The 128,316-nt window shown below is 45.2% G+C and overlaps 4 protein-coding genes across 4 annotated transcripts; 2 read left to right on the top strand and 2 right to left on the bottom strand.

The window, feature by feature from the left end:
* Positions 1 to 12,185: 12,185 nt before the first annotated feature.
* Positions 12,186 to 26,451, bottom strand: FGF17 (fibroblast growth factor 17). The gene is made up of 5 exons (XM_056860524.1): positions 26,307 to 26,451; positions 26,104 to 26,140; positions 16,300 to 16,477; positions 15,002 to 15,108; positions 12,186 to 12,482 (listed from the first exon to the last, which is right to left on the bottom strand). Exons 1-5 carry the CDS (start codon positions 26,336 to 26,338, stop codon positions 12,186 to 12,188), a joined length of 651 nt encoding a protein of 216 aa, XP_056716502.1. The 5' UTR covers positions 26,339 to 26,451.
* Positions 26,452 to 28,302: 1,851 nt separating this feature from the next.
* Positions 28,303 to 30,165, top strand: PBDC1 (polysaccharide biosynthesis domain containing 1). The gene is made up of 6 exons (XM_056860734.1): positions 28,303 to 28,356; positions 28,459 to 28,515; positions 28,638 to 28,697; positions 29,359 to 29,499; positions 29,583 to 29,694; positions 29,963 to 30,165. Exons 1-6 carry the CDS (start codon positions 28,321 to 28,323, stop codon positions 30,079 to 30,081), a joined length of 525 nt encoding a protein of 174 aa, XP_056716712.1. The 5' UTR covers positions 28,303 to 28,320; the 3' UTR covers positions 30,082 to 30,165.
* A 2,102-nt stretch (positions 30,166 to 32,267) lies between these two features.
* Positions 32,268 to 95,177, bottom strand: XPO7 (exportin 7). The gene is made up of 28 exons (XM_056860303.1): positions 95,119 to 95,177; positions 76,364 to 76,510; positions 68,510 to 68,603; positions 67,479 to 67,645; positions 65,864 to 65,929; positions 63,139 to 63,243; positions 60,798 to 60,963; positions 57,324 to 57,397; positions 55,943 to 56,062; positions 55,002 to 55,148; positions 53,627 to 53,799; positions 53,070 to 53,263; positions 52,273 to 52,378; positions 50,614 to 50,749; positions 50,010 to 50,083; positions 49,130 to 49,210; positions 47,468 to 47,531; positions 42,784 to 42,892; positions 42,105 to 42,211; positions 41,552 to 41,640; positions 40,547 to 40,654; positions 39,462 to 39,544; positions 38,721 to 38,935; positions 37,387 to 37,525; positions 35,866 to 36,026; positions 35,180 to 35,278; positions 34,669 to 34,796; positions 32,268 to 32,959 (listed from the first exon to the last, which is right to left on the bottom strand). The coding sequence occupies exons 1-28, from the start codon at positions 95,134 to 95,136 to the stop codon at positions 32,866 to 32,868; spliced, it is 3,264 nt and encodes a 1,087-aa protein (XP_056716281.1). The 5' UTR covers positions 95,137 to 95,177; the 3' UTR covers positions 32,268 to 32,865.
* A 16,967-nt stretch (positions 95,178 to 112,144) lies between these two features.
* On the top strand, positions 112,145 to 119,995 carry DOK2 (docking protein 2). The gene is made up of 5 exons (XM_056860800.1): positions 112,145 to 112,267; positions 113,341 to 113,637; positions 114,961 to 115,066; positions 116,897 to 117,078; positions 119,087 to 119,995. Exons 1-5 carry the CDS (start codon positions 112,205 to 112,207, stop codon positions 119,993 to 119,995), a joined length of 1,557 nt encoding a protein of 518 aa, XP_056716778.1. The 5' UTR covers positions 112,145 to 112,204.
* Positions 119,996 to 128,316: the final 8,321 nt, after the last annotated feature.

Genomic DNA, 128,316 nt, shown 5'->3' with positions numbered 1-128,316 from the left:
GCAGGTTAGGCTGAGAGAGTAGTGACTGACCCAAGGCCATCTAGGCAGCTTCCATGCCAGGATTCAGAATTTGAACTTGGGTCTCTCAGTTCGTAGTCTGATATTCGAATGATTACACCACGCTGGCTCTCTATGAGGCATTCTCAGATTCATTTAATGGGGAGTATTCACCATGGAAACTGCTACCCTTTCCCATGTCCAGTTTGGGTGGTGAAAGAATAACCAAAGGTTGGCAGTCGCCCCTCTTTCTGGGCACGGTACAGTTTGCATTCTCATGACGCGCATCTTTGAGTTCACAGCATGTGGGCTGAACTGCCCCTTAACTTGCACCAGCCACCTTTGTGTAACACAGACAAGGTGATTAGGTCTGTTAGACACTTTAGGTATTCTTTTTTTAACAGAAAGGTGGGATATGAATAAATAAAAGTAACTGAATAAGGAAAAGGATTTCTCCCCACCTCTGATGCTTATTTCTAGGCAGTACACATCCCATCCGAAGGCAAGATTTTGGATGCCATGTAGGGCAGCAAAGCAAGAATAATATCTTGCTAAGCTGCATGGAGAAGCCCCGTGGCGCAGAGTGGTAAGCTGCAGAGCTGCAGTCCAAGCTCTGCTCATGACCTGAGTTCAATCCTGACGGAAGTTGGTTTCAGGTAGCCGGCTCAAGGTTGACTCAGCCTTCCATCCTTCCGAGGTCGGCAAAATGAGTACCCAGCTTGCTGGGGGTAAAAGGAAGATGACTGGGGAAGGCACTGGCAAACCACCCCATAAACAAAGTCTGCCTAGTAAACGTCGGGATGAGACGTCACCCCATGGGTCAGGAATGACCTGGTGCTTGCACAGGGGACCTTTACCATTAAGCTGCATGGATCCATTGGGATTTTCTCCTCTTTGTCCCCTCCTCAATAGCCCTGGATTTGATGCATCATTGGCACAATTCATTGGGAAAGTCTCTTGCACAAGCCCCAATGATCCAGAACATTTCAGCAAGAGAATGCATGAGTGCCATTCATTTCAGCTGCATTCACCACTTTAATTAAGTTCAATAGTTTTTTTTTTTAAAAGAATATACCAGTGGTTTGTGCCTCACATTAATAGTTGTCTATGTGTGCCATTTGGTTTTCTAGCCTCAAGCACTAAAATGTTTGGAGCCAGCTCTGCACCCACCTTCTTCACTAAATGACAGACATAACATGCAAAGTACTTTGAGCATAATCCACCTTCATTACTGGTAGATGCATGGCCACCCCACTCAACCCCTAAAACAATGTGCACAGACAAGAACACCACATCTATGCCACCATACACAGAACAACTTGCCAGGTGCGCTCAGTTGGTGTGTACAAAATGCTCTGGTGCCCTCTGCTGTGTGCAAGTGGTAGGAGACGCACAGATCCCATGCCCGGGTCTAGTCTTGATGTTTTCCTGTTTGCAGGTTAATTCCAAGTTCAGTTTCCTTAAACGCCATTATTTTTAATGTTAATTTATCTGGCCTTTTTGTATTTCATTCACAACCAATATGCTTAGGGAGGCTGGATTAAATATTTTGTATGCATGTGTAAAGGGCTGTCAAGTCGCAGCCGCTTTATGGCAACCCCTTATGGGGTTTTCAAGGCAAGAGACTAACAGAGACGTTTTGCCATTGCCTTCCTCTGCATAGCGACCCTGGAATTCCTTGGAGGTTTCCCATCAAAATACTAACCAGGGCTGACCCTGCTTAGCTTGTGAGATCTGACAAGATCAAGCTAGGCTGAGCCATTAGAGATTTTCCCTCACCAAAATAGGTTGTGAATCTATTGCAAGATGATGTATTTGGTGTTTTGGGGGGCAGATTCCTTCAGAACTGGAACATCTGCAAAAATGCAAACACCTTTCCTCCTGTTCATCCATTCATATCATGGCTCCACAACATAGCAATAGATTCAGGGCTGACTTAAAACACACACACCCTAGTTTGCATTTATCTGTGGTTCATCAGGGTGATTGTCTATCCAATCACATATGGGAATTGTACATACGCAGGCTAACAGTGGAGAGCTTTGGAACATGAGATACTCCAATGTTTTCCCCTGCTTTTGGGTTACTTGAGGTGGAGAGGGGATGCACGTTATCCCCCTGAACCTCTGCAAGACTCACCAGTTATTCTGGGCCTCCCAGCAGGGTCCGAGAAAGATTTCTGACTGCATGGATAACCACCCAAAGAACAACAGTTACATATATGGATAACTTAGTTTTCATCCCTGCGGTCTCTATGCTGTCCTAAATGGGAGACTAACCAGCTAACTTATTGAGAAAAAATGGTGAGTGTGAGGCTCCCAGTTGAAAATGCTTTGGACTATTTGTGCTTCCTTCCTAGTGCTGACAACCAGCAAGTAATGGAAAAAGAGGACCATGTTGCGCTTTGCAGATATTCTCTACCTGCAGCAGTTGTGGGGACCTTCAGGTGGAAGGAGAGCTGCAAGTAGGGCTGCCAACTCTGGCCTGGGAACTCCCTGGGGATTTGGGGGGTTGTGCCTGTGGAGAGGGGAATTTTACCTGCCATCCATGGTATACCATAGGCCGGATTGCTCTTCAAAGCAGTCATTTTCTTTAAGGGCACTGATCTCTGTAGTCTGGAGTTGGAATTCTAGGAGAATGTCAGCCCCGACCTAAGATGCTGACAACCCTAGTTGCGAGCCCCTCTAAAGCTGCACCAGGACAGGGAGAAAAGTTACTCACTGGTGGTGAGGCCTCTATGGCTCTGACCCTTGTCGCCGCCTTCTCTATGGTGTACTTCCTGGTGCTTGGTTTGTGTTACCTGTAACCAGCTTTTTTGGTCTGCTGCTCCTGATCCTGGCCTTGACACTGGTGATCTCATAACTCTAACTCTCCCACTTCTCGTCTTATGAAACTAGTATTACATGACTTCCTGTCATATCTGGAAGCTCACTGGAAGATCAGCTCTCTACAGCAATTTCTTTCAGAAAAGCAGAATGTGCCTGTGCTCTGGTTAAGGAAACTGAACTGGGAAGGGGCTGTGACTCAGTGGTAGAGCATCTGCTTGCCATGCAGAAGGTCCCAGGTTCTAATCCCTAGCATCTCCAGTTAAAGGGACTAGGCAAGTAGGTTATGTGAAAGACTTCTGCCTGAGACCCTGGAGAGCTGCTGCTGGTCTGAGTAGACAATACTGATTTGATGGACCAAGGGTCTGATTCAGTATAAGGCAGCTTCATGTGTTCAAGTAAGTATGGATTCCCAGTATGTAGTCTACTCTTTCCACTTCATGGCATATTTTTATGTGGGAAACTATCTAGTGGGAGACAGTTCGAGCAGATGATTTCTGCCCCTTTATCATGAGATTTGTTTTTATACCTGGAAGTTCTTTGTGAGTAAAACAATAAAGATCTCTCAATATCTAAAGTGCGCAATATGATTTCTAGCATCAGGAGTAAACTGTTTGCAGACTGAGCATCTAGAGAAATCATGCCATTCTCTCAAGCAAAAATACCACTATGCAACTGAATGGGACAAATTATATACTTTCAAAAATTGCTATTTACAGGAGAATCTTGAGCGCTTCTATTAGTCTCTCTGATTCTAATCCTGTTGCCAAGCAGATTACTCTGAATTGGCAGACCACGCTGTTTGGGCATCAGCCTCTCTTTCTCCAAGGTCTCCTGTAAATAGCAAGATAAAAAGCAACAGACCTCTGATGAAGCTGATGTGAAACAAGGAAAAAATCGTGAAACCTTGTTATTATAAGTCCATATGTAGAATTATAAATCACCTTTTTGAAATTATATAATTTGTATCATTCAATTGCATAGTGGTATTTTTTCTGTATACCTGTGCTTTGGGTACCACTCCCCTTTTGGTATTTTGCATTGTTCTCTCAAGCAAAGCAGAGACTGAGTGGTCATGAAATTGTTGCATTGGTAAGTGTGGTCAAGTTGCCTGCCTCTATGCAGAGACCCTGGAACTCCTTAGCGGTCTCCCATTTAAAGACTAACCAAAGCTGACCCTGCTTAGCTTCTGAAATCTGACAAGATCAGGCCATCCTGGGCCTTTTCTGCACTATAGATGCAAAATTAGTGTAGCAAGTCTAGTGACATGGTGTTATCACCTGCTGGGCTGCTATGAATGGTAGTCTATTCATGTTGCATAATCTGGAATCCTGCATAAAAATGTTATGGGTGGGATCTCTTGTATTCATGGACTTCTGGCCCCACATCACCATGTTGTATCTCAGGGCAGGGGCTGTGGCTCAGCGGCAGAGCATCTGCTTGGCATGCAGAAGGTCCCAGGTTCAACCCCCGGCATCTCCAGTTCAAGGGACTAGGTGAGTAGGTGATATGAAAGACCTCTGCCCGAGACCCTGGAGAACGGCTGCCCGTCTGACTTTGATGGACCCAGGGTCTGATTCAGTAGAAGGCAGCTTCATGTGTTCTGTCGCCAGCAGAAGGCACACAAGTGGGATCTGGCTCACTGAAGTCTCTGCCATGAGCGAAGAGGCGAGGTCCCTCTTCGCCACCAGTGGGAGGCTATTGGGGCGGAGCCTGAGGAGGGCAGAGTTTGGGGAGGGTCTTCAATGCCATAGAGTCCAATGGCCAAAGCGGCCATTTTCTCCAGGTGAACTGATCTCTATCAGCTGGAAATCAGTTGTAATAGAAGATCTCCAGCTAGTACCTGGAGGTTGAAGACGACAAAAACAGCACAAATTTCCAATGCAATTAAATATATTAAGTGCAAAAAGGTGTACAGTGAAAACACATACAACAAATAATACACAAAATACAAAGGATCACAAAGATAAGGTAAGAACTAAATGTTGTTGCTTATCAATGACCTGACAATTTCTTTTAGAGTTCAAACTTCTAGGTAAGTGCAATTGTCCAAACGTTTTGAGGACATATGAACAACTAGAACAGCTGCAACTAGAACAACTAGAACAGCTGTTCTAGTTGTTCATATGTCCTCAAAACTTTTGGACAGTTGCACTTACCTGGAAGTTTGAACTCTGTAAAAGAAATTGTCAAGTCATTGATAAGCAACAACATTTAGTTGTGATCCTTTGTATTTTGTGTATTGTTCGTTGTATGTGTTTTCACTGTACACCTTTTTGGACTTAATATATTTAATTGCATTGGAAATCTGTGCTGTTTGTGTCTTCTTCATACTATATAGCACAGAGCCTTCTTTTTCTGGTAGTACCTGGAAGTTGGCAACCCTACAGGTTCTGTGGATCTCTCCCCCCCCCCCCCCCCGCATTGGCCAGCCCCTTCCTTCTTGGGAGCGCCCAGCATGGCTGGCTCGGGCTCGCAACTCCGGCGGTCGCAACCAGGGCCTCTCCGCCTACCTAGCCTGGCCTCCCGAAGCCGCCGGTCCCTTTGTCCCAAGGAGTCCCCCGACGGCCCCCGAGCGAGGAGGCCGCCGGCTCGCTCTGCGCACCTGCGCGCCTCCGGGTGGGTGGCCTAATCCGCGCGGCCCAGGAGCGCCTCGCCTTGCAGGGCGGCGGCCGTCGGGGCGGAGGAGAATCCGGCTGGGCGACACCCTCGGCTGCACTTTTCGCCCCCGGCAAGAAAGGAAAGGGGGCGCCTGGGGGGGGGGTGTCCCTGGGCCGGCCGGAATGCAAGGAGGGGGCCGGCGGGCGCGAAGAATGGCCGGGGAGGGGCCGGCGCAAAGCCGCCCGGACACAAAAGCCGTCCGGCCCGCCCCTCCAGCACCTTTGAAGCTTGCAAAGCTCCGCAGGCTTTTTAAATTTTAATTATTATTATTTTCTTCATTTAATACAACAACATATAAATCAACATCTGTTACTAAAAATTGATAAAAGTAATAAAAAACAAACAATAATAGTAATTTAAACTTAAAACGACTTCCCTCTCACTCTCTTCCATCTAAAAATAAATTGTATGTACTTTTGCTAACTCAAAGCTCCGCAGGCTTTTTAAAAAATTATTATTTTCTTCATTTAACATAACAACATATAAATCAACATCTGTTACTAAAAATTGATAAAAGTAATAAAAAACCATAATAGTAATTTAAACTTAAGATGACTTCCCTCTCGCTCTCTTCCATCTAAAAATAAATTGTATATACTTTTGCTAACTCAAAGCTCCGCAGGCTTGAAAGGGCGGCGGGCGTTCCGGAGGCGGCCCGAAGCTGCTGCTGCTGCTGCGGCCGGCGAGGCCGAGAGACCGGTGCTAATTCCCCGCCGACGGCACACCTGGGAGCGGCCCATTGTCCGCGGCGATTGCTGGGTGTCCCGTTTCCCTCCCGGCCTTAAAGCTTCATTGCACTCAAACTGTTATAATTCCCCCCCCCTCCACCTCGCCCCGCCCGCGTTGTTTTTTTGTGCCGCTTTTGTGAATGGCTTTTGGAGGCCCGGTTACAGGATTAAAATTCTTCCTCGCCGGTATTGTGAGCAGGGGAAAAGCAATTAGAGGGGAGGCTGGGTGGGGGAGGGGGAGACGGCCCAGTGACTTTGCGATGTCTGCAGCTGATCTGCCTTAAAAACTAGGGTTGCCAACCTCCAGGTGCTAGCTGGCAATCTCCTGCGCTTACAACTGAACTCCAGCCGCTAAGAGAGCAGTTCCCCTGGAGAAAATGGCCGTTTGGGCTATTGGACTCTATGGCATTGAAGTCCCTCCCTTCCCCAAACTCCACCCTCAGGCTCCACCCCAAAAACCTCCCACCAGTTGCAAAGAGGGACCTGGCAACCCTACTTAAACAAACAAAACTATTCACGAAAAGCAAGATATATGTGAGTTTGTGCTCAGGTATGTGGGCACTTAACACCCCATTTGTTGTTTTCATGGATTTTTCTGATCTGAGCTGCTGTCACCTTGAACTTGCTGTCACCTTGAACTAAGGAGGTTATACCCACAGCATAAGTAAAATTGTATTTTTTAAATGCACCATCTGCGGGTGTATGCATACCTATGGGTTTCACTGGAGCAGAGTGATGGGATCTGAATTTATTTGGTAATTTTTCTTGTAATAGATTAACATGGCTGCTGCTCGAGAAATTGGTTAGACATTGCCATGTTGGTCCAAAGCAAAATAAAAGTTACACAATACCTTTGATCAGGAAAACCAAATTGACACAAAACTGTGCAAGCTTTCAAGTTCTCCAGAACGGTTCATCAGACTGGATGTTAAAAGGCCGACCGAGGGTGGGGGGCATCTTTCAGGTCATGGTGTTAAGGCCTCTTTGTCTGCATCCCATAGGATGTCTGTAGGTTGCTTAGCTACCTTCAGAGGGCACAGACCACCTGGTATCAGACTGTGTCCTCAGCATGCTAGGAAGAAAAAAATTGTTACCTGGTACCATATGTACCTCTTTATGCCTTTATCAGCAATACAAGGGTTTTTCAGACATTGATAATCTGGCTGCTCAACATTTGCCAGAGATTTTGCTCCATTGCCTGATGAAGAATTCTTGGGTCTCAAAGCATGCTCATTCCTCCCACCAACCTCAGCTGGCCCGGCAAAAGACTTCTCTCTTTAGCTCTTTGGGACCCAACAAGATGGACACAGTCTGCTGGAGTCAGGTGGATGACCCAGTTTGCTTCTGTCAGGAGGTTTCTGATCTCAATTGCAGCTGATTGGAAACAGAGGAACCACACTAGCTGATGTAAATGACAGAGCCCCCCTCCCCAAGTGGCAGGCCAAGTCCCCTTTCGCACAACCAGCTTAGTGCCTCATTGAAAGAAGCTGCTGTAAAGGCCAAAAACATAACTAGTTGTAAAGGTAAAGACAGTCCCCTGTGCAAGCACAGGGTCATTACTGACCCGTGGGGTGACGTCACATCCCAACATTACGAGGCAGATTATGTTTAAGGGGTGGTTTGCCATTGCCTTCCCCAGTCATCTACACTTTACCCCCAGCAGGCTGGGTATTCATTTTACCGACCCTGGAAGGATGGAAGGCTGAGTCAACCTGAAACTGACTTCCGGGGGATCGAACAGAGCATTTGACTGCAGTTGATCACTCTGTGCCACTGGGCTCTTCAACTAGTTTTGGGTAATGATTAAAATGTCAGAGAAAAGATCCATCAACAACCACTAGCCCACTGGATTACAACACCATGTGTCTGCTTTCTTCCTGTTGGCAGGCAAGGAGACTTTGGGGGGGGGGAAGGCTGATAACTGACCAAGCTAAATCAAACACACACTGAAAGAAACCACAGCAAAGGGGCAGTTAGCGCACTTCATGTGGAACTGTTATGGCAGTTTGTCCAAATAATATCTCTTTCCCCCATTCTTGCATTAGCCCAGACACAGTACACTTTGCTGATTTCTCTGGGTACTCTCACCTTCATCTTTAGGGCACTACAAACAGATTGCCAAAAAAGGCCTTTAATAAATATGGGATGCCTATCACAACCAGCCCTCTCATCCATCAACAGGGTCCCAGGCAGGATGGACAAAGGGTTGGATCCCCTCTAAATGCTGTGCACAGAAGCGTGACTCCACCCTCATTCCTGCTGCAGGTTGAAATGCAGCTGGGAGGAGGGGAAGGAGGTAACCCCCAAGGGCAGCACTGGGTGGTGGTGGAACGGATGCCGCAGCGGGGAAACAATAAGTGAAAATGACCTCTCCCCCTGCACCCAAGGAACTTTCCCACAGGATCCAACCTCAAAAGCCCAGAATGGTACTTCAGTAGCATAACAATTCTAGGTGTTTCTGGAAAGAAAAAAGCACAATCCGGTGCGATGTTTTCATGCAACTGAAATGCATGGAGGCATCAGAAGGGCAACTGCATCCAGGCGGGGGCACCTGGTCACTTCCACCGAGGACAAATTAATCCTCATTGACTGGAATAACTGCAGAACAGAAGACTCTGCTTCCAGTATGCAAAGCCCCTATTAACAGCTCCCCATCCTCGCCACCTGGCTGAGCCCAGGTTGTGGCTTACCTCAGCTCTCTGCCTGCATGTGCACAAAAGCCTGAACCCCTCCAGCTCTGAAACGTGAGGCCAATTGAGGGGGGGACTGACTTCTTTTTCTCTTCCCTGGACCGTCTTTTCGCTACTTTCCAGGGGGCTCCAAACAAAGAACCTTGTTGCTGGCACAGCCGCAGTGCAGCCCGGCAGCCTTTATTTCCATCAGGCCTTTGATCTCAGCAAAACGCCAGCGGCTCTCAAAAGGTTAGCGGCTAAGCTTTCCTCATTTCCGTGCCTTAAGGAGTTTTCCGGCAGGTAACACCCCACTAAGACCTAGTAAAAGGCTGCCAGATTCCAAGGACGGTGCCTCTTGCCCTGGCTATTGTGGCTGGAGTTTGCAAATAAAAGGTGATTCAACAGAGGAAAGAGGGGCCCAGACTTTTGTCTGACAAGACTGGTACAATTGACGAGATCCACAGACATATGGCTGACTGTTTTCTTTTGCTGTTTAGACTGGGGGGATTTAGACAGCCTTGTCCTCCCAAGGTTCTTCAACTTTCACAAGCACCAAGCAATGGGACTCAAAAAGAACTAGGTTTCTGAAAGGGCCCCAGTGCACATTCTACAGCCACAGCTCACCAGCAAGCTATTTTCTTCCACTAAGAAAGGTTCCAATATCTCATCCTGCCTCAGGCCCCTTTGCGGCTGCACTTGATCAAGTGGAAGTCTGTTCTGGGAGCGCTTTCTGCAAAATATGCCATCTATCAAATCGCGTGGTGGTGGTGGGGGCAACCCCATTTTTATTTCTGCTTTTGGCTATTTCCAGTCACACTGCCTAAAAAGTCACTTTTTTTACCCGTTAAAAGGGTGGTCTTACCTAATCAGGATACCGGCCTGTTGAGAGCTACTGCAAGGGTTTAGTGAACACCATTTCCAGGGTGCAAAATCCCAGTATGAACAATGTACATGTAAGTTCCAGAAGGCAAAGTAGGATCCGGGCCCAGTAACCTATGCTCTTTATCATCCTATCTTGTTTAGTTTGCTGCAGTACTATTTATGTGTTTCTGAAGTTGGTGCTCTTAATGCTTAATCCATGTCTATACATTACACCTGGCTTGGCTGCCCTGCTATCTTCTCAGGCCACACAGCGATCAGAATAGAGTGGCAAAAGCAGGGGAAAGCTTAGGATCTCTTAACAAGGAACCCTCAGCACCTCACCAATCTCTGACCACCTGGCTTTTGAGAGAGCCACAGATGTGTACCTGAGTTCTAGCTGTAGGGCTCATTCTCTCGACGTTTTGCTGAGAGGTCCTCTCTTAACCAAAGTATCCTCATCCCTGTGGCTGCCGCATACTCTGCAAATCTGGAAGTTGGCGCATAAGGAGGTGGTCAGAACACAATGAAAACTGGTGCACCAGGGCTGATATAAACATGACTCTGGTGTGTGCATTGTGTGGGCAGAAGCCCAGGTAAACAAGATGCTGTAAATTAACCAGAGACCCTGGAGGGCTGCTACCACTCAGAATAGACGTTACTGACCATGACAGAGCAACAGCCTGATTCTGTATAAGGCAGCTTGCTGTGTTCGAGGTGGGGATATCAAAAAGTAAACCGCTCCCCAAATAAATGTTCAGTAAAATGTTAAGAAACTATTTTTATTTGAATGAAATTCGAATGTTAAGGTCTAAAACAGCTGCAATCACCACTTAAAGGAAGCAACTGTGGCCAGAAGACACAATCTGAGGAACAGCCTCTTTCTCTCTAAAACACAGGTCATCTGAGCTGGCTCTTCACAAGATCAGATCTTCGGGTAGGTGTTTCCCAAGGAGGTAATTTGCAAGCAGGCCAACACTCCAGGGGTAGCATAAAACACAGTGGTGCTAAAAGTGGAAAACCCAATCTCGCCACTCCTACAAATACTTGCGAACATAATCTATTCCATGTGCAAGCGCCACTGACCGTGAGGTTCATTCAAATGGGGCTTGTCCAAGAGAACTTTCCAACGGACTGTGCCCACAATGGGTCAGAGTCTTCTGCTCTGCTATCCTTGAATGACTTCCAGAATCCGTTTGCCTTTCCTTTTGATGGGGCTGCTTTTACCTACACCCTCAAGAAATAGGCACTGGAAGCATCAGACTTAAGAGTTTTTCCTGAATGTTTTGCTGCCCTTTATTTTGTCAACAATCTGCCACCTGAAGCAGCTGCTTCATGGCCGGCCCACCTGGGATTCTACTGGAAAAAATCAGGCGCAAGGCAATGTGTCAACATCAAATAAATAACCCCAGAAGGCCCATCACAACAGTCCAGCTACTATGAGAACAAGTGCTGAGGACCTCCCTTCCAAAACAAGGGGACAAGCTTTCCCCACACTGTGACTCAATTTCAGTGCAGGACGCCTTATGTAGAAAAAAAAAACAGGGCAAATGTGATTCTTCCCTGTCCTCCCCCTTGAAACCTGGGCCAGACGAGCCCCTCTTCTTTCCCCACCAAGTCCAGCCTGTTTGCAAGAGCAGGGAGCTATTCATCATTCAATGTAGCTATTACTCTAACTCCACCGTCTTCTCTCCAAGGCTTTGCCAGCAGCCTTCTCTCTATCCTTACAGTAGAAGAAGAGTTGGTTTTTACATGCCAACTTTCTCCACCACTTAAGGCAGAATCAAACCGGCTTACAATCACCTTCCCCTCCCCTCCCCACAACAGACACCCTGTGAGGTAGGTGGGGCCGAGAGAGATGTGACTAGCCCAAGGTCACCCAGCCGGCTTCAAGTGCAGGAGTGGGGAAACAAATCCAGTTCACCAGATTAGCCTCTGCCGCTCACGTGGAGGAGTGGGGAATCAAACCCGGTTTTCCAGATCAGAGTCCACTGCTCCAAACCACTGCACCACACTAGCTCTCTTTGCAAAGACAAGATCTATAGCTGGTCTCACAATGGACAACTAGTGTTCAGTCTGCGTAGCAAACCACTGCTGGGCCATTAGCATACAGTAAGCAGTGGCAACAATCTCTTTTTTGTGAATGGCCACCACTAGTCGTGTGTCGTCATCCCCCAAAGTCACAAACACCAAGGATAGGGAAATGTAACCTGGGCTTCTTTGGGGGCATCAGGTATCCTGGACCTGATGTTTTCTTTGTGCCAACTAGAACCAAAGTTTAAAAGTGTTTTTTAAAAAACATGGAGACAGAGGTCAGTCAGTTGTGACAGGGAACCAGGCAGCTTGTACACGGCAGTATGGTCCGACATGCAGCACCTGGCGCTCAACCACGGACAGAAAGCCAACTCATGAGCGACAGGAGGGGCCAGCAAAGCTTTGTGCCTTTAAGCTCGAGCCTGGGGTCCGCGGGTGCGCTTCGTCCTGCGAGTCGGGGAGGAAGAACTTACAAACTCGAACTGCTTCTGGCGTTGGGGATTGTTGGGGAACGGCAGCTGGCCCTGGTAGAGGCGCTTGATGAAGTGCGCTTCGCGCTGGTTCTGCCGGCTCCGGGAGGCCTTGCGGGGCCGGCCCTTGCGAGTGAAGGCCATGCACCAGCCCTCGTGGCGGGCGTTCTGGAAAGCGGTGTAGTTGTTCTCCAGAACGATCTCGGTGAAGATGCAGTCCTTGCTCTCACCGTTCATCTGGGGAGGTGGGGAAAAAAAGGAGACGTGACATTGTCGCAGGCTGGGCTTCGGAAGGCGCTTGCAGCCGCGCCGCCAGAGAAGGCAATTTTTGGGACTTGCATTGGAGCAGAACTGTGAGCCACCTTCACCTTAGGCTGGTGACCAGCAGCACCTTCTGCAGCTGCTCTGCACAGACTGTAGTCTGGGTACCCAAGGTTGGGTGGAAGAGACAAAATAATATGGTAGAGAAATTGTAGTTGATACTTGCACACACATTCTGAATGGGAGACCAGTACGGCCCAGAACAAATTGCAGGCGCTCCATCTAGAGCATTGGTTCTCAACCTATTTTGCTGCATTCCCCCCTTTCACCATTGTTCAGAATATAATTCCCCCCATTCCAAGACAGTCATAAACTGTACTGAATGTCGCAGATTAAATTAAAAACAAACTACAATTTTACATATTGTGCATAATCTACAGGACATCACACTTTGCTGAATAGTGGTCCCAATTCCCCCGCCCCCGGAACCCTAAAATTCCCCCCCCTTGTTGAGAACCCATGATCTAGAGGGCTTTAGAATTTGAAATTTATGATACACCCTACACTCATGCCTGGGCTAGTATCTAGTTGTCTGTGTATATTGATATATTTGTGAACACTTGTGTGTGCATTATATGGGTTTTAATTGACCACTGAAGGAGGCCTGTGGGACAAAACGCATATGGCGTGTGCTTCAAGTCTACCAACCTTATGAGATGCCATTGTTCCATGTTTAATTATTTTTAATTCTGATTTAGCGCCTTAAAATAACAAAAATATATTTCTCTACTATATTATTTTATCTCTTCCACCCAACCTTGGGTACCCAGCTTTTGGTTTTTAGGTTGGGTTTCCCTTTCCCCCGTTTTTTGCAGACTGTAGTCTACACTATAGACTGGACAGTAATCCTCTTCTCAGGGAGCTTGGGGAATTGTAGCTTCGTGAAGGTAATTTCCAGCACTCCCAAACTACAAGTCCCAAGATAATTTGAACAATAACAGAGCGGTATAAATGTAATATAAGGTCTTCCACATGCACACACAGTCATGTGGAGTGGTCCCATTCTGCAGTGTGTGACTGTGACCCTGTGAGTGGGGCCCTTCTTGGAGAACCAGCAGGCATCAGCCAGAAGCAGCTCCTGCAGAACACTGGTGGGCACGAAAGTGGAAGCTCTGCCCTGCATCCTATTAATCTTAGGAGCTAGGGCCAATTCAGATTCCCTATCCATGCCATGGCTGCTACTGGCATGGTTATAAAACCACTTCCTAAGCCTCCTCTGACCTAGTCTCATCTGAAAAAGAAGAGTTGGTTTTTATATGCCGACTTTCTCTACCACTTAAGGAAGAATCAAACCGGCTTACAATCATCTTCCCTTCCCCTCCCCACAACAGAAACCCTGTGAGGTGGGGGAGGCTGAGAGAGCATGACTTGCCCAAGGTCACCCAGCTGCCTTCGGGTGTAGGAGTGGGGAAACAAATCTAGTTCACCAGATTAGCCTCCTCCACTCATGTGTAGGAGTGGAGAATCAAACCCGGTTCTCCAGATCAGACTCCACTGCTCCAAACCACCGCTGTTAACCACCACACCACGCTGGCTCTCAACTTCCCCTGTCTGCTGGCACTTCTCTTCCTTACCCCCTCGCTATTACTATATAACATTTTCCTTGACCGCCCTCTTACTTTGTCTTGGGGTAAAACTTTCTCTGCATTATGTAGCTACTAACAAAAAGGAGTGCAGTTGGAATGTCAACAAGGGCTGCCAGCCGGCATTAGAATTGAGTTTCAGGTTATAACTGATCATTCTAAGCCCCCCTCCCCACCATCCTGCTTACTTAAGACTTACATGAACCTTGCTCATGAGCCCTCATCATCACCTTTATTAGGCATTTACATTGGTATACCATAAACAGAAACTCATGAGCCCTCCCGCCCAGTATAATCTTAATGCAGCAATGCCCAAAAGATACCCCTGGCTGTGGTGATGCTGGGGGGGGGGGCATCAACATATCTGCACCAAGGCCAGTAGAGCTGGGGTTTATTGCTTTTATGGAAGCACCAGATTGAGTATGGCAGTGTGCCAGGTGGTGGTTGTAGCACTGAACTTCTTAAAGCACCGCATAAATACATGGCGCTTGTAAAATTTGTGATAATTAGGGCTTGCAAGTTTTAATTGGTGGCTTATCAACCAAAAATGCTAGTATAATCAGTGGGGCTGTGAGTTAAGGTCACACTGACTAATATGGGCTCTCATTTATTACTGTAGCAAGGAAACAGAATGATTATAAGATGTTCGTGACTTCTAACAATGAGATTGTGTTCACTAGGTGGAGTTCGCTTTATGCTTCCTTCAAGACCTCCAAAACCCCAGCCTTTATTAACCAGTCAATTAATCAGTTAGAATACAGATGATTAACAAACTAAAATGACTGAAGCAGCCAACAGCCATAGAAACAGTGACATTCTTGATGGGAGAGGGGGTGGCATCACGTTGCTCACTTTGCCAATGAGCTTCCCTTTCTTGTTCATGCAGATGTATGTCTCACTCTCCGCTCCTTTGATGCGCACTCGGCTCCCAAAGGTGTCTGTTTCAACAATCAGCTTTGCTGCAAGCAGAACAAGCAAGAGAAATTATCACTTTACATTGGCTTTGGAATTAATGCACATGGGGAAGCACCAACTATCAGCTTAGACGGCCACGCTCCTGTATTACTGTAGCCAACCTACCCTCCCCAATGCAGACTTTAAAATTCACAGTATGTTTAGGAAACAGCAGTGTACAGAAGGATGAAGAAGGACTAGCAGACATTGGCCAGCTTCTCCCCTGAAACAAATGAGAGCTGAAAGGAACCAGCTGAGATGGTAAGACAGTGGAGACTGGATACGAATGCCAGAGAAGTGGAAAAGCTGGTAAGTATGCTCCTGGGTTGTTAGGGAAAGGTGTATGTCAGAGGAGCTGAGGATGCTGTAGGCCTAGAAACCCTGGCTGAGGGCAGGCAGAGAGGGAGCAGGACATTGGGAAAGGAAGACATGGAATAATTTTTCAAAACCAGAGCAGGTGCTTCTTCAGAGGTACTCCAAAGGCGAAGAGTTTTCCAAGCAATATTGGCTGACAGGCCAGAAATACTAAAGAGGACATTAGACGGAGGGGTGAAAAGTGGTTGAAACTATAACACAGCACATCTCACTACCATCCTCTTGTGTGGTGTTGGGTGAGGTCAGGGCTCTACTTCGGAACTTAAAGCTCCACGTGCTGCTGCCCCATGGGGAGGGGAGATCTACAGGTTGGAGTGTTCATTTGGAAGTGAAATCTCCCTAGGCTTTTGAGTGGCTCCATAGTCCCAGGCAGGCCATTGTCTGGAAGGACTATAAAAAACTTTGGTTGGGCAAAAAAGTCTCCATATGACTTTTGCACCACAGTTACCTATGGAGCAAGAATGCATCTGCCGTTGCTTTCAGATCAGACGACACCCCTTGGAACATATTTGTTTTCTACATGGCCATCCCTTCATGGTAACCAGCATCCACCCCCTCAAGGTGACTATCTCACCTTACCTCTAGGTAGGGCCATCCCTGGACTGTTCCCAACACCCACAATTTTCCATCCAAGTTGCAAAGGAGATGGAAAGGAGTGGGGTCTCCTCCAAAGTCATGTGAAAGTCTCCTTGGCTAAGAACTTTTATGGGACTTAGCGTGCGCTTTCCCAACATCAAGACCCACATTCCCCCAAAGAGGTATTTTTGACTTTCAGAATCTCCCTCCAAAGGTGCACTCAAGGGTCGCCACCAGCTCCTTACCGAACTTGTTGCCGTCTTCAGCTGTGGCAATGATCCTTTTGCCGTTCACCTGGACATGCTTCCCACTGGTCCGGCTGTACAGCTGGTACTCCCTGATCTGCCTCCGACTCAGCTGGTCTGTCATGGCGCCCTGGTCCCTCACGTACTGGTTAAAATTAGGAGACGATTGATTCTCCCCCTTTGTTTACAAAGGGAAAAATAAAATCAATTTGCTTGGGACAGCCCTACAGACATGGCCAGGAGATGGGTCTGGGAGCCGGCCAAGGCAGACAGACAGGCACCCCATCCGAGCAGGAGACCTCATGGGCACAGATGCGCAGCACAAATGTCAGATCACATGAACATATTGAGTTGCATTATAATAAGGCAGACCACTACGCCAGCCGTCCGCAGTGACTGGGAGAGGCTCTGCAGGGCTGTGGTTTTTCCTGGTCTTGTTGCCCAAGATTCTTTTTTTCACTAGAGATGCCAAGGACAGAAGCGGGGATCTTCTGCATGCTCTCAGACCACACCACAAACGCATTACCCTTTAACAAAATGTAACTATCTTGTATTCACACACTGCTCCAGAAAAGAAGTGCACTGGTGACATTTTCTTGCGGCTGGTAATTGAGAGAATGTTTTTACGAGAACACGAAGAACCCAACAGGGCTGGACAAGAACATTACAGTGTGTGGGACAGGCAATCCACATGACACCAACTTTCTCATCAATGAAAGTGAGGAAGTTCTCCTGGTGCAAACCCCTCTGAAATGAACTGGACCTATTTCAGAGCACAAGGGTGATTTTAAGAAGCCTTTACTACACGGGGTGAAACAGTACTCAGGTCAGCATGCTAGGCCCTCCTAGTGTAGTGTCTGAATTTTAACACGCAAGTCCAGCTCCTGTTCCCGTAAGTCTGCAGCTGTCCAACGAGGACCATAAACCACAAAGTGGCACCAGCGATAATGGCCACAACCATTTGCCCATTTACAATAAATTATTAAGGTAAGGGAACTCTTGAACAATCCACCAAGGGCATCCTGAAATGGCACAGTCCAGTCTATCACTTCCACGCTTTGCTACCTCATTTTGTTGAACGTACAGACTAGGTCTGAGTCAATGGCCATCACCACATCTTGAGAATGTATAGTTATATGTAGTTACAAAGAAAGGCTGCCTATCCTGAACCTATCACAACTCAATTTAACTGCAGATCCCCAATTCAAGTATTATGAGGAATGTGTATTCTCTTCATACTGTTCATTACTTTGCAAACTTCAATCATGTCTTTCTGCAATCCTCCTCCTTCTAGTCAAGAAAGTCCCAAATGGGTTAGCCTTATAGAGAGAAAGTGGACCAGCCCCTTGATCATCTTAGCCGACTGTATATTTCCTAGCGCTATGATACTTGTTTTCAGGTGGAACGGGCACACTTGTACACAATATTTCAAATGCAGCCACATCCTAGACAAGGTCTGCTTCACAAGTGTGATCAACCTGTCAGAATCTACTCCACGTAATCATGGGAGCACTCAAGAAGCAGGTTCCCATCATTTCCTGGTCAAACACTTTGTGAAAAGACACCATGGCAGCAGTTGCAAGAGAGATTTAGCATTCTGTCCGGTCACTGACCTTGGGATTTCATGTCCTGAGACCTAAAGCAGTGTTGCAGAATCCTAGAGATGATCACATGTAGCGCTGAAATGAAATTTCACAGACATTCAAAAACTGGCTGAATTTACAAAAACTCAAATTTGGATTTTTTTTCTTCTTCAAATTTTGCTTGTAAAATTTGACTTAAGATGAAGCAACTGGATCTTAAGCACTGTTGAGCATTTTTTCAAGGCACTAATGTTATGGATCAACTTGCCCAGCTCGAGTCCCGTCAAAGCCTTCTACTCTCCTCCTTATCCTTCTCCTGAAACTATGCCAGACGCACCATTCCATCAATTCTTCCTTCTGCCGCTCTATTGCTCTGAAAATTAGAATCTTCTTTAACGTAAGCCTGCCCCACAGCGTCAGACCACTGCTTCTATTCTTGAAGGACACAGCAAACAATCGTCTCTACAAAGGAGACTGGCAGCATAAACCTAAGGCCAGATTGCAAACTGCTTAGGATAGCACCTAAGTCCCATGCTGGTGTAACCTGGAGATATGCCAGCATAAATCACAGCAATCACAGATCTCCTAAGTACTATATGCACTGCAAACCAGAGCACCTGAATCATGGATGAAATGGGGCTACGTTTCTAGCCTCATGTCATGCATACTTAGAAAACCTAGAGAAACAGCACTGTCCTACAAAAAGGGATCCCCTTGTACAAACAGTTATAGATGAAAAAAAATGTTGCAGCATATTGCTGTCTCAAAGCCCTTTCAGGAATTCCACTGCCTAACACAAACACCAACCTGGATCCTCTACTTCTCCAACTGGGGGTGCAAGGGCAATGCGTTCTACACAGATAAGCAGGGCAGGGGGAATCCTCTGCCTCAAACTCTGACAGCTGTAAAGGTCTTCCCACACAGGCAACATGTACCTACTATGTACTGGCTGAACGACCCTCCCTCCCACAACCGTAGCTAGCAATATCTCAGCAGCATCTAGTTGCTCTGCTGTGTGGTTACTAACCCCCTTGCTTTAGTGTGGTTCCTGCACCAACGTAAGCAGCTTCACAGCCAGCTTTCTGATCACAACAGTTGAACCTATAATGGGCATGCAGTGACGGGGCGGCTCTACCTGTGATTCTCCTGTCAGTGCAGCTTTCAAGGGCCAGGACAGTTGCCAACCCCCATTCATCTGACTGGCAATTGGAACTCAATTCCTGATGCTATTCAATAAATGTTTGGATTGTTTCTTTGTTTTAATGGTTTTGGTAGGTAGGAATCTATGGCCTCTTCCTGCTCACTAGTGTCTTCAATTGTCCAGTGTTGGACTCACACAGGCAGTCAGGGGAGCAGTGAGGGCTCCGACCAATGTGGCTACAGCTACAGCAGGAAAAGAGGTGGGGGAGCCAACCCTCTCCCCAGTGTGGGCCCAGGGGAACAAGAGCCAGCAGCTAGGCTGAGCCCAACTGAGAGACAGGGAATTGACCACCTCCCTTTATCAGTTCCAGAGGGAGGTAGAGCCAGGGCCAGATTGGACACAGGGAAAGAGGGCGGGGCCCAGAGTCAAATAAAAGGGAGGCTTCCAGACCAAGCCAGGGAGGAAACAGGTTGAGCACACATGAGCAAGGGCAAGTGAGCTAGTCAAGGGAAGGAAGAGGGTCAGGGTGCTGTCACTCCTTCCCATTCTGAGGCTGGTTGGGAAACCTGCCTTACCCTAATTAGAATGGCAGAGCGCTGGCGCATCAGGGCGGGCCTCACAGGCTCCCCAAGGTTCAAACCCGCCCGGTATTACACTCCACACAGGTGATAAATCATGCAGGCTACATGACAAAAAGGAGGGCTGGAGAACAACGTTTGCTGGGATGAAAAGCAACAGGCAGAAGTAATCAGTCTTCTGACTGCAGCAGTGGGGATGACTACATGGGAGGGTGCAAAGCAAAAAAGGCTGGATTCTGGGACAGTCCATAACCACAAGCAGGGATTCCCAGTTATCGGATGCGACAGTGCAAAACCTCAGCCGTGCCTGGCATGTCTTGCAGGACTATTTTGTAGCTAGCCACATGAAAGCCTGATCTAATTCTAAAGGACTCTATGCATGCTAAAGCCTGTGCTGTTCCACAGAACTATGCTTGCCTGTGCACTCTTTCCTGCCAGGATAAATATGGCAAGTTTCAATGCCAGGGCCAATGGAGAATTCTAAATGCCCCATTGTGTGTGTGTGCGCGTCTCTTTCTTGTGTTGCCAGTTTGATGTGTGGTTAGGGGACATCTAAGCAGTGTGAGAGTTCTAGTCCTGATTCTTCCCTCAGTTGGGTTGCTGATCAGCTTGTTGGCAGCCAAAAGATTACCCCCTCCCCGCTTTATTCTTCCCACCACCCTGGTTGGTGGAATTTCAACTCCTCCCTCTCATGGTGGTGTAGTGGTTAAGAGCGGTGGTTTGGAGCGGTGGACTCTAATCTGGAGAACCGGGTTTGATTCCCCACTCCTCCACGTGAGTGGCAGAGGCTAATCTGGTGAACTGGATTTGTTTCCCCACTCCTACACATGAAGCCAGCTGGGTGACCTCAGCCCTACCTACCTCATCTCTTAGAGCTCTCTCAGCCCCACCTACCTCACAGGGGGTCTGTTGTGGGGAGGGGAAGGGAAGCCGGTTTGATTCTTCCTTAAGTGGTAGAGAAAGTTGGCATATAAAAACCAACTGTTCTTCTTCATTTTCCAGTGAGCTCTTGGGGCGGTGACAGAAATGTTTTCTGCGAACAGGCTCTCTCGTTCCTTGTCCTAATCTCTGTCACCCTTGCCTCGCACAAAGCTCCTCCTGTGGATATCATCTCCCCCGCCCTTACTTCAGAGAAATGTTTTCCGGGGGGGCTTCCTCTGCTAAGCGAGCTGTGAAGCAGCCTGGGTGATATGGTCACCCAGTGGATTTCCCTCTGAGTCTGCCTGTCAAAAGATTATGGGTTTGCAGGACTGGATTTGAAACCCCCCCCCCCCCATACACCGCACCTTCGGGAGAATGATAGTTTCAGGGCTGCTACTGGGCACACGTCAGTTCCTCCTGTAGAGGAAAGTGCTGTATTGCCATCCCTCTCCACGTTCTGTGTGGTGGGTGGGGGCAGGGTGACCTCAGAGAGGCATGCCGGCATTTCTACGTGTTGGATGGCTGCTTTCATGAATGGCTGACACAAGGGCATTGCCGGCATGCCTCTCTTTGGTGGGCGTGGGCAGCATCCTTATGAGCTCCAGTGCAGTCGCTCTGCCCTGCTGTTGCTTTTGGCATTTTTCTCCTCTGATGAGAAAGCAAAGGACACATGACTATCTACACCGGTGTCAGTGATATGCTGTCAGTGTCTCAGGACTGAGCCGTTAGTTACCACTTCAATCTGTGTGGTGGGAAGTTATGTTACTCTGGAATGACTGCAAAGCCCTACACCAACACATACATATGGCCTCTGGGGCTCTAATTTGCTGCAATCAATAACTTTCTATAACCACTCAACTCTCTCTCTCTGATGTCATTAGGTGTTACCAAATACCAGCTGTGCAGAAAAATATCTAATTCCCAAAGGGGTTTCTCACCTGAGCATTTCTAAAATGGGGGAGAGGGCAACAATGGGACAAATGACCTTGAACTTAGGTAAGTGTAAAGTGATGCACAAAAAAATCCTATCCTGAAATATATACTTATGGGTGTGAACTTGCAGAAATTGAGAGGGAAAGCATCTTGAGGTTATAGTGGATAACTTGAGGAAAAGGATGACCCTGTGTGTGACAGCGGTGAAAAAGGACTACTGCATGGGAGAGAGTACCTGGAATACTGCATACAGTTCTGGTTGCTTATCTCAAATAAATAAATAAATAAATAAATAAATAGAACAGAACAGATAAACACATGCAACTACCTTATACTGAATCAGACCATTGGTCCATCAAAGTCAGTATTGTCTAATCAGGCTGGCAGCAGCTCTCCAGGTTCACAGGCAGAGGTCTTTCACATCACCTACTACCTGGCCCTTTTAACTGGCGATGCCAGGGATTGAGCCCATGACCTTCTGCATGCAAAGCCAATACTATGCCACTGAGCCACAGGAGAACAGGGCTGAGTGCTTGACAAGTTAGAGCACTTTTCCTATGAAGAAAGGCTAAAGAATCTTTTCAGTTTAGAAAATAGATGCCTATACATGATAGACGTATATAAAATTATCTATTGCAGTGATATTCACTCAGTGGCTCAGGAGCCACATGCGGCTCTGTGATATGTCACCTGTGGCTCTTCTGAGCACAGTTCTCCATTTTGACGCCTGCCCCTAGTTTCAGGAAAGTGGGCAAGGCTCTTGCCCAGTGCAGTTGTGGTTGGCAAATGTTTCTCACCTTGAAACAGCTGCTGCCAGAGGAACATGTAAGCTACAAGCCTACCTGAGATATGCCAGGGATTATACTAAATGTGGCTTTGTTGGTTGATGGGAACTGTGGATGTGGCTCTCCATGGACCGTGGAGTGAACACCACTGATCTATGGGGATGGAGAAAGGGAAGAGATAACCTTTTCAAACTTCCTCATAATATTGGACCTCTGGGGCACCCTATCAAGTTGATATGAAGTAGATTCAGAATGGACAAAAGGAAGTGCCTCTTTAATCAATCAGTAATTAGAGTGTAATTAGAGTATAGGAGCCCCGTGGCGCAGAGTGGTAAGCTGCAGTACTGCAGTCCAAGCTCTGCTCACAACCTGAGTTAGATCCCAACGGAAGTTGGTTTCAGGTAGCCGGCTCGAGGTTGACTCAGCCTTCCATCCTTCCAAGGTCGGTAAAATGAGTACCCAGCTTGCTGGGGGTAAAGGGAAGATTACTGGGGAAGGCACTGGGGGCAAACCACCCTGTAAAACAAAGTCTGCCTAGGAAACGTCGGGATGTGACATCACCCCATGGGCCAGGAATGACCCGGTGCTTGCACAGGGGTCCTTTACCTTTTTTTAATCAGAGTGTGGCATTCACTGCCAGTGGATGTAGTGATGGCTACTAGCACAGCTAGTGTTAAGATATTAGACAGATTCAGTGGCTGTAGTCATAATAACTAAAGCAAACCCTCCACATACAGTGGAAGCAAACCAATGCTAGGAGGCAACATCAGAGAAAGGCCTGGGCCTCTATGCCCTGTCTGTTGGTCCTCCAGGACAACTGGTGGGTCACTGTGTCACACAACTGGACTAGACAGACCACTATCTGATTCGGCAGGGCACTTGTTACGTTCCAGGTAGAAAGCACACTTGAGAAAGGGATTAGTAAGGCCAAAGCCACGCCTGCTGTTGTCTCAACACATTCAGCCCCAAGGGAACAAAGCCATACTCAGAAAGAATAGTTGCATTTTGCATTGGTGCTCTTAACAGAAGCAGTTCTGTTGCAATTCACAACAGAACAGATTCACAGCATTTTAAGCCTCGCATACACATTTTGCCAAAGGTTGTCCCTCTCCCCCAAATCACTTGGAAGATAACATTATTCTCAAGCAATTTCTCCTGCCTCAAAATCTGCAAGATAAAACACTTCAACATTATTGCCTTAAAATCGACCCGCTTCAGGTAAATCATCTTCACTTACTCGCTTAAAATCAAATTCTAAAAACAAATTCTGAAAATGAGAAAAGAGGCAAGTCTGAGAAAAATTTCATTTCAGCCCCAAAATAGACTCCAGCAGAACAATGGCTTCTCTCAAGCATGTTAGCTGGGCTATTCCATGCTCTATAGGCTCGAGACACAGAAAGAGCCCCGGTGCTAAGCAAAGGTTTTCAAGCTGGGGGGATCATTGTGGGTGGCCAAATCAACAATGCTGAAAAGACATGTGTGTGTATGTCTCGTTTTGTATGCAGGCAGACCCATTTCTTGGCAGTGGTGTAGGCTACTGCACCAAGCAGCCGTGTAAGCGCTTCAGTTATCTTGGGTGCAGAGCGCTTCCTCTGTCATACTGCCTTTAGCAGTAGCAAAGAAGCTCAGTTCTGCACAGAGATGCAGGACTCCTGGTTTACTCAGTAGTTGAACAACTCTTCGACACCCTTTGGAAGCAAACGCTCTCAGGCATATGTTTCCGTGCTCCACTTGCCTCAAGCTACTGCTGGCTGCCGCTGCACTATGGCCAATGCAGCTTGTGTACATCCATTCATACTGACACAAGCACTCTGAAAGGATCCAAGCAGCGCCACCGACAGGAATGGCCCAAGAATACTGGCACTGCAGGCGGAAAAGCGAACTCACAGTAATCATTAGGCACAATCTAGAAGGGGAAGTCCCTTGTGCAAGAACTCTTGTGCAAGAACTTGAGATTCTCCCCGGCTCGTGCCCTGTGGATCAGATCTGCCTGTCTCTTCAGTGGCATTCACAAACTCCTGTCTGCGGTCACTTCAGTGTGCTTCCTACACGAGCCATCTCTGAGGGTTAACCTGCCTCTTGCTGCTTTCTGGCAAGCATTCACTTCATTCATAATCTCAGGTCTAGTCCTAGGTTTCCCTATTCAGCTCTGCAGCATTCTTGAGAAGCATCCTCTTGTTCCAGCACACACACGGAGAAAGCATCCCCTCAACCTTTCCTAACAAAGGGGACGAGGGGTCTAGCCAAGAAGGGGGCAGAATTCTTTCTCTGCAGTCTTTCCAGGCCGCCAGTGTGTCAGCGGGGGAAGAACGGCTGCTCAGTGGTCCCAGAGACAGCTGCCTGTCACGCAGCAGCTCAAGCATGGCTCAAGCCCTTGCCAGGTTGCCCACCATCAATGTGGAGGGGACGGTCCACAGCTTCCCTGGAGAAGGAGATGAGGGGAGCAGGCCGTGACACCATTGTGCTACTTCCAACTTCACTCTAGACTGCATTGCAGACCTTTTTGTGTCTGTCAGGGACTTTTGAAGGGTTCACTTTAGAGTGATGTGTGTGTGTGTGTGTGTGTGTGAAAGGCCATTTCCCTTTTGCTTTCAAAGTACAAACACATTTACCTTAGAAAGGTCCCAGATGCTTGTGAAAAAACCAGTAGTGTCTACCTTGCTGGCAAAGACTACTTCCTCTCTCTTTTAAATATTACTTGATGGAAGTGAATTTTCATACTACCCTCTTTCAGCAGCATGCTAGTTAAAAGGGGCTTGCCGCTTTAAAAATTATGGGGAGGGTGGAGTTGGTTAAAGATTGGGTTCTCCTTTTTTGGCTGGGTAACATTCCCAGCTTTGAGAAGTGGGGACATTAATTACTCCGTTCCAAAGCTAGCATGAGCAAAGGAATCTCTGAGTCCCATGAACACAGAGGCCCCAATCCTGCACATGTTCCCTGTTGAACTCCTCTGACAGGGTGCACAAGGTGCTGGCCTGCCAGCTTTAAGGACTGCAGGATGCTTATGAAATGCTTTGAGCATCTGAACCATGCCAATCACATGCAATTAATATTTACTAGTTGCAGTATTACAAAGAATCTTTGCCATACTGCACAATATATGGGCCATCCTACAAATCCATGCAACTCCACACACATATACCTGTCTCAAACTTATCACTATTATACATACGTAAAGCAAAATCAAAGCCTTCACTGTAGATTACCTCACTTACTTTCTGAACACTAAATGCATAAAGTTGTCCTAACATTTCTCCCTTCTGAAATTTAAAGCATGCTACTAATAACTTGTACAGAAATATTATCTGGCTGAAGCCTGACAACTCTTACATCAAAGGTGGCACACCGTGAACAGATATTAGTCTCAAATCTCAAGTAGTGAGCTCAGAGATTTTGCTGCACCAGAAGGGCTGATCTGCATGGACTGAATCAGGTCTATTTACCAGGTGTCTATAAATGCTATACTCCTGGGCTATTTCGCATAATAGTTAGCAGCGAAACAGGGGCCACTTCTAATATTTGCAGACTTCTTTTCAAATAATACACAAACACAAACAGTGCCCTTCGTTTCACCGGCTTTAGAGTAGAAAGAGGTGGGGTTAACCATTGCTTTACAGTGCAATCCTAAACTGAATTACGCCCTTCTAAATCCATTGAAGGCAATGGAGTCAGAAGGGTGTAATGCTGCTTAGGACTGCATGGTTAGTTTCCAAAACAGATCATAGTTTTTCACTCTGCATATGAACTGCGAGACTTTATACAATTGAGACTTTATATTCATATTTTCAAAACGAGAAGAGTAGCAACCCCAAGACATGTAATTATCTATTAACATTATTAATGACAGCATATGATTAACATACCTGGGTTTGACAGGAAAGGATTAGCAGCTGTAAACATCTGCATGTGGAAACAAAAAGAAAAAAACATACAGAGTTTTTTGGTTGGAGCACTGCTTCTTTCTGATGAACTAAACATAACTGAATAATGGCGAAAATAACAACTGAACCTCTTTGCAAAAGATTGGCACATGCCTATCTGAGTGGCAGGCAGGGGCAACGCTTACATGGAAAACATTTGAAGGCTTAAAGGCAGCATGCTGGAAGGTACCGCTTGTCAAAAAGGAAAGAAGAGAAATTCATACAAGTAAAGCACTCAGCTTTTCTTCAGTCATCTCACTGGCAGGGTGATGAGCTTGTATGCCTGCCCATTTCCAGTGGAATAGCTGTGTCCCAGCAAAAAAAGCTTTAAAAGATTCTTAAAAACCTCCCACTTCTTGGACAGACCAGGTATGATTTATAAAGGCCTCGAAACAAAACCAATAGCACAGCTTTGATGAGATCCAGTCTGTATATCTTTTCATCTCCTTCCTGCGTGTGAGGATTTGTCTTCGGTAGCTTTGTCACCTCTCACCCCCACCTCCATGCAAAAACATGATCCTTTCCTCTCTCTCTCTCTAGTTTTCTTCTGCAGCCTGGTAGCAACTCCCTTCACCAGAGCAGGAGGGTTCAGGGCACCAGGAGATTTCAAAAACAGCCAGGATCCCCCAAGCTAAAAAGACAGCCACCGCTGGAAGAACGTGGCCAAGGTCAGCTTTGGAGAGCTCGATGCTCGGAGGGGCAGAACCTTCTTTGCTGTTTCCCTACAAGCCATTCAGCAGCTGGAGAAAAAGGGAAGGAGGAACCTTCACCTAGCAGGGAGGGAGGAGGGGAAGAGGGAGGGAACAGCCGGGCCTGGGAGAGGTGGGCTGCAGGACTTAGAATCATAGAGTTGGAAGGGACCACCAGGGTCATCTAGTCCAACCCCCTGCACAATGCAGAAAATTCACAACTACCTCCCTCCCCCAACCCCCAGTGACCCCTACTCCATGCCCAGAAGATGGCCAAGAGGCCCTCCCTATCATGAACTGCCTAGGTTAATAGAATCAGCATTGCTGACAGATGGCCATCTAGCCTCTGCTTCCCCACAGGTAGACGGTCATCCCCCACCCGCGCAGAGAGAACCCGCGGCTCGATTGAAAGGTGGCGCTGGTGACCCGCACTTTGTCGACGCGCAGTGTCTGGTTCGTATCAGGTTGCTACACGTCCAAATTCCCCGGGGGCGGGGGAAGTGCTTTTGCCTCTGCCAGCTTAAACCAAACCTATGAGAAGTAGAAAAGGGCAAGAGTCCAGTAGCACCATAAAGACTAACAAAAATATTTTCTGGTAGGGTATGAGCTTTCGTGAGCCAGCTTAAACCAAACCTATGAGAAGAAGAAGTAGAAAAGGGCAAGAGTCCAGTAGCACCATAAAGACTAACAAAAATATTTTTTGGCAGGGTATGAGCTTTCGTGAGCCAGGCTCACGAAAGCTCATACCTTGCCAGAAAATATTTTTGTTAGTCTTTATGGTGCTCCTGGACTCTTGCCCTTTTCTACTACTGCAGACAGACCAACTCGGCTACCCACTGTGAATTATCTTATGATAAGAAGGCGGCGGTGCATTTGGAGCGGAGGGGCCAGCGCTGAAACCGACTTAGGGGACCTTACCTCGGGCTACCGGGCAGCATCGCCCCTCCCTCCCCGGGTCCACAAACGGGACCCCAGGAAGCGCCCCCCAAATCTCTCGGCGCAGCTTCCCCGTCGATGAGCGTCTAGGGGTGGGGGTGGGGCTGGGGGGGGGAGACGGCAGGAGGCGCCGGCTCCCCGGCCGCTGCCTCAGCCCCCTCCCGGGCCTAGGAGGGATCCACTGACAGGCCGCCCGCTCTAGTCCGGCGCCCTAGTCCGGCCCCGCGGCACGTCCCGGCCCCTCCGTCGAGGGCTCCTCGCGGGCTTCGCCCGGCCACAGGTCGCCGCGTTTCGGAGGCCGCTCCCTCACACAGACCGACCGGCTGGACGACGACGGCCGCCTGAGGCCCAGCCACAACCAGACGCACGCACGTACGTACGTCCGTCTCCGGACTCTCCCCTGCGTCGACGGCGCCGAGAGCGCCGGCCACGTGCTCGCCCCGCGGCCACCGTTTTCCGGCCCCGCCCACCAGCGGGAGGCGCGCCTGCCCGAGCGGCGCATGCGCCCAGGACGCGCCGGAAGCGGCGAGGCAGCATGGCGGCTCGCGCGGGAGGCGGCCTGAGCGCCGTGGTGAGTGGCCGCCACTGCCCGCCCGCCCTCGCGGTCTCTCTCTCCCTCCCCACGTGCTCTTCCGCTCACGTTCGTCTCTGCTTCTCTTCCCCCCCCTCGCAGGATGTCCGGGAAGCCGCCGCGGCGCTTTCGCTGCCGGCCGAGGCCTTCGGCAACGATGTGAGTAGGGATGTGGGCAGGGAACCGGACGGGTTACCGGTCTGCTGTGGGGGGTGGGGGTGGTGGTGGTGGTGGGTAGTGGGTGGACATGGCTTGACTTGTCCCTCCGCGTGTACTTGCAGCCCGCCGTGGAGATGCTGTGGGCCATGAAGGCGCACCAGCATGCTGAAGTCTACGGTAACGTAAGTAGCCGCTGGAGGAGGAGACGGGGGGTGAAGGGTTGGTCCCTATTGGGCGCCGCGGCCCGGGCTGTGGGCGGTTTGCTCGCGTCTCTTCATGCGCGAGCCGTGGAGAGTCACGGGCCCGGAATGCTGCCCGCCGCCGATGGGGTCCTTACCTCGAAAGTAGGCCACGCTGCAGGCAGTCACCCTCAAATGTTCTAGGAATCCCCCCCTTTTTCCCCTGTGCTTGCGATCCCCCCCCCCCCCATCCTAGATTAACGCAGCCAGCCACTTTAGGCTGCAAAACCCCTTCATGTTCCTGGAGTGTGCGGGTATACCTCATAATTGCAGAACTTAATTTCTGAACAAGGAGACACAAGTTTTGCAGAGAGTTGCCTCGTCGCTCACAGCATCCAAAGACAACTTCTCCTCTAAGCTGTCACCTCTGACAAGAATGCAACCTCAATTTTTCTTTTGTTAGTATCATTACCTCACCTTCAACTTTCCTTTCCAGGACCAAATGGGGCTAGTCTTTTTGTAGTTTAACGCCCTAGTAGACTTTTGCTGACTGTAGACCCTCAGTTCACAAAACTATGTTTCTTCCATCATGAGGCAGCTAGTGTGTTATTTACAAGTTTCATTTCATCTCTTACCTCTGCTTGGCCTATGTATTCTGCTGTAGCTCATTTCTGCAGTTGATCCCAAGTTCCTGAAACTTACCAAAGCTGATGACCAGATTTATACTGAATTCAGGAAGAACTTTAAAGACCTTAAAATTGATGTCCTTGATCCTGAGGATCTGAAATCTGAACCTGCTAAAGAGGTGGGTGCTGGAGGGGGTAGGACGTCTGTGGCTGGGGAAGTTCTCCCTTGGAGCTGAAAGCTAATCCCTGCTCCTCTGTTCAGAAATGGCGCCCCTTCTGCTTACAGTTTGATGGGATAGTTGAAGACTTTAACTATGGCACTCTCCTACGGCTGGACTGCAGCAAAGGTTACACGGAAGAGAACACTGTATTTGGTAAGAGGTTATTGCTGGGGGAGTTATTCTGCTAGGAAAGGTGAAGGGTGGCTAGAAAAGCTCAAATCACCAGTCTGATGAATTCATTCTGGGTTTGCTACTGTTCCCCCTATAAGGAGTCACTGCTCCAGAACTGCCTTTTCCCATGTAGTAGCACTGCTCATCTTTAGTGTGTGTAAGGGAGGGAACAATGTAAAGGGATTTAATTTGTTGGAACCTGGCATGAGAACCAAACTCACATCTGTCCTAAGGAAACTTTTCTTTTCAGCCACCAGAATCCAGTTCTTCGCCATCGAAATTGCCCGTAATCGAGAGGGCTACAACAATGTTATTTACAGCAGGGCCAAGGAAGCTAGTTCATCCCAAGAAGAAGTTAGCTCTGGGTGACACCGTCAGATCTCAGACACAGGCCAATAAATAAACTCAAAGGGATCATGGTTTTGTTTCGGTTGAGCAAGTGACTGTCCCTGCAACTGGTGCTGGACATCTTAAGATGCCAAAATAAACTACATCTTGGCTCTGCTGGGAATGGGCTAAGAGAGAATGCGGTTGATTCTTCTGGAGTCTGAATATTTTGGAAATGAATTCAACATTAAACATCCTGAATGAAAGTCACAAGCAAGCATGTTTCTAGCTGGGCTGGATCGCGCACCCTTTCAGACATACACAGAATAGTTAAATAGCAGAGCTTTTAAACAGCTGTGCACTGATCATAGCCGCTCTAATACAAAGAGACTGAGGTCTAACAAGACCACCATGCTACATGTACCCAAAACTACAGAGTTGTTGCTAGCCCTATGTGTAATGCTGTATCTGCCATCCAGTATAGAACAAGGGAGCACTGGTTCACAGAGAACGCGGTGAGATCTGTTTCCAAGTAAACTGGCATACGATCAGAAATAAATACAAACATAATTCAATCTAAAAGTTATTGTAGGGTTGAAGCAGAGAACTCATCTATGTGGACTTACTGAGTTGAGGTTTGTGACCAAGTGTTTTATAATATCAGAATACTAGTCAAGTTCTTATGTCATACACCCAAAGAAATTAACACGTATTAAGAGTATTGACTTCTTAGACCAGTGGTTCCCAAACTGTGCTCCAAGGAGCACTTGGTGCTCCGCAAAACATCTCCTAGTGCTCTGTGAAGAGACTGGAAAGAAAAATACTACTGTCATTCGGTTTAGTATGTAGGTGTTAGGTGAAAATTACTGCTCCATGATGAATTTCTCTCCTGAAAAGTGCTCCATGACTCAAAAAGTTTGGGAACCACTGTCTTAGACTAAAGGATGAACTGTTAGCATTTCCAGAAACCTGCTGTAAATGGATGGGGGTGGGGGAGAGAAGCAGCATTCCTGTTTCATCTACTGTCAAAGTAATAAACCTCAAGAAAGCTATACACCCCTACCCAAGATGGCTGTCTCCATGCCTGTTCTTGAGTTAGCAACTGCATGGTAGCAGCTCAAGTTTGGACATCAGCCACTGTTTCAAGATCTGTACCTTACTCTATTAAGCGTCCTGCTTTGTGATTCATATTATGGTCTATGAAAAGGGGGGAACATCTGCCATTCTAAAATATAAGGGAAGAGACCTAGAACTCCAACTCAAGTTGAATTCTCCTTTTATGTCAAAATAGGTGCATAAAAGCATGGGAAACAGTTGTTCTCTGAAGACCTAAAATGTATTTTACAGGGCTTTCCCTCCAGCATTCCACCTAAATGAGCAGGACTGAACAAGCATATACAAGAGTTCTGTACAGCTGAGACTGCAATAGGCTTGCTGGAAGGTAGTCACTGTGTGTGCAGCCGTAAATGCATCTAGATCATGGCCCTGGTGCCATGGGTTCATATCACACAAGCATGGCTCCACACAGCTCAGTAGAAACCACTGAAGTTTATTTGCAGCCACAATGCTTACACTGTATGCAGCAAACACCCTTACAAGTCATCCAGCAATCTGCTCACGCAAAAAGGACCCAACACACAATCGCCAGAGGAAAGAACAAAAAAATAAAATTGAGGTGGCGCTATCTGGAACGAGAAACCAGACAGAAGGTTAAGAGCTGGGCTAGGGGGTGCACAGAACTAGCAGCAAGAAGAGTGGGAAAAGTACAAGGCAAACAGATTCCCCCCTCCCCCAATCATTTCCTCTAAGAAAATTTAAATATCCAAAATGAAGTTGCAGTACTGATTTTTAAAAAGTGGGCTTATCTTAAGGGGTTTTGTTACACATCATGCTAGGCTGACTTGTTAGTAAGAACCCTTCCTGGAAGCAGCCTACATCAAGCCCCACTGTTCTCAATGCAGACACACACGTGGATCAGTATAGATAGTGCACAGAGAGCCTCTGAAGAAATCTGTGGCTGGGGATGCAAGACAAGCAGTTCCATTGGGGCGGAGAGAAACTAGCTCAGCCCCCCAGCCTGTTCTCCACGCATTTCCCAGCTGCTGAGAAACAAGGGAAGTTCACATGAACTGAAAGGAGAAAGGCTGGTGCAATGGGCCAAAGAAGAGGCTGAGACATACCAGCTCAGCCTTCCTATGGCTGGCGAGGCAGGAATAGGATTTGGGTGGGGGGGAGAAGGAACACACACTTAGGAGTAGCATGGAGCATGGCATGGCTTTGAGTTCCTAACAACAAGGGGGAGAGAGGAAGGACAGGTGGATGTATGTTAAAGGGATGTATAAGAAAAATATACATTTGGAATTTTACACTTTGCCTCTCTACACTTGTCACTAAATAGAACTCTGCACTTTCATACCCCCTCGTCCAGTAACACTGCAGGCGACCAGGAGACACAGCTTCCTCACTCACATACAACCCTCACTTCAGCATTGGTGCACTAAACTCTGTAAAAATTTCAATCACACTTTTTTTTAAACTCAATATAAACCTTGTTCAAAATGTTATGAAAAAATGTACATGTTTATACAAGGCAGGCTGCGGCAGGACGCTGGGATTCCTCTCCGACATTCACACAGGGAGACACTAATCTCCCATCTCTCCTCCCCAAGGAAACACAAGCCCCCATTGCCCTGGTGAACTTTTTTACACCCCCTCCTCCTGCAGCCTAGCCCCAGGGACCAGAAGGGATCAGAAATGCCCTTTTGTCTTTCCATCGGAAAAGTTAACCTCCCTGGCCCATGCCAGAGAGAGCCTTCTCACGAGACGTCAGCTCATCATGTCGTTGCTGTTTACCCCATAGGTGGAGTTCTTCATAGAGTCATTTACCTCCCGACGGAATGCAGACAAGTTCTGCGTAAACCTGCCAAGGAGTCAAGCCAGAGCTGTGTTAGGAAGACCCAGTGTAGGCAAGAAACCACTCCTTAATCACAGATTGCAGGTAGTTGCGGTGGTTCAGAGGAAAACCCAAAAGCCACGTAATGCCTTTTATAAGATTAAGCAAAATGGTGTACACAACTTGCATGCAGGTTTGTGTTATTTTGGCTGCTCCTAATAAAAGGTATTAGACTTTGCTTTTGTTCTTGGATTCTTAACCAGTCTGTCCACAACAGATGGGCTACCACAAACCCTTCTAGGATTTATGAAGTAAGCCCTTGAGATACAAAATGACAGACTGATCTTGCACTGTCACAAGTTTCCCTATGGAATTACTCAAAAGAGATCTGATTGTTGCCTGGGTTCTTACGTCTGCAATTCTGGGAGTTTCTCTGTTTCTAGCCTTTATGATTAAGAAGTTAAGTTCCAAAACCGATTTTTAATGGTTATGAGATTGTGGTTTTGATTACAATGCCCAGGGTGTTTTTGGCCCTGCCCAAAATTACTGTTACCTGCTTCTGTTCATACTATTTCTATCCCATTTCATATTCTTTTTTCCCTTAAGCTTTTCTGAAAGACTCCCGATTCTTTGTAAATCTGTTTTGGACATATAATCATGCCAACTATAAACAGTTGGTAAATTACGTAGGTGTCAAGGAATTGCTTCAAAGAGTGTCCATGCATTAGGGCCTCTTATTGGAGTTTGGAGCATTTGGAGCATTTAGATTGTGGGTTCAAGATTGCCTCTGGCCCTGACACCTCTGCAAATTTAGGGGAGGGGACATGGCTCAATGACAGATCACATGCTTTGCATGTAAAAAGTCCCAGGTTGAATACCTGGCATCTCCAATTTATAAAGGATCCTTCTCAGTCTGAAACTTGAGAGTGGCTGTCAGTCAGAATACAAAGTACTCAGACAGACAAACCAAGGGTCTGATTTAGTACAAAGTGGCTCCCAATGATACCTGTTCTTGCAGGCCTTTTTGGAATGGGTGTCTTCTACCATCTCCCTAGGCAGATTCTCCCATTGCTGAATTGCTCTTAGAATTGGGAAAATATCTCTAGCTTTGGACATATCTTTCCGTCGGTTGACATGCAGGTGTAAAACTCCAGGCTGCTGCTCTGTACAATGGGGATGTCTAAATCTGCTCATTACCTTTTGCCTTGTGAAAAGTTGATAGTATCAATAATTGTTTCTCCTTCTAAGATCAGAAAACTTGATATTTCCTCATCTCCTTCATTTTTCAGAATAATTTTGCTAGGGTATGCATTTTCAGTTCCATTAGACTGCACTGTGGAATTTGCTGTTAGATCCTTTAGCATCATGATAAATTCCTCTGCTCAGGGCATTGCCTGCTAGGAAATGCTTGTCTATTTCAATGAAATGGGTTTGTACGACAAAAAGAGGAACAATGCTTTAAATACTGTGTGCAAACATTTGTAAGGTGGAGTACATGCAGAACACCTTGCTCCGTCCTCAAATAAGAATTCCAGACATGTCAAATCCTTGTCCAGGAAATTCTACACAGCTCACCACCTCAAATGATTTCTAAGCACAACTGCTTCTACGAGAGAGGCTCTGGGAGAACAGACTCTCCAATGTTGCTGTGGCTCCTGCAAAGCATTCTGGAGAGGTGTTAACTCTTGTGCTTTGCAGTGATGCAGGCTGCTCTGAGGCATAAGGGAGATACTGACCTATCACGATTCTTGGTGAGCAAATTGCGTTCAATACCCTCCATGAGGTTCTCAAAGCAGAGATGCATGGCTTGCTGTTTCTCAGGGGGCTGGCTGTTCACTATACTGTTCCTTAGGTCTGAAAAATACTGGAAAACAGAATGGGGGGGAGGAAAAAGAGAAAGGCATATGAAGTTAGCCATCGAAGGACTGAGTGCTGAAAGGAAACATTACCTCCAGAACACTCAGTATGGCATAGCTACAGCTTAGATTCTAAGCCTTGTTTCTGCCACTCTCTGGCTGTAGCAGGGGTGGTCCTTCACTGGGCAGCATGTATCGCTGGCACCAGGTGATTTTCAGCTCACCAAGACACACTGGTCTCACCTGAATGGAAGCTCCTAGTACAAGAGGCATGCATTCTGCAGTGCACCACCACCTCTGTCACAGAGGAGGGTGCTGCGTGAGTGGAAGCAAGGCTTAGGATTCAAGCCTAGGTCAGAAATGTACGGGGGAGGCACAGGGGAAGATTTACCTTTTCATTGAGCAGTATCAAACCAAGCAGAGGCCGAGACATGGACCACTGGTTCCTGCAGTCCTCAAAAATGATGATATTCAACACGGTTGACAGCATCTGGAATGCACAGGCAAGATCAAGTCAGTTACTATATCACAGCTCATTTATAAGAAAGAATTCTGTTTTATGAAGAAAAAGCCTCCAGTCATTGGTAGCTAGTCATGCTTAGCAACTGGTAGCTGTGAAGGGGATGTGCATCCCTGAACATATAAAAAAACATTTGAATGAGCACTGTGAGAGGGTTGTACATGAAAGCTTGAACGCTGCTTCCACACACCTATTCCCTTGCTGAGGATATCACACTTAAGAGTTTTCCTTGGTGCTCTTATGATTTATTGATGCCTTATAGAGGGTTTGTTTGTATACAGCATTGCAAATCTATTTATATGCCAATTACAATACCTTCCACATTCAAGCATGCACTGAACAAGAATGGGAAAAAAACCCATATAAGTAGGCAGGTAAGTGTATGAAGGGTGGGTATTAATGTTATTTTGTGATGCTCTCAGACAAGACTTCTGGCTCCTAGTAAGACTGATCCGCTATGGCCTTGGACAGCCACATGGCCGCACCTATACTATGGGGGTCCCCCAAAAGATCACCATTCCTCGGCAGCCAGCCAGCGTTACTTGCCTGGCCCTTACCTGCTGGATCATCTCTGGGTGCTGCTGCATGATGTGCAGAAATCGATCACTCTCCTGGGTCAGTGGGGCAGTCCTCTTCTTGGTGCTGCGCGAGAGCTGCTTGAAGAGATAGGTGACAATGTGGTCCAAGCAGGAGCAGCAGCCTGTGCAAACCATGGTGTCTACAAGGACAGGAAAGAGGGGCAGAGTGGGATAACTCCAGGATTACAAAGGACCGGGAATGCTTAGGACCCACCACATCCTCCTGGACCCTTGCTAAAAGATGCAGTGAAGGCAACCAAATACCTCACTGCAGCTTCATCTAAAGTGAGGCCCGCACCAGCACACCTCTGCTGCAATCCACCTCTGTGCATGCCCGCTTCTCACAACTGTGATTCTTTGAATTCTGAGGTGGGTTTTGTGGTTTAAGAAGGAACAAGTCTGAAAGAGGGGTCTGTTAGGGAATGCTGCAGAACAAAGCCATCTTTTCTAAAATGTTAATCCTTTGGGTAGATGGAGAGGGATGGTGATGAAGAAATGGTAGCAAATGAAGGACCTGCAAGAAGATTGGGTTAAGGGGTATGACACTTAGGTACTGATATTTTAGCACTAAATCTCAAAACAGCTGCACACCAGGGAGCTCACAGTATTAGGTGCTGGCTGCACAAGCATTATGAAGTATATACTAGACCAGGTTACAGAAAGCCAGTGTGAATATATCCATGGGAAACAGCAGCCTTTCAACGTAAGTCACGTGTCAGCCAGCAAAGGTGGCTGGTTGAGGAAAAAGCTGGCTTGCGGGGGGATAATACCAATCCATGGTGCTGCCTGTGCCACCCACCATACATGGAGAAGTTTCAAAGCAATGGAGAACTTCTTCCAGAAACCAAATCCACAGCAGCCTGCCCAACAGTTGCAATCATCATCTGGAGCCCTACTCCATTTTCTGTGGACTTCCTTGTTTGTGGAATTCCCTGCAGCAAATTTGTTGAACTTTCAGTGCCAGATTAAACTTACTTCTGCTCGGGCATCTGCAGACTGCTCGGGTTGTTCTGTTGCTGTATAAGTACATTTTTTCCTCCCCCAAATTTGCTGCTTTTTGTTTGGGTTCTTGCTGCTGACAACGTGTTACTATTACTGCTGCTTTTTAAAAAGTCTTGTTTTAAGCTTTCTTGCAATGGGTTTTATTGTCTTTTCTAATGTTGCTGGATTTTAGTGTTTAGTACCTTGAGAAGGCAATATATGAAATGTATTTTTAAATGTTTCAGATCACTGTGTGCCACAAATAGCCAGGATCTGGGTGCCACTGGCAGGCTTGAGCTTCTGCAGCACAGCCACATGGTGTTAATGCTTCTAAACTGGGAAAGCTAGAGAGAGGCCCACATACAGCAAGATTCCATTACTCTGGTGCTGTTGCCCTTCCTATACTTCTCCAGCTGTCCCACCTCAACACTGCTGTTTGAGTTTTCAGGGTTCCCTGGAGCCTTTGCTGTGCTCAGACACACTGAGGGAAAAGAAAAAAAAAAGAATACAAACACTCACCTAGTGCCGTGAGACCTTCCGAAATGGAAGAAAGAATATACATGATTACGTGAGGCTCCAGGCTAGCTATAAAGTTCATGTGATCTTGGGTGAGAACTTCCAGTAAGGAATAGTAGGACTGGCTGAGCTTAGGATAGTCCTGCAAAGAGAAAGAAGGGATGGAAAGGGGTGGCCTTGAGTGGCTATCCCAGCAGGGAGCAGTCTGACATACGAGAACTGCTTGCTGACTGCAGACAGGTACTAAACAAACAACTGTGTAGTATGTCTACAGTCAAGTCTTAATGCAAGCCAGAGCTTCCGGAGTCTCCTCCCCCCCCCCACTTTCTCCCAGGTAACTGGACGCAGCTTTGTGTTTGTTTAGGAGTCTCAGCAAGGTCAGCTATTGCACTGCGACTCACCAACATCTGATATATTCCTTAAAGTTCTCAATTTTGGGCTGTCATTTTTTTTTAAGTTGCTATCTTTCACTGGCTATGCAGGGAGTTTTTAAAGATGAAGGCGGCATCTGCCACTGCAGACCTGGGTGAAACTCCAGCAGATAGAGAGAGGCATTTGGAGCCTCACTCTTTTACAAATCTCTTGGTAAGCAGGTGTTTATGAACTGAGAAATGTGAAGGGGGAAAGATGAGCAATGGCAAAGCACTTCTGCCAGGCATATGGCTCCCTTTCTGCACACACAGCACAGAATTTGCTGATCTGTTCAAAGGTGACTTTCCCCCTTGCTGCCCAGGTATCTTTCTCAGGGCAAGCTTAAGCTGCCATCATTCTGGCAGCCTTCATCTATCATCAGCCAAAAAGCAGCTCACAGCAGGCACAAGCGGCAGCCCTCTGCCGTACTGCTCTGCCTAGGAAGGCTGGCTTCCTAGGAGCCCTAGGAAGTCTCTTAGAGGATTTCACATAAAAACACGTAAAAGGTCCCCTAGGCCAAGATTCATTTGGACCTTCGAATAAAGACAGCCCTGCTGTGGATATGGAAATGCACAGTGTGACACTCAAAAGCATTGGAGAGCCACCCCAGAAGGAAAATACTGACAGAGGCCTTTTCCAGGCTTCCTATGATAGAACAAACTTGGCGTGCTCCATTGCATAACTGCATATCAACCGAAAGGGCTCACTGATCCAGAGCAATGGTTATCAAAAGCTCCCTGCAAAAGGGGTCTCTCCTTGAGTCTGGAAAGGTCTAAGTTGAAAAACCATGATGTTTGTGCATATCCACAGTATTATAAAAATATCGTGGCTGGCAGCCACTTAATAAAAAGCGGGTGGGCTCAGAGGGCCTGAGCTGAGACACTGGAGGGCTAGCCTGAGATTGGATGGCTGTTGCGCTAGCTTACCAAAAGATCACTGTGTGGGATGGACAGCAGGAGCTTGATGAAAGTTTGCAAGGCGTTATCAAGTGCATCATCCCCGTACAGACGGAAGACACCGAAGTTGACGTAGCTGCCACTTAGTGCGGCCTTCAGCATTGAGAAGCAGATGGAGATCCCTTTAAGCTTCAAGGCATACACTTGGTCCTTTGGAACCTCCCCAAGCGTTAGGATTCGATTTCCTGCAAAAGCATTTCAAGAGGGCTGATACATCAGGTTATGTTGAAGGTGTTTCACTTGCTATTAAGATGTAGTCTTAGTAGGGAAATTAAAGATAAATCATTAGGATCTTTACTGAGTACGCTGGTACATCTCAGAACCAAAAACGTAATACTGCTGCTTCAGATCACTGTGAGATCCTCACTGGATTGCAGTCAAAGTCCATATAATTCACCATCCAGTTTTCTAGAGTGGCCAACCAGTTGCCTCTAGACGGCCCACAAGCAGGGCATTGAGGCTAAAACCTCCCCTTGCTTTTGTCCCCCAGTAACTCTCAAATTCAGTGGTGCTTCCCAATTCACTCCTTACTGAATGCCAGTGTTTATGGGAGGGAAGATATTGACTTCACTCCCATAAACACCAGCTGATATTTTTTTGGCAAGGCCTTTCCCCCTCCCTTTCTGCTTGTTCTGCTTGTCAGTCAGTGAGTTTAGAAACTAGCCCAGCAGATGCCAGGAAGAAAAGGGCATTCCTTTTCTCTGTACTCACCATAGGTTGTTATCATTTTACTTGTCTCCCGGAAGAGAAGGATGCCATTTGGTGAGGAAACATCGAACTGTAACCTCTGGGATCTGAAAGGAAAGAGGAGAAAGTTGGGGCTTGGCAGAGGCATGAGGGGTGGAGAAAACAGGAGTTGGAGCCCTCAAAAAGCACAATGGTGGAGTGTCACCGCAGCTGGGAGATCCCCCCCCCCGTCTCATTTTGCATGCTTTGCATGCAGGGGGCCCAGCTGCAACCAGAATAGCCCACTTTCTCAAAAACACATGAAGAGTTCCAGGAAAGGTATCAGTGGGCACCACATTGGGGACCCCTGATCTACAGAGCAGGAAATATAAAATGTTCCAACGTATCACAATATAAAATACCATTCCCAGCAGATGCTTGGGAATTTTTCTCTTGAACCCATTCAAGGAAAGAGATCTCAATGAATTGTTAAGATTAATGATTAAGACCCAGCTGTACTGTGCGAGATATCCCTTGCTTTCTACCTATTAGGGCTAATTCAAATAAAATACTTCTGAATTAGGGCTAATTCAAATAAAATACTTCTGAATGGTCAAAAAGAAAGATTGTAAAAATTGCCTTAGGAAGTTGACTACAAATCTTTCTACTCTGGTTAGCTACCTCAGGAACGTCACAGAGATAATCTTGCCCTGCATTACTTGCCTCTAACATTTTGTTCTAAGAGAGATACTATGGACTTTTCATTAAGCTCACATGGCTGACAACCATTAGCAGGAATCATGCTCTACAAATCTGTCCAATTCAAGAAAAGCATCTAGGCTTGGTAACAATCACCATACCTTATGAAATTCTGTACGATAACTATATACTGTGTGAAGAAATATTCCTTTTGGTTTTGTCCTGAACTTACTGCTGATAATTTTATTGGATGTGCTGTGATACACAAACAAATTATCTGTCTATTCACACTTTCTACACTGACATTTTAAAAGCTCTCTCATGTCTCCTTACCTTCCACTGACCTGGCAGTGACTGATACAGGAATGGCCAATTTACATTCCTGTTGAGGAACTGGGCACTACAGCAAGGAAAAAAATTCACACTCTTACCTGTTGTGCACCAGTTCAGCCATCAACTTCAGCACAGGTGTGGTGCAGGCAGGGTCGTGGTACCACAGTTCGACTGCCCGCTGTAGGATTGGCATGTAGGAGGGGTAGCTGTGAGGCAGAAGCTAAGGAGTCATGTTGATTCCAAGATCCCAGATGAAAACAATTTTTCAAGGTTCTCACCCTCAAGGCACAGACAGGCTTTGTTCTTTGGACACCTCCGTGTAAGCTGCACACAGCCAAGATCTCTGCATGGCTGTCCACTATGGAAGTGGGCTTCTTGAGATCTCTGATATTGCCAGCTCAGGTTGCAGATAATAAAGCTAAAAAGGGGAATCTTCCACCTCCAATAATAAAGCTAAAAAGGGGAATCTTCCACCTCCAATGAAGATTCTACAGTGATATCACTGGCATTTCAATGCCTAAACAGATCTGAGCTTTCTTGTTTCAGCTGCTTGTTCTCTGCTGCAGCTATGCAGTCCTCACACAAGTCAGAATTAGTGAGGACAGTGTGGGGAAGTGGTTAGAATGTTGGACTACGCCTGGAGACACCCACGTTCAAAGCCCAGCTTGCCATGAAACAAACAGGGTAACCTTGGACCAGTTACTCTCTCGGTCTAACCTACATAAAGGGTTGTTGTGAAGATAAAATGGAGGAGAGGAGAACCATGGATATCATTCTTGGAGGATGGGGGGGGGGGACACACAAAAATGCACTAAACAAAATAAATTCTATAGCTGACTTTTCAGACACATGTAGGGCTTCTGGACCAGCATTAGGAAGATCAGATAGGTTACCAATCAAGGGAATAAGGGATTAATCCAAAGCTCTGGAAGGGACTCTGTTTGCAGGAAGGGACCCATCACCTGAGCTGAAGCATTAACAGGAGGTTCCAGGAGCGGAGATGACAACAGGGTGAAGTCCACAGTTCCAAGGCAGCCTCAAGAGCCATCTCCACCGTTTTGGTGGTTGGAGTAGGATGAAATATACACGAGGGTTAAGGATACATCCACTCAAAGAGCATCATAAAGCTGGTCTTGGCATTGAAGGCAAAGGCTATCCCCCTCAGGTCTCTCACTAGGCCAACCAACGTTCTCTGTGTAAAAGGGGAGATGTGATTTAGACAAAAGACAGACTACTATTTCCTCCACTAGAAGCAGCATGGTCTTGCACAGGAAGATAATCCCTATTGTTTTGAGAAATGTAGGGGAACACTTTAGCCCAGTGTCTGTAGCAACTAACAGCCTCTCTCCAACCTCTAACCTTAAAGAGCCCTAGAGCTTTACCTCATATCAAGAGACTGTCCCATCAGCCTAATGCAACATACACTTTGTTCCCAAGGGTTTACATACCCAATTTATACCTCCCCTCCACCCAGAATAGCCACTCGGGTTTTTAGGAGCTTATCTTCACTACGCAGCTGTCTATGTGTGTGTGGAAGAATTCTCCAGGCGACCTACATAGTGAACTGCGGAGACTGGCTTAAAAGATTCCTAGCCATATAAAGATTTGCGAGATTTCAACTGCAAACCTTTGGGGAAAAGCTGAAACCTTTCTTACTTTTGCTTCTTGCTCATTGAAAGTGTTGGTGCTGAACATCTGTGCCACAGTCTCAAAGGCAGCCGTGAGAGGCAGCATGAACTGCTCATATTGATCCTCATCCTCCCCTGGAAGAGAAGCACAAAGGATCATTATCATCTACAGGCCCATAGAACGCTCTATAAAATTTGGGACCGTTGTCAGTCACAACTCCACCACCTAACAGGCCAGTCTATTGATTCCTGGGGTACTAATTTACACAAAAAGGTAACAGCAAAGCAAAACTCCCAGTGACCAGAATTCAGAGGAAAACAACTGGACAGATCCTCTTTCCTACTTCCACCTTCTCTTCCTCTACTCTGGTACATATACTAAACAGCAGCATACCAAATCATTTTGGCTGGCATGGCAGCTCTCTTGCTCTACCCCCCCCCTTCCCAAAAGGAAGGGTGTAGTTGAGCTCAGATAGGCTGGGGCAGATGATCACTGCTGGGAGGCTGAAGAACAGGCTGAAGCTAGCAGGACTCCGAGGATGGGTTCAAATAATTCAAAATTAGAATGTGGAATGTGGCAATTCTGACATTGAAAATTTAGCTGAAAGTTCACCAGTTAAGCTGCACCCATCCCTATTTGACTATATATGACTAAAACGTTGAGAGTTCTGTAACTGGTTTTGGTATATAAGAATGGCATGTAATACCTAGGTCCACCATGAGGAGGCGCCCCAGTGCAGTATAGAAAGTTGTCCGACATCTCATATCACTCAGGTTGGACTGATTGTTAATACCCAAGAAAGAAAAGTGCTCGCTCTGTCAAAAGAACAACAATCATTACAAAAGAAACCAATGTGTTTGGGTGGGTTGGTAAGCCTAGTACATGGGTACAGTGATAAGTCAAAAGCACATCTTGCTTATCTCAGTGCTGGCTTGGGAACAACCACAAATGCAAAATACAGGCTGATGCGCTCATGCTTTTCACATGCGAGTTATCTATCTTTCACAAATTTTAGCACTGGGAACCAACAAAATTCGGAGATCCCTAGCTTTCAAGTTTTTTTGGGGGGAGGGGGCTGTTTGTCGTTAATAAAATGCAAGCACTGTACTTCTACTATATAATACAGTGTTCACAATGCTCAGAGTAGCATCTTTTTATCTAAGGGTAATATTTCAGGCATGGTTTAAAATTCTTTAGATCTAAAAATGACAACAGCCTGCTTACTTCTAGCTGATGTTTCTCCAAGTGGTTATCTGTGTGGTCAGGAAACTGGGATTTTGCACATGAACAAAACAATGAACAAAATTTTTGGGGCCAGCTCCACCCAGTTTAAGGGAGAGGGCACTACTGTGCAAGCCTGTTCAGCATCTATGGATAGATTTCGGAAAGACAGGTAAATCAGGCCTTGGTTCAGTTGAAATTTGGAAACCATTTTCAGTAGGAATGTAATATCAGAACAAAGAACAGCTCTGTATGCAGGTAAAGATATGGGGGGACTGGGTCAAAGTGCTGAGAGGTTGCTAGCTAGTCTCAATGAAGTTATAGGGACCAGAAGAGCAGTCGTGAAATAAAACAGGTGAAGGTTAGATGTTGCGAATGGTTTGAGGGGGCGCTTCATGAACTGATGGCAAGAGAGAGGGTTTGTGAGCTTGCTCCTCTATTTGTTCATGTTATGTTCCATGGCCACATGGTCTGTGGCCACCTGGACAACCCTGTCTCATATCATTGGCAGGACAGTCCTGTGGACCACAAGAAACTCCAGTGTATTGATGATGACACCTGACTGCTGCCATGACTGGGCTTCACCAGCTCCAAAGAGAAGCACTGGTAGCAAGAGTGGACCAACATTGTTGCACAGTAAGACCTGCGTGCTGAAGACTGGTCATTTGGGGAATGGTAGGGTTGGCGCCAACTAGAGCCACACAAACACTGTGGAAAGGGTCCCCATGGAGTGACCGCCAGATTTCTATTTCTGGACATACTGTAGGTATTGTCAGTTGGTGCTGAATAGATCCTCAAATGGCAGTTTCTAGATTCTGGTTTTAACTTAGAAGGTGAGAGCAGCAGAGCGAAGACAGGCATGGCTTTGTAGGTATGCAATGGAACCAGCCATGGACTTTGAGCCATAGTGCACCATGTATCTGGATGCACTTATTTACTGCTTAGTAAGGTGAAGAGCTTCATTCTGGAAGACAAAGGCTGTGTTATTGTAGCATCAGAATCTACTAACCGAAAGACAGTGGTTTAATTCTGGTAATAATGGAAAGTGCCGTCAACTCACAGCTGACTTATGGCAACCCTGTAGGTTTTTCAAGGCAAGAGACGTTTGGTGGTGGTTAGCCATTGCCTGCCTCCATGTGGGCCAAGAGGTTCTGAGAGAATTGTGACTGGCCCAAAGTCACCCAGCAGACTTTATGTGGACGAGTGGGGAATCAAACCCAGTTCTCCAGATTACAGTCCGCTGTTCTTAACTACTATGCCACGCTGGCTCTGTTTAATTCTAGGCACTACGCCACATTGGATGTTTAATTCTAGGCACAATAAAATGACCAACTGGCTGAGATGCTCTACAAAGAGCTTGAGATCCTCTTTGGATCCCTATTAAAGAGATCTAGGGGAAAATGTGAAGCTCTATTTGCAGACGCAGACTCAGCAGAACAGGTTTCCATCTCGTATGGATAAGGAAAAGCTATGAAAAATAAGTAGTGCTCCCAAATCAAAAGGCAGGCTATGCTGCCTTTCCAACCTGAAGGAAAGTACCACTGAGGATAGTGTGGTGTGGAAGTTGGGCGTAATGGTCATCCTATGGGTATAATTTTCGGCCACAGAATCAAAAATCTTGGTACTCATTTGGGTAGTAGTCACAAGTACAAAGTACAAGAGAAAGATTGCAGAGAGGACTTCAGATACATTCAAAAGCAAGGGGCGAGCTGTGATTTACCCTGAGGTCGGTAGCCCCACTGGACAGGTTTAAGTCTGTGCTGCAAAATTAGGTGTATCTCTTGAGAAGTGCATCTGAGCTATCCTTCTGAACCCCAAAAGCTCGACGCCCAGCCAGATACTAATCCATCAAGGATGGCCTGGGAGTGGGAGGGTATCTCCTCCATAACCAGCCACCAAGAAGATCCAAAAGATGAAGCACTAGCTAGTCCTTGAAGCTGTAATCCGTGTCAGGGTTACAGAGGTATGTGGTGTCTAGGGCTCCTGTCTATGATCCTGGTGATGAGCAGTAGTAAGAATGAGTGGCTGCAGAGGAGGGAGCAGCTATACCTCTCTGGAGCTCAGATGGCCGGTGCTTTGTCATGTTCTCTAGTTCCAAAGAAGAGAACTAGAGAACATGACAATGCCTAGATTTTGAAGGCTCAAAACCAAAACTGTTGTAATAGTCAAGGTACTGGAGCTGAAGTGATGGAAGGCCTGGGTATGAGGAGCAAGACTTAAGACTGAACAGATTGGTCTGTTCAATACAAAGGCCACTAGGGACCCGAGCCATGGAGCCTGAAACCGATTAACACCCACTCCTATAAATCACTCTGAGGTGGGTGGACCAATTGCACAAGTCTGTTCTGTAAACCAAAGTATGCCCAAAGGTGGCAGCGCTCACGTCCATCTGAGTCTGCTGCCACAATGAACGCACTTTTTAAAAGGTGGAAAGCATCTAACCAGCAGCTCCTGTAGTAGTTTTAAGAAGAACTGTGTGGGATGTTGTACTTCTCCCCGTTAAGGCATGCACATTAGGGTCCTCTCCCTCCACATGAATGGGGCTGGCTGTCAAAGGCCTTTCATCTTAGCTCTAGAAGCTTGCTCTGCACAGGTGCATAATCCTGCTGGTGCACCAGCATAGAGACCACAAAGAATAAAAATGAACACATCTGAAAATGTAAGAAAATACTCATTATTTAATATCTGCATAATGGCATTTACATGATCTGTAGTATTTCAGGAAGCTGTACATCCTTCCCACACTGAAAGTGATGGGCATCAATACTTGGGAGTCAGCACCTCCAAGGAACTCCTTGAACTGTGCCTGCAAGAGGCACAGCTGCAACAAGCTGGCAGCATGTAGCAGACCGGAGTGCTGGGTATTGAATATGACTGAGTCAGATCCAAATCCCCACTGAGCCATGAAGGCTTATGCTCTTAGTTTAGTATTCCACGGAGGTTATAAAAGGAGGCAAATGAAATAACCACAAATCAGCTTGTATCCTGGAAAAGGCTACTGGCTGATTATCTACAACAGGCACCATTGTGAAGCCTGGTCTGTTCTCTTAAATACTGTTGTGAAACAGGCCTCTTCAGCCCTTACAACAGACCGTTCTTAGAGACAACCTAAGTATAAGAACCAGAACTTCCATACCCAGACTGTCTCCTAAGTTCTGAGAAGAGATACGTTCTTCTTCAGAAGGATAATTTACTTAAAAGGTCTTCACATACACACTTAAGCATTTAGAGCAGTCATGTAAATCACCTGTGGCATGAAAGCATCAAGTGCAGGTAACCACACCCATTTTTCTAAACTGGAACAAAGTTGATTCTCTCTCTTAGGCTATCATCATCCCTAAATGGGCAGGGTATAAAACTAATAATTAAATAAATAAATGCCTAACATAGGGATGAAGAGGCAGGTCAACAGCAACTTTTGTAGGTCAGCAACTCTTGTGAGCTCATCCACAAGGCTAATTTAGAAGCTCAGGCCATTTAAAAAAACCTCACAGGTCAAAAAGCAGTACTTTATGATAAGCAAAGCAGATATGCTTTGGTGTCACATGGCTTTGGAGGCAAACCCTGCCTGATAGAGGATGCCATGTTCTGCCCAAGATAAAACAAAAACCCTGAAAATCTTCTAGAAATCTTGAAAAGCAGTTCCATGCAGAAAACAACATGGTAGTCTACTCTCGGGAGTAACAAGTTACACATGGTAACTTTAGAAAGACTGGAGAAGTTTGCCATGACTTGAGACAAACGGAGCCTGGGATCTTTTGGAAGGGCAAGAGAAAGGGTTCAAAAGTTCAACAGGTCCCAAGTGCTGACAGAGGCGCTTGGTTTCTGCAGACCTCCCACTCTCCACACTAAGCTGTGGCAGTCCTCATTTCCAACCAGCCCCTGATCCTTTCACTGCTAGCAAGACTATACAGAAGTCTCCTGTCACCATCAGGCTTGGGTATAGAAAAATCCTCAAGACCTAGGAAGAACATCATATAGACAAAACAGCAACACAAAAACAAGGGAACAATACAGCACAAACAAGAAGCCTTCCGAGAAAACCCACAAGCTTATCAGGATTCAAAGCAAGCACTGAAAATGAAAACCCTTTAACAAAGAACCATTGACTGTTTAGGGACACTGCTCTTGCTGGGAGAATGTGCCGAAGGATTGCGGAAACCACTTACTGTGTGATTGTTCAGCATGAACTGCACAGCGCTCAGCTTCACCAGTTTCCTCACGCTGCTGTATGTGGAAAGGGGTTAAGGAAACAGCAAGATAGCCCAGTAAGTTATCAGCCTTTTAGAATACTTTGGAGGCATGGTGGGGGTGAGAGGTCACAAGAGGCAGGCTTCTTTATATGAAAATAATGGCCTCAGTCGTTGGGAAGGAATCTTCACAGGCATCGGGGACTGCCTAGATCTGCATGCTTCTGTCCCCAGGTGCTGTCACATGACACGGTTGATGGCTAGACCCTGAACCTAAGCAGATCCTTTGCCATGCAAGTGCTTAGGGGCCCAATGAATAATATATGTACTTTCAGAATTGCAAAGATTATTAATATTCATAATATGCAAACACATATTACTACTTTTGTTTTTTATATTAATGTGAAGAAATAAACTGGCTTGACTTTCATTTACACAAATCAGGCTGATTAGGCACCCAGCAAGGGATTTTTTCTCTTCTTCTGTTGTGTGAAGCCTCAGGCCCCTGTTTTGAGTTATTTCAAATTATTTTTCTTTTCAGATACTTTTCTATTGTTTATTCATGCCCCTTCTTTATTTGTGGTCAGGATTGCCCAGACTCATCTGTGCTACACTGTACCATCCAGACTTTTGGGCAGCGTGCTGGAATAGAAGGCCTTTGGGCTGCTTTCCAAACCTGTAGTTCTTTCCTTTAAAAAAAATCATATTGCAACCTCCACTAGTCTATGCTTCTTCCTCCCATTACTCACCTAATAAAGGAATAAAAAACAAAATGAACAGTCTTTTGTGCCTGTTGTGTGTGTGGTCTTCAATATCCTTAAGAACTCGCTTAGGAAACTTCCGGCTATTGCAGCAGGTTTTAAGTCTTGTTACTGTGAATGGGTCTATCCTATGAGCTTTGCCTAAAGTGCCATGCTGAGAAGTCAGTGCATATGATAAAAGATCGGCTGTTTCTTAATGACTGGTGAGATTATCTCAATGAGCACCAATTACTAGGAGATTGTCCTGTGACGGCTTTGCTGACAATCCCATCAGGAGTTGGAGGTGGGAATTACCTCCCCAGTGAAGTGAGGGGTAAGATGTGTCTCCAGTGTGAAGAAACAGCTTGAGTTTGGAAGAAAGAGACAAATACCATGCTGAATTGACTAGGGTTCTCTCTTTCTCTTGGGAGAGGTCCAAAGTGACCGCTTGCTGCCTTGTAAAATGTCCTTGACTCCTTGAGTTCTACTGGCAGTACTTGCTTTACTTATAAACATACACAAATGCCACACATCTGCAATGGCCTCTCCTCCAAAGGGAGCCAAATCAGGTTAGGTGCTGCTCCTGGAACTTCTTGTTGCCCAGAGAAATGTGTAACTATAAAGGTAACCGTGGAATAGTCTGGAATGTGCAGCCGCAAACTGGAAAGTGCCAACTTTTCTTGGCTGATTATGGTGTAGAGAAAGGTAATTTTGACACAGATCAAGGAAACAAGTTCAAAATGGGACAGTGGGCATTAATGGGCAGGGAAGGGGCTTGTCAATTTTAGTGAAACATCATGAATCTGTGATGGCAACACAGGATGTGTGTCTGTGATGTGATGGAACAGCTTAGAGTTCTTATGTTAACATTGCTCCCTGTGAGGTTTGCTAAAAAGGATATCCAATGGAGAGGTCGTTGAGAAGCTGCAGTGTCTTGGAGGTGATAGGTTCACACCGTCCCCAGTATTTTAAGTTGGTGATGCTACAAGGAGAAAAAAAAAAGACACTTGGGAGAGGCTACTTTCTTAGTACCCTTCTCCATCCTCCCCCAAAGTCGCAGACAACCGAAGCCACAAAATACTAGCATAAAGCCACTGTACTTACATTTGGATGACTAGAAAATTATCCTTCAGATAATCTTCACTACTTGGGTCCCAAAGCTACACTGGCCCAAACTGAGGCCTTTGGAATTCTGTGGCACTGCAGGGCTGATTTCTGCAGCAAGGGCAAGAGAATTCTGTGGCAGTGACAACACAAACCTCGGCAGTTCAGCACTTTCCACCATCGGCTGCAGAATTCTAATAGCCCTTGCGTAGTCATGCCTACGGCCATGAACTTCACGACACACAGCTATGGGTTTCAGCTGGAGGGGGGAAGGGGGTAGTGAAGTGCTTAAAAGACTGAGAGCGCACCTGGTGTGTACAACCCAGGCCAAGTTTCCAAGAAGGTAGCCTTTAACTATCTAATACTAAGCAATGTTACTGAGGAAAAGGATTTTGCCAGCAGTTCCCCCTTCCTTTAGTACTACTCTTAGCATATGAGCAGCATTCATAATGAAGCTAGCCCTAAACTTCTCCCCTATCAGGAAATATAACCACTGGAAGGAGAAATCTTGGTGTTTTTATTTTTACAATGGGGTAGCTAGTTGAGCTCTACGTGTGCCTGTCTCCAGAGCACATTAACCAAGCTACAGCCTGTGAACTCTGGGCTCTGTTGAGAGGCACCCACTTTGGAGGTGGAGGCTTTCAGGTACACTCCGGAGGAGCTGCAGTGGCACTTACATTTTCCCTATGAAGACACTCAGGACCATGGTCTCGTCATTCAGCCCCAGGACCTCCGAGAGACGGCGGTACAGCTAGAAGTGGAAGATTTAAAAAGCAAGCGGAAAAGAAATTAATGGAATGTGCAACATCTCCTGTAAAATCCTAGCATTTGTGCCACTTTCCTTGCAGTAACAGACACTAACGTGCTCTGCTCAAAATTATAACAAGGAACTACCTGCCAGCTGAACAGGGCCCTTTCACCTCCATTTTATCTGTTAGTCTTTGGCTGCTGCCTTGACATTTCAGGTAGAGAAAGCGACCTTCATTTCAGCTGTAACTAATGGTGCTCTTCAAGTGGTTGCTGCAAAGGAGGGAATTTTAAACTCTTCAGATGCAAAATTGGTAGGTTCTGAATTCTGGGGTTGGAATGGCAGGACCAGCAGCGTCCAAATCCTGCACTGGCAGTAGCTACCGTCAATCATCAAAGGTCACAAAATTACAAAGCAACAGTAGGCAACTGAGGATTTTATTGCCTACAAGCAACTAGGACATAATACAAGAAAATGTGATAATATTTCAGTGATGAAAAGGAGTAACATATGTGTGTAACAAGAGGATTTACCTTTGAGGATTTCTGCACCTGGTCTCCAATGTATATCTTCCGAAACTGCTCAAAGAAGCTCAGCATGGCAAGCTCCAGCTTCTCGTTGCCTGCCTGAGCCAGACGTGAGTCAGTCAGGTTCATGAGCTGAAGAACCCTGGGAAGGGAGAAGGACAAGGCAACAAGTCCAAAGACTAAAGCTGAAGCCGTTGCAAAGAGAGGTCAACAGAGCAAGAAAGTGAAGGGTTGGTAGCAAGTACCAGACACAAGGCCAGGCTATCTATGAATATGAAAGAGGCTCGATTTTGGGGATGGTTGGAGCCGAGACAGGCTTTGCTCTGGCTCACTAGTGCCTAACTACCAGCCCTTCAGCTCAGCTGCCACAGTTTACAGTACATAATAGTAAGGTTCAATGATGCACAGAGGGAACCCTTAGGGGGGCTTCCAGACTTCTGAACTCTTTGCAGGCTCAAAACTTATCAATGAACATTACTCTGCTCCAACTTTTATGTCTGATGGAGGAGGAAGGGAAGGAAGGAAGGCTTAGAAGGCTCATTTATAGATACTGGCCTATGTGCAATGTTAAATAGTCATAATGAATTAAAGGATGCTTTTTACCCAATGTATTAGGAAAAAACCGGGGAAATTCTGTTCCAGTTGATTTTTCTCTTGGAATACAAAATGGGTTGGATCCAGTAGAAGAGTAGATGGAGTGGATCGTTGCCCTTCTTCCTGAAATAACCTGCTGTTTGTCCTGAAACTGCTCTCCTAGGATCTTCTAACAAAATGTGCTGCAGGATAAGGTGCTGTAGGAACAAGGAGGAAACACTCTTCCACTTGTGGCTTGCATCGGCAAAGGAAGGAGAGCAAGGTACTGTAATTTTGCTTGATTTCCCCTTGTTCCTGCAGTGTCCCATCCTGTGCTACATTTTACTTGTAGGGCTCTCCTGGTCCTCAGAGAGGAATTTCAGGACAAATGGAAAGAAAGGGAAGGCTGGGGAAGACCAGCTCTGCCAACTCCTCCCATTCTTCCGCTGGATCCAACCCAGTGTAGTTGGCAAAATAAACCTCCACATGAAAAGCTGACATGAAACACCTGTGAAGGATCAGAAAGTGGCTTAACACTGCAATACCTCCAGGTTGGGTTTGGTTGGAAGAGGGTTGAATGCATGCTACACATTAATGGGTACAAAATTTTTTGCCAAGGAAAATGGAATTCTGCATCCTGCATAAATTATGCAAATCTCCTTCTTCTGTGCAAGTTATTCTAGCTTTGCTAGTCACGGGAGTGGGGCATCGAGCTATTTCCAGCTTCCCCCAGCTCTAAGGTTACCCATGCATTGGCCATGTACTTTCAAGGATCATCTTCACCACTATTGAAGGCATTCAAAGACATGCTTTTAACTGAAAGGAGATTCTCAGGATGTTGGATTCTAAACCCAATCATTACTTACGACCTTGTGCAGAATGCAGAAGGTAGGAGTGTCCACAACAAACTTTGGATTTCTTATCCAATCACCACAGACATTAGTGTCACTATTATGTCAACTTTTCCTTATGGTTCTTCCCAAGCCAGGAGCTTTCAGCTTGGGGAGAAAGAATGCATGGTTCAAGGGGAGTGTGTGAGGGCTATCCTTCTAGAAATACTCATGAGAAGTTCAGGAATACAGTGGCTCCTACCGACAAACCAGCTCGCCATCCATTGCATCCTGCTCATCTGTGCTGGCAAATGATACCCGGCCACCGATCACGGCCCCAATGATGTAGACAAGCCACGTCAAACGTCCTGAAATCAGAAGAGTCCAGATCCAAAGAAGTGATTCAATGAAAACTAAGATGAAGGCCTAGAAGACTTCACATCAGCGATGAAAAAGATAAGGTAGACCATCTACTGAGGAGGGCTGGATTTAAGGGGAAGGAGATCCATTTGCTGCTTCTTTTCCCCTCCCACAGTTGCCTTTCAATTAATATCCAAATAGGTTCAAATTTCCTATTCTCCCTTGACCTCTGCGCTAAACTGTAGCCGCCAGTTCCTCCAATTTCTAACACTCTAAAAGTCTTTGACCGTTTCTGTTGCCCTTCTCAACAAGCCTGTAAGAAACTACACAAAATGGGGTAGCAGACAAAACTGGTCACCCTATCCCTACTGAAGTACTACCATGCTTGCCTCGTAGGCAACACTCCTAGTATCTGGAAGAAACAATTTAACAGTTTTGTTTAAGATACTTGTACTTCACCTCTCTTTAGCTTGCACGAAGGCAAATTTATATCTTGTTTTCCAGTAAGTTTGATTAAAACAGTTACGAGTCAAACAGAACAAGAACTGAGCTCCCAGATTCACTACACATTAATACAGAACCGTGAAAAGCCCTTGGTCCTGGCTGCTGGTCCAAAAGCAATACCCATGACTCATCCCAATCTAGCAGCTTTCTGTTCTGATAGTAGAGCTCTGCTGTTGCAGCTCTTTAGGCACACACCTTCCTGCACTGCTACATCCACAGGGATGGCTGTTGCACTCTGTAAGAGCTCCTGGTAGGTCTGGGCTGACTGGTCAAACAGCTGCACGAGGAGAGCACAGGTCTTCTCATATTCACAACGTCCAATGGTGGACAGCTGGTCGAGCTGCTGCTGCACTAGACCCGTGTCATCCAGTGGATCTTCCAAGCCGTCTCTGTATATGGAAGAAGCAGCAAGGCGCAAGATTAAAAAATGCTTTGCAGCAGACTGAACAATCCCATTCCCCACCAAAAGGAGATAAGTAGGCTCTTCTCTCCTGTCCCCCCCCCCCCAGTTTCACCACAGGTCCTCAAGTCATGTGCTCTCTGCTTGAGAGTTCTGTGGATTTTCGGTTATAACCGACGAGTTCATCACTGGGATGTTGGGAGCGCTGGCAGCATTTGGGAAATATCAGGAACTCTCATAAGAGTTCCTTCTGGTACTACCTTGTTACTTTCCGAAATTCTGGGCCAAAGGAAAGAGGTAAGGTCTATAAGTACTAATGCTCTCCTTTTATGGTTGGTTTCTTAGCTTTTACCTCAATATGATGTGCACAGACTCCAGCCTAGAGGTGATGTAAGCTTTGGTGACTTCAGGTGTGTATGTCTCCAGCATGTGGGGCTCTGTTGCTTTAACATAAGGAACGGATGCTGCTAACCGCTGCCACAGACTTAGGAGATAGTGTACGCTGTTTGGAGCAAATTCCCAGTGCTGCAAAAACACAAAGAAAGAAGCTGCTCAACTCAGCTGAACGCCTCCTTCATGCTTGCCACGGCTTCTGCCGTGCTAGTCTGCTCCTCACTCTATTTCAAACACACAAGGCGAATTGCAAAGAACATAAAATAATTAACATTACTAGCATCGAAATATTCACTATTCCAAAACAGCAGCAATAAAATGACTAAGTTCTTAGCAACATAAAAAGAATATTTCTAGCAGTGAAAGAAATAGGTTTAGACAGGGACCAAATAAAAAGTAAAAAAAAACCCCACCCTCTGAAATTTTATTTATGTCATTTATAGTCCACCTTTCTCACTGAGACTAAGTGGATTACACAGTGTAAGTCAATGCAATCAACAGGATTGGACATCCAATAAACAATATATTAGGATTGGTACAAAAACATTAGCAATGGTAAATAATAAAACAGTAATACCTAAACAGTAAAATCTAGAGAATAAAAACTCACACACATTAAAAATCATCAGGAACCCACAGCTTAAGTAAAACACAACAAACAGAAGACCTGGGTACCCAAAACATAGTAAAATCTGTGTCAGATGAATACCAGTGGAGAGGGTATTCCATGGTCGAGATGCCACCCCAGAGAGAGCTTGGTCTCATGTGGCCACCCACCTTATTTCAGATAAAGGGGACACATGGAGCAAAGCTTCTGCAGAAGAGAGCAATCACTGAGCTGGTTCACATGGAGGCAGGAGGTCCTTTGGGGAGTAACTTTTGCATAGCATGTGTGACTAACAAGATGAGTACTACTGAAGAGATGAGCAGACGACATCGGATTACCCTTGTGCTTCTAAAGTAAAACACACGCTCAACATTTTAGGCTTTGTCTGTCCTCCTCCCCACAATTATAGAATCTGACTGTTGCAAAGTTCCCCCATTTGACCTCCATTTGGTGAAATGAAGTGCAAATCTTCTGTTACTGAAGAAAAGTTTTATATACCCACAGAAATCTTGAATGAACAGGACTACTGCTTTGAAATGTGATTATAGATTGCATAATCTCCCTCCCAGTTCCAAAATGATCAGGTGAAAGTTAGCAGTGTAATGGGTGCTGCCCCACACTGCAAGGTCTCTCTATCCCCCCCTCCCGCTTGTCCTTCTCAGCTCTATCCCCCCCTCCCCCTTGTCCTTCTCAGCAGCAAAGTGAAACGAACAGCTCAGCTTCCCACCTGTAGGCTGGTCACTGTAAAATTGGCGATGAGGCGGATGACCTCAGGGTAGTTTTCCACTTTCACCAGCTCCCCCAGCTGGTAATTGCTTTTAAGTCGAGCCAGAAGCCGACAGAACTCATGGTAGTTGTTTGGGTCTGATAAGCTCTGAGAAACAAATAGAAGACGATATTGTAAGGCCACCAAGCCTGAATGACTTTCAGCAATGGAATCAGAAATCTTCCCGACTTTAGACTGAAGAAATCTCTGAACAAGGGTATTATCTGAGATATACTGTAAAGTGCTTGGTAAATCTCTGCATGAAAACACTACAGGAACATCTGCTCATGTACATCTGGGATACTGGCTAAAACTCATCTTATTGTTTGTAGTGTCTGATGTCACAGCCTTTTGAAGTTCTGTGCAACTACATTTACACCCGAGGTTTCAGCTCTCTGACAGGCCCTACCAAGTACTGCATAATTCTAATTCATCAGCATTATGGGATTGTGGGATCCTGTATGGCAGGGGGTTGGACTGGATGGCCCTTGTGGTCTCTTCCAACCTTGAGTGATTTTGTATGAGCAAACAAAGAAAGCAGACAACTCAAACCTTTGACCTGTTCTACTGTATCAGTGTTGCCCCAAGCATCATGAACCAACCCATACACATGATAGGGGTGCGTCAGATGCATCGTAGCAATGTCACTCAAAGTTACTGTGCACCAGGAATACAACAGAAATACTAGCATTTAGTAAGGTAGCATTTGGCAAGTATGCAGACAATGCCTGCTGAGATTTCTGAAGGGGAGGCAAACAGAACTTCCAGCAGTCCAACTGTAGGGCTACACTGTCAATGTCATCCACCTCCTTAACGTCTAGCAGAACACTTATGTTACGTATCATTTAACAAATTAGAAAGCACACAAGCCAATTACCACTACAAATTTTTGACAGACTCACTTGGGGGTTTTCCAGTATTCGCTTAACACCATCAACGAGATGAGACAGGAACTTTGCTCTTTCTGCATTGTTAAACAGGGACCTACGGACAGAAGCGATTTGCACTAGACATGATAAGACCTAAAAAGAAACAAAATAAAGTGAAGAAGCAGATGTCACATGGTATGAAAAAGCCTGTGACAAGACTAGACATGTAACATTCCCAGATATTTTGAAGCGATGGAAGAACTTTCTGGGGGTAATGTGGAGGAGGGGAAAATACAGGCAGTATTTATTCATCGTCAGACCTAAACTGTACCACTTTAGGAACTTCAAATGCATTATGCATGACTCAGTTAACATACACTGTATCGCTTTGTATATTTATAAATTTAAAAATCAAGACAACCTTGGTTTTATTAAATCAACCATTCTCAAAAATGTCCAGTCTGAGACAGAGCAGCAAACTGTGCGCCATAACCATATGTTAGATTTGTTCCAGTTTGGAAAATAGCAAAACAAACAAACAAAAACAAACAAACACTCTTCTGGTGAGTATCTCAAAATACTACCACATCTCCATTTTTTACTAATCAGAAACCTAATACCTGCATTTTTATTTTTATCACAATGGACTTCAAAAAAGAAAAGGTTTTCATGGTTTCTCTGATCTTTCATACACTGAGGTTGTTTGCTGATTTGGTGAATCTATTTCTTCAATGATGAGATATAGTTCAAAATGCTCCATCATTACTATAGCGACATTGGATCAACTGATATTACATTAGGGTTGAAAAGCCACAAATATTCTAAAAATCTAAACAGCTTCCTTCACATGCAGCTAAACATGGAGGAATCTGAAACAGGGCAACAGGATTTGAAATTCTACATATCTCAAATATACAGGAATTGAAATCACCTAATACTTCAGATTATTATACAGCTTTACAAGAGAATAAAGGACAATTGAAGCAAAAAATTTAACACTGTTGTGTAAGGCACTTCTCCCAGCATTCTAAGACAGAATATTTCATAAGAGACTTTCACACACCCAATTTTGTGACTAGACAAACTGCTGAGTTTTTCCAAATTTTTAATTGATAGCTCACAGTTGTGACCTCTAAGCGTTCTTGTTAAACACTGTAAGGTATTTTATGGTTTGCATTAATAGAATGACTTCTGGTTAACAGAAAAAATACATATGGAAGTGGCAGACTGCTATGACAGCATAAAGGTTGTGGGAATAAAAGGGAAATACACAGCCGGCCAATCGTATGGTGTATGCATGCAAGTGACATCCTGATACTAATATGGTGCCCAATTATACCACCAGCCAAGCCCACCAAAGCAGAATTTTGGGAGGATGCACATCTGTGCCCAATATTAGAAATGCCACACTCACCAATGGTGAAAACGTAGGAGGGATGGAATGGTAGAGGTCAAAAAACAGTTGTAGGGTTGAGGAATCTAAAAATGCTGGAAGAGAAAAGTAATACATCCTTATAAATTCCATCACATGCCAAAGAAGTCTGGAAACATGGTTCATGCCAACATTTGTCACTAACTCATGCCCGAAATTCTGCTTGGTATAGAAAAGCAAGGAATGAAGTACTGCTCCAAACTGTCTACCTGATGCTGATAACCAATGTCTTCTGCTATGATCAGCCAATGTGAAAAAGCTCTGTTAAAATGCAATATTCAATTTCATTTGCTGACTTCATTTATAACTGACCTTTCTCGCTAAGACTCAAAATATTTTAAAAATTAATCAAATGGCATATGATATCCAATAAATAATGTGGTAGGACTAGAATCACAGAATTGGAAAACAATGCAAACAAGCAAAAATCAAGTCCTGTCTAAGGCATGACATACCATGATGCAGAGAGTGGGTTCAAGCATGAAGACCCACTGAAATGGAAATGCAAAGCTGAGCCAGCCCTACCATCAGTGGCCAGCATGTTTACTGTATGCTGCAGCAGCACATAAGCAGCTGTAATCCCATACAAACCAAGTATTAGAATCATAGAGTTGGAAGGGGTACCAGGGTCATCAAGTCCAACCCCCTGCTCAGTGCAGGAAATTCACAACTACCTCCCCCCCACACACCCAGTGACCCCCTACTCCATGCCCAGAAAATGGCAACCCCCCCTCCAGGGGTATTAACTAGACAACATAAGTCCACAAACATTAAAAGGAGTCATGGCCTTAAAATACTGGCTTGTATCAACAAAGCTTGCAGAATGGGACTTTCCTGCCTCCTGCTGCAACCCAATGAGTCCTGCAAAACACTGCTCCTGGGGTCTGGAGGTTTTCATGAATGGGATACAGGAACAAAATGGGTGGGTCTGCAATAGGGGGGTGAACGGAGAAAAATAATTCCTCCTCCTTTGCCAACTGGATAATGCAAGTCCTTAATGTTCAGACTCCTCGTACTCTTTACAAATCATTAATAGCATGGATTTTAGCTGATGGTATGCCTAGTTCACATTTTCATATTTCTCATGATTGTTACTTTGTTACTGATGGTATGCCTAGTTCACATTTTCATATTTCTCATGATTGTTACTTTAAAAAAAGAATCTACCGTTTCTTAAAATTTGGGAGCTCTTGATCATGGGCAAAAATTCTTCTCAAAATTACTGACAGTCCATCCTACACACCCAACTTCACAAACAGATGGTTAACTTTCTTTGAACGTACTGAAAAAATCGACACAACAAATCCACAAAAGACCTTTGAAATACAGCTCTATTCTGGTGTATTAAGTAAGCAAATCTTCATTGTTTTAAATACTTTAATAGTTCAAATTCTATATGATACTATGACATAAAACTTGTCCATTGAATTAATTATGCCCCACCTATGAAACACCACCAGCTCTTTGTTTATTGTTAAAATGTTGCTCTATTGATAGTTTTTCCAGTATCTGAACACCTTCCAGGATATTTCCTTCCCAAGTTACATGCCTACTTAAAAAAAAAACCTTCTTTGTAATTATCCTTCACAAAGGAAATCTCCTTTCCCTAACCTGTTATCCTTTTTAAGCTCACTGTGACAGAATAATGGCCCTTAAGAAAAACAGAACATTGGAAAATAATGTAATCCATCAATTCAACTGGAACAAGTAAAACAAAGCAAAGCCAGTCATTACATTTTTGGTTATTTGCAGTTCCTTATTTAAACTGGGGATACTGGATGGCACAGAATTTAAACATATGGAAGGCCTTAAATATTCAGTAGCTGCTGAAGAATAAAAGTAAGGGGCAAGCCAGAAGAAAACAATTGCCTTTAGAATGACAGAAAGATGACATACAAGCAGTAGTCAGTCAACAAGAATTGTGGTGGGTTTCTGGTCAAGGCCCCATTCTACTCTACCCCAGGCAGCCATTAAGAGGTAAGTCACTCTCGCAAAGCATCTGTATCTTGTACAGGCTGAGCAGCAGCCTAAACATCCTAGCCTTGTAACATATTTTATTGTTTATTTGATGTATTTATACTCCGTTTTTCAGCCAGATGGGCCCCCAAAGTGGTTTATAATTCAAATCTATTACACATTTTAAACTGAAACCAATTTCTGAGATGTGCAGTTTTTTCTTTGTTGTTGTTTTACATAATAAAATAAGCTTCACCAAATGCTGCACCATCTGTTAGGAGCTGATGGAACACTGAGAAGCTGTGACTATCAGTTGGCAGAGATGATTGTTCCAGATGTCAGCCACTACACTCCCACCTTCCAGCTGCTGGGCCCAACAGTGTTCCTGCATCACAATAAAGTCTTCCCTCCTCAAAGTTCAGCCTAATGGAAGTCCCCTGGGCTGCACAGATAACCTTTCTCATGAGACCCAACAGCTACCACATTACATCACTACTTAGAATTTATTGTATTTACCTGAAAGGAAGACAACCCTGAAAGTAAAGTGACCCCTTAAAAGAAGGTTATACATAAAAAAGACTTTTATTACTTTACATACTTGTAACTTGTAAATATGTTTAAGACAACCCCTTGCTTACCTCTTGGGGAAAGATACCTGGTCTCCCTTTTCAGTTAAATATGTATATAAACATTGCTGAATACTCACCTGCTTCACAAGTACTGTCACAGTAATTGTTACAACCACCATGTAAGACAAGCCCACATTATGTCCATACTGCACATGGATAAGAGAATAATGGCTTGCCTAAGACCATCTAATGAATATGTGGATGAAGCAATATCTCAGCTTCCCAGCTTACTCCTTGTGAGGGTCTGTATGCCTTTGCCTGGTGTGGTTTCTCCCCCCCACCCCCCTGGACTCGTAAAAGCAGTCCAGGCCTTTTGCCTTTCCTTGGTTCAGGCGCTGGGTCTGACAGGCCCAGGTTGGAATGTCTCTTCCCACGTCCACCTCCCTTGCTCTCTCTGACTCCCTCCCGCCAGCTGTGGCCTTGGTGGGTAGATAGCCTAACGAGTTCCCTGAGGTCTTTGATGTTCTTGTACCATGCACAATTATCTCGTAGATTCCCATAACATACGTTTGACATCTGCTTTCCTGTAGGGGTTATAATTCTGTCTTTGTGAAACTGTATTCACTTGCAACTTTACCAGTGTAAGGCCTGTACTACCTGAAGCTTCCAATAAAGTTCCTTGTTTCTGCATGACAGTCTGAGCAAGTGATTTTATGGAGCTTGCACAGGAAGGTTGGGAACCCTCACACGCCTCCTACTATTAGCCACAGGCTGCAGAAAGGGAATGTGGCATAAAAGAGTACCCATGGCTTGTATGAGGCTTACACAAAAATGAAGCCTGTACCTAAGAGAACAAATCAGTTGGAATCCCAACCACTTGATGTCACTTATTTTAGCAAGTCCAAAAGCTACATAAAGCTAATAACATTACCTGATCGCCAGCTGGTTGGGATCTGCACCGTGCAGAGATCATCCGAGGATTCATCTGTTGACGTACCAATGAAATCAAAGTTCAGGCAATTGTGTGTGAGCTTCAGGAGCTGCATGAGGAGGCCATGCTGGCTTTCATCATTCAAGTTCAGGTTCTTCCCTGAAGCCTACCAAAAGAAACAATAGACCCAAAGGTAACAGGGTGGGAAGACATCAGCAGAGTCTTAACAGGACTGGACTCTGTATTGGCATGACTCTGTCTTAAGGTTCCCCTACCCAGCAGCCTAACACAATGAATCTGATCTGAGTGAATAAATTAAATAATTACACAAAAGATTAGGAAAGTCTGGAAGCCTTACCGGCTCTCTCATACACTAGCTCCTCACATTTGTTGTTCCAATCATTCTCTCTCAGAACAGGAGCACACTTTGGGTGCTGGTCTTAACCTCTGAAGCCCTTCATGAACTGGGACTCATATCAAAAATAGATCTAAAAATAGATTGAGGAGAAACCTCCACATCCAGAGGCAGTAAACCAAGATACTTCCAAATACTTTTGGAAGTATCCTCCTTCTGGAAGGTAATTTGGCTTCCATTTGATTTTTGGTTTTTTTTTGTGATGGAACCCATCCTCTGGAATGGCCTATCAGAGGTGGTAAACAGAGTGCTTTCTCTAGTTAGGTTTAAAAAAACAACAACACTGCAAGGCTGTTTTATTTTAACAAGATTTTTTTTGGGGGTGCTGAGTTTTACCTGCTTTGGCCTGCACTGAAAATTTGGGCAAAACTGGACCAGTCTTTTCAGACCACTGGAAGAAGCGAGCAAAATGTTTAAAATTTCAACACAGCCTGTTGTTTTGGGCTGCACATAAGAACATAAGAAGAGCCCTGCTGGATCAGACCAGTGGTCCATCTAGTCCAGCATCCTGTTTCACATAGTGACCAACTAGTTGTCCTGGACGGCCAACAGACAGGGCACAGGGACTTCAGTGTTGCCCTTATCACTAGTATTCACAGGTTTACTGCCTCTGAATGTGGAGGTTTCTCCTCAGTCTATTTTTAGATCTATTTCTGTGTCTTCTGATGTTATTTTAATATTTTTATTACTGTGTTCCATAAATATATTGGAAGCCATTTCAAGTATAGCTACAAGTAGTATAGCAATGTTAAACAAATATACACATATATATGGGGGAGAGGAGTTGCTTACCCCCATCTAGGTAATTGTTTTATCTCTCATATGCATTTCTTTGACATATGAAGCTTCAGATACACAATATGAGGGTGTTAAATCCAGTGACTTCTCCTTAGTTCACTGAAGCTCAGTCCAGAGAAGACTGAAGTGCTGTTGGTCAAAGACAAAGTCGCTCAAGTATTAAGGAGTCAGTCTATCCTGAAGGGGGTTACTCTGCTCTTAAAGGAGCTGGTACTTTGTAGCTTGTGGTTGCTGCCAGATCCTAGCCTATGGCTAGACACTCAGGCCTCCTATATGACATGCACCTTTTATCAGTTCTAGCTGCTACGACAGCTAAATCCATTCTTCAAAAGGCATAATCCAGCCACAGTGCTCAAAGCTCTGATCGCATCCAGGTTGGATTATTGTAATGTGCTTTAATTGAGGCTGCCTCTGAAAACTCTCTGGAAACTTCAAATGGGCTAAAATGTAGCAGCCTGGCTACTTGTCAGGGACTAGATACAGATTACTCTTGTGCTGAAAGATCTGCATTAGCTGCTTGTTTGTTTCCAGACCCAATTCAAGGTGCTATTTGTTCCCTTTAAAGCCCTAACAATTTGGGGCTGGGGTAGGACCCTCCCTCTTCCCATAATGTCCACTTCCCATAATGTCCAGCCCTCCAGAACTACTCACTGTGCTCCTGCCTGCAGAGATGAGATAGGTGGCAACCACAGACAGGGTGGTTGCCTTTTTCAGTGATGGTACCTCACTGCTGAATGCCCTTGCAGCTCTCCGGGCAGCTGCTTAACTGCCCTTTAGGTGCAAGGCCAAAAGATCACTCTTTACTCAGGTTATTAACTGAAGGATGTGCCTTTTAGCAGTTGTTTTTACAGCCTGCTTCTAGCATGAGGGCTGTTTTATGGAGCGCTGAATATTGCTTTATACTGTTTTTATGCCCATAGCAGGCTCTTGGCTTGTTATAATTTTTTATGGTTTTTGTTTTTATGATTGTATTGTTGGGCTATTTTTACTTTGTGAGCCACCTCAAGGAAGTTTCTGGGGCAATGGCATATACATTTTCTAAATAAATAACATGAGAGAATTAAGCATGAGGTTAGTCCAAGGTTCTGGAAGCCAACTATGCCGCAGCTACTCTCACATCCTCCTTACCTGTTTTAGTAAATTGCACGAGAGTGTGAAAATATCGAACAATGAAGAATCTCGGAATGAAGAAGCTATTTTCCTGTGCTTGGTCAGAGGGTGTGTAGTGTCTGCCTAGAAAGAGAGAGAGGGGGGTGATGGTTACAAGTTAAGTGTCTGTAGAGACTTAAGTGCAGGGTGTTACAGGAATCCTGCCAATAGAGCTCATAAATAACGAGCAGAGTACTCCACATACTGCTTTCTGCTTCTGAATTAAACTGAGAGGCTGCTGGCCCACTGCATGGCTCTACAAAAGTGGTCTCCATGCTGTAGTTAGCTTGTTACTAAACTGCTGATAAAACTATACTAACTGCCTAGGGGACTAAAAGGTGAAGAAACAGTTATGATCCAATCAAATATTCAGCCACATTCCAGCAAAACTATACTAACTGCTTAGGAGACAAAAGGGTGGCTGATCTACCCTGGACCTATCTACAAAGACATTTCTTTTGCATGGGATGTGGACAAGCCAGTGTGCTGTAGTGGGTTAATGTCTTGGACTAGGCCTGGGGAGACTCACTTTCAAATCCCTGCTTATCATGAAATTCATAGCATTATTTCAGGCCAGCCATTCTCTCTGTCTCTTAGGATCGTTGTGAGGGGAATCCCATGTATGAGGCCCTGAGCTCATGAAGGAAAGGATGGGATAAAAAAAAGCAATAAACTAATAAACTAATTGCCTAAGGCAATGGACACCCCCCAACACACACACCCTGCCAAATACAAGGAGTCAGTGGTTTGGTTGGTCTTTATGTTAAAGATTTTTATTCTTCCTTTCCATTATTTTTTGTTGATGCCTAAGGTATTTTACTTGAAGAAATGAAGGTATAAACAATGCATTAACAATGCAGCCAACTTACAGGATAATATTCTTTTGAATAGAATAATAAAAGATTTGAATATGAGGTGGCAATAAAACAAAAGATTGCTTGGTACTGTAAGGATGGCAGCCACTTTAGAAATTGAAGACAAGTAAGTGTTATGCAGGAAGCAGTAACACACATTAAGTAGAAAGCACAAAAGAGCATGTTGACCTTTACGAAGATATTAACATGATCACAGCAGAATAGGTCAAAAACAGATTGCTGCATAGAGCAGAAACCATTCCTCACGCTATTTACATGGGACACAATCTAAGGAAAAATTCTACGAAAGCAGGAGCTATGCAAGAGCTGTACTGAAGCTTATGCAGGAATTCTCCTCCCTGGATAGGTACTTTGTTGATCCGATTTGCCTACGTCCCATTTTGCTGCCCTTCATAACATCCACAACTCATTGCCTGAACATGAAATCACATGGTGGCTGCTAAGAGCTGAGCAACTCACTTGTGAATGATCTTAAACAAAATAGTTTCCTTTTCAGATATGATAGTGCTCACGTTTTGGGAAAACAGGTGCTGCTTTAGACCAAAGATCCTCATTGGTCTGATCTGGTGGCAGGGAGTGGCACAGAACAAGCATGTACTATTAGCAAAATTGTCCAAGAGTGAAAAAACACCAGCCTTTCCAGGGATACTTCTTTGGCTTTTGACTACACCCTACGCTACCCTGTTAGCATGTATATTTGCAGTTGCTCACCTTCAAGTAAATATTAAGTTCTTATAATCTTTCCAGGCTATAGCATGAAAGATCTGGTTTATATTTTCCCATCTAATACATGATATATTAAGTTGGATCACACCTGTGTCTGGTTTACACCTGTACTAAACTTTATGGGCCTACCGTAATGATTTGTGGCTCAGAAATACACATAGCAGTTACCAATCAAGAATGGATGCTTCAGTGTTTAATTGTGGTATTTAGTTGCAGCTTTGTATATATGATCCCAGAGAACACTGGAAACATTCATTTTTTTAGCTGTCAAGTCACAGGTGACTTATGGATACCCCATAGGGATTTCAAGGCAAGAGATGTTCAGAGGTGGTTTGCCATTGCCTGCCTCCACGTCACGACCCTGGTATTCCTTGGAGGTCTCCCATCCAAATACTAGTCGGGGCCTACCCTGCTTAGCTTCTGAGATCTGACTAAATCAGACTAGCAAGCCGAAACTTAAACCTGTGCTCCCACCTTTAGCCACTGATTCACTCTTAACTATTAGCCAGTTACTTTGGTGCCTCTCCAAATGCAGTCCCACAGGTACCACACAGGAAAGCTAGGATTACTGAAACAACAAGAGGTATGTGTCAGACTAATCAAAAGTAGATCAGTGAGCAATGGAATCATCTTAGCCCCACAAAACTAGAGATGCAGAGGAAGAATGATCTCTTTTTTTATTGGGGTATGTGCTAGCTTTCAAGTTCCACAAAATTCTTTATCGTCACTAGGCACATAATGCCCAGGATGAAAATTAGTGCATTTCCCCAAAACTACAGCCACAGGAAACCAAAGGCTCTTTACAGTTTTGTGCACCTCACCTCCTCACTGAAGAAGTAGCTCTTAATTGTGGAAATACTTTAGATCACCATCACTCCAGTTCCTTTCCTCTAAAAGCACTATATTTTTGAGTACCCGGAATATGAGAGGTACAAAAAATGCCAGGAATGAAAAAGACTAAAATTCCAGAAGGAGGGCCAATTTCTTACCGCCAAAGTGCATGACTGCACAGACAAAATCAGTGCACAGACACACAGCAGCACACAGCAATATGAATGAGAAAAGTTGACACTTACTTCACTGAAGAAGGCTGTAGCACTTACTTGATTAATTTCATTTGTTAGCTGGGACAGGATTGTCACTCCTATGATGCAGTGCTCTACACTGTCCTAGAGAAGGGAAGGGCAATGTCAAACTGCATTACAAAGGACAGCATACATTGGCATAGAGATGACAAATGTCATAATGCGATAAAGCATACCCTTCTGGCACAAATGTATATTGTACATTGATGGTTTTTACTGTGTACAATATTAAGTATTCACTTTCATAGTTTTCATTTACTGTTGCCAGGCATCTTGAGACTTGATGTAGTGGGATAAAAGATATTAAATAAAAACATTAAACAAACAGAAGAGGACATGGCCAGAAATGGTGCCTAGCAACCAAAAAGAGCTTAAATACATGGATGCATGCAAATATGAATCCAAGTCTTTCATTCTTTTAGACTGGAAAAAGTAGCCTAGCACTGGAGGCCTAGAACCATCAGTTCAGTCCAGTGGTACCTCGGCAGGCAAAAGGTTGACCCACAACTCTGGTACATTTTGCCATTAAGTGGCATGATTAATATGTTGGCATGGGTTTTTCTGAGACCAGAGACCTCATCCAATGTATCTAATGCAGCAAGTCAGAATCACTTTGACATAAGCCTGGGCTGACTGTTTGCCCATCTACCTGGTAGATGAAGCCCAAGTATGTCCAGTCCACATAACCCAAGATCTACATCAGTGCAGGTTTTCCTTTGCCACATGCCTCCTGCCTTTTGGGGTCTGTACTAAAATGCTGGATCACAAATGACATTCCCAATTGTACAGACATGCCTTTCCACTACCGATGTAAATCAGTTTAAAGGTCACTGTTTCTGCCCAAGGATTCCTGACAATTGTAGTTCTATAAGGCAGCTAAAGATCTGCATAACAGAACTCACAGCTCCTTCACAAACCAAAAATGCCCAGGATTCCCAGGAAAGCTACAGCAGTGAAAACCAGCTTAAGTTTGTACAATAATAATCATTCTGATTGTAGTTACAAAAACTCTCGAGCAATTTGTCTCTGTACGCTCTCTTCCTCAGAGTACTTAAAATGAACAGGGGTGGAGGGCAACATCGGTCAGATAGTTCTTAAAGGTGAAGAAAAAAACCAACCTTCAATTAATTGTTGACACTGATGCAAAAATAAGAAAACTTGTGTATTTAAACAAGGATCTTCCCCTATCATGAAGAAAGTAGTCAGTTAAATTTTGTGCTGCATGGGGTGCATGGGTGAGGAGATCCATGCTTAAATCCCAGTAATTTGATCCAGGACAGCTCCACTGATGGAAGAATGAGGATAGGGCATTCCCCCCTTCCCTACTACAGCCTTCCTGACCCCACATGGCTATTCATTCATTATGTAGGGCCCATGATCCCAGGAATAAACATTCCCAGGGTTGGAAAGTACTGCTAGAAGGAGGAGAAAACAATAAAGATCCACGATCCTTGTGTCCATTGGTTGCTGGATCCAACTCCAGATCTGCCACCACCAAGATCATAAAACACATGGATGTGTAGCAGCAACGGATATGGAAGACCAGACTGTGACTAAGGGCATCACAAAAAATTCTTCCTGATGAAAACTTTACATAAGCAAAACAGGAAGTAGAAGAGAGGACGCCACCAACCTGTAAAAACCTTGTGACATCAGTGATGACATTTCTGAAAACATATTCATCCTTCTGACAGTCAAACCAGCCCAACTTTGTGATCCTGGCATAGAGTTGGATTAGTGCTTGTGTAACAAAAGTTGCCAGCTTGGGCCTGGTAGCAAGGTAGTTGAGCACGTAGTTTCCTGAAAAAAACATAATAGACACAACCAGATGAGGTTACAATGGAAGCTACAAAGTAGGAAAAATGGTCTTTGAAAAGTAGAAGAAGCAGCAGACACTGAAGCCACTTGCAACTGAGCAAGTTCAGATACACAGATAACAGTAAGCTTGTTTTGGTGGGGTGTCTCCGTATTTTTAAGTGCATACCACACTTTCCCACCTAGAGTTAAACAGTTTTTGTTCCTGACCATTGCACAGCATTAACCTGGCAACTGGAAAGGCATTACAGGATGGGGGTGTGGAGGAAAGAGAAGTAATTATTACACAGACATATATGTTACTTGCATGGAAGATTTGATTCAGTGTTTTATTTGAAATGCCTTAAAGAAACTCATAAGGGGAAATCAAGTGACACTGGAAAATCAGAACCCTTCACCTTCTTTGTCATTAGACAGGACGGTTCATGGCCCATATAAATTAAGAGCACAACTAGAGATTTTAAGGGAGCCAGGTGAACTTGATGCCACCCCCTCAAACTTCTATAAGCAACTTTTACAGAGCGTTCTCTTACAGCTCTTAGTTGTTTTTGAGGCAACAAGCTAAAATGGTTACCCCTTTGGAATATGTCTGAATGCGACCATAGATCCTCCACAAGTATCATATGAAGTATTTCTATCCTGAAGGGCAGAAATGGAAAAATCCAAAGAATCTTACTTTAGTAATGTAAAATAGCACTTAAACACCTTGCCAACAAATGATGGGAAATTTTTGAATAGCTGCTAAAGGTAACATTAGTCTAAAGCAAGACAGTCATTCACCTATGTGAATCTCAGGCAACTGATCTGGATCCTGGGCCTGAACCACCAGGGCTCTTGTTTCCTACTTACGTATATCTATCCGCTGTTCCAAGGGTAAAGGGTTGTTTGTGCGCGAGACCAGTTTCGTAAGGCATGTAGCTGCCAATAATTGGGAGTAAGAAGACTGCAAAACAAGACAGACATAGAAGGCAAAGGGTTAAGCTGCAGGCAAAAAGTAGAAAATGTGTAACTTTCCAAGTGACAAGTTTATTATTGTATTCACAACTCTTTTTGAGATTACTAGGTCTGATTTCTTTAAATATATCAAGAGCAGGAAACCAGCCAGAGAAGCAGTTAGGCCTTTGGATGACCAATGAATAAAGGTCATAAAGGAATAAAGGTGACTAAAGAAATATAGGGATTGCTAAAGGAAGATGGGGAGATGTCAGAGAAGCTCAATAAATTTTTTGCTTCTGTATTCACTGTGGAAAGTGCCACACCCACTATTTTCAGAAAGGGAGTCTGAAGAACTGAGTCAAATTGAGGTGACAAGAGATGTTCTAGATCTGCTGGGCAAATTAAAAACCCACAAGTCTCTAGGTCCTGATAGCATACACTCAAGAGTTCTTAAGGAACTCAAATGTGAGCTTGTTAATCTACTAACCCATATATATAAAACTTATAATTAAATTCAGCGGCTGTACCAAAAGACTGGAGAGTAGCAAATGTTACACTCATTTTTAAAAAGGGGTCCAGAGGGGAACCAGGAAATGGCAGGCCAATTAGCCTAATGGCTGTCCCAGACAAATTAACTGTAATCAAACATTATTAGGCACATGAGGAACAAAGCCTGCTGAGGGAAAATCAGCATGGCTTCTACAAAGGGAAGTCCTGCTTCACAAACCTTTTGGAGTTCTTTGAGAAAACAAACAAGCATGTAGACGATGGTGACCCAGTAGACAACGTATACTTGGACTTTCAAAAGACTTTTGACAAGGTACCTCACTAAAGGTGAGTAAACTTAGCAGTCATGGGAGAAGAAGACAGGTTCTCTTATGGATTAAAAATTGGTTAAATGACAGGAAGCAAAGAGTAGGAATAAATGTATAATTCTCACAATGGAGGGAAGTCAGCAGTGGGGTCCTACAAGGATTGGTATTCGGGCTGGCACCAACTAACTTGTTCATAAATGATCTGGAACTAGGGGTGAATAGTGTAGTGGCTGAGTTTGCAGACAACACAAAATTATTCAGGATGGTGAAAATCAAGAATGACTGTGAAGAGGGTTCCTTTTATCATATGTGGTGGACTTGTGACAAGGCAAAAGATTTTTGGGATATGATTTACAATGAAATAAGACTGATTATACAGAAAAATATTCCAAAAACACCGGAAATGATGCTACTTAGTATGATTCCAAATGACATTTCAACTCAAAGAACATTTTTAATTTACGCTACAACGGCTGCAAGATTGCTTTATGCAGCCAAATGGAAAGGGACAGAGGTTCCAGAAAAAAAGGACTGGATTATTAAAATGCTAGAACTGGTGGAGATGGCGAAACTAACAGCTACCGTATATACTCGCGTATAAGCCGAGTTTTTCAGCCCAAAAAAAGGGCTGAAAAAGCCGGCCTCGGCTTATACGCGGGTCAATACGGTAGGGGAGGGGGGAGGGAGGGAGAGAGGAGGGAGGAGGGAGGGGGGAACTTACCGCCGCCGCCATCGCCGCCTCCGCTGCCATTGCTGCCGTGCCCGCGTGGCTTCCCCCGGCCAGGAGCGCCCTGGAAGGGCCTCCAGAGGCCTCTGGAGGCCCCGTCGCCGCCCCTGCCGGGCGCAGCGAGGCTGCTGCCGGCCGGCCTGGAAGGGCCTCCAGAGGCCTCTGGAGGCCCCGTCGCCGCCCCTGCCGGGCGCAGCGAGGCTGCTGCCGGCCGGCGCCGGCCTGGAAGGGCCTCCAGAGGCCTCTGGAGGCCCCGTCGCCGCCCCTGCCGGGCGCAGCGAGGCTGCTGCCGGCCGGCGCCGGCCTGGAAGGGCCTCCAGAGGCCTCTGGAGGCCCCGTCGCCGCCCCTGCCGGGCGCAGCGAGGCTGCTGCCGGCCGGCGCCGGCCTGGAAGGGCCTCCAGAGGCCTCTGGAGGCCCCGTCGCCGCCCCTGCCGGGCGCAGCGAGGCTGCTGCCGGCCGGCGCCGGCCTGGAAGGGCCTCCAGAGGCCTCTGGAGGCCCCGTCGCCGCCCCTGCCGGGCGCAGCGAGGCTGCTGCCGGCCGGCGCCGGCCTGGAAGGGCCTCCAGAGGCCTCTGGAGGCCCCGTCGCCGCCCCTGCTGGGCACAGCGAGGACCCTGCCGGCCGGCGCCGGCCTGCGCACCTGGATTGAGGTAAGCCTGCGGGGGGGGGGGGAGGGGTTATAAGCCGATCCTCGGCTTATACGCGGGTGCCTAATTTTTCCCCATTTTGGGGGAGAAATTAGGCACCTCGGCTTATACGCGGGTCGGCTTATACACGGGTATATACAGTACTTTAAATCAAAGAGACAATGAACAATTTATGGGAGAATGGGAGGCTTGGATGAATTACTGTGAATACAATTTAGGTTTGGGGAAGATGAAAGGTTACTCTTTACTCTGATCCAGAATGTAAAATTATAAAAGGATTGAAATTTTAGTATGAGAATAATTTTAGGATCAGAACATATTAACGATGGAATGTAATACTTTATTAAGAGGTAGACGGAGGTGGTGGGGAAGTCATTCTATTTCTTATATTCACTTATAATTAAGACAACATTTGATATATTTGTGAGTTTGATATAAACTTTTTATCATTTTAACAACAATTTAAAAGTAATATCTTAAAAAAAACCCAATAATTATTTTTTTTTTAAAAGAATGACTGTGAAGAGCTCCAACAGGATCTCCACAAATTGGTTAAGTGGGCAAGAATGTGGCAGATGAAGTTCAATGTTAGTAAGTATAAGGTGATGCACACTGGAACAAAGAAATCAAACGTCAAGTTTAGGCTAACGGGTTCTGAGTTCACTGAGACTGCAATGGGAAAAGTTCTTGGGGTCATAGTAGGTAGCAGTAAAAGTTTCAACTCAGTCTGCTGCAGCTGTGAAAAAGGCAAACTATGTTGGGGATTATTAGGAAAGGGACTGAAAATAAAACAGCTGATATTATAATGCCCCTGTATAGATCTATGGTGCGGTCTCATTTGGAATACAGTGTGCAGTTCTGGTCACTATATCTCAAAAGTGACATCGCTGAGCTGGAAAAAGTAAAGAAGATGGCAACCAAGATGATTGGGGGTTGGAGCACCTAGATTCAAGATGGACAAAAGTGTATCTAGAAAATTAAAATATGGAATTTGCTGCCAGAGGATTAGTGATGGACCACAGGCACTGATACTTTTAAAAGGGGATTGGACAGATTCATGGAGGATACGTCTATCAGTGGCTACTAGCCATGGTGACCAAAGGGAACCTCCACGTTCAGAGGTAGTAAACCTCTGAATCCCAGTGCCAGAGGCAACATCAGGGTAAGGCTTCAGCCTCTATGCCCTGTTCTTGGACCTCCAGAGGAACTGGCTGACCACAGTGTGAGACAGGATGCTGGACTATATGGACAACTGGTCTCATCCAGCAGAGTTCTTCTTATATTCTTATCTAACCAAACATTCACATCCAACAAAAATCAGAGCTTGAAGACTTGGTTCAAGAACAATTCCAGAATACTTGACTGAAGAACAAGGATCAGTTCTGGAATACTTAAGGCTGGGCACAGACAGTGATATTCAAGGTGTCTGTATTTTCTTATAGGCACCAATATACACAGTGTTAAACAGGGGTACACAGAAGAAGGAAGACTGTTTAGACTATTCTTTTTGAGCCTAGAGTCTTACTGGAATTTTCTGTCTTAAAACATGTGAACACACAAGCTTTCTGGCATCAGCAGAATGAGGGTTGTCACACTGCTGCTTCAGGTATATGCATTCTGAAAGCTTGCAGGATCATGGCCACAATGATCTTTGTTCGGATGTGGACAGAAATATACACATCATGTTACTGATGTCGATGCTTTTGCAGGACCAGATTCCACCACCACCTATATCTACCTTGAATGGCTTCTTTTACCATGCAACATGCAGTTTCAGATCCAGAAGCTCATTTCCCCCTTATTTTAAATATTTTTGCTCCATTCTAGATGCACTTGAAGTGGCTTCAATAGCAACAAACACAACAACAAGCACAGTAACAAATCACAAAATAATAATCACAAAGATTCAACCCAATCAGGAACTGTATGAACATGCAGGCCCAAAAATCATAGCAGCAGAAACCAGAGTCATCTACAGATTATCTTCAAGTGGCCAACACTCCCAGAGTCAGCAAGATGTTTGAGCAGAACTCAAACAATCTGCGGACTCTAAACATAGAAGGTTCTTTAAGCATCTCCTTCTGGTCAACCATTCCATAGGGTGGGGTTCATCACCAAAAAAGCAGTTGCTCTGAAGCCAAAGCCCCTAGAAGGACAAAACTTCCAACAACATTTACAAGGCTGAGTGGAGTACGTGAGCAGGTATATTTATTTTATTACATTTTTTACCCCACCCTCCCCAGCCCAAAGGCTGGGCTCAGGGCCTTTAGGGAGAGATGGTCCTGCAATTATGAAAGTCCTAGTTTGTGAAGAACTTTAAAGGTCATAATTAGGCCTTTGAACTGAGCCCAGGAACAATTCCGGTATGCAATGTGCTCTGTCTATCATGTCAATCTTTCCTCTCTGCCCCCTCGTATAGGAAGGTGAGAATAGTGGCACCCCTTTCCAGGACTTTTTCCAATGGTTGCTCAAGAGCTTCATAACAGACTTCTGGTAGAGGCACATATTACTCCTTCCTTCCATGTCTTCCAATGAATGTACAAAATTATTCTGTTTAGAAGAGCTTTTAAACTTCTACTGTTAATATCAGCCAGTTTTTGTAGAAGATAACTGGTATTATTACATTATGACTACTGTATTGTTTCAGTGTGCTTTCACTGGGTTTTGTAGAGCTGTTGTTATGGTCTATGTTTATACAGAGTAGGGATGTGTGTTCAGGTATAAGAGCTGAAAATATATCTGAAAATACCTTACTGGTATTTTTCAGATATTTGGCTCCCTCAAATATATCCAGGGTTTTTCAGGATACTGAAAAAATGGGTCTTGAAAAATCCTGGAAATACTCAGGATTAACTGGGAATATCAGGACCCAGTATTTGCAGGCTCCCAGGACTGTTTTCCCCCCTCCCCCAGTGTTTCCATGTCTCCTGGGGCATGGTAGCAGCTTGCTAGGCTGCTTTAGGTAAGATTCTGTCACTTTCCAGTGATCTTAATGGTTTTTAAAGTATGCTCTTTGCTGGAGTTGGTTTGTCAGGTTTGCAATTTTTTGGGTGAATTCTCACATTTGATTTTGAGATTCTTGTGTTGAGATGTGCACATTTTACATGGGTTCAGATTCTTGAGTGTTACATAGTTTCAGATTCTCAGGTGTTAAATTGGTTGAGTTTGGCAACTGCTTCAACAGTGTTCCTATGGGGGATGATTCTCAGGTTTTACCTTTTTTGTGACTCTTCCCCCCCCCCCATAGGAAACAATGGAGGGGCTCACAGAATAGGAGCCCTTAGTCCAATTTATTTGAAATTTGCGGTTTATTTAAAAGACAGGCACCAGCAGCTCCCCAATTTTGGTGCCAGTACCTTTAAGAACAACCCCCAGCCCCATGAACAATTCCTGTAAGGGATAATGGAACTGAAAAAATATGGGAAACATGAAAAAAACCCAGCTCCAAATATCATTTCAGTATTTGGAACCTGGGAAACCATAAATACCAATATTTTTGTTTCCAATATGCAGATTTGAAAAATACAATTTTTCTGCACACCCTAATACAGAGGGTGACTGTAAATTGACGTCAGTCCGCATTTCATGGGGAAAGGCTGATGAGCAGAATTTTAATAAATAATCAGCTGCCAATGTAATTGGCTACATGGATAAGACAGTCAATTCCAACAAAAATGCAGTTGCTGCATTTTGCACAAATTGAAGTTTCTAACAATGCCATCCTAAGCAGAGTTACATCCTTCTAAGCTCACTGACTTCAATAGAGTAAGAATGATGTAAACTCTGCTTAGGTTGGTACTGTCAGTTACCTTTAAGGGCAACCCCAGGGAGAGTATATAACTGTAGCCAATCTGGAGGTTACTAAGGCATGAATCACCAGGTCAGAAGAATCAAGAAGGGAGTAAAGCTCCCTAATCAGATTGTTAATGATTGGAGGCATTTTTAGCAACTACACCAACCTGCTCCTGAAAAGTAACTTCACCTGACAAGATGGATGCAATATGACCCCATCTAAAACAAGTTAATACCTCCATTCAAAAATATTTGCTCTCCCAACTAACATAATCTGTTTGTTTCTGTTCAGCTTCTCCTTGTTTACCCTCATCCATCTGTCCACTGCATCCAAACAGAGGCAAGCATTTGGAGGCTTAAATACAGACCTGGATGCCATCAGCATACTTTATAAGATTTCATTCAGTAATTTCAATATTAAAAAGCACAGGCACATGCTGAGATTCTTAAGGGTCCCCACCCGGAATTTCCCACAAAATTCAATCAGCCTCAAAGGAAAATCTCTGCAAGATCTGACAGGAACACCCCCCCACCCCGGGAAACCAATGGAGGACAACACCAGACATGCCAGAAACATGGACTAAAAGGTTCAGCAGAATGAAAAAATAAACCGTGACAGATCAAACAGGATCAAAAGGGAAGAATTACCCATATCGCAAAACTAAGGCAGTATCTGTCACTTAACTCTGAACCAAAGAAGTATTTATTACCCCGGTTGCAGGAGCTCTCATTTTTTTCCTGGCAAGATCTGCCTAGTCATGAAGGGCAAAGTATAGAAGTGGTAACTTTCATAACCCCAAGAACATTGTCAAGATCAGTCAGTGTGTCCAATTTGAAATAATCAAAGAGAACTGACAGGTGGATGACTCCAATATTGCTAGTCCAATATCTACAACAAATTAGTGTCCAAGTCAGAACAGATCCAAGAGGTTTTATTGGCTATGAAATGTGCAAAAATCTTGCAACAGACAAATGCTCATTTAATAAAGTTGTTCTCGATGCCAGCAGACCTTAACTGATTTTAAAAGTGCCTCAATTTTTTAAAACTCAGTAATGATTCTGAGAATGCCTTATGACCTTGACTGAATGAATGTAAGAACTTACTCAAAAATAAGAGCATCTGTTTCAGAAACAGTTATGGGAAGAAATTCAGCATTCAGATGGATCCAAGGATAGTATGATTTGCTAGAAACCGGCTAACACTGGGTAACGGCAACAGTATCAAATGTATTGGATTCATATATTCCATTAAGATATGGGACTCATTTGAACTCATTCTTTAACAACACTGCAGATTCCGTTGAGAATCTGTGTTTGATGGAATGATGGGGGAAGGCATGCTTGACCTTTCCTTGCCATCTGCTTTTCTACTCTTTGCCCCCCCCAACAGTTGTTCTTTGAACAACATTCTCATCTTCTTGACCTATGATTACACTGCAGCCATGTGTACTGCTGTGTAGATGGGGTCAAGCAATATCTAGCTCATCCTTTACTCACAGAAATAATTTTCAAGGGAAGTAAATGCAGGGCCACGTGTGCCTAATTACTACTTTAGATTAAAAAGACTATGGTGCTCCACATAATATTCCTCTAGAAAAGAATCAACCCTTAGAAGCAAAACCGTGATGAGCTCTCGGTTCAAAGCATTAAACAAACATATATTGATGCCTACTGAGTACTCGGTACACCTGGTGGACCCCGGAGCATCCTTGTACCAAGTCAGAACATAAGCCCCCCCCAACAGTATACTCAGGTGTTTTGAAAGTGGGCTTGTTAGCATACGTACACTCCCTCTTTCAAGGAGCAGCTGGCACTTGTTCAAGCAGTCTGGACTGTTGGTGAACTCAACCAAGGCTTTCTCTGCCTGGAGCCGTGTTGCTGTGTCAGTTGTCTCATACAGTTGCTTGCACAGGTTCTCTAGCTGGGCTAGACTCTAGAACAAATCAAAGAGAAGAGCTGCGTTAATTTTGTGAGATGGTGACTTTTATGCTTTCCTATCAGATAAACCTGCAAGAAAAAGCAGTCATCCAGTCACCAGGAATTCTGCTGCAATTGGATCTGGATAATCTAAATAGCCTAATAAAATCACCTACAAATCCAACAGTAATCAGAAATGCTTCATTACTACAAAGGATTTCAACCACATCTACAAAGTGAATATTAAAACATGGTCATTTCCAGCATTTAAATGTGTTTGCTTTGTATTATTTTATGAAAGGGTATGAAGTGTTACTGGTAGATAATTTTGTCGTGAGTGCCTTGCCGGTTCAGAAAAGAATGAAGGCAGGCATAATCGAAGTTTCCTCCAGATATATAGCTGCATACATCCACCAACTCATTTTTCAAAATTTGCAAGGTTGCATTGCACCCACTAACAGACAGACAAGAAATAGCCCAGGCCTGTACTGGTTAGAGGCATTACGATAGTCAGTCAGTCTTGGTTCCAAGGCTGTTCAGCATCTTCATTACTAGAATAAAGGTGTTAAAACAAACTTTGTTTACTAAAAATATTTTTACCCCAATGTTCAGCCCTCAAGTAGTTAACAAAACACAAACACCCAAATTTATGTCAGCAGAACTACCGTAAATACAAAATGAACCAAGAATTGGCCACTTAAAAAGAGTAATGCCCACCAGAGAATTAAATGAAATAACAGCAGTTAGTTTATTTAACTCACCAGAAAAGCTGAACATCACTTTAACTCAAGAGCCCTCTGGATTTCAACCCTTTCAGCAAAACATCTGTAGGCTAGGACGGACAGAGCAGAGCAAATCTCTCTGGGAAGGCAATTCAGTAATTCTGGTGCTATCACAGAGATTGCCTCTCCCCCCAATGCAGCAGAGGAACTCAAAGCACGACTTCTCTAGAAGGCTATAAATCTTGGACAGGTTCATCTGGCAGCAAATGGCCTACATATCCCAGTCCCAAAGAGTTTAAAAATTTAAAAATCAAAACAAGAATTATGAAATAGGCCTGAAAACCAACAGGTAGCCAGTGTAGTTGCTTCCAAATAAATCTTCAAAATTTTATCAGCCTCCCCTGTTAACAGCCTGACAGCTAAGCTATGATTTCTGAGGACTTTTCAAAGGCAGTTCCACATAGAAATGCTACAGTATTCCAATCAGGAAGTTATGATCATGGAAATACCCTATTCACCAGGAAATGGTACAAGTGGCATATCAACCCCAGTTGATTAAAAGCACTTCTGGTCACAGTCACCATTTAGTTACCAAGATGCAAGGATGGGTCCCACAAAACAGCAACCCTGAATTTTTGAGGGGAGTCCAACTCTAACCAACACAGGCCATATACCTACTCTCCCAAGCACCCAGTACTTAACATTTGATTATAGAAATGCTTCTAGCCAGCAGAGAACAATCAAAGGGCTATTTCACATCCTGGCAGGAATGTGACACCTATGAGAGGACAGAGTCTAGAGGATGCCAAATACTAGACTGTTATCTCTTCCTGGCTATAGCAGGAAGAGAAGGACCGATTCAAAGGGCAAGCCGAGGAGACACAAGGGGAACAGGGTTCATTTTGATTGATTTCATCTGGGAATAACTTGCAGGAAGCCGCTCTCACACCTGAGGGCCACCATTATCACATGCAGCTAACAAAGGGCAGGCAGCCTAGACAAAGACTCAAGGTAATGGATGACTGACAGAATGCAGTAACTGTAAAAGTTAATAGCCTACACTAGAATATTTTGGGTATGTATAAAGGAGGGACAGAGGACTGCGTGCATGCACATTTACTTTGAATCCATGCTTCATCTGTTGCTGTGTGGATTATGTGTGTAGTCATTTTCTTTTTAATAAATTTCTTATTACTTTGAATGTGGGAAGTTTGTTCTTGGAATCGTAACCACATCAACCGCACTCAAAAACATCACTAAAAGGATGCCAGAGGAAGGGAGATGGTTGGTCAATAGATCATTAGATTTTCAGAGTGCACAACTGCAGCAAGCCATTCCTGAGGTAGTTAACTGGAGTGGGAGATGAGGGAACTAGGCAGAGCTTGTTAACAGTGACATGTACAGTGTGCCAAGGATGCTGGCCCTAAATGGGAGTTACTCTAAATGACCACCTGGGGTCAGAATAGATACCCATAGAGTTGGATGGGCTTAGGAGATTGTTGTGCTGCCAGGCTGAGACCCAGGACAGCCTCTGAGTGTCTCAACGTCTCAGTGAAAGGGCACTTGTGGGTCAGCAGGGCTGTTCTGCAATATTAAACTTCAGCTTACTCAGCTTATTCAGTCCATCAGTGGTTCTAGGCATTGATTTAGCATTTCCATCATCTCCCTAAGAGTAGATGGAGAGTATGCTGGCTGTCATCGGCATAGTGATGGCACCACACTCCAGATCTCTAGTCTCCTAGCACTATCTTCTCAAAATTGAAAATGGTTGTCTATCATCAAACCCAGGCAGGGCTGTCTTGATACCATGGCTGATGGTCTCAAAATAACTGAGAAAATCTGACAGCAATGTACTCCCTTGTCCATTTCTTGGCAAAGATAACTCACTAAGGCAAACGAAGTCATTTTAACAGCAAAGCCAGGATGGAAGTTAAAACTAGACCAAAAAGGACCTAGACCAGGGGTTTCCAACTGTTTTGAGCCTGTAGGCACCTTTGGAATTCTGACACAGCATGGTGGGTATAGCCACAAAATGGCTAATGCAGGAAGCGGAGATAGCCACAAAATGACTGCTGCAGTTTACCTTCAGCCACACAATGAAGATCTTTCTGTGGTAGCAGCTGCTGCCAAAGAAACGTTTTTTAAAATCTGCACCATTCACCAAATCTCCAACAATCACAAGCCTTGCTGGGCAAAAGTCCCACCTGGACCCACCTACTTTCTAAAACACTTGGTGGGCACAAGGAAAGGAATCAGTGGGTGCCATGGTGCCCACAGGTACCACTTAGGGAACCACTAGACAATAAATATAATCCAAGAATCTCCAGAGCTAGAACTCACCCATCCACTTAAGCACCATGCCTAAATATAACATGTTGGAGCCAACCAGAAAGTTGTCCCAAGCTGGACAGGTACATCTGCAGAGGAAACTATCCAATTAGGACAGGGGTGGGGAACGTCAGGCCTGGGGGCCGTTTAAGGCCCACGAAATCATTTGGTCTGGCCCTTCGTGGGTCCTGGCAGACCTCTAGCTCAGAAGGATCTAAGACTGGCGATCCGCCCTCTCCTGCAGACAGGAATAGCCTCTATTCAAGGATGATGTGAGTTTGTTTTGCTGAGAAAAGGAAGCTTCCCCCCCCCTTGCAGAAGAGTCATTAGCTATGGAGCTGCTAGGACTGCCCAAGAAACTGTGTTAACCCTTTCCCACTTGGGCCGTGGAGAAACGTATTCCCTCTGTACTACAAGGGGGCTGGGGGTGGAAGTGGCAATAATGGAGGGGTTAAAGGGGGCAGGGCCAGAATGCGCGCGGGCGGGGGGGGGGAGTTCTTAGCCAGTGTGTTCTCATTTCACCCCTGCAGGCGAAGGTAGCAGGAGCCGGCTGTACAATCCGGCCCCGACCATGTGGAGCAGGAGCAACTACAGTGTGTGGCTAGACGGCTACGCCCGGCTGGTGCAACAGACCATCCCTTGCCACCAGGTGGTTGAGTGCGCCACTGGTTGGATGCCTGCCTGCTTGCCTGCGCTGGGGGGGGGGGTCATCTGGGACAGCTGCCTGCTTTGGGCTTGGTCAGCTAATTTTTAAGTTGATAATTTTGTATGGCCCGCAAATGATATTATAAATATCTAAATGACCCTTGGCGGAAAAAAGGTTCCCCACCCCTGAATTAGGACAAACACTTTCGATAACCCCATGTGCCCCATCACCTACAAATTTTGTATCAATACCCCCATCATGACATATTTGACAGATCTATAATATCTGGAACCAAAGGCTACTAAACAGCCAGCTCTGGCAATTTTTTCTTTACCGGTCAAGCTAAAAAACAACAAAATCCACTTGCAGGTAATGAAGTATCTGAGGCTGAAGCTCACTTGAGAATGAAGAGAATACATGTCTGAAATTCCACGAGGTTGTGTCAGTGACTAATAATATTTTAAAAAATTAAACATTTTCTAAGACTTCTTTTCAATTATAGATTTACCTGCCTGGTACATCACTCTAGATCTTCCTCTCAGCAACACAAAACACTGGAGTACATCCTGCTCAGACCAGTCAAGATCAGATTAGCTTTACGTTCCATTTTCTGTCATTCAGTAAAGGCTTATGGTTGGGGAAAACAAGGGGTGGGGATTATTTCTTGCAGAAGCTGGACAATATCAGCTCTCTGAACCAAGATAAAAGAAGCATTGAACGAAGTGACTATGCAGCATGGGAGCCCTGCACATATTAGATAAGGACTAAGCACAAGGCTGCAAGCACTTAAACATAAGTCAAAGTTATTAAGCACAAGAAAAACCCAAGACAAAGCACCCTCCTACTCTTACATTATTCAGCCCACTGTGTTACAGTACCTACCTTCATTCAGTACTCTTTTCACAGGTAGCACTATATCCATCTAACCTGAGAAAGGCAGCAACCAAGAACAGATCTCTGTGTTCTTGTCAATAAGGAACTCTTAGCTGTAAGTATCCTCAAGGTGGTCTCATTGATTGGGCAGTTTAGACTCTACCAAGAAAATTCAAATTCTAGGCTCAAAATTTATCTGCAATCAGAGGTGTATAGATATTTGCCTTTTATTTTCATATCAGTTATCTTTACATTAGATGTGATCATACAAATGTTGAGTGTGGAGACTGTAATACAGTACAGAAGAGTGGACTGGACCACCTTCAGAGACCTTCCAACTCAATTATAGGGTACTGTGAAAATACAGCCAACCCAAAGTGACTTATGTGGTTCCAGATGGATGTTAAGTTGGGATGTAAGTTGTATGGGATATAAGTTGCGCTCCCCTTTAGGAACAACAGAAAGGCATAAATATTAGGAACTGAGGTTGGTTTCCAAAGGTCAACAGTGTTTCTAATTCTCTCAAAATATTGCGACGCTGATAATTACCACAATGCATTATGACAAACTGGAATTGCTCCCCTTCTGTTGTCATAGGAACTTTTTAACATTCATTCTATAGCTACAGCCTACAATTAGTCAGTCCTGCAGGCACAAGAGATGCCCCATACTGTGTAAGGGCAAACTCTTAATAAATTTCAAAAGTTCTGCTACAGTACTGATAGAGAAGAAAGCTAGTGAGCAAATGTAAAGCAAGATAAATATGGCTTTTACAGTCTACTTCATGTATGTGACGTTCTGCCTAAAAAAGCTCATCATAATCAGTGACTAATTTTTAAGGGAGTCAGGCAGATCCTAGGCTTGCATGGAACAAGTACGGTACCAGCTGTTATTTTGTGTAAAATACCATTTTCTTGCATCTTCAACAGAAACACTGATGGAAGACAACTGTCTTGCCTAAGGTAGTACCCTCATCTTCCATTGCAATATAAATTCTCTGCTATATTAAATTAAAGGTAAAGGTCCCGTGCAAGCACCAGGTCATTCCTGACCCATGTGGTGATGTCACATCCCGACATTTACTAGGCAGACAATGTTTACGGGGTGGTTTGCCAGAGCCTTCCCCAGTCATCTTCCCTTTACCCCCAGCAAGCAATTTTACTGACCTCGGAAGGATGGAAGGCTGAGTCAACCTCGAGCCGGCTACCTGAAACCGACTTCCATCGGGATCGAACTCAGGTCGTGAGCAGAGCTTTTGACTGCAGTACTGCAGCTTACCACTCTGCACCACAGGGCTCTTATAATATTAAATTAGCAGGAACTATTTAATTGCCTATATTTTATCCGATGCTGTAAAAGTTTAAGTTTGTACATATGTCAGCCATCAACTACTTTTCTTATTTTCTATGATTTGATTTCACTTTCATTTAAGTTCTCTGTAGTATTTATGTTATACCTTCTATGTTGTTTTGCTAACTTCCTTCCTTTCTTCAATATGACGTGAAGGAACAGTAATCCCATGTTTGAGTGTATTCATTACTTTGCACTATAAAAATCTTTTCAATTAAAACATTTGTGGAATCAACTTTCCCAGAGTCAGAAGGGACTGCTGCAGAAAGGAAAAGGCAGGGCAGATCTGCAGTCTTTGCATGAAGTTCTATGGTGATCCTTGTGCAAGTGGATCACTGGACCAGATCCCATATTTCTACAAATACATCAGTACACTATAAAATTCCCTGCACTGTAAATCTGTGTCCTTACAAAAAAAAAAATAAAAAAAAAAATCAGGCAACCAAGGAGTCCCAACTTCCTTTTAAAAATGCTTAATTTTGCAACCTCATGTGAATGTTAAGACAGAGAGTCTTTCTCAGACTTTTAAGCAGGTTATTTCAAAGTACAGGGGCTGCAGCGATTTAAAAAAATGCAAATATGATGCAACTTCACAGCTGGCTTCAGGAAGGGATGGAGAGAATATACTATTCAGAAGAACTGAGTCGTCCTATAATTTCACATGGGGAATAGAAGTCCTTCAAGTATAAAAGATTTTGTTTCATACTTTGCATACAGGTTTAATTTAAATGCATTAAAATTTCTGCAACCCCAGCAACAAGACAACTTCCTTGGAAGTTCCTTTGCTTCCCCATTCCCCAATAAAAAAGGCAGAGATCTATAAAACTGTCTTCAGTTAAACTATCAGGACCACTGACTGGAGAGAAGATTTAATAACACATCATTATCCCCTAGATAATGGGACGGCCCAGGCTAGCCTGATCTCGTCAGATCTCAGAAGCTAAGCAGGGTCAGCCCTGGTTAGTATTTGGATGGGGGACCACCAAGGAATACCAGGGTTGCTGTGCAGAGGAAGGCACTGGCAAACCACCTCTGTTAGTCTCTTGCCATGAAAACCCCCCAAAGGGGTCGCCATAAGTCGGCTGCGACTTGAAGGCACTTTACACACACACACACACCCCCTTGAGTAATGAAGAAAGGTGTATGATAAATGCTGTAAATTAAACAAATTAATATTGATAGTGAGAATACAGAATAAGCCAACAGTATTTCTAACCTTCAATAACCAAGTTGACTTTCAAGTTCCAGATCTCCCCTTCCACCAATCAGAGTCACAGATTTTGTGTTGGAAGTCCCGTCCGTTTTCAGGTGAAACAATTAGACACATAAGGAATTATTCAAAGTTAAGCATTTTTAATTCCAATTTATCTCATTGGGAGAAATTTAGATGTGATTACCCTACTGAAATCACCAGGGCTTACAAAGTCCACCATGATCATGCCCATGCTGTGCATTTCATGGCTCTATGTATATCTTTCTTGCTAATCATCATGTTTTTGTTAACAGGGAAGACACACAGCAGCATTTTCCCCTGCATGCAATATGCAGCGGCTTTGAAGACATAGTGTGTTCAACTTCTCTCTCTCCAAAAAAGTGTGAGCTGTTGTGAAACTTTTCGACCAGTGAACAAACTGAACCTATTTGGGCTATAGCAAATACAATACAGATTCTCAGCCATAAAAGTGTAACAGCACAGCAAGGTTTGCAAACACTGCTTTGGATTAAGAGTGCTTTACCTAAAATGCTGCTTCCACCTCTTCTCTGGCTCCATGAAAATAGGAGGATGGGTGTTACTAACTGTATGACAGCAATTATGATTTTAATGAACAGGATACTGTGATGTATCTACTATACTCATGCTTGGTTAAAACCACAAAAGCATGTTGTTACTAAAAGCAAGTTGCCACTCGGTAAGCAGATATCTTATTTACTCACAAGTTAACACCCAGTATTGACTGTACAAAGAAAGCACTACATAATTTAACACAACAGATATTAAAAAGATGGGCTAGTGAACAGCACACTTTGGGATTGCTATGCTGGGCATAGCGAATGAAGACATAAGACAGCATGCAGCTGCCAGAAGACTTGTAAACAGATTTGCAAAGTCTTAAAAGGAAGTTTATGGGAAGGATGACAAAGGTATAGGCCAGTGATCCCCGACAGAGCACCCACGGGTGCCACAGCACCCACCAATGTTTTCTGATGTCCACTTGCTTCCCAGCTCATGTGCTTCCACACTTCCGCCTTATCCCTTTTCAAGTTCCTTTGTCCTACTCTATTTCCTTCTATTCTTTATTGTGTCACAGTTCACATTCCCTCACCTTCCTCTATCTGTCCCTCTTTCTTGTGAATCTCTCTGTCCTTCACCTTGACCCCATACTACTTTTTTAGCTAGTTTCCAGGTGGATAAAGAGGGTGCAGCACAGGGAATAGGATGGTGGAGGGTGGGGGTGGGGGAGAGAAATCAAGCTCCAGGTACCTCTCATGAAGTCCAGGCAGCAGTCTTCATTGGTGATGGTAGAAAGTGCCATCAAGTCGCAACCAACTTATGATGCTGTAGGTTTTTCAAGGCAAGAGACATTCAGAGGTGGTTTGCCATTGCTTACCTCTGCGTAGCAACCCTGGATTTCCTTTGTGGTCTCCCATCTAAATACTGACACGGGCCAACCCTGCTTAGCTTCCGAGATCTGATGAGATCAGGCTAGCCTGGGCCATTTGTCTTTATTAGGAGCATATATTTGTTTAAAACTACTTCACCAGAACAGCAGTATCACCAGCAGAAATGAAGGGTGCATTTGTTTGAGAGGAACCTTCCCTATGAGCAGTGACTGTAAACATGAGAAAAGGACAATGGAGTTACATTTCCCCATCTCAGTCAGGGAAACTCTCTATACTCCCAAAACCTACCATATGCACAATGCCACACTCCCCACAAAATCCATTGTATACACATTTATAGATTTTCTGGCTTCATCAGTATTTCCCTGTCAGAGTCCCTTGTCCCTAAAAAACTCGCAGACAGTTGCACCACTATTTCAATAAGATAATTATTATTAAGCTCAGGCACACTAATGTGTGTAAAGTGCTGTCAAGTCGCAGCCAACTTATGGTGATCCCTTATGGAGTTTTCAAAGCAAGAGGTAGTTTGCCAGTGCCTTCCTCTGCAGAACAACCCTGGTATTCCTTGGTGGTGTCCCATCCTAATACTAACCAGGGCTGCTCCTGCTCGGCTTCTGAGATTGGGCTATACCAGTGATGGCGAACCTTTTAGAGACTGAGTGCCCAAACTGCAACCCAAAACCCTCTTATATATCACAAAGTGCCAACACAGCAATTTAACCTGAAGAATCCCCCTGAAGGAACCATGCAAAATAACAGCAGCGGGTTAGCTATTCACATGCTAATGGCTATGCAAACAGGAACAAAGGAGCAGGCGAGTGGGGGTGAAATTTCTCCTTTTGCTTCGAGACCGTGAATAGGCAGTTTTAAATTCGCATTTTAAAAAAGAGCTTTTAGCGAACATCAAAACTGACCATGCATAAATGGCCAGGGTATCTGTTGTGGGGAGGGGAAGGTGATTGAAAGCCGGTTTGATTCTTCCTTAAGTGGTAGAGAAAGTCGACATATAAAAACCAACTCTTCTTCAAAGTGAAACTTGATATTTGTAACTGAACCATCAGGAAAAGAGGTAAATGATTGGGGGAGAGACACCTGGCAACCCTAAGGCAAATATATGAAGCAAAACCTGCTCTATATTCAGAGGGTTCCGTCTGAAAAAAAACTCTGCAGGGGGGCTTATTGTTGAGTTCTGAGGATCTGGATGGGGAAAATGTGCTTCTGAATGGCAAATCCAATGCAAAACCTCCCATTCATAAATGGCCAATAACCCCCCATGCAGAGTTTTGAATCAAACATTGCTTCCCCCCCCCCCGAGCCCCGACCTCCTCCTCGCCGCCTGCCTTGGCACTGCCGGCCCTCGAGCACGCATTCAAAACCCGGCCGCGCTGTGAGGGGAGGGGGAGGGTGGCGCTTTACCTCATACACCACCTCTCTTGTGTGTGTGTGGGGGGAATAAACCAGAAATGGGGCGGTGAGGAGAGGCTTCGTGGTCGACTTTTGGTGGGGGTAGAGCCTCCTCTGCCGGCACGCGGGTAAGTGGCTCGGGACGGGACCGAAAGTCCAGACGGGCGAGGCAGCGACGGATGGAAGAGGTGGAGAGAGAGCCAGCCCGCTTCCCGAGGGACGGGGCGAGGAACCGGCAAGCCGACAGAAGACGGAGCGCAGAGACGCGGCGGCGCGCTGCCGCACCCCAGCTGTAGCCCTGCCGCCCGGTCGCGCCTGCGCCAGTCAGAGGACTTGGCTGGGGGTGTGGGGAGGAGGGCAGGATGTTTTAGCCCTAATAAGGTCTTGGGGGCGGGACTAGAGGGAGGGCTGAAACATCCTGCCCTCCTCCCCACGCCCCCAGCCAAGTCCTCTGACTGGCGCAGGCGCGACCGGGCGGCGGGGCTACAGCTGGGGTGCGGCAGCGCGCCGCCGCGTCTCTGCGCTCCGTCTTCTGTCGGCTTGCCGGTTCCTCGCCCCGTCCCTCGGGAAGCGGGCTGGCTCTCTCTCCACCTCTTCCATCCGTCGCTGCCTCGCCCGCCTGGACTTTCAGTCCCGTCCCGAGCCACTTACCCGCGTGCCGGCAGAGAGGGCTACGCGTGCCAGGTCGGGCACGCGTGCCATAGCTTCGCCAACACGGGGCTATACCATGCTGCCTTCCCTCCCAGGCACACTATTATCTGGAAGTTTTTTCCCTTCAAAAGCTTAACTCATCTACCCTCACTCAAACATTTCATTCAGTTGAAACTTTAAAACCCTTTTTTTTGGGGGGGGGAATGAAAAAATCTGACACCTTTCCCAAATGTAAGCTCAAATACATGAAAATTGTATTTCCCCCCTGCATTCAGAGAAACAAAAATAATAACCCATTGCATGCATTTTGTGGGGATACCTACCACCTTTTCTCAAACTTCCAAAAGTGCCAGTAAGCTCAATATGTTTGGAGACCCCAATGGAGATGATGATTCTAATCAATTAACAGACCTATGATATGGGCAGATAGGTGGCATACACATCTTGGAAATAGGAAAAAGAAAGATGCACAAGTTAAATGGTTACTATCACTTAATTGTGTGGTGCTATTGCAAGGCTGCTTTTTGCAATGTATTTGCCCCACCCCTCAGGTAGAATTTCAGTGAGGGTCAGGCCAGCCAGTATTGGGGAGCAGGTTTAATCTCCACTCCAGCGGTTATCTATGAATGCAGTGTTTGGTTTTTCCCACATAAGGGAATAGCTGACATTCATGCATTCCTCTAAAGCACTGGTTCCCAACCAGGGGTCCGTGGACCCCCAGGGGTCTGCGAGAACTAAATTAAGGTCCGCGAAACAAAGTTATAAACCCATAATAAATTAATATTTTCAATTAAAAGTTCTCTATTATAAAAATATATATTCAAATATTATTCTAAGTTTAATGTTTAACTAACAGTTATGATTAAAGTTTATTTTCAAATTCTCAGAATTTTTATTTTGAACCTTGGGTTCCCTGCACCAAACAAAAACGTCCTAGTGGTCCCTGGTCAAAAAAAGGTTGGGAACCACCGCTCTAAAGAAAATCAGTGCATCTAAAATTAAAACTGTACTGAGGTCAAACCCCCCAGTACCTTGGCCTTCCTGACAGTGACCTTAAAGGGAAGCCAAAAAATATGCTTTTGTGTGCAGAGAAGCATTGCGCCCAAAGAAATCTTTATAATATACAAGCCCTCCCTTCAGATACATCCCCCCATATTGTCACAATGAGAACTTCAGTAGTTTAAATAAAGGCAAACCCATACTCCTACTTTATCTGATCATGTATATGGCACAACTCATTTGTACTTATTCTCAACAATGCTGCGATGAGAAATGTTATGCGGAACTGAGGTTGTGGCCTGCCCAAGGATATGCTAATTAAATCAATGGCAGAGACTTGATCCTTGCTCTTCATCCAGTTCTTTATCTACTAGATTGCACTATCATTCAAGATAGCAACTTCCTCCCATCCAGTATAGATGCAGTGCAGACAAGCCCTTCATTAAGTGACATAAAATGGAAAGGTTCAAATGCTTTGCACACCATTCACATATGGCCGAGGACTTGCTACTATTTATAAATATATGTCATGCTTAATCCCTTTAAGTTAAGTAGCATTTGAGGCCAGTCTGTTGAAAAATGTAGGGGCAGAAGAAACTGCAAAAGCCCCCTCCTGCAAATAGTTAAACTAATTAAGAAGCTCCTGCTTGATAAACACACGAGGGATTTCCTCACTGGAGGTCCACAAAAGGATGAGAACCAGATTGCAAGGTTTGTGGAGTTAGAGGGAACTTCATGAAATCTTAAGAGCATAAGAGCAGCTATACGGGACTAATGGTCTACCTAAAACCCCAAGAGATTGGGGAAATGTCTTCACAGAAGCCATGTTGGTTCTTCTTCAGTGGGGTTCATTCCTCTATGGGCCTAATAATTCTATAGTTAATAGTTTTCACTAATATATCTGTAACAGATGCTATGCTAGATATCTGTAGCTACCTAGATTCCCTCTGGATCTCAAAAATTAGTGATAAATTGCAACATTCTTTAGCAACATCATTTACTTTCATTAGGAGATCATTTAAATTTCTCTGTAATCTTCCTTTCTTCTTTTAGCAATCCTTCCATCCTTTTGCTGTCCAAAGGCTGACACCACCTTCCTGGGCCGTCACCATGTGGTCAAAATCTCTGTCACAGAACTCTCTCAACATCCCTGAATCCCCCACAACTAAGCGTCTCCCCTTCCCCCAAACGGATATTGGTTTTCCTTGTGAGGGATTATTTCTCCTCCTCTATGCTTAACACTACAATACCCAGGAAACCTCATTTCCCCCAACAACAGAAGAGTTGTCACTGGATACCTCTTGCAGATCTCGGGAAGTCCTGTCTACATAACTTTCCCTCTGTCAGCTTACTTAGATGGAGTAGCCTGTGGTATGGAAACTGGACATGTTTGTTTTCTGGAAACTTGATAGTTAAAAAAAGAAGTGCGCTAAGAAACAAATGGAACTATTCAGGAACTTTGACTATAGTACTTTGACTGCCCTGCAAAAGACTCCTAGTGCCCAAGACGATTTTGCAGACTATTTTCACTGAATCTTAGAAGCCACTGGTCAACCCCCTTCTCATTCCGCCATTTTCTCTAGGTAGATGTCTAAGACCTCAGCTAATAGAGAGAAGGGACCAACCAGCCTGCAACACACCACATTATCTAAGTGACAAGCAGCTGCATTAGGCAATCTTCCCTGGACACTGGGAGGGCAGGAGTGGCTTCTTGTTTCAGACATAGCTGGACTGAAGATGGAATAATATTGGTCCAGACTTAGATGTAATTTTCCCTACTTTTATCATACACAAGATTTACTTGTGAATTTGTTCACAGGATAATTTAGGTTAAGGCTACTATAAAATTCAAACTCCCAAGCCAAAACCCAAAAATGCAGCTGAACCCACCAGCCGTTACAAGCTCTTCTGTCTATGACTTCTCTTTCTGCAGCTTTGTACTATATCCCATATTTAGTTACCAGATTAAATCGGGAAATGTTCAGCTACCTTCCACAGAACTTTAACCACACTATGTTTCTCGTTGGATTACTTATAGGTGGTTTCAAAGTACAGAAAGCTTAAGAGCCCATAAGTAAGGTGTGGTTTACAAATTTTCCATGGGCAGCCCATTCCTGAAAGGGGGGGGGGTTGCAGATAGGTGGTTGGTGAAGGTGGCGCGGCAAGCCAAAAAATAAAGGAAAAAGTATTTTAGGAGAAAAACCCTGTGGAATTCCCCACAGAGTTCCAAGGGACTGTGCCACAATTTTGCAGGCGTATCTTGACATCTGCAAAATGGCCCCTTTCAAGCCCAAAAGAGGTTAGGAAGTTGCCTAAAGGCAGCTCCTCCCCAGGGAACACCCCGGGAATGCCGGCACAAGCACTTGCGCCGGACATACACCACTTGGAAGGCAACGCAAACGCAGAAGGCAACGCAGGCACAGGAGGCTCGTACTGCCCCCCGGTGCCCCGGGCCTGCCATAAGTCACCATGCACCGGCATCCGTGCCAGTTTGCACAGCGCAAGCAGCATGGACTCCGGTGTAGGGGTCACACTGGTTCCTGTGCGGCTCTGCCTCCCCCTTCAGGATTGCATGGTTAGTCACCCTCATAAATTTTCGTTCCCAAAACTCATGTGAAAAAATGCACCCTCAGAAAGTTACTGGTTTGATAACCATTGCACAACATCATGATTTGTTAGCTTGGGAGTGCCAGCAAGACAGAAGCACAGCAGCACTGAAAGGGGCTACACTTTCAACAGGCAGTACTACAAGGCATAGTTGCAGGGTTTCATAAAGCTACTGCATAGCACAATATTAGATGGCCAGGAGGGCAGAGTATGGATATGGCAAGAGGAGGACTAGGTATAGCTTACTGGCCAGAGGACCAACATGCTAACACTATTTAATCATGGTCACATATTGTTAAATGGCCATAAAGCCAAGAATGCCACAGTGTAGTTAGTAGTTTACCTTTTTATTTCAGTATGATGTTTGTTAGCATTACTGCCTTTATTTGCTTTGTTTGATTTAATTACAAACTTTTTAAAATGCAGCTGTAGACTGATGCTGGTGTTCCGAGATAAAAGCCAGTAAGAAGAACTGCTCAGTGAATTGTTCACACTACAGAAAACTTAATGTTAATGTTATTTAATTGATCCCACTATTCCACACTAGCAGTTAATTAACTTGTTACCTCAACTAGCATAAAATCAAATCTGTTGATTGTATTTTTGTTGTTCTAATAAATTTATGCTTTAAAAATATTTGCCTTGTCAAATGCCCAATCACAGGGATAAATCACTTGAAAGACTTTTTTGCCCACCACAGAAGTTTGCAACATGGCCTTGGGGCTCTCAAGCTACACAGCAGAACAAGGCTTACCATACTTCCCCAGCATGCTTCCCTGTAGCTATGGGTATTTATAACATGATATATTCAATATCAGCCTTTGATACTCAAACCATAAATCATGAACACCAACATAAAGTACATCTAGTCTCCTCGGTGTAAACAGCAGCAGTCTTTATTTTGATACGAGATTCTAGCCTACACAATAAAACCAAATACTGGCCAGTCGGTGTATTACAGCTAGCCAGCACAGTCTGTGGGTCACCATGCTCGCAGTAAACCACATGGTGTACCAGCTACAGCTTTGGACTAGGATCTGGGAGAACCAGGTTCAGATCCCCACTCTGCTATGGAAATTTGCCAGATGACCATGGGCCAGTCAGGCCCTCTTGCCTACCCTACCCCACAGGGATAAAATGAAGCCATTTTGTCTCTCCACTGGGGAGAAAACTGGGGCATAAATGAAATAAACATTACAGCTGGGACTGCAGGAAGGGGGGGTGAACATCCAGGAGGCCACAGTACACAACTGGTGGGCTGCGCTTGGCACATGCTTTCAAGTTTCTCAGGTTGGAAGGATCAGAGTTGGAAGGACCCAATAAAACAGTAGTTTCCTACCAGCAGACATAACCATTCCATAACCTTCACTCTCATTAATCTATCCAGTCCAGAATACACAATGTGCTACAAGCTTGAAATTAAGCGTACAACTACCAGGCATCTCTTGAGAGACTAATAGGGGACTTTGGGGATCAGAACACCGGAGAGCAGGAGCCAGTATACTACTGCAAATGTTGGACTAGAATCTGGGAGACCTGTGGTCAAATTCCCCTCTGCCATGAACTTTGCTGAACGATCTTGGGCCAGTCACTCTTTTTCAGCCTAACCTACCTCACTGGGTTGTAGTGAAGATAATACTGGAAACAGAGAACCACGTAAACCACTCTGAGGTCCTTGGACGAACAGCAGGATTAAAATGTACCAAACTGCATAAAACAGCCAAGGAAAATGAACATTTCTACAACACACTGTTAACACTGTTCTGCTCAGTATCCTTACATGTACTCTATCTCATAACACAAATACTGAACTGGATCCTCCGCTACATCTGTGAGTACAAGGAAGGATGGTACCCTCCATGCAGGCAGGCAACCAAGGGAAGAGGATCCTCTCTCACACACTTTTCTAAAAGCCCCTCCACTCCTCTGCAACATGTACTTATTGTGCATTGGCTTAACAACCCGTCCTTCGTCAACCAATACTTGCTTAACAACCCTTCCTCCCAGCAATGGGTACTACATGGGGACATGCACTAAATATGCACAGCACTGGCTGTAACATTGCTGTGATGTCATGTGAATATAGCCCAATGTGTAAGTAGGGGAAACAGGAAACATACTCACACTTCTGGGTGACTACCAACTAGTTCAGCAAGTGCTACTGCTGGCCAAACACTCGGGATACTTTTGGCCTTGCAGGATCATAGCTCCACTGAACAAGCCAAAACAGAAAATGCAGACAGTATCCCAAATGCAACTATCTACAAGTGAGTACTGGCATAGTGAGTACACTATGCCACAACAGGCGAATCCCACCATGTCCCATGCTGACCCAGCTGGCAACCCCTTTATTGCTTTCAGAACCACAGTGTTGATAATGATCAATAAATGTTTGGGTTTTTTTGTCACAGCTGAGTCATTTTCAGTAGACAGGGTTTGGTAGACAGGGGTCTATACACACTCCCTACTTGTTACCAACTTCACCTTTCTGCAGCAATAATTTGTACAGAACATTTCAAAGTAGCTTGCTGGATTCATGAGGTTAAATTATTGTAGTCTGCTGTTATTCATTCCAGCTATCTTTGTTCTCCTCCCCTCCATCAAGTAGGCTGCATAGTTTCACACACCAGCAGAGATCAAGGGGATTGTGAGCCCAGAGGAACCTGCCCCTCCCCCTTGCTAAAACACAGCTAACTGTGTGCACACTAGAGAAATCTCTCAGCCTTCTCCCAGTGTGAGTGCCTTGCTGCAGAAAGCTGACGTCTGTAACAAGTAGGGGAGTGGGTATAGACCCCTGTCTATCAAACCCCACTGAAAATGATTCAGCTGTGACAAAAAAAATCCAAACATTTATTGATCATTATCAATACTGGGGTTCTGAAAGTAATAAGGGGGTTGACAACTGGGACATGGTGATACCTTGCTTTTAATTGAGAGATGTGGGAATGTATCATAGAAATAAACATTGCTATTAGTACTACGTAACCGGTACAAGATTCCCTTCCAAGGTTGCTGCTGTAGATTATATTCAGAAAAGTTAAAATGTAATTAGGACAAGTGATTCAGGCCAGTAGTAACTCTTATTAATGACAAAGCTACATTTTCCTCAAGTGTCTGTGAAGTATGTATAAGCTCTTTGTGATGTGGTAGTTACTTGGGGCCAGTTCACCCATTAGTGTCTGACAGAGGCACACTTATGTTTCCACAATTTTGACACACCTTCTGTGTGAGACTTTTAGCACTTGTATATACCAAAAAAACCCAGCATGAAAACAGCAGAATGAGTCAACTGTGACTCCTGGGGCCATTACTGTGTACCTACGCAGCCACAAACATTACAGAGAATATGCATCAACTGGTGATGGAAATACAGCTTTTACTATAACATACTAGTAAGCACACAATGCAAACTACAAGAACTTCAAAGCTACTGTCCACAGGCCCCTTTTAGAGCAAATAAACAGCTCACCCTTGTGGTTCATAGAGGTAGGAGAAACTGAGCGAATTTACTGGGAAAGAGCTTTACCACCAGTACGCATTGTACTTTATCCCATGCTTATTATTAGCTCTCTGTTGAGCTACTTTACCCACTTTTTATCTAACCTTTGACACGAGGGCAAAAGCCCGAGAAAGTACCAAAGGTCGCATTTTAAGCAACGAAGAGAAACCAAGAGTTTACGTAATTATCGACTACTTGGCTTTTCCTATAAACGCACCGAGAACGCGGGCAGGACGTCACGAAGCAGCGACTCCTCGAACCGGCTCGGGGTCCGTTTTTTACTGTTTCCACGCCAACCTCGGGCTCGACCCCGCGTCCAGCATCATCCCCGCCAGTCAACGATGCAACCCAGACATCGGCCCGGCGACAAGGACTCGTCCTGGGTCGCCCTTCCCCGTGTAAACACAGCGGCTCTGACTCCACACCTTTCTCCCCCCGCCCCGCCCCAAGGCTGCAGGCACAGCAGCCCCTCCGGTGGCTCCCGACACGAGTGCGCCCCGGCACAGCGCGCGCTTATTCGGAAGCGACTGGCCTGGCGAGGCGCAGCCGCAGAGGCCCACGGGGGCGAAGAGGGCCACAGGCTCCCGGCGGCGGCTTCGCGCCTCCTTTTCCGCCGGTGGGAGGTGGCCTGCCCAGGCCGAGCACGCGAGCCTCTCTCCGATCCCTCAGGAGACCCTCCCTCTTCCCTCGAGGAGCCCCCCTCACCCAGCCGCGCCCTGCAGGTGAGGAGGGCGGGGGGGACCCTCTGCCTTCTGGCCCTCACAAGGGGCCTCTCCTCATAGATCTCGAGGTAGGGGAGCGGAGGGATCAGGCCCACCCCGCGCCGGGAGACGCCGCTGGTCCCCCAGGCCCGACGTCGGGATGCGGCCTCAGCCCAGGCCTCGTTTTTTGGGGGGAGGGGCCCCCATTTCTTCTCTCCTCACCTGCACATGATCCGCCATTTTGCTCCATTCATGTTCTGCTCTCCCTCTTCGCCTCCTCCTCCCCCCCCCGCCGCTCCAACAACCCAACCAAGGCTGGTACGCCTGCGCACTAACGCCGGCCTCCTCACGCACTCGGCGTCAGCTATCCTATAGGGTAACTTGAGGAGCCGTCGCGTCTGCCTTGGTTTGGAGAATGGGGCGGCCCGCTGCGGTTGCGTGAGAGGGCCGGGCGCGCGGCAGTGACGCCAGCACACGCGCGGGAAAGAGAGGGCGGGAGGGAAGGCGACGGGCTTTGTTTACATGGTTCTTAAAGGGGCCGGTCGCCGTGTGCGTGAGTGAGAGGCAGGCGGAGAACGAGCGTTGGGAGCTCTGTGTTCAAAGGCAGTCTGTCTTGTGGTGCTTGGGGACACTAGAACAGGGGACGAGACCACCCTTTTCCTGTCCCGCTGGGAACTGCCAGAGGCAGTTAGGAAAAGATGTTCATGGTCTAGCTCTTTCTTGGATCCTGCAAGGCAGTTCTGAGATAAGTCATGGAAGGGAGTATATTAGGCAAGTCAGGGCGCTGCCCTTACGGACAATCTCCTCCTCCTCTGATCATCAGCCGCTGCAGCTCAGTGCTCCATGAAAGTGGGCTCTTGAGAAAAGCCCAGCTCAGACTTGGCCAACCTGAGAAATCAGAAGTGGCTGAACATGGACTGACCCAAACAGGACACAGGGTCTTATTCCAAGACACTGAAAGACTGGACAATTCTACCAACTATTTTGTCAGATTGCACAGAGAAGCCATTGAAATTCATAAACATCAGCACAACTTTAACAGAAAAGAAGAGAGTTTAAGAATGAATAAGGCTTGGCTTCCTGTTCTGAAAACCTCCAGTCAACAATAGCCATGCAGATTAGCTTTGGATTTCACACATTAACATATCACTTCAGGATACATTGGTTCCATATTAACATACCACACCCTCATTAGCACATTATCTTGATACTTACAGGACAATGATCAGCACATTACTTTTGCAGGACAGTACTCAGCTCAAACCCAACCTCTTTCTGGCTATATGTTACTCTTCCTACACACTTGACACTGAGAGACACTGTCCTTCAGTGTTACTACTCTGAAGATGCCTGCCACAGTTGCTGGCGAAACGTCAGGAAAGAAAATTCCAAGACCATGGTTACACAGCCCGGATAACCTACAAGAGCCCAGCTCAACGTTTCAGACTTGTAGAAAGACCTGCCTCCTAAATTCCAGATGTGTGGATGGGCTGCACGAAAAGAAATTCACTGCCTGTGTTCAGACGCAAAATCATACTCCTCTTTTCGGATTGAACCTTCTGAACCTAGACCAGGTTTTGCTTCATATGTTTGCCTTAGGGTTGCCAGGTGCCAACCCCCCCAGCGACCAGCTGGAGATGGGAGGGTAGGGTTGCCAGATCCAGGTTGGGAAACTCCTGGAGATTTGGGGATGGAGCCTGAGGAGGACAAGGACCTCAGCTGGGTACAATGCCAGAGTCCACCCTCCAAAAGCATCCATCTTCTCCAGGGTACTGATCTCTGTAGTCTGGAAATGAGCTGTAATTCCTGGGGGGGGGGTCCCCACCTAGAGGCTGGCATCCCTACTTTGCCCTCTGTGGATGCCCTCATAATTTTGTCCTTTTTTTCACTGTGTCTGAAGAAGCAGGCTCTAATCCAAGAAATCCTATGAAATCCTAGTCTTTATAGTGCCACAGGCACTATATTTTTGCTGCATCAAACGAACATGATGAATCCTCTGGAATTAATGTCATTCCTTAGATATTGTTGTCTGCTAGCCCTTCACACTGTTTAGAAGACCTACCTCCCTTCCCCAAAGCTGGAGATCTGCTGGTCTAAATAGTGTAAGGGTCACAGCTGGAGGCCCTTGGCCCAAATCCAGCCCCAGGAGAATTATTTCTGGCTTCCCAACTGGATTTTCTGGCAAACCACTTTAGGGGTGAGGTTTAAAGTGCTAGTCCTTGAGTCCTTATTTCCTAAAATTGAGCTAAGAATTATATTTCCAAGGGGTAGCCGTGTTCATTTATTGTACCAAAAATAAACATGAGTCTTGTGGCATCATAAAGACTAATAACATTTAATTCAGCATAAATTATTGAGGGATAGAGCCTACTTTTTCACTCATTGCTCATGTTGAATAGTGGTTGGAGTGTCTGATGAGGATCTGGACAAAGTACATGGCTCTAGGGCACAAGCAATTAACGTCATCTAAATAATTTATTAGGACACATTAACACCAAGGATATATATGTAACTGGTTACACAGAAATCAAAAGTCCTCCTTAGTGCTGTGACCCTTTTTAGAGATAAATGTCATACATAGATGAATTCTTGACAAGCAATTCAAAGTCCTTTTTCTGTTCCGTAACCTGTCTCTTCTCTGTGCTGTAATCCTCTTCAAAGATAAATCCTTGGTAATGACCAATAAACATTGTTATCTTTCAACAGGCTGCCGGCTCTCTCCCTATTTTGAAGAAACCGTCATCAGAATATTTTCCCATTGTCCATAGTAAGATGCCTCAATACATAACCAATGTTCAAATAATTTAGTTGAATATATTAATAAATCCCTAATTTTTTTGAATCTTGTAATGTCTCTCATGTTATACATTTCTTCTCCGTTTTGTTGTAAATAAGGTAAATTATTATAAATTATTACACAAATGTTGTGTGTGTGTGAATCTGTATAGTAAAAGGATTGGTTATAGGTTTTCATAATAACAGACCTTCCAAAGAAGCCATAAATAAATTTGCCACACTAGGAGTAAAAAGATTGGCCCTACTGAGGTGCTTAGCAGAAGTTATTCTGCTAAGGTGCCCATGATACAGCCATGGGCCAAAGTAGGTCCTTGGTTCTGGTGGGGTGTTCTGGTGGAGAACCATTGCCCTTCTTCACAGCATGTGTGCTGTCTCATGAAGACAGCTGAGTTGAGAAACAAGGGAGAGAGGATGCTAATCATAAACACAGAGACTCAACCCAAACAATCACAATATTGACCAAACAATGTCAGTGGTAGGAGGACTTCTGAAAGCAATGGAGAGGAATGGAATTACCAGGTTTCAGAGCTCCTGTGCCCATGAAGGATGCATGGGAGATAGAGGACTAAAATAAAAAAGAAGTCCCGTGGCATCTTAAAGACCAACAATATTTATTCTAGCTTGAGCTTGTGTGAGCTCACTTCTTCAGATGCTTCGTAAGGAGAAACAAGTATGACTTTCCCCATCACTGTATCTCCATGTTGCATACTGCTGCACTGTTACACAGATGTTTATCATTTATTCTGGAAAGGAACACTGCTGGCACAAAAAGTTGACAAGTCTCACAGAGGACTAACTGGTTTCCTGCTGCTCTGGACCACATTTGTGGTCTTCATGGCAGTGGTTAACATTCTTTCCTCTGTGCCTGTTTCATAGCTGCTTGTAGGGAACCAACAAAGATGCAGGGATCAAAATGAGTAATGATAAGACCAGTGACTAGCAAGTAACAAGTGATTGTGCAACTTTTTGTTTCCTTTAAAAAAAATATTAAAGTTTATTGCATTTGCTATTGGATGTGTTCATTTCTATTTTTTATATTGGCTTGCATTCCCATGGGGAAGGATGTCTTTTCTCATCCTACTTCCACCTGCATTTAGATTTTACTAATGGTGAAGGTAAAGGTGTGGTGAGAAGGGGAGTCTTTCAGGCTGTAGGTCCTGAAAATCACATTTGTGATTTTTGGAGCAGGTGGTGAATACTGTAACAAAATGGCTGACCTGTGGGTGGTGGGACCAATCACAGAACAGATGCCAAAGGGACAGTCCAATCACAAAATACTAGGAGATTCCAAGCTAAGCATCCTCCTGTGCAGGAGAGGACTAGGATGTCAGAACAGCTCTAGAGCACATTGAGGCCAGCAAAGCCCACAGTGCCCAGCACCACAGGGACCACTTGGCTTAGACCTGAGTTGCAGCAACAGCCCAACTTAATATTGCTGCCAGCACTGCAGGAGCTGCTGGGTTCAGCCTTACTCCTGGCCACCAGCAGCCCTCCAGAGCAGTATCCCACCAGGAACTTTCCCTGTCAGTTTGTTCCTGCTATTGTGATGGAGGCAGCATTTCCAAATGTGTGCTTCCTGCAGACATAACAGTGATGCTTCCTGAGCTCCACCACTGTGTTAGGTATACACAGGGCCAGTGCTACCATTAAGGTGAACTAGGCGGTCGCCTAGAGTGCAGACCTCAGAAGGGCGCAAAACTGGCCTTGGAGGCACAGTTTTAAACAGATTAGTTTCTTGGGAAAAATGCAACTGCCAATTTTTATTTTGTATTTTAAGATAAGTACCACAACAGTGCTATGGAAAATAATTAATTATAATGTCTTATAAAAAGTTTTGTAGGAATGCATCAGGCTTTTATTTTTTCTACAAGACGTCTGTTTTTGAAAATTGGTTAGCAATGGGGGTGGGGCACAAGTAGTTAGCCTTGCCTAGGGCGCAAAAAAGACTGGCACCGGCCCTGGGTATACAGAAATGTATCCCAAAGACATAGCAGCCAATCAGAGCAGTGTGCCAAATCAGCTCGGGAGCTATACTGGGAAAAGTTAAGAATTGACAGAGGGGAGGTTTGGTGGTCAGAAGGAGTTAGGTTTTGAGGTGTAGTCTAATGAGAGTTGGAAGTGAAAATTTGAGGGGATATCAGATCTTTGGTTGTACTGAAGAGCTACATTATCCAGCAGGGTCGCAGCAGAGGGCTGTGGTAATAACAGTCTGCCTAAGAGAGAGTTTTCCTGAGGCATGTACTGACACTCCACAATTCTGGTTAAGAGTTAATATTTACCTCCATTTTTTTCTAAAATAAATTTGGTGTTGCTCACGTTTAAAAAGAAACCATTTGTCCCTGTCAGTTTAGTCTCAGCTATCAATCCAGCCCAGATCCTGTCCCCTGAACCTAGTCCTCTTTCTCTTTTTAATTTCCTGCTGGGAACCCGCCCCCCCTTGCAGCGGGGTTAGTGGAAGATTATTCTGTGATGGAGGGAAGAGCACCTGTGCGGGGTGGTGGCTAGCCTCCCAGTAAATCCGTCACGACCTCTTACTCCAACAAAGGGGAGGACAGCCAGGATTGGCTGTTTGTTGGAAGAAGAGACGTTGGGGAAAGAGGCAAGCGGGCACCTGGAAACACATTGGCAGGTGCCATGGTGGCCACAGATGCCACATTGGGGATCACTGCTCCAGATCAACACATTAATCAACCATGTTTTTGTTTATTCATTGCTTTTCCAAGTTGTTTTCGTTGTCTAAATGAATAGAACAAACAGGGCTTTTCCAGCCTGTTTTTCAATTATTTGGAAATGAATGCACATCCCTACTCATTATGAGCTATTGAGTAAGTGAAAAAAGGATGCCTATGCCTGAGAGCTCCTCCACTTCCACATGACAGGCTAGCTCCCAACTCCCTTGAGCTGGGTAGGGTGAGCTCTGGCATACAGAAATGGGTGTACCTTTGGCTATAAAGGATTAAGCAGGTGATGCCTCCCAACTAGGTTGCTTTGTCTTTCTCAGGAAGTGCTGGCTTCTCCTGCTTCCACCAGTACTGGTGCCTTTGTGTGTGGAAGGGATCCTTGCTAGGACACAGGGAACCTGGAGACTGCCTCCTCAAGTTCTGGGGTGGGGTGGGGTGTCATAGAACATGACACAAAATCACCTCCACCCCCACATCCCAACTCTGCTCAATTTCTCTCCCTTGTAACTGCATAATCCTGCTGGCATGATGATATTGGTACACTGACGCACAGTGTTGTGCTCCACCAGTATAAATCAGTTTAAAATACTATCCTGCCCAGCGGGTGTAATTTGAGGACAGGATCATATTGCAAATGATTTAGAGCAGAGTACAATATTCAGTTGAGGTACTTCTACCCATATATTTCCGTCTAGACTATCATGTTAGAAATCTGAGTTATAGTCACAAGGTATTACCTTCCAAATTACAGAGATGGCGGAACTATTGGTTACAAAGCAAATGAGTCACAACTAATTTGCATTACCTTTCTACCACCTTCTCCAATCTTTACTACTGGTGTTTTCTACTTTGAATGCCATTCAACTATTCCCTAAGCTCAGCAGAAACAGGCTAGGTCCCTCCACTCCCTTCACAGCCTTTCTACTTCTGGAGGTACAGGAGAGTAGGAACAGTAGGTCAAGGTGAAAAAGCAGAAGCTGCATTTCAAGTGTACTGAGGCTGCATTTGATTTACAAGGAGGCAGGGAGTGAAAAGGATTGGATATTAAATATTCTCCCAGTGAGACCTGTAACACTTTGCATCCTGTCGGCTGAACGGGTATAAATAACCGCCTGTTTCTGGGTAGAGAAACTCCAGCATCTCATGTGTAATCTAGAAGACACCATTAGGATGTAGTCACTGTGATACCATTTTATCTGTCTGTTGCATACTGGACACACTGTCTCGTCCTAGCCTGTGTCCAACAGCTGCTCTGCTTGATGATACTATCCATTTATCTCATAATGTGTTCTTGTTGTTCTGATACAAACTCAGGTGGACTGGAATTAAGCTTCAGGAGTTTGCTAGTACTTGATTCACATTTAATTCTGTGACTCAATACTTCAATGGTTAATTCAAGAGTCAGAATGAGAAGAAATGTAGAGTCCTCCAATCCAAGCCGCTGCACCCACACAGCATCCTAGTTCAAAACAAGATCGGACAGATATTCCTCATTCTTCCAGCTGCCTCTTAAACCCTCCAGAGAATATACTGCATGCTAGAGTACATGCAGCCACCTGGATCTCTAGTGAACGTGTGTGTGTGTGTGTATGTGTGAAGCATTTGAGACAACAGCAATGATGCAAAACAAATGGAGACAAATCCAGTTGACTGCAGGCTAGAACTTGCCTTAAGAGTGTGGTAGTGACTGAAGCAAAGAAAAGGTATTTATTCTGTTCCAGTAGCATCCCCACAGTGCCATCCAGTGATACATTTTACATGACAAGAGGCTTTGCCCTCACAAAGGAAATACCAGACATATCAAACAGTGCATCTGTAACTAATTTACTAAGCACTTCCCCTTTTTATAGAGGGTGTTGGGGAAAAGTGGTGGCTTCTCAATTCCACGTTTTTCTCTGTGTGCCCAAAATGGATTATTTAGATAATTTTCAGTCTGATTTCTGGTCCTGTCACAACACAGAAAGCTCCTTGGTCATTGTGAATGATGATCTACAACTGGCCTACTGACACAGGGAGCACATACATCTGGACTGGAGCACACTGTCCTATTGTCATAGAATCACAGAGTTGGAAGGGGCCATACCGTACAGGCCATCTAAACCAACCCCCTGTTTAATGCAGGATCGGCCTAGAGCATCCCTGACAAGTGCTTGTCCAGCCTCTGCTTGAAGACTTCTAGTGAGGGGGAGGTCACCACCTCCCTAGGTAGCTGATTCCACTGTCGAACAACTCTTACAGTAAACCCCCCCCCCCCAATATCCAGCCGGTACCTTTCCTCCAGCAATTTAAACCCATTATTGCGAGTCCCTGCCCTCCTATAAACAACAGCCCTTCAAAGAGAGCAATCATGTCCCCCCTCAACCTCCTCTTCTCCAGACTAAACATTCCCAACTGCCTCAGCCTTTCCTGATAGGGCTTGGTCTCCAGGCCCCTGATCATTCTCATCACTCTCCTCTGTACCCACTCAAGGATGCTTTGTCAGTTGTTTTTGTAAAATGCTTTGTTGGTTGTTTAATGGAATAGCAGCCTTCTAAAAAACACATTTGTTCCATTTATTTATGCTTTGAAAGATTTCCATGTTGCCAAATTCAACTGAACATTAATCCCTAAGAGAAGGTGGGTCATCTTTACCCTCCACAGTCCCAGATTGAAGCAGTGATGCTTCAGATCATCCAATCTGACCAAGCATGGTTGGTGATAGTGTGGTAGTAGTATTTCCTCCTCCCTGCTCCTCATAACCACAATAGAACTCAAGACGGATGACCTCAAAAACAGGTCGGGAGAAACAACTTCTTCAAAGGGATTCCAGAGAGGGAAGAAGAGAGCAATGCAGCACTTTATGCAAATATGGCAATCAGAACAATGCTCAAACATGTCACTGGGTTCTCTATGATAAAATGAACCCACAAACACACTTACTGTAAAAATAAAGAGGCCAGGAGAGTGCAATTAGTGATGCTTGAACACCTGCTGGTTTGGTTCTGCTCTGATCTCTATTTGTTGGCCTATTCATGGCTGTTTGGCAGGTTGCTTTATCATATTTCTTCCTCACAGTGCAGTAGTGTGATCAACTTTTTGCTTGCAGGCATTCTAACAAATGAACACTATGTTTAAAAAATATTCTACCATTTGGTGTTTGTATAGGTAGTCCTTATTTATTTAGACTTTTATCCCACCCTCATCCCTGGCCTAAGCCGGTTTTAGCAACATAAATGGGTACCAATCTGTTTGGATTGCATATTTTTTTGCATATATACTGCTCTGAAAAGAAAAGAAAACAATGCAAACCTGTTTGGCAGGTATTTGAGTCATTTGGAGCCAGAGCACAGAAACCAGATGATCAGCTCACATCTGACTGCCATAGTCAAATACCAGGTTCAACAGTTAGACATGGTTTGCTTCAAAATTTGCAGTATCCCCAATGTAGTCACATTAATCCTTCCAACAGAAATAATGCTTGCAATCCTCAGATTATGTGTCATGACTGCAGAAATGGAAGGGAAAGGATTGTTGGACAGTCAAGGTTCTGTTCAGGGATGCCTGAATAAAAATGCTTAGGAAGCACCAGAAAAGGTGTCGGTGGACACCACGTTGGGGACCCCTGGAATACAACATTACAGAGGAGTCAGCTGAGGAAGATAGTGAGATAAAAGCATAGAGAGAGACCTTTCAGTTATTTATATCTCAAGATTTATTCCTAGGTGTTTCTAAAATAGTTAAGTATTATTGGCTACTAAAACCATGCCTGTTCAGTGTTTAGTTCTTCAGTCATTATTTTCTTTGACAGCAACTGTCTCTCCCTTTTCCATGTTTTTACAGTAGAATTACTTCTTGAGGTTCTACAGGATCTCAGCAAGTGGCATCATGAACAGGGGCACTAAGTCTAAGGCAGAGTCAGCAGTAAACAGAATGTGAGGACAGGCTTTTCTGTTCACCAGCATCCATTTCCCTTTCTAAGCCATATTTTTTTTAGGGCTCTTTGGCTACCTACATTTTCAAACAAAATGTTGGGGAAAATACCTTCTTTTGAAGAATTTGTGGGGAAAACCCTCAAGATTTGTTTTGATTATATGAATTGTCAAAAGACATAAAGGAGAAATTTTGATCAGTTACATGGAAGGATCTGCCTGTAAATATGTGAAGATCGGCAAGGAAGAAGGAAAAAAAGCCAGCTTCTCAAATTGTAACTAAATTGGTATAGATTTCCCATGCCATTAACCAAGTTACAACAGATTTCAAATTTATTTGCAGTCAAAGACCAACAGCAGTTGATACAGTACCAGCCATGTTAAAACTATTGGATACCACCATTACAATAATGCAATACATCTCTAAAGTTACAACAGAACTTCTCCAACATCAGGGACGCGGGGTCCATAATTTATATAATTTATCCTCCAGCCTTTCAAGTATTATTTTAAACAATTAGGAGATGGGCTTTCATGTTAGGAGGAAAAGAAAGTCTTGAAATATGTTTATGGAGGGACTGCAAGACTGTAAACTTCAGAGTGGATTAAGGCCATTACTGAGCAAAATCCAGATATGCTTTCTGTGATTTAAGGAAAGATGCAGAAGAGATTTTGATTAGCTGGAAGTGAAAAAAGATTAAGATTTATGGTTGTACCTGTATCTTAGGCAAATTCATATAGTCTGGTGAATTCAAAGTTTAAGAGGGAAAATATGGTACAAGGCAACTTTGTAGGAGCTCGTAGGAGGGGCCATAGTTCCTGGTACAGCATCTGCTTGGCACACAGGTCGCAGGTTCAATCCCTGGCATCTCCAGTTTAAAAAAGGATCAGGTAGTAGATTATGTGAAAGTTTTAGGTAGAGACCTAAGATCTTGGAGAGGTGGTGCCAGTCTGAGTAGACATACTTGAAGGATCAATGATCTGATTCAGTGTAAGGCAGTTCCATTATTTGCTTAATGTGTTCATATGTTATGCAATGAGAAATATAGCAGCTTCAGCTGGAGAACCGAAGAAATGTACACGAGGCTCAGAAATGGGGCGCAAGGAGGTGACCTCTCTGAACCAACATAGTTGTTGAAAACGGGGAAGTGGGCCATATTGACAGGATATTCGGTTAGAAGAAGAAGAGATGGTTTTTATATGCTGACTTTCTCTACCACTTAAGGGAGATTCAAACTGGCTTACAATCACCTTCCCTTCCCCTCCCCATAACAGACACCCTGTGAGGTAGGTGGGGCTGAGAGAGCTCTAACAGAGCTGTAACTTGCCTGAGGTCACCCAGCTGACTTTGTATGTAGGAGTGGGGAAACAAATCCAGTTCACCAGATTAGCCTCTGCCGCTCACGTGGAGGAGTGGGGAATCAAACCCGGTTCTCCAGATCAGAGTTAGCCGCTCCAAACCACTGCTCTTAACCACTACACCACGCTGGTTAAGTGAGACATTAAATGGGTGATAGAGAGCGCAGATTAACCCCCAGACACTGCAGTCATTTTAAATGTATCAGGCAAAATTATTTACATTGGAAAACACAGGAACTAAAGGTACATGCATTTGGGGAAAGGTTAAATTCCTAGGAGGGCTTAGAACACAAAATAATTGTTTTCTTAATTCACACAGTTACAAAGAGACAATATCTTTTTGAATCAACAATGGAACAATTTTCAAAAATGAACTGAGAGCTAAATAAGTCACATTTTTGTGAGTGAACTAAAAGAAAGATATAAAACAGGGAAAAATCAGATGCCCATGGCCAAAGGAAAACTGTAGGGCAAAGCCATGCAGATCTGCAGAAGCTGTTTGATGAAGTGCTTCCTCATTAAGAAGAAAAGGAGACTACACAGGCTAGGCAGAAAGACTGCATAACGAGAAGGCATTTCCATAAACGAATGAGGAAGAAGCACATGGAAAATACAGTAAGTTCCACAACAAATTGGCAGAATCCAAAATTAAATTTGAGAACATCTAGTGTAAAATCAGAGCTGGATAGTTAAAGAGTAAAAGTGCAAGACAAACACACCTTAGAGAGTGGAATAGGCCTATACACCAGTCGGAGGGAATGGTTTATTGGGCTATTGAACTATTGACAGGTGCCATGGAGACTCAAACCCAGAACCCAGTCCAGCAGCTCCAGAGGATTACTCAGTGTGCCAGCTGATCTGCCTGTTTTCAGGGATAGCTGCTGGCCCAATCTCGTCTGCACCACCACAGCACCCTCCTTTATATGGTCAGCAGAGGCAAAACACTCTACCTGGAGAAAGCCACAGGAAATGCAGAGAGCGCCTGATTGATGGCCCCAATATGTAACCTGAAGGTATAAAGCTGCTTCCTTCTGGTGTGGTACTTCAATGTAAGCACCTTGCTCGTAGTGAAAGACAGTGCTATTGCTGTCTATAGATTTGGGTCTCTGATTGTGATTGACCTCACGGCTCAATTCATCCCAGTGCCATTCTGATTCATCACTTATGTTGACCATATTTCTGCTTAACCCCAGACTGCTTCTCATGGACTCTTTTGACTTTGGCCTGATGGGAGATAATTTCTGCAGTATCCTATAAATCTCTAATCTGCTTTTGATCCTGCCTTGTCGCCTGACCTGGACTTCTCTACTTTGAATGGTCTTGCACCTTGTCATCGGGCATCCTTTTAGCTGTTTCTTGCCTCTAATATGCCCCAGTTGGCTTGTAAGTTTGCTTTGGCTGGTGAGCCAGTTGCGGCCCTTCCTGTGGTTAGGGTTGCCAGGTCCCTCTTCGCCACCGGTGGGAGGTTTTTGGGGCGGAGCCTGAGGAAGGGAGGGGAGGGACTTCAATGCCATAGAGTCCAATGGCCAAAGTGGCCATTTTCTCCAGGTGAATGATCTCTATCGGCTGGAGATCAGTTGTAATAGCAGGAGATCTCCAGCTATTACCTGGGGGTTGGCAACCCTACCTGTGGTGCATGCCCTGGTAACATCTTGATTAGATTACTACAGTGTTCTTTACATGGGGCTACCCTTCAAGACTGTCCAGAAGCTACAGCTGGTTCAGAACACTGCAAAATGTTGACTGGAATGGGTCGCAGGGACCCTATCATTCCTGTCTTCTTCCATCTACACTGGCTGCTAAGTTGTTTCCAGGCTTAATTCAGGGTCCTGGTGTTGACTTTTAAAGCCCTATATGGCTTGAAGGACTGCCTTCTCCCATATGAACCTACTCATCCACCCAGGTCATCTTTGGAGCCCCTGCTTCTGGTACTCCCAGGATGAAGCTAGATGGGTGGCAACGCGAGAGACAGCCTTCTTGGTTGTGGTGCCAACATTTTGGAACTCTGTCCAAAACTTATTGTTTTCTGCCAGCAGGTGAGGACTTCTTTGTTTTGTTTGGTGTACCCCCAATATCTGTTATAGGCCTTCTTCCTTGGTTGTGTTATGTATGTTGCGTGTTTATATGTCTTTATTGAATTGTTTAAACATTTTATACATACTCTATTTTAAATATTGTTTTAATGTATTGACGCTTCAATGTTGAAATCTTATAATGTTCTGCTATTCCCATTATGAGGTACCGGTATATTCGTTTTAAATTAGAACTCTCCCTCTGTGGGAAGAAGGTAATGGACGTCTACTAAAACAGGGTGGTGGTGGTAGGGAGTTTCAGTGCTCTATAAAGCCTAAGCTGCTTCCGTATCTCTTTCGGTCATTATTTTTATCTGTCTAAGATTCTGGTGTTATTCTTATCACACAGTTTTTGTTTCTGTTTAGAAGAAGAAGGAGGAGAAGCATTGGTTTTTATACCCTGCTTTTCTCTACCTTAAAATCACCTTCCCTTCCCCCCCTCCACAACAGGCACCTTGTGAGGTAGGTGGGGCTGAGAGAGTTCCGAAAGAACTGTGACTGGCCCAAGGTCACCCAGCAGGCTTCATGTGGAGGAGCGGGGAATCAAACCCAGTTCTCCAGATTAGATTCCGCCGCTCTTAACTACTACACCATGCTGGCTCTCAAATGTAAGGCACAAATCTTTCCTTGCGCTGACGTAGGGTCCAGATTGCCAGGATTTCTTTTTCTCTTGATGGTAGTTAGCGGCTCCATGTCTGCTTCATTATGCTGTCACATACACTATCTCTTTATTTGCAATGATGAAGAAGGCAGGGAACGAATGAATGCACCGCTGTAATGAAATAACCTATTACTCTGGTAAATAATCATCATACATACTTATTATCATCATAATTATTAATATGATCCAGCTTTGATGATGAGGGTCTGGAAGGGTTAAATCGATACTGGCATGATATTTGTAGTGTGTTTTTCATCTTGCAGCTGCTGTGAACAGTTTTGTCTACATCTGGTTACCATCATAATTTGGGGAGGCAGTTGGAACACCAGCCAGCTGTAGCTGAGCCTCTCTAGCTGAGCTCCATAGCTGAGCCCGCCCCTGCCTTTTTGGTAACCCTTTAAAGACTGAATTGGCCCAGAGGTGTGAGTTACAGGTCACAAGCCAAAGGGCTCTTGGCCTGAAGGTCATCTGAAGCTGGGCGGAAGATCTGCTGGGAGAGGCAGGTGTGGTCTTAGTGATTCTGGGGTGCTGGGCAAAAATCCAGGACAGGGGCACAGAATCACTGCTCCTGCCCCTCACCTGGCCCTCTTCACCACCAGTGAGAGGTTTTGGGGGCAGAGCCTGAGGAGGGTGGGGTTTGAGGAGGGGAGGGACTTCAATGCCATAGAGTCCAATTGCCAAAGCAGCCATTTTCTCCAGGTGAACATCTCTATTGGCTGGAGATCAGTTGTAATACCAGGAGATCTCCAGCTGGTACCTAGCCAAGCGAGGGATGGCCCTTGCTCTGTGCAAGGTGGGCAGAAGGCACTGCTCCTCTGCAAGCCTTCTTCCTGAGGTACAGATGGGGCAGTTGCAAGAGACGGCATGCGCCTGATCTGCTTCTTTTCCCCTCTCCTTTTGAGGGAATGGGCTGTAGGTTTGGGGCTCAGAGCAGCTGCCCCTGTTGCCGATTGGCTAAGACTGCCCCTGGGCAGAGAGACAGATGGAGAGACCTGCCCTTCATGGAGCCCCGTTGCATGTCCCTCTAAAGCCACAAATTTTGTCCTTGTTTTGAGGTGGGCGGAAATGACCTGCTGGTAACGCACATGAAGACAGCAAGGGTGTGAAGCCTCCGATCTCTTTGCACACATGCTGACAGGAGCATCACGATGGTGAGGCAAAGTCACTCAGCGGTGGAGAAGATACCTGTTCAGCACTGGCAGGTTCATGAGGCACCGGTCCTCACAACAGCTTTCCCTTGCCTTCTATCTCTTTCTCCATCCCATCCACTTCCACCATTTCTGCTTAGTCCCAGCTTCACTATGGTATACCTCCTAATGCTTGTCTTGCACTTACTGTCTCATGCTCTCTTGGTCTGCTTCCCATAGGTCTGGCCTTGACTCCAGTGAAGTCACATCTCCGGCGCTGCTTCCTGTCATATGGTTAGGGTTGGGAAATACCTGGAGTTGGTATTTCTGGGTTGGGAAATACCTGGTGATTTTGGGGGCAGAGCCTGGGGAGGGCAGGGTTTGGGGAGGATAGGGACTTTAATGGGGTTTAATGCCATAGAACCCACTTTCCAAAGTGGCCATTTCCTCCAGGTGGACTGATCTCTATCGGCTGGAGATAAGTTGTAATCCCAGGAGATCTCCAACTACTATCTGGAGGTTGGCAACCCTACACATGGCTCTGATATAATGTGACTTCCTGACACCTTTAGTGGGTCCCATATTGCTGCCTGGAGGTTAAATGATGAGTTCTGAGTCAGGAAAGACTGAAGAATGCTAGTGCAGAAGTTCTTGTTGGGTGCTTGTGTTTGGAGTACCTGTTGGGGAGAGGTTTAGCAATATGTTTTTATTCTCTTGGTTTGTTTGTGCAAAAAGCCATTTCAGCAGTATCCCCAACAACTGTAAGTCCCTGTGGTTGCTCTTTTCACTATCTTTTCACTAACTATACCTAGGGTTGCCAACCTCCAGGTGGTGGCTGGAGATCACCTGCTATTACAACTAGGGTTGCCAACTTCCATGTACTAGCTGGAGATCTCCTGCTATTATAACTGATCTCCAGCCAATAGAGATCAGTTCACCTGGAGAAAATGGCCACTTTGGCCATTGGACTCTATGGCATTGAAGTCCCTCCCCTCCCCAAACCATGCCCTCCTCAGGCTCCACCTCCCCAAATCTGCAGGTATTTCCCAACGTGGAGCTGGCAACCCTATGCATGCCCCATCCTCCGAGGTCTGGATTCCTTGCCTGACGTTTAAACAGTGCTGTTAATGTGCTGCAGTTGGCTGTAGGGTGGAATCCTATACACTCTTGGCTCTAGAGTGGCAGTAGGAACAGTCACTGTTAACTCTCCATGGAGTTCAAGGGGAGCCCCTTAACTTCTTTTTCCTTTGCTAGTGTACCCTAACAGCATTGCCAGCGGCAGAGTCCTGCTCTGAGGAAACTTAGGATCACAAAATCACACTCATTTTTCTTTAGAGTTCTGTCAGTCATCGGTTTATGCTGGCATAAAATCATGGCTGGATAACTCTGGTGTCACTCTGGCATAAATCCTCAATACTGGCATACGTCCAAGCTCTATCAGTGACAAGTGCCTTAGACAGAGTCCTCTAAGCCTCTGGACAGTATAACTGGAAAATAATACTGCACTGTGATGGGTCTAATGGCTATTCCAAGCCAATTATCTGGAATGCAAATCAACCCCATCTGCTAGGATGGCATTGAAATCAGTTTAACAAACCTGCTGAGAAAGGAAGGCCAAAATTAAAGCATGCCCCCCCCCCAAATTTTAATTGTAAAATTGACCACAGAATCTTAAACGTTTCCTTTATTTTGCATCAATAACAGAAAGAAGTAATAATAATAAATCACTTGGTTGCATGAACATGGAAAAAATAATCAGTATTAAGGTTTTAAAAAATTATAATCTGTTTTTGTCACCTCCGTTTAAGAGCAAGGGAGGGAAGGTGTTGGTTGCTGGGTTAAATTAATGTAGTAAGTACATTTACTACATACAGTTGCATGTCAGCTGGCAAAGATAAAATACTATTGCTTGCATGCCAGCTATCACAAGCTGGCCTTAAGCCCTGAAATCAAATACTTAAGTCAAATAGAAGAAGAAGAAGAGTTGGTTTTTATATACTGACTTTCTCTACCACTTAAGGGAGAATCAAACTGGCTTACAATCACCTTCCCCTCCCCTCCCCTCCCCTCCCCACAACAGAGACCCTGTGAGGTAGATGGGGCTGAGAGAGCTATAAGAGAGCTATGACTAGCCCAAGGTCATCCAGCTGGCTTCACGTGGAAGAGTTGGGAATCAAACCTGGTTCTCCAGATCAGACTCTACTGCTCCAAACCACCACTCTTAACCTCTACACCACGCTGGCTCTCTAAAAAATAATAACAACCGATCTACTTTTGCATTGTCATTTATTTATTTATAATATTTCTATGCCACTTCTTCAGAGTCCTGCTTTAGACAGTTTACAGTATAAAACATAAGTCGTTAAAAATGCCAGCTATTAAAAAAACACAAGCCAAAAAAACATCAGACATCAGACATGCGCTGTCTACACATGCAGCTTCTGTGTGTTTTTATGCAGTGATCTGCTTAAGCATCTGTTCCTGCCCTCTTTGGTAAGATCTACCACTACAGGAAGCTGACATGTGAAACACATATATATATTAAAAATAGAGGGAAGGCGGGGAAGTAACAGGAAATAGAGTTGCTGAAAGAGAGATGATTCTACCCCAGTAGAGCAGCAGGCGTGTAAGAGGGAAAGAAACAGTGACAGCTGTCTGGGAGAAGAGTGAGCGAAGTCGTGGTTTTCTAATCCATTGCTACAAGATGGAAGATGGTGCTGTGAAGCAGGGCTTTCTCTACTTGCAGCAGCAGCAAACTTTTGGGAAGGTAAGTCTTGTGGGTGGCAATTCCAGCTTTTGCTTCAGGGCCAGGCTGTGGGCTTTTGCTGAGATGGTAATAGATCCACACTGTGGCATTCTTTATATATCCTGAATACTAATGTTTAGTCTGAATGCCATCACCCCTCAGCCACATTGAAGTCAATTATACTGAGGCACATCTGCTTAGGAATGGATGAAGTCTTGCAACAGGCAGTTCTGTGGTTGTTCAGGCCTGCATCTGGACCTCTTGAGAGATGTCTGGGTAGGATGCTGAAAGGTGCCTAAAGAGCAAATAGCTCACACAAGCCAAACACAGCAAGGAAAATAGGAAATCTCCAGAGTCATCAATAATTTGACTTGGGTGAAAATGTCCTTGCCAACCCCCCAGGATGACTGTCAGTCAAATCTGGTTGGAAAAAAAAGCATGAAAGAAGAAATACTTCTTTAGGCAGCATGAAAAAAACACTTTCATTGCAGCAGCTAGTTGTGATAGCCATTAGTAATGGTTGTTTGCAAAAACAATTAGATAAATTTATGGAGTATTATATCAAAGATCATTAGCATGATACTAAAGATAGATGTACAGGCAGTGTAACTCCGGCTATCAGTTCCTTGGGGCGAGCAGTGGATGCTCCAGAGGGATGTAAGTATGGCTTCAAAGGGAACGCCACACTAGATGGGCCTTGATCTGATTCCTAGCCTACCTTGATCTGGTTCATCAAGGTGATTTCTACATTTGGATGCTCTCAGACCTTCAGGATGAACAAATCCCATCCATATCAAACTTCCTGAAGAAAAAAAAGCGCATCTTGACACACCATCTGTGATCATCCCACACCTGATCATAGCAATTCCTGATGCCCTCTACAATCAACAGTGCACGTGAGTGTGTGTATGAATAGAAGTCCCTTCCTGACTTGACCAAATAACAAGTGAAGCACATTTAGTAGTTCAATCAGTGAAGACAGCAGCAACATCCCTCTTCTCTGTGGTTGAGCAATTAGGCCTTGTCTTGAATGCTAAGGGAAGGGCAGGACCAGGCGAGCTTTCTGTGATCTGTTTTTCTCTTCGTGTTTTTAGAAATGGCGGAAGTTCTGGGGTGTGTTGTACAGCGGGAGTGTCTGTGCTGCTGCCTGCCTGGAGCTCCTGGAGGGATCTGGCCCTCCATCCACAGAGACTGCAAAGAAAGCTGGAAGCAGCAAGCACCTCATCAAACTGAGCGACTGTGTTCATGTGGCTGAGGCTGCTGGAGAAGCCAGCAACCCCAAAGAAACCATCCCTTTTTTCCTGGAAACCACAGAGAAGTGCTACCTGCTGGCTGCTGAGAGAACGGAGGCAGCAGACTGGATTCTGGTGGTTTGCGAGCATGCTTTCTTGGTGAGGATAACAGTGGCGAAGCTGAGTCCTATCCTGTCTGTCTGTCAGTCTATCTCAGTCCCTATTGCCTGTAAGATCTCTTAACCTCTGGCCGAGCTGCTGTGATGGAATGGACTACCTACAATAACTTAACTGTTTGGCAGGAATATGTCATCAATAGCATGTTGATGTACAGTGTAGGTTCTGTGAGTAAAGCTGTGTTTGATGGGAGAGAAACCACTCAAGGCTGGACTGTTTGCTAGAAAGGGGGGGTGTCGAACTGGGATGCTGGGTCAGTAAAGAAAGTGGTGCTAAGTGGGAAAAGTGCTCAGAAGGTAAGATGCCTAAGGAACAGTAGAGACAATGTGGGAGATCTGGGTTCAGGTATCCATTCAGCCCTGAAGCTCACTGGGTGACTTTGGGGTCAGTCACACTCTCTTAGCCTTATCCACTTCATACAAGGTGCTGAGAAAATAGAGGAGGAGAGAACAATGCGAGGCACTCTCAGCTCCTTGGTGAAATAACATGGGATGGATGGGAAGGAGAGGCCCAGGTGGGCTTCAGGCATTTGAGCAACCCACCTGTCATATTTTTATCCTGCCCATCCTCCAAGGAGCTCAGGATAGTGTACATGGTCTTTTAACTCCCTCATTCCTATCACCTAGTGAGGTTCATGCTGGAGTTCAGATTTGAACCCAGGTTTCTTCAGTCCTAATCCAACCTCTGTGTCTCTGTGTTAAGTGCCACCCAGTCACTTCTGACTCATGGTGACCCTATGAGTCAATGTCTTCCAAAATGTCCTATCCTTAACAGCCTTGCTCAGGTCTTGCAAACTGAGGCCCGTGGCTTTCTTTATAGAGTCAATCCATCTCATGTTGGGTCGTCCTCTTTTCCTGCTGCCTTCTACTTTTCCTAGCATTATTGTCTTTTCCAGTGACTCTTGTCTTTTCATAATGTGACCAAAGTATGATAGTCTCAGTTTAATCAGTTTAGCTTCTAGGGACAGTTTAGGCTTGATTTGGTCTAGAACCCACTAGACACACTGAAACCACTACCACAGAATAGCAGATTCATAGATGCCGTAGCCTGCCTATGTTCTCAGTGCATTGAATTATGCAAATTAGCTCCGCAGAAATCTGAAGCTGGGTAGGACTGTGTGTGTGTCTATTGAAAAGTTGTGGCTTTTGATCAGAGCTTAGCTTCACCCAGCATCCAACATGCTGGGCAGCTACTCCAATGAAGTCTTTCCCAAGGATGATTTTTTTAAAATGAAGTATGGCTTCATATAACTGGCCCCTGGATTGCTTTTTAGTCATGGTAGATTCTCTCCTCTATGGGTTCTAGAAAAGCAGGGAAGACTGGAAAACAATGATGGAGAAGAACCTCCTGAAAGGCCAGCCCACTTCAGTCTTGATGGCAGAGAACTCTCTTTACAGCTCCGCGTGCAAAGGTAAGGGAGGAGCAGAAGAGACCCTGTGGGAGAGGGGGAGGCTCTGCCTTTGCCACCCTGCACCAGACAGCAAGACGCGGAGACTGATGGTTAATCTGTTGGACGGACAACAGGGAGAGTCAAGCAGGGTAAGAGGCACTAAGCAAAGGCACTGAGAAGTCCAGCTGAAGGCCTGAAGAGAAGGACTGGGGAGCATTTCCTTCTGTGCCCTGCCTTTGGGATTGTTGTTGTTGTTGGAGACAAGAAAAAAGAAGGATACAGCAGGGGGAAGGGATGTGGCTGGGTGACAGAACATTTGCTTTGCATGCAGATTTCCTAGGTTTGATGTCTGGCATCTCCAGATACAAGGATCAGGTAGTATGTGACATGAAAGACCTCTACCTGAAACCCTGGAGAGCTGCTACCAGTAGGAGTAGATAATAGTGACCTCGATAGACCAAGGTTCTGACTCAGTAGCTCCTATATATGTATGTGTAGCCATCTGTTCAGGGGTTCCATCAGCTCTCAGAGAAGCTGAACCAAATTTACCCTCAGGTTCCCATTTGTGGGCAGGGCTTTGAACATGTGTCTTTTGATCTAAGGTCTCTAAACCCAAGAGCTGGGCTGGGGTGGGCACACCTGCTGCCCCACACAATGAGCCTGCTTGCGAAGGACAGGCATGAGAAATGCACTCAAGGCAGCAGTGAGGCTGCAGTACTAACTCAGCACAGTGCTTTGACCATGGCGTCATGGAAAGTCCGTCTCTGCTGAAGCTATCATGCATCCTCTTCCTGCGGTGTGGTTTTGCAAGCCCAGGCCTTGTGCAGAGATGTGGCTGCTCCCAGCTGCCTGGTGTTCCCCAGACACATATCACCCCCTCCCAATTTCCTACCCACAGTCTACTGACCCTTTTCCTTCCCAGTCTCATGATTCATGCCTGTTCTGCATATACGTTTGCACTCTTCATATTCTTGGGACATGTGCATGTGAAAAAGAGGTCTGGGAAAGAGAAATTTAAATTGTCTAATACTGTGTTAATACTGCATGGTGCAGTGGTTAAGAGCGGTGGTTTGGAGCGGTGGACTCAACCGGGTTTGATTCCCCACTCCTCCACATGGGCGGCGGAGACTAATCTGGTGAACCGGATTTGTTTCCTCACTCCTACACATGAAGCCACATGGGTGACCTTGGGCTAGTCTCACTCTCTCAGCCCCACCTACCTCAAAGGGTGTCTGTTGTGGGGAGGGGAAGGGAAGGTGATTGTAAGCTGGTCTGATTCTTCCTTAAGTGATAGAGAAAGTCGGCATATAGAAACCAACTCTTCTTCTTCTATTTGACTTCAGTATTTGATTTCAGGGCTTTAAGACAGCTTGTGATAGCTGGCATGTAAGCAATAGTGTTTTGTCTTTGCCAGCGGACATGCAACTGTATGTCGTAAATGCACTTACTACATTAATTTAACCCAGCAACCAACACCTTCCCTCCCTTGTTATTCCCTTCTTCTTCTGAATGGCAGAACTACAATGACATTTTCTGGTTTCCACCCTATGCTATTGTACTGCCTCATTGCTAAGTGGTCCCCTTGTTTTCCTGCATACTGCCTGTGGCCTGTCTATGGCTTCCTTCTCTGCTAGAATCTTGGAAGTGTTCAATGCGCTACATGTTGTGGCTTGGCCAAAGCAGATGCAGTTGTAGTTTTCTTAGGGCTGAGGGGTGATGCTATTTCCCTGGCCTGCAGAGGGGCAGGTGTCCTGAGGCCAACAGGAGTTTGTCCCCATTGCCAGTGCTCAGCAGGGTGGAGGCTGCAGGGCATTAATTGCCTGTAACGAGATTGTCTTTATTTGCCTGCAGCTGCTACTGTAAAAGAGTTCCCTGTGACGGTGAAAGCAACACAGGCTTCGGAGCACTGTCAGCTCTGGGGCAAGTTTCTCCTTCGAGCCAAGGCAGATGCCTTAGAATTATGCAGCATACAGAAGGGGGACGTGCTCTACACCTGGCCGTACAGGTTCTTGCGGAGATTTGGCCGTGACAAGGTAATTGTGGCAGGAAACCAGCATGGGCATTCCAGACCCAGGCAGGTAGGACATTTGACCTAGTCAAAGGGCCTTCAAGTAGGGATGCCAGCCTCCAGGTGGGAATTGGGGATCCCCTAGAATTGCAGCTCATCTCCAGACTACAGAGATCAGTTCCCCTGGATAACATGGATGCTTTGGAGGGTGGACTCCAGGGCATTCTGTGTACCCCGCTTAGGTCCTTTCCAGGCTATACCCCCAAATCTCCAGGAGTTTCCTAACCTGAATCTGGCAACCCTACCCCCTATTGCCAGGGGAACCCGGCAGTCCTAACTTCAAGATGGAGGTGGAGAGGGGTACAAAATTCTGGGGATCTATGGTGCTCTGGGGCCCAGGGGATGTGAGCAAGGGAGTGCAGGGAGATGCTCTACGCAAGCATTTTGTGTGTGTATGTGTTAGAGTTGCCAGTCCTGGGTTGGGAAATACCTGGAGATTTTGGGGGTGGAGCCTGAGGAGGGTTTGGAGAGGGGAGGGACTTCAATGCCATAGAGTCCAATTGCCAAAGCAGCCATTTTCTCCAGGTGAATTGATCTTTGTTGCCTGGAGATCAGTTGTAATAGCGGGACATCTCCAGCCACCACCTGAAGGTTGGCAACTAAGGTTGCCAGGCTGCTCTTCGCCTCTGGTGGGAGGTATTTGGGGCAGGGTTTGGGGAGGGACTTTAGTTCCATAGAGTCCAATTGCCTAAGTGACTGTTTTCTCCAGGTGAACTGATCTCTATTGGCTGGAGATCAGTTGTAATAGCAGGAGATCTCCTGCTAGTAACTGGAGGTTGGCAACCCTAGTATATATGTGTGTGTGTGTGTGTGTGGAAGGGGGGCTCATGGCTTGGTGGGTCATGGTGACTCACAGCAGCGCCCCCCCTCAGGCCCAGACCATGTTGGTTGCCCACTGCTCAGTCTTTGCTGTTTCTAATAATAATGTTGCAGGAGGCAAGGCGATAAGGGGCAATTAAAGTTTAATAAGACATTTCCGATATATTTCTTCTTTTCTCATCTCAGGGAAATTCGTTCAGCAGTTAGCTACACACAAAATGGCACAACATGGGCCTTCTGTTGTGACATGTTTACTATTTATTTTATTGAGGAAATTTGTATGCCACCTCTCCAGTTTGTGGGCGAAAATGCATGGTCGCATTATCCTCCTTTAATCCCTGTTTTAGCCAGGATCAAATGCACATTAGGCGAAATATATGCAATCGATCCAGGCTGAACCCTGGATGAAACAGGGATTAAAGGAGGATAAAGCAACCATGGGCGAAAACGCATGGTCGCTTTATCCTCCTTCAATCCCTGTTTTAGCCAGGATCGAACGCACATTAGGCGAAACGCATGCGTTCGATCCAGGCTGAATCCTGGCTGAAACAGGGATTAAAGGAGGATAAAGTGACCATGCGTTTTCGCCCCATGTGTTTTCGCCCTGTGTTTGCTTTTTCTATCAGCAACAGCCCTCCACATCCAGAATGGTTGGCCATCTTTCCCAGATTTGGAGCAGACAGAAACTGCATTGTAGTTTCTTTGATGTACTCCCTGAACATCTCCATGCTTTCTACCATGTCTCAAACCTAGAATTATAAGTGGGCCAAAGCTGAAATGGGATGGGGCCGGAGGGTCAAAACGTTTTTTGTTAATTTCATCATATATCAACTACCAAAATGTATTTTTGCACCTATACCACATATGGAAACATGTGCCTATATTGTTATAACATCTCCAACATCTTGTAGAAAATGTTTTATAAATATACTTGAAGTTTTACGGGTATAAGATGACTTTTTCAATGTGGAATGTAGCCATGCCTCATTATTTGCCTATTGTCCATGCAAACCTGAATGCACAGAGATGCTGCTCATTTTCATCCACTTCCCCCTCTGCTCTTTGCTGCCCGTTGTGATAGTGTGGGACATTGAAAGCTGCAAACCCCCTGCCCATACAACTGACCACAACGACCTTTGTGTTTCTGTTACTAGGTGATGTTCACGTTTGAAGCTGGACGGCGATGCGCTTCTGGGGAAGGCAGCTTTGAATTTTTAACCAAGCAAGGCGATGAGATCATTCGGGTCATCGAAACAGCCATCAATGCACAGAGAGCTGCTGGGATGACTGACCAATGCAAGGGAGGCTCTTTCAACACCTCCTCAAGGACTTCCCTTCTTGCCAGGGCTAGCAGTGAGACCAGGTCTTATGCAGAAGGCGCTTTAGAGGAAAAAGCTGTGGCAGTGGAAACAGGGCAGCTGCCCCATGCAGCTAGCACCAAATCCTTCTCCCTGGGGCCCAGCTGTCAGGGAAACCCAGCTAACAGGGGCAGACTGGTGAAGCCCATTGCCAGCTGCCCCTTGCCCAGCACCAAGTTCTCATACTTGGAACTCTCCAATTCCCTTCCCAGAAGAGATCCCCAGTATGGACCTGGGATGCTGGAGAGGGCAGGGAAAATGGTAGTTCCGCAGGTCAAAGTAGAGCCTGATGTGGAGGCCTTAGATCCTGCCTCCAAGTTGCTGGTGAGCAGAAATGGCAACCGCCCCCAGCAAGCCATTAGGGAGGCACTAACCCCACCGGTGGGAGGTGACAGAAGTGTCGCTTTGGGTTTGATCTCGGCAGGTTCAGGCCCAGAACACATCTACGATGACCCAGAGGGTCTGGTCCACGTTGTTTATGATGAGCCCCAGGAATTCAAAGGGGAGGCCTGGAAGCTGCAGGCTACTGCCGAGGATCCTGTTGGCCATGAATATCCCTATAACCCATACCTGGATGACTATTCTGTGCCCAAGATGGCAGCATTTTCCACACTCAGGCTATCCGGACAAGACAAAAACTTGCTTGAAGAATCCGCCTTTGATAAGATGGTCCAGAGGTTGAAGAAAAATCAGAACACACAGTGAAAAGAAGACGACTGGATGAAAGGAAGGACCAGTTCACTGGATTAAGTTGTCTGGGGAGATATACTGGGATATAGAGTGGTGGTAGTGGTTGTTGGGAGCATATAAATAACTTTGTGGCTATCATTTTTGAGTGGGCGAGAAGATCCAGGTGAGACATTCCTGAAATAGAAGCTAGGCTTTTAATTGAGGAATGAAGTTTGGAAAATAAAATGTGAACGACTTATTTCTGCTTTCCCCCCTCACTTTTTGAATTTAAGACTGTAGAATATAATACAGAACTGCATCGTAAATATTGATGGATCTGGGCAGTAATAACAAACGGGAGCATTTTCTTATTAAATCATACCTTATCTTACCCATCTTTCAAAACTGTGCCGAAGAGCAGTAGCCGATTGGTGGCTACCTTGAGCCTTTCCCTCAGCATATGTAGCTTGGCCGACTTGCCTGAGTTGTGTAGGTTTCCTGCTCTGCAGCTCCACACCCATCCAGGGTATCTGCTCTTTACTTGTGGCCCCCTTTGGTCTGTGGCGTAGCAAGCCCTATTGGGGCAGGTAGGATAGGGTTGCCAACCACCAGGTAGTAGGTGGAGATCTCCTGCTATTACAACTGATCTCCAGCCGATAGAGACCAGTTCCCCTGGAGAAAACGGCCGCTTTGGCAATTAGACTCTATGGCATTGAAATCCCTCCCTAAAGCCTGCCCTCCTCAGGCTCTGCCCCAAAAACCTCCCACCGGTGGCGAAGAGGGACCTGGCAACCCTAAAGTAGGAGGACCCCCTGACTTTTTAGTCTCTTCCAAGCTGTGTAATACAAGCATTCACTTTGTGTACGTCATGGCTGCTGCTTCCCTCTCCTACGAGTAACGTTTCTGGGAAGGTCTTTAAGGCTGCCAGTGCTTGTAAGACAAGATTCTAATATCTGGAGCCAAGTGTCAAGATCTGCAGGGATTGGAACTGGGGACTCTGAGTTTTGTTGGCCTGTGGGGAAAGCTGCTGAGGCTGCAGGGTGAGCTGTAAGGAGCTCTGATCTTCGAAAAGTCTGGCTCCCTGAGGCAGGAAGCAGCCGTAAAGCCCCGCAGAAGACTGTCTGGTTAACAGTCGGCATTGGTGGTCCGTCAGTTTCTGTTTACCCTTGCCCGTGATCCTGGCCCTGGTACAGGGTCACCAGACCAGGGTTGGAAATCCAGGCCCAAATATCGACCACACCAGCTCGGCTGCTTTATTTTCCTTGTTAGTAACCTTAGAGCTCTGTGGAAAGTCATGCCCCAACTGCCAGGGGTTCGTGCCATGGCTCTTACATTTAGTCTTTGCTACTGGGCAGGGTTTCATGGGATCAGTAGGCCAGCCTGTGTCTGGGCCTGTTTATTCAACTCTGCACCCAAGTGCCAGCCGGCAAAGGACGAGGGCTCTGTGTTCTCTCCGAACGAAGCGCCTAGTGACTAGCCAGGAGCCCATTTCTCTGCCACAGGAGGGCAGCATTGCCTCACTCTCAGCTCCTGATATCCAGCATCCTCTGATGAAGCTGTCTCAAGGAGGTAAGCAGCAGGGAGGCTCACCCTCCCTACCACCTGCACTCTCAGCTTGGCCTGCAAAGAGTTGGTGGGAACGCTGAGCTTCTGAATGGGACAGCTCGGTCCAGCTTGCGAGTAGCCCCAGAAATTGGGTTGGAGGCAGGAGAGCCGAAAACCCCAGAGATGGGCAGGGGATAGGGCTGCCAGCTCCAGGTAGGGAAATACCTGGAGATTTTGGGGGCGGAGCCTGAAGAGGGCGGGGTTCGGAGAGGGGAGGGACTTCAATGCCATAGAGTCCAATTGCCAAAGCAGCCATTTTCTCCAGGTGAACTGATCTCGGTCACCTGGAGATCAGTTGTAATAGCAGGAGATCGCCAGCCACCACCTGGAGGTTGGCAACTCTAGCAGGGGAAGGGGGCCCATACTGCCTGGATAGCTGGGTATTGTCCAAGTATGCCCCAAGGTGTCTATTTTAGTGCATTAGCTGGTACAGGCTGTTAATTACTGTAAAAGTTAGTTATGTCTCTAATCCTTATACTTTGATATATGAGGGAAAATATATATGCAAATTTATGCTATTATGTTAACAAGAACCAACCGTGCTCTTGCCTTCCAGTGTATTAGCTAACTAGTAGACATCAGCATGACGATTAAGAAGAAGAGTTTGTTTTTATATGCTGACTTTCTCTGCCACTTAAGGAAGAATCAAACCGGCTTACAATCACCTTCCCTTTCCCTCCCCACAACAGACACCCTGTGAGGTAGGTGGAGCTGAGAGAGCTCTAAGAGAACTGTGACTAGCCCAAGGTCACCCAGCTGGCTTCATGTGTAGCAGTGAGGAAACCATCCCGGTTTACCAGATTAGAGTCTGCTGCTCATGTGGAAGAGTGGGGAATCAAACCCGGTTCTCTAGATTAGAGTCCACTGCTCCTAACCACTGCTGTTAACCACTACACAACATTGACTTTTAACATGAAAGGGGAGGGAGCAAAGAAATTCCTTAATTTCCTTGAGTGCAGGTACTGATAAGAAGCCAGTATGGTGTAGTGTTTAGTGTATCAGACTAGAACCTGGGAGACGCAGGTTCGATTCCCCACTCTGCCCCCGGAAACTTGCTGTGTGACCTTGGGCCAATCGCTCACTCTCAGTTTAATTAACCTGACACAGTTGTGGTGACGATAAAATGGAGGAACTCACGTAAACCACTTCGGGTACCCATTGGGGACAAAATGGGGTATAATTGAAGTAGATAAATAAGAAGATCCAAGGGGGGGCTTGTACTGCTCTTTGTCAGCTATAACATTTTTTTTTCTTGCTCTCCAGACATCAAATTAGCCAGAATCTGACCTGGATTTGACATAGAGCTATATTGCGGTTGCTTGGTTGCTAATGTCTTCACTGAGTCCACGTTTTTTTTTTAACATACTAGTAATGAAAATACACAATAGAGTCACCATCACAGATGATAACGTGGAGTTTATATTTTTGAAAGAAGGGAAGGAGTGGGTTTTCAGCCCTGCTAGTTTGTTATTATTTTTCTTTAACACAGCTCAGTTTCCAATATTAATTTTTGCCAGAAATCCATAACATGCTTTACAATTCCCAGATATAATGAAGCTCTGGGGAAATTTCCCACCTAGGAGTACTCTTTTCAGTTGTATATTAACGACTCTAGGATGAGCAGAACCCCTGGCAGAAGGCTGTGGAAGGATGGAAGGAAATAGATTTCATCCAGCCATGCACTTCCCATCTTCCTTAATTCCTGATCTGTGTACTGAGGGCTCTTCAGTGTGGGGGAAGCTAGGAGGGGTGTGCCCACCCCAAGTCATGTAAACTTTTCAGTTTTCTTTTCTCTCTGTACTCCCTCCTTTAATACAGGTGTTCCCCCACATCTTTTCCTGCTGACTGGTTGGCATCTTGCTCCCCATTATGCATGCACTAACTTTTATCATCCTATCTATCTCTGCCCCTCCCTCTTCACCCTGGCTTCCCCCCACCGCTATAAATATCTCCTTTAATTGCTTCTCTCTTTAAACAGCTAAATACTAATACAACGTGCTTACTTGTTAGTAAATCCCACTGAAATGCATGGTCTTACTTGTCCTTAGGGTCCAGCTACGATTCTGCACACCCTCACTTGGAAATCAATTTCACTGAAGGACGCTCCCTTGAAATCAATGGCACTTACACCCAAGGAGGGGGATTATTAAACTGTTCCTAAATCTGTTGCCTAAGAGGAAATGCCATTTTCATTCTAACTGTTGCAAAACTCTCCAGTGAAGGGTGAATGCTTTTATGTTTTGTTTTTTGTTTAGCATACAAGTGGCCCACCGAAAGGGAGAGAAAGGTTTCTGCCTTGTACTTTCAAATATAAATCATTCTGCTGTTGGAGCAGCAACAGCAAGGTCAGTTAGACAGTCTGCTACATGTTTTCCTCTGTGCTTTTAGAGGGGAAAGGCAGGTGGTGCGGGTGAAAGAGAGCCCTCTTTCCTGGCATCAGCCAAACACCTTTGCAAATGGAAATGTACAATGAATGGGCTTGGCTCTCACCAGCAGCAAACCATTGGCATAATATGCAAACTATAATGGTACTCCATTCGAGGCAGGGAGCCAGTGAAAATGTGAGCAAACTTTCCATTCAGATTTTTGGAGGCTGGAGCCTTCTGGCTTATGTCCAGGGTTGCCAGGTCCCTCTTTGCCACCAGCAGGAGTTTTCTGGGGTGGAGCCTGAGGAGGGCGGGTTTGGAGAGGGGAGGGACTTCAATGCCATAGAGTCCAATGGCCAAAGCGGTCATTTTCTCCAGGTGAATTGATCTATATCAGCTGGAGATCAGTTGTAATACCAGGAGATCTTCTGCTATTACCTGGAGGTTGGAGCAACCCAAAACAGCACTATAACACTATAAAGCAAATAAGTGAATTTTATAAAGTGCAAAGTGAATAAATATATACAGCATATACAAAGATAGTACAAACAGATACAAAATTTACAATAACAATCCACTAAACATGACTTATCAAGAGGATGCCAAAGATCCTGATTCAACAGGTAAGTTCAAGTAATCAACCAATTAAGGTAGGTGCCTTAGTAGGTGTTGTCTCATAGGGACCGCAAAGATTTGTATCCAGATTCTGTCCTTTTGGAGACCTGGATACAAATCTTTGCGGTCCCTATGAGACAACACCTACTAAGGCACTTATACATTATTTATTATTGATACAGGTCACCGAAGAAGCCATATGCGAAACGTGGTCCCGATCTAGACAACACGTCTGACATCTTTTTTCCTGTGGCTTTGTTCCAATAACTGCAACCTAAAAAGACTTTGAAAGTTTCAAAAAAATTCTAATATCAAATGATACCTTAATTGGTTGATTACTTGAACTTACCTGTTGAATCAGGATCTTTGGCATCCTCTTGATAAGTCATGTTTAGTGGATTGTTATTGTAAATTTTGTATCTGTTTGTACTATCTTTGTATATGCTGTATATATTTATTCACTTTGCACTTTATAAAATTCACTTATTTGCTTTATAGTGTTATAGTGCTGTTTTGGGTTGCTCCAATTATCCTTACAGCACTGAGCCTTCTTTTCTTGTGGATTACCTGGAGGTTGGCAACCCTACTTCAATGCCATAGAGTCCAATTGCCAAAGCAGCCATTTTCTCCAGGGGAACTGATCTTTATTGGCTGGAGATCAGTTGTAATAGAAGGAGATCTTCAGCTAGTACTTGAAGTGGGGCAACCCTGCTTATGTCTGTGGAAAGCTGAAGTGGGGCTCCCCTGGGCATGGTGGCAAGAGAAGCCCCAGCCACCTGGCTATGGGACCCCAGCAGGATGGCTTGTACTTCAAGGGAGCATGGCAGCTGCTCCATTTGGAGTGACTCAACAGATCCACTGGGGTTGCTTTCTACAGCTCAGTTATGCCTTGCTAGTACACTTTTTAGAGCAGAGAGTGAGGAACATGGAACCTTTCCTAGCCCACATGCAACTATCAGGCAAGGTAGGAGCCAAGAAAACTGGTTGCACTTTTCAGTGGAAAGATGCCACAGCTGAAGCGAAGAAGGATCTTCAAAGGCATGAGCTATCAAGTTGGGAGAACCTTGGCTAATTTAGGCTCAGTGTAGCCCTTTAGGTCGCACTGATTGCCATTTGGCAGAGCTTGATTTTGGTGCCTGCAATTGACTGTTATTTCTGTATATAAAGAAGCAGAATGGATGGATCTGATCATGTGAATTATGTCCAAGACCCTTGTTCTTAGTACAGCAACAACTAATTGAAAATGAATGCATCACAACAGGGTGGGAAGGTCTGAGAATCCCATTTTGAACTTGGCTCACAAAGTTCTCTACTCTGACACAGAAATGCTGAAAAGTACATCAAATTCTGCAAGTTTTGATTGATTTATTTAATCCCCTGCCTTTGTCCCCAGTGGAGAACCAAAGTGGCTGAGTTCGTTCCTCCATTTTATCCTGACAACATCCCTGTTAAGTACATTAGAGTGAGAGTGTGTGACTGGCCCAAGATCATCCATCAAAATTCCCTGGCAGGGGATATGAGCCAGGGTCTCCTGGATCCTAGCCTGACACTCTAACCACCACACAACACTGTTAATGTTAGTTTGGAAGACAGTTCATGAAATAGTTGTCTTGAAGGAATTCCAGTCAGTGTTGCTTTCCTGGCCCCTACAGGGCAAAGTGTACCTAAAGGTAAAGGTCCCCTGTGCAAGCACCGGGTCATGTCTGACCCATGGGGTGACATCACATCCCGATGTTTCCTAGGCAGACTTTGTTTAGGGGGTGGTTTGCCAGTGCCTTCCCCAGTCATCTTCCCTTTACCCCCAGCAAGCTGGGTACTCATTTGACCGACCTCGGAAGGATGGAAGGCTGAGTCAACCTTGAGCCGGCTACCTTGAAACCAACTTCCGTCGGGATCGAACTCAGGTCGTGAGCAGAAGCTTGGACTGCAGTACTGCAGCTTACCCCTCTGCGCTGCGGGGCTCCTAAAGTGTGCCTACTCACTAATTAGAAGACAGTGGCAGCTGGGGTGTTCTCCTTTGCACTTGTTCACACTTGAGAGAATGATGCTTCCCTCCTTTCTGAAAGCAGAGCTGCATATTCACATTGCTGTGCTATAGCAGTTGCAACTGCCTTCCTTGCTGAGACTCCGGGCAGATTCCTGAATATAGAACAATCAGACAGCAGAGATTTTCAATTAACCGTGACGTAGAGCTGGGATTTCAGAATTGGGCAACAATGCAAACAAACAAACGAACAAGAACAGTTGAAGGCACGACATACCATAAGACAGAAAGTAAGTCAGAAAAGTAGAAGACAGTGCAGTAAAACAAAGGCGATACGTATGAAAAACATTGTGATAGACTAGAAAACTTGTCTCTTATCAAGCGACTTCTTGGGTTGTTCCATCACACCACCATTCCAATCCCTGTACAAAAATGTCCTCCTGGACATTTCTGTTTTGCACATCCAACCGGGGTGGAGGCAGCCCATGAAAAGAAAACTCAGAGTGCTGGGTCTTGGCCTGGCCTCCCCACTACAGCAAAGATCACATTCCAAGTCTCCATTCTTAAAGTAGACCCCTGGGTCATTCCTTTGACCATCAATTGCTTGGTATGATTGGTAGGGTTGCCAGCTCCGGATTGGGAAATACCTGGAGATTTTGGGGGTGGAGCCCTAGGAGGGCAGGGTTTGGAGAGGGGAGGGACTTCAATGCCATAGAGTCCAATGGCCAAAGCGGCCATTTTCTCCAGGCGGACTGATCTCTATTGGCTGGAGATCAGTTGCGATAGCGGGAGATCTCCAGCCACCACCTGGAGGTTGGCAACCCTAATGATTGGTTAAATAATTCTTTGCATGTTCATGTATTGTGTGTTATCAGTCCCTTCTTCCCACCTGAGACGTTTAATTTATAAGTGCTGTCTCCCTTCCCTGCTTACATTATGCCTTTTAAAACTTAGCTTATTAAAAAAAGATGATGTGTTTAATTCTTGCTGTTTGTATTTATTGCATTCAAATCCTGTGTATTTATTGCATTCAAATCCTGTGTGAGAAATCTGTCGTGCCTTACAGTGTAGGTACTAATGCCATTGTGGTCCTGACTGGGCACCCAGTTGCTCAGGTCCAAACCAAGACTTGGTGTACTTTGGAGCATCAGTGCGCACATGCCTCTACTTTGTATGAGTTCAAGCCTTTTGGGGACCACCCTTTGTGACTGGACTGAATTTCCTCCCATTTTCCCACCTGCTCATTTTACTCCTTTTTTTTTTTTTTTGCCATCAAGTCACATCTGACTTATGGCGATCCCATAGGCTTTCAAAGCAAGAGACTTTTGGAGGTGGTTTGCCATTGCCTGCCTCTGGATCATGACCCTAGTGGTGTACTGGTTAGGAGTGGTGGACTCTAATCTGGAGAACCGGGTTTGATTCCCCACTGCTCCACATGAGTGGTGCCCTCTAATCTGGTGAACCGGTTGGTTTCCCTACTCCTACACATAAAGCCAGCTGGGTGACCTTGGGCTAGTCACAGTTCTCTTAGAGCTCTCTCACCCTCACCTACATCACAAGGTGTCTGTTGTGGGGAGAGGAAGGGGAGGAGATTGCAAGCTGGTTTGAGTCTTCTTAAAAGGTAGAGAAAATGGGCATATAAAAACCTGCTCTTCTTCTCCTTCTATTCCTTAGAGGTCTTCCATCTAGCCAGGGTCAGGGCTGAGAGTGTGTAACTGGCCCAAGGTCACCCAGCAAGTGTCCATGGTGCGAATAAGGATTCGAAACTGGGGTTCCAGGCTCCTAGT

Source organism: Euleptes europaea, chromosome 14 (genome assembly GCF_029931775.1).
Source record: "Euleptes europaea isolate rEulEur1 chromosome 14, rEulEur1.hap1, whole genome shotgun sequence".
Lineage (NCBI taxonomy): Eukaryota > Metazoa > Chordata > Lepidosauria > Squamata > Sphaerodactylidae > Euleptes > Euleptes europaea.
The sequence above is the reverse complement of the archived record's forward strand: the minus strand, read 5'-3'. Positions and strand labels throughout refer to the sequence as shown.

Excerpts from the sequence above, each read along its gene's own strand:
- FGF17 (XM_056860524.1), bottom strand. The coding sequence starts at position 26,338 with ATGCTGCCTTTAAGCCTTCAAATGTTTTCCAT. Across the intron at positions 26,141-26,306 it reads AGCCTTCAAATGTTTTCCAT|ATGTTTACAGCTGCTAATCC; the intron begins GTAAGCGTTGCC and ends TTCCACATGCAG. Across the intron at positions 15,109-16,299 it reads TGAAGACGGCAACAAGTTCG|CAAAGCTGATTGTTGAAACA; the intron begins GTAAGGAGCTGG and ends TTCTGCTTGCAG.
- PBDC1 (XM_056860734.1), top strand. The coding sequence starts at position 28,321 with ATGGCGGCTCGCGCGGGAGGCGGCCTGAGCGCCGTG. Across the intron at positions 28,357-28,458 it reads GAGGCGGCCTGAGCGCCGTG|GATGTCCGGGAAGCCGCCGC; the intron begins GTGAGTGGCCGC and ends CCCCCCTCGCAG. Across the intron at positions 28,516-28,637 it reads CCGAGGCCTTCGGCAACGAT|CCCGCCGTGGAGATGCTGTG; the intron begins GTGAGTAGGGAT and ends GTGTACTTGCAG.
- XPO7 (XM_056860303.1), bottom strand. Across the intron at positions 65,930-67,478 it reads ATGTCACAAGGTTTTTACAG|GACAGTGTAGAGCACTGCAT; the intron begins GTTGGTGGCGTC and ends TCCCTTCTCTAG. Across the intron at positions 53,800-55,001 it reads TTACAGTGACCAGCCTACAG|CACTGGGAATTTGCTCCAAA; the intron begins GTGGGAAGCTGA and ends GTGTTTTTGCAG.
- DOK2 (XM_056860800.1), top strand. The coding sequence starts at position 112,205 with ATGGAAGATGGTGCTGTGAAGCAGGGCTTTCTCTACTTGCAGCAGCAG. Across the intron at positions 115,067-116,896 it reads TTACAGCTCCGCGTGCAAAG|CTGCTACTGTAAAAGAGTTC; the intron begins GTAAGGGAGGAG and ends ATTTGCCTGCAG. Across the intron at positions 117,079-119,086 it reads GGAGATTTGGCCGTGACAAG|GTGATGTTCACGTTTGAAGC; the intron begins GTAATTGTGGCA and ends TTCTGTTACTAG.